General features: G+C 43.6%; 1 protein-coding gene, 1 long non-coding RNA gene and 1 pseudogene across 2 annotated transcripts; 2 read left to right on the forward strand and 1 right to left on the reverse strand.

The window, feature by feature from the left end:
* Positions 1-22,468: 22,468 nt before the first annotated feature.
* LOC147450554 (uncharacterized) lies at positions 22,469-116,786 on the forward strand. The gene is made up of 4 exons (XR_015189284.1): positions 22,469-22,592; positions 22,711-22,772; positions 23,778-23,884; positions 116,535-116,786. It is a non-coding gene; the product is annotated as an uncharacterized LOC147450554 (long non-coding RNA).
* On the reverse strand, positions 47,657-50,391 carry LOC147450555 (uncharacterized). The gene is made up of 2 exons (XM_086520480.1): positions 50,240-50,391; positions 47,657-47,906 (listed from the first exon to the last, which is right to left on the reverse strand). Exons 1-2 carry the CDS (start codon positions 50,389-50,391, stop codon positions 47,657-47,659), a joined length of 402 nt encoding a protein of 133 aa, XP_086376606.1.
* On the forward strand, positions 81,513-82,038 carry LOC147450556 (diacylglycerol O-acyltransferase 2D pseudogene; annotated as a pseudogene).
* Positions 116,787-144,179: the final 27,393 nt, after the last annotated feature.

Below are 144,179 nucleotides of genomic sequence, written 5' to 3' on the forward strand. Positions count from 1 at the left end.
TGGGATATTATGCAAGAATCTGTTGATGCTTTTATGGACCAAGCAGAATGCAGTTGTACCGTGTTCGAGGCCTCAATCAAGGTGTCTTTAATAGCTAGATATGGGCATGCTTATGTGAGAGTTGGGACCCTGTATGCAAGATTTATGTGCTTGGGTTTGTGGACTAGTAAAGTCAAAATTGTGGGTGTGTTGCAGTCTCTTGGAATGTGTTGATTGGCAGGACCTGCTCAAGGGGGCAAGGAAAATGGGCTTTCGAGGGTTATAAAATCTTTAAAATGAGGGTTTTTGTAATCCAAAGGGGACGGGAGCATGCTCATCACGACCCAACCATGCCCTATATAGGCCCTTGGCCTACTAAACATAGGAACCCCCTTGACTGCATGTCCTTCTTCGCCCTTGGCCCTACTTGGTCCTACACTTGGCATGACATTACTCCCCCCTTGGAGAACCGTTTTTGTTTCTGAAAACAAGAGTGGTGATACACTAATGTTTTCCACAGTCAAATCCGTCATGGATCTAGCTGTTTACTTGATCGGAACACGGTTTAGTAGGAGGTTCAATGAAACCAAGAGTAGAATCTTGATTTTCCACATTGTGGTCCATTTGCAATCGTCTTGTGTTACCAGTTTCTATCCAACATAGTGTGTATACTGCATTTAGAACACATATCAGCATGCCAAACGAGTTATCACAACAAAGATGTACCCAAAAGAGTACCTCTTTTCACCTTCTATGAAAGTAACTGGCTGACGTGTCAGAATACAAGTCCTTGACTTGTTCTCAATTTTCATCAGCAAACAGCCCCACCATAACTAGTTTTCAAGGTTGAGAACCTGCCTTAAACATGAAGGGACTAAACTAAGTGAAATCATGCTTTATCTTATTGTAAGAAAACTCCAACTAGAGTGATAAATGCTTTCTAATTGGATTTCTTGGTGCTAACGTACACACTTCACATACCCTTTAGCATCAGATTACACTTTGTAATTTGCCTATCCCCTTGGATACTGACAATATTGAGATGTGTTTCCCCACGGTTTACAGAAAAGCTTCCAAAATGATTGGTAAAGGGGGATCACAATGTCGTACTAAGGAAACAACAATGACATGCATAACCATCTTGGTTAACTTGAAAGATCCACAAGCACCTTCCAAACCAAGCCATGACCTCTATTGGTAAGTGGTAGATCCAAAGTAATCTCATAGAGATATTGTACATAGAGTGCAAAATGATTCATAAGCAACTAATATGATGAATATGCATGCCATTCCAAATCAGCCTTTAGTAAACACTAGGGCCCATAACACCTAGTGCATGCATTTAGCAAAAATAGATCCGAACCTGCATATCCATGCTCATACTTTCCAATAGTTATGGCGAATGTGATGCTCCTAGCATACATTAAAGAAGAGTGTAAATAGTTCTAAAAAGAAACTAAATACTTCTTGGTGAAATCATTTGCAAGCCTTGCTGGAAAGTTTGAACCATAATAGAAGGTGAAACATTAATCACTTCTAGGTACAAACAATGAAACATTTTTATTAACAACTCATAGCCTTGCTATATGCATAAATAACCATCCATTAGAGTTGTTGAACAACATATGTAGCTTTAACAAGTGGTTCAAAGTATCCGACAATTTTTGGCCACTAAAATTGTTCCTGATACATTGTGTTGAAAACGATTCTAAAAACGGATTCAACCAGCACCTAGGGACTTCCTCGCAACACATAATTGAAATAGCGGTTCCAGTGTCAGTCCAGAGACTCATATTCTCCACATGTGGAATATATCTTAGGTAAGGATGTTTGAAAAAAGAACATTCTTCAAGTACAAGATGTACTTGGGTGTGGAGGTAATTGTAAACATGCATGCGACTTGAGTGAGAGAAACGCTCATTATCCAAACTCCTTGAGTTCCTAGACCATGTTGTATCCCATGTGACAACATGTGCAAAATCAAATTGTACAAGTGGGTCCATAATTGCGTAATGCAAAAAAATTTATAATGCACACTACAACCCAAATTTCTTGGATCTTTTGTGACCTTGTCATCTTGCTGAAGAGAAAAAATGGATGTAAACATTGAAGTAGCCCAAATTTCCCGCTTACAAAGGCCTAAGAACACTAATTCAAAATCAGTGAAATTCAAGTAGTATGGCACATATAACCCTGGGTGTTGCCTTTGCAATCCAAACCCCTTGGTTAAAATGGACATTGTCAAACCCCTTGGTTAAACTTTGTATGGAAAATTGTTCAACTAACAACCAACCCTTGGCCTTGTCCGTGACCCCCTCGAGTTTTTCTTTATGACGTCGGAAGCTTAAAATTGTCCATTAACCCTTGGAAATTGGTGGACTTCTTTCCTTGAAAGCACAAGTTTGAAGGTTCGAAGAACTGACCATCAACACTAAATAAGTGATTTAGTAATCACGAGCTGGGTGTTACCCCAAAATTGCACTCTTATAAACACTTTTAGTGCTATAGATAAAATAGGAGATCCGCTCAAGTTGGAATCGTATTCATAATCGGATCTTCTCTAGACCCAAAACCCATAATCTTGGGTTTTTTGTAAACAGCCGTGCTGTTTGAAATTCTTGCTTCATCTATACATCTTGGTAGAGATAAGCCTTTACAAGTTTTAAGACTTTCAAAAACTCAGCGTGATCTTCACACTTAAAGTATGCAGTGCTAAAATAACATCCAAAAAAATCAGTAATGGCAAATCTCTTGCTTGTCCATTAAAATTGATAAGTATACAACTGGATAGAATTGTTCGATCTTGAACGCAATCAATGATAGATTAGAAACATATGGCTCTTAGCCATTCCAAAATAAGTGGCTCTTATCCCTTCAAAAATAGATGGCTCTTAGCCGTTCCTGTTATCATATTGACATAGAAAGATTTTAGTAAAATCATGCCTAAATTCAACTTTCTTGCAGAGAATTAGGAAGGAAAGAGAGTGAGACAAAGTGAATGGTGGTCTGAGGAAAATCCCTTATTCTATTGTATTGTATGCCCCCTGCATATGTGTCTATGCAGAAAATAGTTGTGTGGTAGCTTATCTTAAAAGCATAAAATAGTGTGCTTATACAACGGTCTTGTAGAGAGAGGTACCAGAAGTCATATCTTGACCCACCTACCTCGTCCTTGACAAAGTTTCTAGTGCTATAGTGGAAGCGTATACAATGATGGGGTGTCCTACATCCATCATACTAGTACGCCATGCATACATATCAAAAAATAGAATAATAAACCCTTGGATTCAATGACAGTTTCAATCATGTGAGCCCTTGGTATACGTGTCTTATATGATTACACTGGCATAGATACATCACAGTGCGTCATTGTATAAACTGTGAGCTTATATCCACATAGTACCAAAGATGCGTGCTATTATCGTTGATTTGAAGTCAATCGATAATACCTTGGCACATAAGCAAAGCCTTTCTTCACATGAAGTCTGGGAAAGCACTTTGCTTTGTACAATTGAAAAATATTTTTCAAAAAAAAGGTTAAATTACAGAAGAAACAAGTATAACTTGAAATTTACTAATCTTGGCATCCACTTGTGGTGAAGTTTCTTGTAAATCGCTCAAATTTGGCTCATAGCCATATGTTCATATACACCCTCGTGGGGATGTAAAACCTGCAAAACACTTCGCAAGTTTCCCCAAGTTCGTATGCTAATAGCATATTCAAAACTATGGAAATCGTGATACCAAGGGAAGCCTTGCTTCACATAAGTGCTCATGGAGTTTTGGTGCTCATAGCTAACAGATACTGGTTCCAATTTACAATGGCATAGCAAAAAAAAGTCAACCTTGTCGAGCATTCATAGATAATTGACCTTGTCGTATTGTACAATGTACTAAAAAATAGAAAAACACTTTCAAGAGATGTACCTTGTACCTGCTTGGCTTGATTAGTGTTATCTTGAAGATTTGTAGACAGAGCCTTACTCTCATGACATCTTAGAAAACTTGTCGGATCACTCTTACCGATAATGGGTGGAGCATGTCACTGTTTGATTTCATTAATGACAAACAACGTGCATAGGATCCATGCCCTAGCAAATTGAATCCTTGCTTCCCCCCTCGTCTTGAGAGTAGGAAGAGGATAAATCAAAGAGATATTTGTTAATCAAAATATATGACCAAGTAAGTGTATGGATCCTTGCTCCTCTTGGGAACGCTTAATGAGAGAGAAAAGATCCTTGATTCCCCCCTCCTCTTGATAGTAGGAAGAGGATAAATCAAAGAGATACTTGTTAATCAAAATCTATGACCAAGTAAGTGTCTGGAGTCTTGCTCCTTTTGGGAACGCTAAATTAGAGAGAAAGAATCCTTGCTTCTTGGGACAATCCACATGCCATGCATGACAAAAATCATGTCAATAATCAACAAAGAATCAACTTGGGGTGCATCGACATTCAGTGCGACCACTACCTTGCACAAGAACTTGCACAAATCTCTTGAAGAAACCCGCAGTGTAAAATTATCATAAAGCTAAAAAACTTGAAAGCATGAAATCTCGAACCTGTTGACCAGTTTCAATCATTGTGCTCTCGCTAAAACCTTGCTCTAGTCAAGCCATGAGTATATCCCTTGGATTAAAGCTCCCTTGGAGCATCTCGATAACATGCTATTGGTCATTTTTTCCTTGAAAACTTGTCTAGCACTTTGTGTTTCCAAGTCCATATGTGTTGCTAGGCCGGTTACGACTTTCAAAAATCACCCAAAACACGCGTTGATTCGCAGATCCTTGAGATGTTTGCAGATCCTCGTCTGAATTTTTTGCCCTTTGTCATTGCCTTACATGTAGGCCTTGCCTGTACTTGAGAAAAGCCAGGCATAGATTCCTAGGAGCCATGTCTTTTGTCGTACAAGCAACAAGATGACCTAGATCGTGCATTAGAATCCAGACGCAAGCCTTGCATGTATCTAGAATAAGTTAAAGAGCTATAATTGATCGTAAAGATAGTTGTGCTATCTTTCTTCGGATTATAGTACTCCACCAGAAAAAATTCTCGGTTTTTTGTGTGCAGATTTTTGTGCATATGCTTTTGTAAACAATCGCATGGCCACATGCTAACATTATTGCATTTATTAATGAAAAATCATGTTGCATGCAATCCCATATGAGGAGAATGCAATTTGCTGTGACAACTATGCGGCGATTCCAGTTCATGACCTTATGGACAAGCTGAGATGCGAGGATTGAGATGCCCTTGGCCTTCCCGGTTTAAGTGTCTCGCAGGATGGGGACGGACCCCTATGGTGGCCACATAGCCCACTTGGTCGCCCACGTGGAAACCCGTGGGGAGAAAAAAAAACAAAAGCATAGAGATCGTAGCTACCGATTCTGCGCGGAAAGAAATTTGCCAAGAGGTCACCATTGAGGGCAAAACAAGCATCGTCCATGTCACGTGAAGGGCTCCCCACAGTGCTCCGAACTCAACAAGGCCAAAGCCGCACAATTTGGTGTCGGTTGACGTCACTCCCCCTTCCCTTGCTTAGTGACCTTGCACACATAGTCGAGCTCTTCTCCCCAATGCAAAGCATGCAAAAGCCCCCCAATCTTGAGGACGACGCCCTCCATGACAAGAGAGAGAGAGAGAGAGAGAGAGAGAGAGAGAGAGAGAGAGAGAGAGAGAGAGAGATGCAACAAGCCATGCAAGGCCATCTTCCCCCTTCATCCATAGCTCTCCCCCTTCAGCTCTGATACCAATGTAAGATAGAGGGGACTGGAGCATGCTCATCACCACCCAGCCATGCCTTATGTAGTCCCTTGGCCTGCTAAACATAGGGACCCCCTTGACTGCATATTCATCTTGGCCCTTGACCCTCCCTGGTCCTACCCTAGGCATGACAGAGGGGTTGTTGAACCGCAATAAACTACTTTGAAGTGCTCTTGTGGAGATGTGTGCCAAGTGTTCTTGGATAATATGGTTGATGGTTGTGATGATGTAGTAGAGAGCCAACATGTGTCTCTTTTGTAGAGAGTGAAGATATTCATATCAAATGTTGATAGCAAGATGTTGGTGGACTTGAGGATGTTATCTATGCTTGTGAATATAGATTAGGTCATAATGGTGCTTAACCAATGAATTTGTAAAACAAGTTGATCCCAACCATACTGCACTCCAGGTTGTGATTGATGTCATGCTTAGCATTGCCTTTGTCAATATGTAAGCCGAATGTATGTGGCCACTTAAGGGCTACCCAAGGGCCACTTAGGTGACTGCCAAAATTCAATCAACTTAAAGGATTTTAATGTGACAAGAAGAGAGAAAAGGGGGAGATTAATGGCGCAGCAGCGAGCAAAGCACAGGGAGAAGAAGGTGAAGCTAACATTGAGTAGCAGAGGGCTTGGATGAGCTCACATTAGAGGAGAAAAGCGATTAGTAGGCTGGGACAATCCCATTTGTTTCTCCTTGTGGCCGATTTGGTGGTGCTCCACTCATCAATTTCCACATCATGCCTAGTCATATGCCACATGAGTCACGACGTCGTGTGACTGATGGGCAAGAGGCAAAAAAAGGGGGGGTCGGGAGCAGAATGAAGGGGGATCCTATGAAAGGAGAGGAGATGTGAAGGTTATGAAGGGGAGGATGAAGCTCAATGGCAATGAATCTCTCTCTCTCTCTCTCTCTCTCTCTCTCTCTCTCTCTCTCTCTCTCTCTCTCTCTCTCTCTCTCTCTCTCTCTCTCTCTCTCTCTCTCTCTCTCTCTCTCTCTCTCTCTCTCTCTGCCTCAGCAAAGGAGAGAATTCTCTTTCTCTCTCTCCACTTAGAAAAGCAAAGGGGGAAGATATTGACTAAGCTCAGCTACAATCTCTCTCTCTCTCTCTCTCTCTCTCTCTCTCTCTCTCTCTCTCTCTCTCTCTCTCTCTCTCTCCATTTCAGGGGAATCAAGCCATCGAGGAGGGCTTGAAAGAGGTTGCAATCTCTCTCTTGATTGACTTTAAGGAATCAAGTATTGTAGGCTCAGTCTTAAGCTCTTTTTCTCTCTCTTGCCTTTATATGAAGGAGCCATAACTCTCAATTTTGAATGGATTCTATTGCATTGATAGAGGTATCAAGGCAACGAAGGGATTGGAAGTGAAGCGGTGGTTGAGGGTGCATAGACTTTAAGCTAGGATTGTATGTTTAAATAAGTAAAAAGGATTGAAGAGCAATTGTAAAGGCAAAGGTGCAAAAAGGCTAAATATAATTGGGTTGATATCTATTGTTAATTTCCTAGGATTTGGGAATTGAAATCAAACTAAGGGATGTTATGTATTCAAAGGCTTTGGAAAAAAAAGGATTAGCTCGTCCAACAGATAAATGACTGCCATTGTTTGAAGTCAAATCCAAGTGCATGTAGATATGAGGGCTTGGACATGCCATGGGAAGAGTCCAAGATTTTGATTTGATTGGAAGCAAAGCAATGGTTCTAGATTGAGTGTCAATGCTGGAGCTAATGAGTTTACCTAGGGTTTTTGATCATCTGAGCAATTGTTAGAGATCGAGTCGATCATACCTTGTATAGTGTATTCCAGGTTTAATGGTATCATGCTTATTTTGGGTTCATGTTTGCATTTATCTAATTGTTTATTCTCCTAGTCTTTCTAGCATCTCGCACAGCCAGAGGCCCTGCGTGCTCACCTCGCGAACACTTATCCATCAACATCTTTGGTGAAACTGACGTGAAGCGATCAGGGTGACAGGTGCATATGGAGAATTCAAAGCAGATGATGAAGTTTATGGATACATTAAGTTATAAAGGCTTTGATGAAAATCTAGTAGCTTGAGATTTTTCAAAGATGCTCAAATTAGTCCAAGGCTGTTTGCTTGATTTGAAAACAATGAAGACAAATGAGCAGATTGATGATGCAATGGAGATGGCACTTGATTCCATATGTGAACAGTGTGGTGTTTTTCAAGGGCACGATTCAAAAAGTTCCTTGCATGCTATGAAGTAGAGATAAAGAGTCGAGGGGTTCCAAATTAAGGTCGAATGGTTGCAGTTTTTGATGAAGTTGTAGGTTTCGAGTTCAAAGATTAAGGTCAAGAGCTAGCCAAAACATACCCCACACAATGGGACTATTTTGCAGATGGTTTCATTCATGGAAGCTCAAGGATGATGGACTTGGGAATGAAGCAAATTATTGGGAAGAGCTAGATTACTTTCATTAAAGGTGATGAAGATCAACTACAAGTACTTAGTTATGATGAACTTATGGGAACAAATTTGTGCAAGAACAAAAGGTAAAGCAAATGCAACCTTGGAAGTAGTAGATTTAGTCGTGGAGGAACATGTTTTGGGAAATGTATTATAGGAGAATAATAAATTTGATGCTAAAACTGAAATTGGTGGAAATTGTTTAAAGATTGCTTGCATGGCAGTTACGTCCATTACTGACTCTAGTGAATATATAGATTGTGTTGGAACCATTTCACAAGGTAGTGACCTTGTATGGGTCATTTTCAAGGAGATCTAGACGCATCTTTACAGAGTATTAGTTGTTAGGACAAGGGCAAGGCCAAGGAGTCATGGACTGGGCCAGGGGCCAGACTAGGCCATGTGGACAAGGGAATCCGGCCAGGGCAAAAGGCTAGGATCATTGCCTATACAGTGGGAGGTTGGGAGGTGGATTCCAGGCTCTAGTCACCCCATGCATTACACTGGTATAAAGAGCAACGCCTATTCTAGGCAAGTGGGTTGGGTCATGGACCTCCACTTTTAGCATGCACATGCAAACCTAGAGGGGGAAGGAGATTGGAGGCGGGCATGGCTGCCTGCTAAGCAGCAAAAAAAATCAAACCAAAGCAGCGTATGCAGGCGGGCTTGTGTCGAGGAGGGAGCAAGCTCGACCTCAGCCATCTCTGGAGCGGTCAACCTCGACGGGTTCGCGCTGCCCCTGCGGCCAGTTCACACTTGCTTGCCCTAAGGTCCAAAAAATTAGACAAATTTTTCAGAATTAGGATGCATGCCCACCCAACATGCAGTCGACCTCACTTGAGAGTACAAGCAAACTCACATCTCGTTCAACAAGCTGCGACATTCATGGACAGGCAGTCCGTTTGTTGCAAATAGTCTTAAAGTGCAAAAAATTCCGATTGTCCCCTCAATGTCCAGAACCAATAGTTGCTTTGGAACCTTAAGCCGACTGCGACAAATCTACGCAGTACCCTTGAACGGGTGAATTCACCGGTTAATTAACACTTGGACTACCAACAAATTTACCGGTTGCTTAAAGCTTGGACAATTAACGTCATTAGTACAACTAATTACTTGGCGGTGCATCCTACGGCTATGGGATTCTTTTTCGACTCCAGGTATTTTTCTTTCTATTCCTTCCACTGCATGGAGTCACCATGGATTTAGATATCAATATGACTTTTGATTTTGAGCATCATACGCCTGATCTTGCCCATGATGGCTTGCGGCCGGATGCTCTCAAGGAGGGTGTCCACGACGCTACGGTAGGTGACGACGCTTATGAGTTGCTTGATATTCAAGAATTTTGTGCACTTCAGACACGCATATCTGTAATGGAAGGAAATTTTGCATCTTTAAATGAAAACACCACTAAATTATCTACGTTAGTGATACAATTTACACAGCTGTAGGCCAAGGGCCCTGTTAACACACACATGTGAGCACACTGCTACTTAGGGACAAGGCCCTTCTGATCATGGACAAGGTCCATCTCTAGATTCTTTGCACACTCTCACTGCAAGGGAGGTGGATGAGTTGTTGAAAAACACCAAACCGCCGACTTCTAAGGGGGAATACCAAGATCGCAATAAGGATGTAGTGAATATCTTTCTCAACAACAAGTGGGATGGAATTCACGCCTTACGGCGTACTCCGTACGTAGTCAGAGCACTGCAAACAAGTTTAACTCTAGAAGGCAAGGCCTACAAATGGTTGATGTCTCTCAAGGAGAAGAATTACATACTACAGAGTTGGGTTGCCTTTGAGGCTATGCTTCACAAAGAATTCTTGCCTACAAATGAGGTAGATCATAATTGGACAGCTTGGGACACGTGTTCCATGCGCCAACACCCATCTTTACTTGAATATATCTCTCACTATCGAGATGCTATCCTCAAGTTGGAAGAACTAGACACCTTTCAGCAAGTATGTGGGTTTATCCGCGGTCTGACGCCGGAGCTTAAGAAGCACGTCAAGACTCAGGACCCTAAAACACTTGAGGAGGCCATAGTGAAAGCACACATTCATGATGATCCAGATGAAAATAAATCACATATTAATCACGTGTCTGCTAATACACATGGTAATACAAGCACACAGGATGGACACAATAAAAGGATATTTATAGTATCCAATTCTGAAGTAGCTAAAAAACCCAAGGGGTCCGGTGGTCCTCTTTCTCCTGAGGACTTTGATAAGGCTAAAAAAGAGAATTTATGTTTGCAATGCTTGGGAAGCGGTCATCGCAAAAAGGATTGTCCCAAGGAGAAATTTGATACTCATGGCAGGGAAAAAGCAGTGCACACGGTGCAACTGCTGCCTCTTGAGTCTTCCTCACGATTCTCTACAGTGGAAGTAGCACACACCGAGGTGGTGCATGAATGCTGTCTCACCAGCTTCCATGTGGCAATAGACCTTCATACCACATGAGTTAGTATGTATGCACGGATCTCTGCAAGGGCACAAGCTATGTATCTTGGTAGATGACGGTGCTACTCACAATTTCATTAATTATGGATTGGTGAAGAAACTCAAATTGCCTCAAACTTCAAGTTCCCACCGCTTCAAGGTAGCAATGATGAATGGATATGATGTCAGAATATGGGGTACTAAAGTTCGAGCCGTACCGTTGGAAGTACAAGGCTGCTCCACATCCTTGGATTTTCAGGTTATGAACATGGAGAGGGCTGACGTGGTCCTTGGTAGGGAATGGTTGCATAGCCTAGGACCATCACTGAAGCGTAGCTATGAGCACAACAACTTGATGTTTGAATCCGATGGCGCACATGTGTTGTTGTTAGGAGAGAAGGATGTGCCTTCTTCAACACTGATATGTACAGCTGAGCTTATGCAGGTCGTTTCTAATAATGAAATAGATCAAGTTTTCTTGTGTTACTCATTGTCTCATTTTCTCTCTAACAATGAATCTGTTGAGCATTCCTCAACGCCGCATGCTTCTCTCTCATCTCTTCCACCAACGGCTACCTCTCAACAAGCAAACATTGCTAGTGATTTAAAAAATTTATTGAAGGAATTTCACAATGTTTTTCTTAATGGTTTTCCATCAGGATTACCGCCGACATGATCGGTGCAACATAGCATCGATGTGGTTGCAGGCAGTAAACCAATCAGTAAACCACCCTACTGCATGAATTACTCTGAAGCTGCTGAGGTGGAACGTCAGCTTGCTGACTATTTTAGCAAAGGGTTTATCCAACCCAGTTCTTCACCATGGGATTCTCCTATCCTATTAGTGAAGAAAAAAGACGGTAGTATGTGCATGTGCATAGACTACCGTGGCTTAAATGCGGTTAATGTTAAGAACAAGTACCCATTGCCACACGTGGATGAGTTGTTCGACAAGCTCACTCATGCTTGTATGTTTACAAAAATAGACTTGCGATTGGGTTATCACCAAGTACGTATTTGACTTGTTGATATACCCAAAACTACATTCCAAACATGGTTTGGACACTACGAGTTTTTGGTTATGCCTTTTGGGTTAACCAATGCGCCCGCGACATTCATGACACTTATGGATAGTTTCTTGAAGCCGTACTTGGGCAAATTTGTCATAGTTTTTCTCCATGAAATTCTAGTATACAGTGCTTTCTGAGGAAGAACACTTACAACATCTGAGGCAGGTGTTCGAATTGTTACGAACAAATCAATTATATGCCAAGGAATCTAAGTGTGGTTTTCTGAAGGAGGGAATTCACTATCTTGGGCATGTTATTTTGGCTACCAGGCTACACTTGGATCAATCCAAAGTGGATACCATTCGTCAGTGGCCTTCTCCTAAAAATCTAGAAGAGTTGCATATTTTTTTAGAATTTGCAGGTTTTTATCGAAGGTTCGTTAAAAACAATGCTAATATTGTTGTTCTAATGACAGACCAAATGAAAGGCAAAGGTAAAGCTTTTCAGTGGGAACCCGCGCAACAGCATAGTTTTGATACGTTCAAGGATGCATTAGCTACAGCTCCAATCCTAGCTATTGTAGATCCTTTGAAACCATCCATTTTAGAAACGGATGCCAGTGACCATGCTATTGGAGCAATCTTGCTACAAGAAGGGTGGCCAATTGCATTTGAAATCAAGAAGCTTGACTTAGCACAGTAGAATTACTTTGCTTATGAACATGAACTCTATGCAATAGTGTCTGCCTTGCAAACATGGAGACATTATTTGTATGGTGCTCAGATTGAGATCGTTTGACAATGAAAGCATTAAATGGTTTACACAACAAACAAATTTGAAGGGTCGAAAAGCCAGGTGGAGTGATATTCTTCAGGATGATACAATGTGGTGGTTGACGCTCTTAGTCATATGCCAGAGATCAATTCTCTCTTGTTCACGGAACTTCGTAAAGAACTTTTTTATTTTCTAAAGGTCAAATATGAGCAGGTGACGTATATTCCAAAATGTGGAGCCATGTACAAATGAGGAATCCTTCCCACTCCAATGATGGTAGTGTATCGTTAACCTCCACACACAGTTCTCCTCTGTCGAGTGATGAACTACAGCGATGGAAGAGTTTTACCATCGACAGTGGGTACCTACTCCATAAGAGGATTGTTTGTGTACCGAAAAGACACCGACATTCGGCCCTAAATTCTTTATGAATGTCATGACAGTCCAAGTGCAGTGCACCCGGGTATTAGAAAGACTTATGCTCTCATAAGATGACAATTTTATTGGTGAGGGTTACATGGCTTTGTTCAAGATTATGTCTTGCATTGCCAAAAATGTCAGGTTAGCAAAGCAAAGCGCCTAAAAGCAGGAGGACTCTTACATCCTTTGGATATTCCCAATGGTAAATGGGAAAGTATCTCTATGGATTTTATTGTGGGTTTACCAACCACTGTACGAGGTCATGACTCAGTATGGGTGGTCGTAGACCGGTTGACTAAACTATGTAAGTTTATTCCAACCAAATCAACAATTAGGACTGCAAAACTAGCCAAGTTATTTGTGGACAACCTATATAAGTTGTATGGCTTGCCAAGTAACATGTTAGTGATCGTGATCCCAAGTTTGATAGTCATTTTTGGAGGGATGTATTTAAATGATTGGGTACACAACCAAACCTCAGTACAATCGATCATCCAAAAACGGATGGTCAAACTGAACGAGTTAACCGAGTGCTAGAGGATATGCTACATGCATATGTTAGCAAGAAACAAACAGACTGGGAAGAATATCTACCTCTTCTTGAATTTGCTTACAACAGTGCTAACCATGTCACGATTGGAGTTAGTCCTTTCACGCTCATCTGCGGTTTTAAACCTAGGTCACCTGTTTACAGTGGGGTTGGCAACCGAAAAACTCCAACAGGTTAAGGATTTTCTCCAAGACCACATGAATATGCTGAAACTCGCTCGTCAGAACGTCCGACAAGCGCAGGATCGGTATAAGAAGTACGCTGATGAGAAACGTCGGCAAGTTACCTTTGAAGAAGGGGAGGAAGTATTTTTACGTGTGCCAGAGCATTCAGAAAGTCTAAAAACTGGGCCAACACCTAAATGATCTCCACGATATTGTGGGCCTTTCAAAATACTCAAGCGAGTGGGTGATCGTGGCTACAAACTATTGCTACCTACACATTCTCTCATTCATCCGGTGTTTCATGTAAGCCATTTATGTAAGCGGTTACATGGGGAAGACAATATCATCGGCCAATAGATTCTGGTCAATTTCATTGAACCTCCTACCTTACTGCATGAACCTAAAAAAATTCTTGACTATCATGATTTACGTACGCGTCATCATGAACGTCGATAAGCTTTAATCAAGTGGAAAGATCGACCTGAGGAAGGTGCCACTTGGGAAAACATTAGTGCTCTTAAGAAGAAGTTTCCCACTTTTGTTTCGGAGGACAAAAACTCTTCCTTAAGGGGGGACTAATTACAGGACAAGGGCAAGGCTAGGGAGTCATGGACTGGGCCAGGGGCCAGACTAGGCAGTGTGGACAAGGGAATCCGGCTAGGGCAAAAGGCTAGGAGCATTGCCTATATAGTAAGAGGCTAGGAGGTGGATTCCAGGATCTCGTCACCCCATGCATTACATAACTAGATATTTTGGCACCATGGAAGCATGTGAGACCAAACAAAACAATATGTTTGCTGAAGACAATCACATAGATAAAGTTGTGTATATGGTAATTGATGAAATACAAGAAATTGTAAAGATAATGCAGGATGTACATGAGAATACATATAATATTATGTTTATTATTGCAGTATGTTAACAGGTGTTAATACCACAAAGCAAGAAGAGGATCCATTATTGATGATTTCCTAGCGGGGCCTCATGGAGATGAGCTTAACAATATGGAAGGACTTTCTAATGTATGTACCTATTCATAAGGGGTGCAGGAAGAGCCTTTACAAAAATATAAAGAAGAAGATGACTAAGAAACATATGGGGGTTACCTAGAGGATGAAGTCTTTAATGTGTCTCAGATTTTGAAACGATGGAGGTGCGGTATATCCAAGGAGTTATTCCTTGTATGCCTTCTCATGCGTTATAGGATGAAGCAATTCCTAGCTCTTGAACAAATGATAAAGATTTTCAAGGCTCTACAAATAGTCTATTTGAGGGTTTTATGGATGAAGATTTACATCCTAAATCTGTTTTCCATAATGAAGTTGCAATCTCAAGTAAAAATGCCTGTGGGCACAAATTATTCAAAGGCTCATGACAGCTATGAAGTTCGAGGGGGTGATGATGCTAAATCACCATGGGTACTGCAAAAGGTGCACAATTTTTTTCATTTTTCTTGGATAATATACCAGAATGGTTAGGTTGATGATGTTCTAGATGCCAGTAAAAGGGATTCAATGCTCTTTAACGGTTGCTAGTAACGAACTAAAGTTCCCAATTTTTTATGGGATGTGGATGATTCATTATGCTTCATGTGAATCTCTAGTGTATTGTGGGGCTCACAAGTGCTATGTACTGTCAATGGTGTTTGATCTAGGAGATTCTAGGGATCTTAAAAAGCATGTACAATATGGATGTGGGTACTTTTGGGTACACATTGCGGTTTCTTGTTGTTGGATCCAGGAATAGCATACCTGCGCATGTTTGATGTTGATTGATATAGGCAATGTATTCTCACGTGAATATTATGCTACTCGAATGTTTGGGAAAATTCTTCTTATTCCGTTTGATCCAAGAGGGTATTGTGCTGACTCTAGCTTGGGGCATGGCATTTCTATGTGCCATGACACATGAAACTCATTGGGTTATGTTCTGCTGATTACATTTCCTTTTATCTTACATGGGCATGCTCTCATTAAGGCGTAATGAAGCCACATGTTGGAAGATTTTTCAAAGCATGCTTAAAGTGGGGCAATGATTGGGTGAAGTTATGTGTATGCTTGCAGTTTTGGATAACGGAGGATGTGTAGGTGCAAAGAGGGTGGATGTCGTGACGCTCCGCATTGACAAGGGTAAACTAGAAGAGTATACCACTTCCTAGTTGTTTGTTGTTGAATTAGCATGCCGGATAGAGTTGTGCTTGGACTACCATGGTTGATATGTATGTCATATGTTGAGATATGCAATGATTCTGTCAATATTTATGCCAAATACAGTGTCCTTTAGAGGGCTTGAGGAGCATCTTGCCTGGAATTTCATCTCTTGCCATGCATTGATAGCGAGGTATGCTATTAGAGTTGTGTTGGGCACTATTGTGGTTGATATGTAAGCCTAATGTGATGATCAACAATGCTTTGGCTCATATGTATGCCAAATGTTTTGTTTAGAAATGCTTTTTCCAATACTTACGCCAAAGGTAATGTACTTTAGAGAGAATAATAAGTGATTGAGTAGGTTGTCTCTTGAAGTGTATTGGTTGCAGGGAATGCCCAACATAACTGTGGCAAGGGAGATTTGGATTGTTTAACACGAGGTTTAACATTACTGCTAGGTAGATGCCATCAGAGATGGATGTTGTGCTTTGCAATGTTTTAATCGATTGTAGGCCAAGTGTTGCCCCTAGTATTGATTTGATTGATAAGAATGCCAAAATACGATGCACTTTGGGAAGCTCAAAGACTACTTGAGATGCTAGCTGCTCGAAGTAGTGCCTCTTGGAGTACATTGAGTGCGGGATGTGCTGTGCATGGCACTGGCAAGGGTGCTCAACATTGCCTTAGTTGATATTCATGCCAAATGCAATGCGTGGTGGTGACTGGATTGGTAGTGAAACTTTGAGCTACTTTTACTGGATGCAAAGGGAAGTCCTTTTCCAATGCATTCAATGGTGCTTGCACCTTAAAGGTTTCTTGCACGAAAGAGGAGGCCAACTATCCTTGTGTGCATGGATCTGCCCATGTGGATATTATGCAAGAATCTAATGATGCTTTTATGGACCAGGTAGAATGCAACTATACCGTGTTCGAGGCCTCAATCAAGGGTGTATTTAGTAGCAAGATATGGGAATTCTTATGTGAGTGTTGGGACCACCTCTGCAAGATTTATGCACTTGAGTTTGTGGACCAGTAAAGTCAAGATTGTGGGTGTGTTGCGGTCTCTTGGAATGTGTTGATTGGCAAGACATGCTTAAGGGGGAAATGCAAATGGGCTTTAGAGGGTTATGGAGTTTACAAAATAAGTCCATTTATCCAAAGGGGTTGTTGAACCGCAATAAACTGCTGTGAGGTGCTCTTGTGGAGATGTGTGCCAAGTGTTCTTGGATGATATGGTTGATGGTTATGATGATGTAGTAGAGAGCCAACGGGTGTCTCTTTTGTAGAGAGTGAAGATATTCATAGCAGATGCCCAAAGCAAGATGCTGGTGGACCTGAGGAGGTTATCTATGCTTGTGAAAAGAGATTAGGCCATGAAGGTGCTTATCCAGTATGTTGCCAATGCAATTCTAGAACATGTTGAGCTTGGCCGCACTGCATTCGAGGCAGTGATTGATGTTGTGGTTAGCATTGCCTTAGTCGATATGTAAGGAGGATGTATGCCAAATGAGGTGGCTGCCCAATGGTCGCCCAAGGGTCACTAAAATTAATGGTGCAACAGCTAGGAGAGCACATGGAGACGAAGGTGAAGCTCGTGTTGGGCAGTAGAGGGCTCGGATGAGCTCGCATCGGAAGGGGAAAAACAATCAGCAGGCTAGGGCGATCCCATTTGATTCTCCTTGCGGCCAATTCGATGATGCTTCAATCGTCGACTACCACGTCATCATGCTCGATCATATGCCACATCAATCAGGACGTTGTGATTGATGGCAAGAGGTAAAAAAGGGTATTGGGAGCATAAGGAAGGGGGATAGTGTATGAAAGGATAGGAGGTGTGAAGGTTACAAAGGGAAAGAGGGAGCTCGATGGCAAGGAATCTCTCTCTCTACGTCGCAAAGCATATGAGGAAAGAAGCAAGAAGGTTAAGGTGTCATCTCAAGAAGAAAAGCCACTTGAGGAGGATGCAAGTCCCCCCAACAAATAGGGACACATGATCTATGAGACCAACTCACGCTTGTGAATAAGCTTTTGGAATTGTAACGGGTATCCATGGAATGCGGGAATCGGCATTGATGAGCTTACCAATGACTCCGATGTGATACTTTTTGTCGAAACATGGGAGCATGATGCGCAATGAATTCTTGGATTTGACAAATACGATGTGCATTCTTTAATGTGGGCCTAAAATACAAAGCAACGAAGAGGCCATGGAGGCGTAGCATATATGAACAAAAAGGGTTTGAAAGATGTTTCCATTGTCAAAGAAGATAAGTATAAAGGCTACTTATTGCTGAAAATCATCCCACCAAATGGTCAAATCATGTTTGTGGCTGGTTGCTACATTCCTCACTATGACTCCAACTTTTATGCTCACTTGGATATGAATAGAGATCAGCCCTTTGTTGAAATAGAGGAAGACATTTCTTATTACAAGGATCAAGGTGAAGTCATTGTTTTTGGAGACATGAATGCTCGCACAAATATGTTACAACATGACACACAACAAGTCGACATGCCGCATGTCTCAAGAAGAATGGATAACTCATACATGTATAATCGAAGTTCTAATGATGAAAAGAACTGGATCACTATGGAAAGTCACTTCTACATATGTGCAATAGTACAAGAATGCTCATTGCAAATGGTGTATCTCTATGGCAAGGCACCAATGACTTTACATGTAGAAAGCACAATGGTGATAGCGTGATTGACTATATATTGTTCTTGGGGGCCACTCTAGAATGCATACAAAGCTTTACACTTGGTGAATGGAATCCGGAATCGGATCATAGGATGTTATGTATTGACCTCAAGTGTGGTAAATGGCCCGAGCACGTAGCCTCCAATCATGATGTGAATCATTTGTACCTACGTCTAGACTTCAAACGAGCACTTATATATGCTGATACAGTGGACCAAATGTTAAGCATGATAGAGCATCAAGAGAGCCCAAAATTAGAATGCAAGTGGAAAGTTTTCAAAGAAGTAATTTTTTCTTGTGCGAAGAAATGCTTTTCGGTGAAACAACATGACTTGCAAAAGGTCTAAGAAGGGTAGCACCAAGAAGAAATGGTTTGACATGGAATGTAGTCAAGCCCAAAAACACTTGCTAAGATTGGATGCAAGCAAAGACAAGGAAGTTTACTTGGAATGTTTACACACATATAAATCACTTGTTCAAAAGAAGAGGAGATTGTGGAAAGTCAAAAAACAACCTCTTTTAGCGCAAGAGAAAGCACATGCATGTGACAAGTTTTGGCAAAATCTAAAAGGCAAGCGCGTTGAGAGCTTTGGTGACTTGACTTTTGAGGATATGTATATGCATTGCAAGAACCTCTATGAGCAACCCAGTGTTGATAAGTGGAGTGTTGTAGCTCCCTTCCGTTTATGTCTCCCTTCTTTACCATTGAAGATGTATGCCGCGTGCTTGAGAAACTTGCTACTCGCAAGGCAAGGGGACCTTCAAGGTGTCAAGGATGAAATGATTAAATGGACAAGCAAGAAACCACGATATTGGATATGCGATATATTTAACCTTGCACTTCAACATGGTATGCTTCATGATTGGAGTGCAAATCAGATCAAACATTTGCACAAAGGAGGAGATGTAAACAATGTGAACAACTATCACACTATAATGGTTGGTTCTTTGATGACAAAGTTATTAGGATGTATCATGGAGATGCAGATAAGTGAATGGGCTGAAAAGAATGGCAAACGTGCGCTTGGCCAAGCAGGTTTTCGAAAGCATCATAGCACTATTGATCACCTTGTCACTCTTCGAGTTCTTATGGAAGTGTTTCAATTGAAAGGAAAAAAGTTGTATTGTTGCTTTGTGGATTTCAAGAAAGCTTTTGACATGGTACCGCGAGGAAATATTTGGAGACGTATGTAAAGCCTTCAAGTGCCGAGAGAATTTATGCATGCAGTCTTTCGTATCTACCAAAAAGTGATATGTCGATTACATATGGGAGATGGAATTTCAGAAATTTTTGCAAGCACCATTGGTGTCAAACAAGGATGCCCACTTTTACCAACCCTCTTTGGGCTACTCATTGATGAATTGGAATGCATGGTTCTTGATTTTATGCAACAAGAAGGCATACAAGAGGTTAAGATCATAAATGCGGTGATCATGCTTTTGCTTTATGACGATGATGTATTGCTCTTGGCACATACCTTAGAAGATGCACAAAAGCTTATGAGTGTCTTGGAACGATTTTGCCTACATAGCGGGTTGATCGTAAATGGATCCAAAACCAAGCTTATGCTTGTAAAGACCCTCAATGACAAAAATCCAAGCATTGTATACAACAATGACCAATTTGAAGTGGTAGATCACTTCAAGTACCTTGGCCATGAGGTTCCATCCAATCATAAATGGAAGGATTGTGCAATGCGTTGCTTGAAAGCTGGAAAGAGGGCTTAGTATGCATTTGAGAACATGTGCAATGCTGGAGAGATCAAGTGTTGGGATCTCAAAAAGTACCTGTTTGACACATTGGTGACACTGGTGCTTCTTTATGGAGTGGAGGTATGGGGTGGAAGCATCGGGAAATCTACTTGGAAAGAGTTTGAGAATTTCCAAAAGCATTTTCTCACCAACTTTCTCCAAGTCAAGACACAAATACCCTACATGCTCTTACTTCTTGAGTCTGGATCGCTTCCCATTGAGATCTTGGGCATGCAAAGGGTTGTGGAGTACATGCTTAAGACACGAAGTAGCCCTTTGCATCGACTTCCTAGAATCGCATATGAAGCAAGTCAAAAGGTCCAAAAGACATGCAAGAGAAAAATACTAAGTTCGGGGTGGATGCTTGACATCAAGAAATGGTTTGGAAGATGGGATGCATGTCACTTGGTCAAGGATGCGTCGATTGACTCCCAAGTTAATGAGGCCTTCTTACAACGCCAATGTATCACGGCTTGGGAAAAATCCGGAGGTTCTCGCTTTAGCCATTACACCACACACATTGCCCCAAACTATAAATCTCTCTTCTTCTCTGGACGAGGTAACCGAACCCATCCCTACCTCCTTGAGCCCATTTTGTTGAGTGCGATCCGCACCATTGCCTCCTTTCGTCTTAGCTCCCATGCTCTACGCTGCAAGACATGACGTTGGGGCACTGGCGAGGAGTCTCATCGACTTTACACCTTATGCCCTCGTCAAGTGCGAGAGAGTGACTACCACACACTACTTGAGTGCTCTGATTTTGACCACATTAGGTACTCTTTTTCTCATATATTTAGCCATGAGCTCTCCCTACATACCTTCCTCTCCCACAACCACGATGTGGACTCTCTATTGCGACGCTCATTTCAGCCAATTTTGAGCATCGAGAGTCACTTATGACCTCCACTCACACCACGTGACATGTTCATTTGGTTCCATAGGTCATATTTGACCTCCGAGGACGATAATAGAACTATCTCTCTCTCTCTCTCTCTCTCTCTCTCTCTCTCTCTCTCTCTCTAGCAAAGCGAAAGAGATCGACTAAGCTCACCTACATTTTCTCTCTCTTTCTCTCTCTCTCTCTCTCAATTTGGGGGAAGCAAGCCATCAAGGAGGGCATGTGGAAGGCCGCAGACTCTCTCTTGGTCGACTTAAGGAAGCAACCAAAGGAGGCTCGCATTCAATATCTCTCTCTCTCTCTCTCTCTCTCTCTCTCTCGCCTTCATATGCAGGAGTCGTAACTCTCAATTTTGACGGGATTCTATGGCATGGAAATAGAGGTACCACGACAATGAAGGGATTGGAAGCAAAGCAGTGGCTTAGGGTGCATAGAATTCAAGCCATGATTGTATGTTCAAAGAAGTAAAAAGGATTGAAGAGCAATATATATTCATGGCAAAGGTGCAAAAAGGCTAAATAATTGGGTTGATATGTTTTGTTAATTTCCTGGATTTGGGAATTGAAAGCAAACTAAGGGGTGCTATGTGTTCAAAGGCTTTGGGAAAAGAAGGCTCAGCTCGTGCAACATATAAATGACTTCCACTGTTTGAAGCCAAAGCCAATCTATGTTCATTGAGGAGCTCGAGTGCATGTGGCTATGAGAGCTTGGACATGCAACAGGAAGACTCCAAGATTATGATTTGATTGGAAGCGAAGGAATGGTTCTAGGTTGACTTTCAATGCTGGAGCTAATGAATTTACCTAGGTTTTTTAAGTGATTGTTAGTAGAGATCGAGTGACCATACCTTTTATAGTTTATGATTTTCGTTGTCATTTATCTAGCTGTTTGCGCTCTTCTTCTTTCTAGCACGACAACGTGGGCATGAAGTGGCGGTAACACGAATGTTTTGCAATTGCATATAGTTTTTTTTTTTGGGGGGGGGGCGGGGGGGTTGGGGTTTAAGGCCCTTGTTACACTGGGGCATCCGACCATCCCACCTTCAAAAGGGTGGCCAGCCAAGTGAAGGCAGACTAGATCATATTTAAAAATGTCCAACTCTACCAACAAATCTACTATAGCCAAGTGGTAAGGTGTCCATCATTCGCACTGCCTGACAAAGCTCACCTTCTTTTTTTCAAATGGCCGCAAGAAAAAAAACTTGAATGGCCTTGCTTGCCCGCCCCTTTGACAAATTCTTGAGGCCATGTTTCACTTTTTCCGTGGCGAATAAGCTCTTGCCAATCAGCGTGGGTGGCCATGCAATTCCAATGTGACACGTGCCTAAATATTTTCATTTCAAATTGCCATGCATGGGTAACGTTAATGGCCTGGTGTACGTAAAAACGTGACAGAATCATTTCTTCATAAGCCCCTGTAGGCTCTGCGTGCCCTAGCGTGCTCTCTCTCTTCGTCTTCTCTCTAGCACTCAAATGGAAGGCCTCTCTGCAGCTCGCTACGAGCTTCCTTTGAGCTTCTTTGTGCTCGTGCGCATGTACCGAATGAAGCAGCTTCGCCAAGGTATAAGTACCGCTCGCTCACACGTGAATGCATGCACAAACACTTGCATGGTTTCTTTCATAGCCTTGTAAAGCCTGTCATAATTTTTGCTAAACGTAAGTGTGGACGTACACAACAGGTTTTTGCATCTCCGAGAATTTATGGTCTTTTGGCCCAAGAATCGAATGCATTATGCAGCAGGTGAGGAACCTCTTTGTCTATTGTGCTAAATTTCCACTGTTTGTAAACAAAGTCTTTGTATGGACGCACGTGCATTTGCGGTACATGTACATTGTTTGTGTGTAAGAGAGTCAGTCACCTCTAAAAGAAAACTTGGAAGCCTGTCATCCACAAGACAATGTAACCATCAGCTCCATCATGTGTAACGTATTGCAAACCCAGAAGAAGAAATAACCCTCCATTTATGAGGATGGTGACAAAGGGATAACGTAGCGTTGGCGATGTCCCGACCTTGACCCCAAGGAAACTCGAACAAAAGCTTGATGTGACCCATAGGCCCCTTGGACTCAAACCCACAAAATCTTCTTTGAGGGTGGTCTCAGTGATGAGCTAACCATTTCACTTGTCCAACCATGTTGAAAGGCTACCTAGGGGTGTTGTTCAAACTAAATGAGGACAGGGTTTGTCGGGGTTTAGTTTTTGGATGGGCTTAACGCCTCATGATATAGTTCGAGGGCCCTTGTGAGTGGGCGCTTTAATTTGGTTGCACACACGTGGCGGTATTCTAGTGCATGCTCACAGGTAGTTTGTGGGTCGTTCGTTGAGAATTAATTGTCTAGACTCAAAAAGGCTGCATGCACGTAAATTTATTATTAAGTTTATAATGCAAAGGCTTGCCATACCGGGGCTCATACTTGCATTTAGTGTAATCCTAGTGCTTACCTACAAATTCTGATATTTACCTCTGCATTTTAAGCTTGAAGGCGAGAAAGGATCTAAATTTAGAAATACTTAGTATAAAAACCATCTATTGTAGTCTCTCTCTGGCAGTACTCAAAGTAGGTTTTTTTCTTAACTGTTGAAAAATTTATACAACGGAATCTTTAGAGAGAGAGAGAGAGAGAGAGAGAGAGAGAGAGAGAGAGAGAGAGAGAGAGCATACACAAATGGATGCATGAATTCTTCTTTAGGTCTAAACATAGATGTAAAGCCCTGCCATGATTTGTGTTGGAATGAACACAACAGGTTTTTGCATCTCTAAGAATTGAAGGTCTCTATATACCAAGATGCTGCTGTCAAATCCAATATTAGTATATTTCCCAATACTCAAATGCTGATATGCATATTAACAGGTGAGGACCTTTCCTCACTCAAGATTGGCTATTGTGACTAAATATTCAACTATTATGTAACCCAAAGTCTCATCATTGTAATAAGGGATCATTGAATAATTTGTGTGGGCATACATGCATGCGCGTTGCATGTGTATATTGTTTGTGTATGTGAGAGAAAGAATCGAACAGTCGGGGTTTAGTGTAATCCAAATGTTTATCTAATACATTTGAAATTAATTTCCTTTTTTAATTGAACGAGAGAAAACCTAGAAGTTTAGAGATTTAGTGTATATACCTTAAAATGCAGTTACTTAAAAACTAAAATCTTCCTCATATAGTTTTTTAAAGACTTTTGAAAAAAGTGTATCTTGAGCATTAACAACTGAATTGAAAGTAAAGACCATACTTAAAGCTAATTGATAAATTTGTGATTTTGGCGACCATGATGATGCATTGGATCTCTCTGGTCGTCGAATCTCTAGTATAAACCTCCCTAGCACGCATCGGTCTGATGAATGTATGAGATCGTTGAGGGAGTGATGCTCTCTAAATGGTAGGGTATCATACTAAAATCTAGCCCCTACCTTAGCCAATTGTCAAGAAGCCTCAAAAGCTCCATATGATGAGCGATCATGTGCCGGGGTATTTCTTTGAATCTCTCCAAAAGGCATATAGTCTGAAATAGAGCCTCCACCATCATGGGTGGTGCAACAACTTGGCTTGAACAATATCATGAGGTATTGAAGGTTTGTTGAATATCCTACATGTATGTCGTCATGAGTATCCATGGTCATTGTACCAATGTCCACGAATGTGCGGCCAAGCCTTGTGTCCATATGATGGCTCCGTCGCGTACATCAATACGAGTGACACGAGTGTCAAAAAGCCACCCCTTCGTTTTTTGGGCTCTTGGAAGTGTGCATGGTGCATCGTCTCTCTAACATAGACAATGCAACATAGCTTGGTCTCAAGCCATAGCAACTGATCCCATATTGAAACGTGCTGGTTGGAGAAAAAATATGGAGTGACCTCCTCTCCTTGACCGCCTACAACTTGCAAGAGTGAATGTAGCTTGACTCCATCCATATCTGGAGGTATGAAAGATCATGACCTTGGTCTTTCCAACGTTGAAATTAGATCTCTTTTGTGTACAAAATCTATCTGATGTATGTAGATGTTCTTGTAATCCATGTGTACAAAATCTATTTAATGTATGAGGTGTTCTTGTAATCCTTGTGGAGACTTACAAACCAATATAATATCATTAACATATAGCGTAATTTGGATTGGAGTACCTGCTAAGTTTACTCCGTTGCCGTCAAGTGTAATGAAGTCCGTTATCTCACTCTGTTGTCGTCAAGTGTAATGAAGTCCGTTATCTCATCTATGTGAGAGTGGGCATGTGTGCTTAACCACAATAGCTGCTTGCAATGATCAGTAACATACCTCCTCGGCATCAAACTCCTCCAAATACTTGCTCATAAATACCCCATGTCGTATTTTATGGTATATCAAGTGAGTGTAAACGTTGGAAAAGCTTGTCTCGTAATACTGTATTGAATGTGGAAATCCACAAAGTAGCAGGAGAGTTTTCTCCTCCTCACCTTCACCTTTCCTAAACCCAGCCACCTAATCCCAACTCCTCGCTTAGTGTTGGCGCCGGGAAGTGAGGGGGCTAAAAATCTCGTAATACTGACCCTTCGTTGCAACACTGATCCTTCTCTTTGTAACCCCGAGGGAAGCAAAATGACCACTTAAAAATGCTCTAAATCAAGAGGTGAGACTTTCACAATATTCAAGCAATTAGGAGGGATAACCAATTGTGGATGGGAAAGGAGAGGAAGCATGTTGGTGTTGAATGGTGGTTTTGTTGGAGTTCATGCATCTCTTTGGATTCGTCCAGTCGGTCCTAGTTTCTCCCAGGGACACGTGTTATGGAGTGAGGGATGTTTTGTGGCTGTGCTCGGCTAGTGAGGTTGTTTTCTCATGATTGGATGTGTTTAACTATGTTTAGTTTAGGGTTTTGGCTTAGTTCCATAGCCATTAGGCTCCTTTTGCCATAGGGTACTTTTTCCCCTTGGACTCCAGTTCCCTCCCAAGGCCCTAGTGTCCAGTAGCCTCCTTTTTGCTATTTATGGGATTTATGTTGGGTCGTGAGGGTTGGGCATGTGGGTCGGGGCAGCCTTTTATGACAGGTATATAGGTGAGTAGGGGCTGATCCCTTTAGGTATTGCATTCAACCCCCATGGGGGGGCGCCTTCTCTTGGGTGTCCCAAGGGTAGCGTTTGGAGACAAGTGACAAGCAGCCCTAGCGTTTTTCTCAGTAGGCAGCCCTAGCTTTCTCCCCAATAGTCAGTGTTTTTGCTTGGCAGCGCCCAACGTTTTTGGTAGGCAGCCATGCCCCTTCGGGCAGCCCATCCCATGGGCATTGCAATTAGAGACAAAGCACCATCATGTGCACTAGCCTAAGAGAGCAGAGATCCAGTTCTCTCTCTCTCTATCCACTTCTTCCTTGATGCTAGGAGGTGGATCAATGTTGGGGTTGTATCCCATGTTATGGCTATGTCAATGGTCTCATGTGCAGGAGTAGTTGGCAGTGTCAGCAGTTGCAGTTGTGTGTACCTCGGGTCTATCCATTGGGTATGTCAGACCTCCCTCGGTCACTTGTAGGAGCAGCTTGTTATCAGCATGACTTTTTCAAATCTCTCTCTCTCTCTCTCATTGTCAAGTGTCGTGTCTCTTTCTACCCCATTGATCTCTCCTCCATAGGTGCCTTGTTCATGTATATGGCGTTGCAAGTGTTCTAGATCGGAGTTGAAGTGTCCATCGGATCACGAGCCAGTTCTTGCCTTCATTGCATCTTTCGTTGCCACCTTTGACAGGTTTGTGGTTGGGTGGCAAGTTTGGTTGAATGGTGGGATGGTGTTGAATGGCGAGTTGTGGTTAGGTGGCTGGTTGGGCTGAGTAGTGGATTTGGGCTAAGGGATAGCAAGCGAAAATAATGGAGCGAGGCAATAGCTTGACGCCACGACAAGTGTTAAAATGGTCATCCAATCTCCTCTAATCTTATTGTAGGCTTAGTGAGAACCTCACATTAATTGTCAATACGAGGGACCTAGTTGACTTAACTAGAGCATGGAGGCACAAGGGGGTGTCAGGTCTTTGGAAAATAATGTTTATGCAAGCTACAATCGAATACGCCTCTCAAATAATCCAAAATCAGCAAAGGCTAGTCTATTTTGCCAGTCAATCTCAACCATTTCATCGACGAAACAAAACCCAAATGCAACCAAACTTGTAGGGATGATCAAGGAGACTAGGACGCCCAATCCTATATAGTCTTAGAACTTCCAAATATCATGCGGCTGCAAAAACATTATTGAACTAACCGGGGTTTTATCAAGTCAAAATTTGCCTTTAGGGTTCCCTATTCCTTCGGGATGATGAGAGCTATCTCATGCAACTGACAGTTCGTCAATCAGATACATAAATCTCAAGATACAACACAAAACAACTAGGAGGCACTTGTCAACAAACTTGAGAAATAGTACGAGAGACTTACATCAGCTTTAAGAGCCTTCACATGGCAATGTGCAACAATGATCAGAAATCGAAATGCGACAACGTATGCGGGAGATAAAGCTTGACTCAATGTCGTACGCTCGACAAAGTTATTCTTTTTAATGAACTTGTCAAAATACATTACAAAAAGTGACCTTTTTACTCTGGGTCAAAAATGCCTAAAGGTCTAGCAAAATAATTGACATCAAAAGTGACGAATACAATTTGAAAGATTGTAGACAATAACTCATAATTACATATGTAATAATTAATGTAATGTGCAGCGGAAGTGAATGATGGTGTATGGCTCAAGATGAGTGATCAATGGGTGCTCAAGGTTCCTTTTACTTAACGGAAGGGAGAGCCTTCCGTACCTTAATGAGAGAATGCACAATGATCAAAACAAAGAGAGTGGAAAACTGAGTGCAAAGTGCATGAGAGTGCTAGAGAGAGAGAGAAGAGACGACATCAAAGGGGTCCCAAACCCCCCTCCAAGGGCCCCCCTCTCTAGTAATAGAGAGGTATTTCCTTTAGATTGCACAAAGGTCTGGTACAATGCTTCTAGATGTTGTGGTACTTGACGACGACGGCGAAGACTGAGGGCTGAAAACGAAAAACGCTAGGGTTGAGGCTAGCTGAAAACTGAGCGCTGTCCTAGGGCTGAAATCTGCAACTATGCCGGCGATGACGAGGCTGAAATCTGAAAACGTTGACTGAAATTGAAGGCGTTAGTGAGATCCGACGAGGAATCTGTTACCGGGAAAGGGGCACAGTCTGCGAGGCTATGGCTGAGCTGTTGGTGCAAAAAGCCAAGGCTTAAAACGCTGATATGAGTGGCTGAAAACGCTGATGCTTGCGGCAAAACGCAAGCTTGTTGCTTGTTGGGCACTGTGCTCTCTTCTGGTCTTTTGCTTCTTCACATGATGCCTTGCCCTCCCTTTATAGGTGCTAACACCTGGGTCGAGCAGTGCACTCCCAACCCCCACGATTTAGTTATCAAAAAGACACTTGTAAACAAATGACCTTATAAGCGGTGGTTCACATGCAATGGCAAAACTGGGTTCATGTATTGGAACATGCTCATGTTGGGTATTGAATGAAACGCTAGTGATTATGGGTTGTGCAATCAGAGGGTATGCAGCTACTCTAAGTGCCTGGACATGCATGGCCTGCATACAGGCTCACAAGGTTGCTAGAACACCTCCTAGGCTACCTAAACTCTCGAAGTAGGAACAACTTTTCCACATGCACATAGGGTTAGATGTGTATGTGACAATTAAAATTTAGAAGTCGGGATGACAAACTAAAACTGATGATGTTATAAATTAATGGAAAAATCATACATTAATGGGAAAATTCAAAAAAGTCCCGGATGATCTTCTGTTTCTCAACATTTCTTAGCTTCGCAACTAACAATCCCTTTCTTCCTTGGCCGTGTCGTCTCGTGACATGATGATTGGGAAGCAAGCCAGTGGTTTGGATCTCAAGCTTTCTTTCTCCTTGTAGCGGTTTGAGAGCTTCTTTATATTTCATTGGTAGCTTCTTGTCCTTCTCTGACATGAACTTCATAGGTGATTGGGTTCTAGGGTTAAATGGTGAAAGATGACACAAATCTAGCATGAAAATTTTTTAAAATTGGTTTTAAAATCCTTTATCTTCAATGTAAAAATTCTTGCGTAAAAGGCTTCCTTAAAAGTTTGCATGAAGGAAGACGGTAGAAACATGATTTGGGTGTAGAATCTGTATAGGATTTGAGCTCATGGCTGTCTTGATAGATCATAGCAAAGACCTTTGCTTTCTTTTAAAAAAGAGATCCATGCTGCATTAGTTTGCTCTGTTCTGTGAAAAGTTTCCAAACAAGTAAATGGCATCTTGGGAATCTTTATTAGTGTCACAAACGGGAGCGCATAACAATATAAAATATACTCGAATAAATAGAGTTTAGCACTTAATACTGAAGCCAGAGGAAATAGATATATATATATATATATATATATATATATATATATAGAGAGAGAGAGAGAGAGAGAGAGAGAGAGAGAGAGAGAGAGAGAGAGAGAACTGGGGACCAGAAGATGGAGGGAGGCCTTCGTGTCCAGAAAAGCAGAGTTATTTTGCAGGAAGAGGACTTTGGGAACAAAGTCGAAAAAGAGTTATAGGGATGTCATGCCCTGAGTCTGAAAGGTGAGATCCAGAGGCGAGAACCTTGCTTCTCGAGGATTTGGAATAAGGAACGGAAGTTCCTTGGAATAGGGATTTGCCCTAGGAATAGGAAGCCAAGGCTTCCGGGAACCATCAAGTCTTATTCTCGAACGAACGTGGTAATACGTTCGGTTCAAGTGCCTTCCTCTGCTCCTACTCCTTCACTAAGAGGAAGTACACCTGCAAACAAAAACTTAGAGATCATAACATGAAAATCGTTACCTTCAAAGTCTTTACGCTCAAAACGCAACTCGGTTCTCGAAAAGTAATTCTCCGGAAGAGATCTCTATATAGAAAATCCTCTCTTCCAATCCTACACACAAAAGAGGTGTGTTCTCGGGTTTCTTCTCGTAAATCAGCCCCGTCTATGACGTTTATGGACTGAAAACAGAGGAAAACAACTTCTTGTCACGATGGAAACACGCTCCGTAGGCACTTCTTCGCGAGGGAACTCGTGCACTGGGTCTTGGCGACGTCTGGTACACTTGGAGCAGTAGTGGGCATCACCGGCAATGTCTTCTTTGCGGTTGAAATCTGCAGTAGCATCTCCTCCTTGGGAAAACTGGTCTTCCCTCTTGGAGAGGACGTGTGATGCTTTTATAGCTCCCTGGCCACGGCAAAGATAGCAGAACATTGGCTGCTCGCGTAGAGATCGTGGCCGTTTTTTTTTTTTTTCCACGTTATTCCGTTAGAAAAAAAAGAGAAAAAAACGCTGGTTGATCTGTTGTCTTATTTATCAGATGGTTGCCCACTTGTTAAGTGGGTGGCCGGCGTATTTTAAAAATAGTCTGAATCTGCCCGAAAACTCAATAAAACCTTATAAGTTTAAAACAATGCTTTCACAGCACTTTCGAGGCGTCCTTGGATGCAATCACATACACGCTTGCAACGAATCTGCTTTCCAGAAAAGCAATCCCGCTTTCTCAGAAAGCATCTGTTTTTCCTTAAAATTTCCTCTGAAACCATCTTCATTCAAGTGCTTGCTTTTCCTTGTGCACAATTTTAACACAGTTTGGAATTTCCTATCGACTATGGATATTCTCTTTTCGATGTACTCATCACCCACCTTGTGACGCATCAGGAATACCCATCACCTAGTCCTTTCCTACCGAACTTACGGTACAATCTCCTTCATGATGCTCTATGTCACCCATCCTATGACGCATCAGAGATGTCCGTTCCCGGATGGTCGGATACTTCTTCCCGATGCTCCTTGTTATCCATCCAATGTAACGAATCAAAAGTACTCGTTCTTGGTGGCCTTATAGATATTCCCTTTCACAGTCCTCCATTCATTACTCTGAATGACGCACTAGGAATACTCTGTACTCGGATGTCTCCAGTGAGAAAAACCCTCACTTAAAATTCCAATAATTCATTTAGAATTATCTTTCTTTGGTGTTCCAAGCGAGAAAATCCTCACTTAAAAATCCAATAATTCATTTAGAATTATTTTTATGTCAGGTAAAGCTAATTTAGCAATAATTAGCATAGCTGTCATGTGCACATGGCTCTGTGTGCCTTGGACACAACCAATTTTGCAGCACCCGCTCCTCAATGCAAGTGGGCTGATGCTGCTCAATGGCCCCCTGCAACTGCTTCCACGTCCGAAGCAAGCTTAACACAAACAGATCCTCCCACCTCTTGCTCAGGCCTACTCTGCGTAACTCTATAAAGATCCAGTGGATGGAAGGTCTCTACGGGCCGCCTGTCTGAGGGACTCGGGCCTGAATCCTATGAAGCAACAACTCCTTCCAGGGCTTTGTCTTTTTTAGAAGACCTTTGAACTCCAACTTCCCAAGGAGGGCTCTGCTCTGCCATGTTGGGTCTATGATCCCTAGCCCTCCCTGAGAGAGCAAGATAAAGTAACGACCTACCAAGAAACCTTGGCTCGAGTTGTCTGTGTGTCCTCTTGTCTACAAGAAGTTCCTGATTAGCCGCTCCAGTTGGTTGATGCAAGAACTTGAAAAGTTTCAACAAGACGTGATGTACTGTAACAAGCTTGGACACTCCAAGTCAAGATTTTACCGCGACACAGTGGAGATTCACTTCAAAAGAGTTCATAGTTCACAATTGATTCGACATGGCTCGACGGAGTTGTGCCTAGAGATATTGGCCCCAAAGATTGGCGTCCCTTTTAGTATTTCTTTTTGTATTAATCTGCAACTCAAAGTACAAGGAGTGGGAGGGGTCTCACTCTTACACTGTGTGTCCAGATGCTTTGAAGAGTGGGATCCCAACACACTTATTTATTCATTACAAGGGATGTCAAAAGCAAGAGTCCCAAAAGCTTCAAAATCAAAGGCTTTTTAAAAATCAACTTAAAAATAATGCAACTTTTTCCCAAAATCTTTTCTAAGCCATTGCGTAGGATTTCTTGCTTTTTTTCCCAACGCAAGCGGACTTCTGTACGCTCAATCATGTTAGCTTGAAATTCCGTCGCAAATCACGGAGGTTCGTACATTGTTGCCACGTCAGCATTGCATCGCGTTTTTCGAGACTGCTTGCCAAGAGAGTGTGTGTTTCTGCTGCCCAAATGGCCACGCCACGTCACCGGTTTGTGACATACTCCCCTCTTGAAGGCATTGTAATCGCCCTCGATTACGCCTGCAAAACAGACAGAAGCCGTAAACTGTCTTAGCAGACATTGATTGTTAGTATCGACGCATTAAGAACACATATCTAGCACATGTACCAATCGACAGTCACATCACATGACAAATCACATTTAAAAATTCATTCGGATCTCAGACCATGATTAATCGGCAACGTATGTAGCAATCGCATCTAGATCCACTCGGGACCTCATAGATGCCCGATTAACTAATCCTTATTGCAATCACGTCTATCAAGATCTTTCAGACCGAAATGCTGCAGTCATTTCGTCTATCAGTTCCTGCACGTAGACAAGTCAAGAACAAATTAGTATCATATTATCGGGAATTCCAATTAATATAGTCATATTGCAGAATATTGTCAGCTCACAGTATCCTTGAAACTCAAAAGAGACATCAATGACTTTAGTATTAAAAATCGAGGCAATTTGTTGACAAAGGAGTGGAGCGACTCCCCTCTTGTGCATACCCACTGCACCAAATTCCGCCCAGCTGAGTTCGGGGTTCAATTTGCAATAGACTATGCTTAACCAAATGCTTCAAGGTAAAGGTTCACAATCAGAGGAGTATCTGCCAGGTACTCCTGCTCCATCCACTTCGCATCCAATGTGGGATAGTTCTTGAATTTAACCAAGAACCGCCTTATCATTTTACCTTGTACCCTTCTATCTTTATGTGCCAAATTTTGTTCTGGAACGAGTATCTCCTTGTTTTCCTCCACTTCAGGTTGCTCATCAAGCTCCCCATCATCGGACACAACGCCTTTAAAAGGCTTCAGGAGACTCACATAAAAAGCATTGTGAATCCTCTAAGTATCGGGCAGCTTCAATTAAAAGGAGACATCATTTATCTTTTCAAAAATCTGGAAAGGTCCATAGTATCTCATGCTAAGCTTTGAAAAAAGCTACTCCTTTCACTTTTTCTTTCTCAAGCGTGTCTTCTCAAAATGTAAGAGCACCCAATTGTTCTTCTTTAATTTCAAATCGCGACGATGTCGATCTGTTGCCTATTTGTGTCTTTCTTGAGATTTTTGCAAAGCCTCTCGGACCTTGGCAAAAGCCGTGTCCAAGTCTCGTGTGTACTCGTCGGCTTCAAAAATCTTATCTTTCGTACTTAGGAAGGGTGGTACCTTCGTAGCACCTTCAATAATCTCAAATGGCGTCTTTCCCGTCGAAGAGTGTATCGTATTATTATAGGCAAATTCTACCAAGGGAAAATACTTTTCCCATTGAGTCTTTTGATCCGAGATGTAAGACTTCAATAAATCCAGTACGACTGAATTTGCAATTTTTGATTGCCCATCTGTCTGCGGGTGGAAAGATGACGAAAAATGCAACCGTGTGTCAATGTTCTCCCAAATAGCCTTCCAAAACAAACTCGTGAATGTTGGGTCTCTCGTCTCAGGCATGCCATGTAATCTGAAGATCTGGACAATGAACAGTCTCGCTAAGTGATCCAGATTGGCTGTCTTCTTCACTGGAATGAAATGAGCTTGCTTGCCAAATCTGTAACTAACAGTCCAGATACCATCGTGCCCACCCTGTGTTCTCGAGAGACAAAAATGAAATCTATCGCAATCCTTTTCCAGGGGCGAGTGGGTATGGGTAAAGGTTGTAACAATCCCTGTGCTTTATGCTTGTCAAACTTGACCTTTTGGCATACCAAGCAACTGCGTACAAAATCGTCCAGGTCCTTCTTGAGTCTCGGCCAAAAGAAGTATCTCTCCAAGGCAATGCCGCGGTGACCCGTAAATGGTGGACAGTGGCATTTGGTTAAAACCTTTTTCCTCAACAGCTGTTAAAGCGGTCCGGGACGGGCAACAAGAAGAGCAACCTTTAGGTACCCTTCAAGGCTCCCGTGCTGCTCAATGGGGCTGGGGCACAACACAACACAAACCAAAATAACAAACCCCCAGCCAAATCCCAACTACACAAGGGGCACCACCTAGTTTAAGAGCGAACTAAGACGCAAAAGAGGAGAATCGTTAGAGCAACCCACAAACAAGCAAGGAATTTACACTAACCCTAACACCAATGGAACACTCTCACACACTAAAACACGAGAGAGAGAGAGAGAGAGAGAGAGAGAGAGAGAGAGAGAGAGAGAGAGAGAGAGAGAGAGAGAGAGATGGTGCCCGGGCTGCTTTGAAGTGTATCGTTAATGATCAAGCAAACATAAATAGATATATGTAAGAAAGAGAGAGAAGGGGGAAGGGGGTGCTTGTTGCACTAATGCCTTCTTACAAATCTGTCATGACCAATCAAAGTGAGATTAGTATTTGTTCAACATAGCTTGAGTAAATTACACCACAACACATCACAAGAAAAAAAGCCACCCCAATCACTGTCTTAAGGCCAGGGGAGTCCTCTCCACCCTGTCGCCCTCTTACAGCATGTGGGATTTATGGCTAAATTGATAACAATACCCGGAGACAAGCTATTAAGAACTTAAATAAAACACCAAGACACTTACACATCATTATTGTCCATGACTTCACGTTGGAAGGGAGACAAGGTATCCGTGCTTAGTCCAAATTCACCCTCCTTGATTCAGCAAATGTTGGGCTTACACTAGTAGGAGAAATGATAGATTTCCCACTCGCAATTGAATGATCACTCTCTCTTACAATGGCATAGAGTTCCCTTGCTAATCACCCCTAATACAACAAATACATATGCCTAATGCCAATGAGATTCCACTCAAGAGCTCCTTCTCAAGAGGTTGAGCTTGGCTTCTCAAGCTATAGCATAGTGCTCTTTCTTCTCCCTCCTTTTTTGTGCTGGCTACACCCTCCTTTTATAGCAATTTTGAAGGCTAGGGTTACTCCTCTAACCATGGTTGGGTTAGATTTTTAGCAATTTATCTAATTTCTTTTGCTTAGAATTATCAAGAAGTTGGTGGGGAAAGAGAGAGGAGAGAAATGGAGGTGATAGGACTTTTCATAGTGGGTTAGTGTTAGTAGAGTTAGTATTAATTTACAAATGGAATTGGATATTTACAATGGGAGTATCCATGTAGGATACAAATAAGAAAGAAAAACTCTTAAGAGGTAAGAAAAGGTGGATTTCTTACAAGGTTGATGTTCCAAGTGTCTTGAGTAGGGCCAATTTTGACGCTTGTTGAGGGTCCACTAGCTTTGACGGTACATTTTTTCTCCACTCTTGACCTTCCTTGAGAGACAAGGTAATTGAAGCTGAGTAATCAACCACCATGATGCTCTCTTTTAAGAGAAGAGGCTGAATTTTGTGGTTTTTTTGATAGATATGGGTAATTTGGAGGAGGAAAAATGAGACTAGGTGGTCAATTTTGGAATGGAATTGTGTGTGGGAGGTATGAGTTCACCATGGTTTCTCTTATTCTTCAAGGTTGAGGAGAAGGTGAGTAGGGTGCAGAGAGGAGTGGTGAAAGAGGTGGGGACGATGAGTGGAGAAGTATGTGTGAAAGAGGAAAATGATAAAGTGGAAGAGAGAGTGTGGCTGTATAGCATGGGAAAACTGGGGTCCACTAATAAAATCATAGCTCACAGCTCGTAGCTCAAAAAAATATGGAAAAATTTGAGGCAAAAGTTCAGCCCACGAGGTACAACTTCTGTTTGTATCACCTTTTCAAATTCGGAGAGCAAGTGAACTTTAAAAATTTAGCAAAACCGATTGTTTTTTTGCACTGCACAAAGTCCTTGTGGGTCCTTCTTTGGATGATTCTTTTGAATACCTCGAAGAGTGAGCCCTCCATAGTGCATGTATGCATGCCACCTACCCTTGACCTTATTTGGTAGGTCTATAATTGAAGATATTGTTGAGATCATGATATAAGTGAATAGTACAACTAAGAAAATCAAATATTGAGGGGTCTAAGAAAATATGTACATGTCAAATATAAATAATATAAGTGGAAAAAATATAAAGGGGTCAAAAGAAATCTCTCTCATTATGAGGCTACCATAAAAAGATAAATATTTTTGGTGTTCTAATTTTTTAGAAAAAAAACAAAATAGATGTAGGAAGGAAAAAATCACAATAGTGAAAAAATATACACATAAATAAAACTAGTTTTTTTGGATTTTTGTTGGGGTGGAGTTACGCCAAATATAAGAGAAGCTTACATGAAAATATTTCTATATGGAATAAAGAGTATGGAAAATGGTAAGAAAAATTGTGGTAATGGTGAGGCAATGTACGGAGCATAAATAACACACACCTAGGTAGAAATATTAAAATAAATACCAAAATAATTATGAAAAAATCTTTTATTTAGGCCCTATATACAAAGAAATATTGACATACGCATGGGTCATAAGATACTTATATTTTTTATAATTTTTTTTTGGCTCAACTAGCCGAATGACTAGCTAATTGAGGGTTTTTTATTTCAGTAAGGAGATATGGGAACAGTCCCCTAACTCACGCACCTATATACAGTGAAAGGGTGAGGGTAACCACAGTGTTTGAGTGATTTGATAGGGTGAGATAACTCACTATGGCAATTATAGAGAGCTGAAAAACGACTATCATTAGCCCTCCCCCAGGATGATGGTATATTCATGTACCATCATAGAGCATCTTTTCCAAAGAGAGTGCTTCAGAGTCCTTGACGAGATCTTCATTGTTTGGCCTCGCAGAATTTTGGCTGGAGTTACACTCATGCTTCATGTAACAATACTTACATGAGATAGTTGCCTTTTGCTCTGGTAGATCCTTTGGTAGAAGGCGACTCAAGTAAGGCTTCAAGCGATAGCCGTTTACCTTCCTGGAGTGCTCTTTCCCATTCAAGTCCATAAGTTGATAGTAACTTGAATTGAAAGCCTTCTTGACTATGTATGGCCCTTGCCATCTTGTTTCAAATTTGGCATCAAAACGATTATCGAGTCGATTGTCATACCTTAGCACAAGATCTCTTTCATTGATGCTTTTGTCCTTCAGTTTCTTGCCAAGCTTCTCCTTTGTCTGTGTGGCTTTCCTCTTATAGCACTCGTATGCTGCTTCTCTTTTCCACTCGTATGTTGATCCATCCATGCTTCTTGATCGTCTTGTGCTGATTTGCCATGAAGTCGCATTGTTGGAATGTTTAGCTCAATTGGCTTTAAAGCCTCTTGACCATAGACCAAGTGAAATGGTGTGAACTCCGTGGCTTCCCTATATGTGGCTCGATACGCCCACAAGGCACCATCCAAGAAGTCATCCCACAACTTTGTCTTGTTTTTCACCATCTTTCTAATGATGCCTGCAATGACACCATTAGCTTTTTCTACCAAACCATTTGATTGGGGATAGTAGGGTGTACTGTGACGATGTAGAATGTGATGTTCTTCACAGACTTCTGTGAGCAATCCCTTTCTAAACCCTGGACCATTATCATAAACAATCTCCAAAGGTGTGCCAAATCTACAACAAATGTGAGTGTAGACGAATTTGCTCATTGTCCTCTCATTTACCTTTGCCACACTTTGTGCTTCCACCCACCTAGTCATATAGTCTACAGCCACTAGAATGTAGAGTTTACCATTTTTTGTCCTAGGCAAAGGTTCCATAGCATTAATGTCCCACTTTTCAAAGGGTCCATTTGCAAGCACAATTTGCCTTGGACCATAAATCAATCTTCTATTCCCATTTACCTGACAATTGTGACAACTTTTACACCAATGTTGGACATCCATATGCAGACTTGGCCAAACATACCACGCAAGCAAAATCTTCTTCACAGTTAATTCTTGGGAAAAATGACCACCACATGCCTCTTCATGCAAACCTTTTAGAATGGTTGGAATTTCCGCGATAGTTGGTACTCTTCTGCACACTTTATCCTTCCCTCTTTGATAGAGGGAGCTTTCTAGGAAGAGATACATGCTTGCCTTCTTCATGAGTCTCCTCTTCTGAGCTTTTGTGAAGTCTGGTGGAAACTCATCCTCCAAAATGTAGCCAATGATGGGAGCCAATGACTCCAATCCCTGGTACCTCGATTGCTTCACAGCAGCCGCCACCATGATGACCTGCACTTCTTTCTTTACACATGCAACGGCTTGTTGTGCAAGTAAATCGGCATCTTCATTTTGTTTCCTCGGAATATGATATAGTTGCACTTCTTCAAACTGATTAAAAATCCTACGAATGGCATGAACTTTTGTCCTTAAGCTTTCATTCTTGCATGCCCAAATGCCTAAAATCTGTTTAACAATGAGAAGTGCATCCCCTTTTACCATGAGACGTTGTATACCATGGCCAATGCATATTTTTAAACCATGAAGTAGTGTGTCATATTCTGCTTCATTGTTGCTAGCTGAACTTGGTAGATTGAACTTCTCTTTCATGACCACCTCTCCACTTGGGTTGAGCAACACTAGCCCTTCCCTTGCTTTTCCTGTGGCTCGACAAAAAGCTCCATCAAAGAACAAGGTAAAAGCATTAGGAATACTTTTTGGTGGTGGCAATGTAGGGTCTTTACTTCAGGCACCTTAATCTCCTTTTCATGCACTCTATAAGTGAGAATCCCTGCCAATTGTGCACGCACACTATCTTCTACCTTGAAAGAGTATTAAAACTCTTGCAATTCCATAATCCACTTTGAGATCCTAGTACTAAGATTCATTTGAGATGACACCCAAGGGAACAAATTTTCTGCAGTGAGAATTACAAAAGGTTTTGGTAGCAGGTAGGATCTAATCTTTCTCACCGCAAACATGAGAGAAAGCATCATGAGTTCTGCTTTTGTGTAGTCTCTCTCCAAAGCATTCATGACCCTACTAGCAAAGTAGATGGGTCGCATCCTTGTACTGTGGGGATCTTGTTGTAGCAACACAACACCAATTGTTTACCTTCCAACACTAGAGCTAACAAAGAATGTGTACTCCCAACAAGGAGGCATGAGTGTTGGTAGCTCTGACAAAATGACTTTAATGTTACAAAAATACTCTTCAAGCTCATCAGACCATGCAAATTCTACTTGTTGTGTCAACTTTTGCAAAGGATGAAGCAACTCGGAGGCTAAGTGAATGAAGCATGACATATACTTCACCTTCTGAATGAAAGAGATGACCTCCTTAAGACTCTTCGGTGATGGGAGCTCAATAAGAGCCTTTGCCTTTGAAGGATCCACCTCAATGCCTTTATAGGAAACCTTGTGACCGAGCAAGATCACTTCATCCTCACCTATGTGGCACTTGTCGGGGTTGAGTTGACCTCCCATGTCGTAGATCTTCTTTAAACCTTCTTCTACCCTTTGTAGATGCAATGATTTTGAGCTATAAATACAGAAATCATCAATGAACACCCTAATTGACTTTCCAAAGAATGCTTGAAACACCATATTCATGAAACGTTGGAATGTTGCAGGAGCATTTGTCAGACCAAATGGCATGACTCTAAAAGCATAACAAACCCAAGGAGTGATAAAGGTTGTTTTCAATTGATCCTCCAATGCAATCCCTATTTGAAAGTAACCCAAGTAACCATCGCACAGTGTACTTCTCATGACCAACTACCTCATTTAGTATTTCATCCTGAAATGGGAGGGAAAAGTGATCTCTTTTTGTTGCCTCATTGAGGGGACGGTAATCCACACACACCCTCCACTTGCCATTTTTCTTAGGAGTGACAACAACAGGAGAGACCCACTCTAAATTCTCCACTGGATAAATGAAACCTGTTGCTAGAAGCTTTCTTACCTCCTTGAGTAGAGCCTGCTCCTTTATAACTCCTAGCCTTCGTAGCTTCTGAGCTTTAGGTGTGGCCTCACGCTTTAACTCAATATTGTGTTGAACAACATCTATCCCACGCACGTCGGTGTAGTCTTTAGCAAAGAGCCTAGCAAACTTCCTTAGCACACATTTGAACTCCTCTCTTTCATCCTTTGTAAGTGTTGTTGATAGCATACCTTCCAACATCCCTTCATCTTGAACACCTTCGTTCTCTTGAGGACCTACCTCCTCCAAGCCTTGACAAGAGGTCTCTTGGTTGCTTGGCTTAAACCTTATCCCCATGACTTCGATGGAAGACTCCTCTTCAGTAATGCTGCCGTTACTTTCTTCTTCTGAAGTGCTATCGGTCCAACCTTCTTCCGTCTCACTTTGAGATGATTCTTCATGGAGCTCATCTTGGCGTTGCTCCTTCATGTCAAAGACAACCTTCTTATTATTGTCATTCCTACAAATTAATTTCCCACTCTTCCAATCCTGCAAAGCTCGCATTTTCATTAGCCATGGTCTTCCTAGGATAAATGGATGACCACTTCCCTTCGTCGACATAACATAAAAATCCACCGCTTTCTTAATGCCAAAGGTCTCTACAAAGACATTTTTACAAATGTCTACACATCTAGCCTTGCTATTGTTTGCCATCTTGACTTTGATTTCAGGTGTCTCATGGATGTGCATGCCTGGTCTTTGCATGAGTCCCTCTGTCATGATGCAAATTTGTGCACCCCCATCCACTAGACCTTTCCTAACCGATCTTCCTTTGATGTAACAGTCTAGCACCGGTGTAATGTCCTCATTCATTTCAGCTTGTGCAATTTTTACAACAGGCACACTCTCTTTTACCTTTCTCCTAATGCTAACTGCCCTTGTTAAATCTCTCCTAACTTGTGGACATAATGCAAGAAATTGAGGCCATGAAATATCAGGACCTTTATCTCTCATGTCTTCCAACAAGTTGTACGGAGCCATACCATGTCCAAGAGGGAAGTCTTGGAGGTTGATACGACGTCGAGTCCTCTTGGTTTCCTTGGTTTCCTTTGCCTTCTTGCCTTGTCCATGGTCACTCTGTGATGTGACTCCTTCTTTCTCTTTACCTTTTCCTCGGCCACGCTTAATGCCATTGGCTTCCATGTCAACCTCATTTGAATTTGTCACCTCTACCACATGCACATTTGGATCTGACAAAGGTGGAACTCCTTCTACCCCTTGTGGAGGTGGTCTTGGTCCATTTGGCTTTCGTAGAAGCCTTGGTTGTTGACCAGCTCCTTCTCCTGCATTCATCACTGGGTAATTCAAGTTAGGTCTCCCTGGCTCTCCACGGGGCCAAGGACAATTATACATCCCATGTCCAGACTCACCGCAATTCCAACATTGCAAGACTCTCCTAGTTCGTGGCTCTCTCTCTTCTGACTTCTTTGCTTGTCCCTTTGGACCTACAGCTTGTGCAAGGTGAATTGACAGGCTGCTTAAAGATTCATTTAACTTCTCAATCACTTCAGCCGTTACCTTAGGAAGCTCCCTAGATGTTGATGCTTGTGACTTACCTTTGGGTCTAAGACCTTCTATTGGAACCTCTCTCCTTAAGCACGTGAGTTTCCTATACTTCTCAGCAGCCCTAGTTTCCGCTGCATCAAAAGTAGCAGGTGCACCTGCCTCAACTTTTACCTTAAGGTCAGGAAAGAGTCCGGCTATGAACTTCTCCTTCTTTAAAAATTCTACACCATCACCAGGGTTAGCAACATTTCGTATCCATAGAGTCCAAAGACGTAGAAACTCTTGCTTGTACAAGTAGTAGTCATCTTAGTCTTTTGTCTTATGAGAAACAATGTCTTGCCATAGTTTTTGAGTGTTTTGGGGATCAAAGAAGTATCTCTTAAAACGATTCAAAACTTCTGTGTAATTCCCCTTAACTTCCTCAGGCAAAGAGTCAAACCAAGTACTAGCATCTTTCCTAAGGACCACCTCAAACATTTCTACACGTTCTTGATCGGTTACTATCCTCTTGATACGGCAAGACATCTTGAAATTTACTAAAAATAATTCTGCATCCTCTCCAGGCTCTCCAAAGAAAAGAGGATATCCAGACATTTGGCCTTGGCTCTCCATTATTATGAAAGATTACAACATGAGTTACAATAAGGGATACAATAGAGATTTAGAACCACTCGCCTGCAAATGAAGAAGTAAGAAAATACCACTCTAGGTTTTCTTCTTTAGCTATCCAAGCTTCAATGAGGTCTCGATTTGTTTGATCAAAACAAAAAGGTAGACTATTGATGAGCTCTAAGAAGGGTTGAAATTCTTCAAAGCTAAGGCGATAAAGAGAAATCTCTAGAACTTCATTTTCTGGATCCAAAAGAGCAACCACGTTCCAAGTGATAAATTGCACTTGCTCTACAATTCCCAACGCACAAGTGGTTTGTATAAAAACTAGATCTTCATGCTCGTCGAAGGCCATGAGAGAGTAGCAATTGACTAGGAGCTCCTTTCCTTCGAGTTCCACACAGTCGAAGTGAGGCAACCTTCTCACAATTTCATAAAGAACATCCTCATCAAGTCCAATCAAGTTTGCAAGATTTAAAGACTCTACTTGTGCTACAAAATTCCTGGACAAAAACTCCTTAGGATTATGGTTAAATCATTCAAAAGCATAAAGAGATTTACAATGTCTCTATGAACAAAGTGTCATAGAAAGTAGAGAAGGATGAGAATTTATACAAATTTGCAATCTTCTCTATGCTATCTTTATTAAGACAAGCTCTGAATAGCTCCCTATCTCCTTTGTTGAAAGCGAAAGCAAGACTATTAATAAGACGCAAATGAGGGAAAAATTCACCAAATGTGAGTCTATGAAGCATGAACTCTGGCCGCAAGTTCCCTGAAGAGTCTTCCTCAATGGTGAAATGCACTCGCCAAATGCCAAATTTCACTCTATTTACCAATCTTAGGGCACACACTAGTTGGATGAATGCGCGGTCTTCCTTAGTGCCCAACAACAAGAGGAAAATGGAATCCACGCGTAGGACCTTTCGTCTTAACTTCACCACCCTCTTGTTATGAGGGAGACGCCTTACTACTTGCTCCTGCAACTCAATTAGTAATAGAGCTAGATCTCTAAGGATTGAACTTTCACTGCACACACATTCCCTGTTAGAACAAATGATCTTTTTTTGTTTCTTGTAACAACTTGGACAAAGAAAAAACAAACATACACACTTTTGTCGGGTTGCACTTCATTTTAAAATAAAATGAACACATGTACATCAAAAGAAGTGTGGTAGTTGATGAGAGGTAGAATGCCAGGGTTTGGTGATGCAATAATTTCTCCTACTCTTTGGGCACCAAACATGAACACCATTCGTTGTTGAAAATGGATCTTTCTACTAATTGCAACGTTTATTCTAATGTGTGGAGAAAAATGAAAGGGAAAAACCTCTATTCTTGGGCCATTATCCATGGCCTATGCATGTCCTAATGCTTAAAATAACACAAAAATATAAACGTCCAAGCTAATATCGGACCTAATGAGAGGCAAAATAAAAGGATTTACCGAAGTGTTTATCTCGGCTAACCTAAGAGAACCTAAAATCCTACGAATTACCCGTTGAAATTGCAACTTAGTACTAACAATTATGTGTATCTTTTGCCTTGCAATGGGAATGAAAGGATCATACAAACTCTCGTGATTCATGCAAACTACTTGACTATGCTAAAAGTTGATCCTACAAAAAAACATACACGAGTTGTTTTCCTCCGTGGGGGCACCAATTTGAAACGGTCCGGGCGGGCAACAAGAAGAGCAACCTCTAGACACCCTTTAAGGCTCCCGTGCTGCTCAATGGGGCTGGGGCACAACACAACACAAACCAAAACAACAAACCCCCAGCCAATTCCCACCTACACAAGGGGCACAACCTAGTATAAGAGCGAACTAGGACGCAAAAGAGGAGAATCGTTAGAGCAACCCACAAACAAGCAAGGAATTTACACTAACCCTAACACCAATGGAACACTCTCACACACTAAAACACGAGAGAGAGAGAGAGAGAGAGAGAGAGAGAGAGAGAGAGAGAGAGAGAGAGAGAGAGAGAGAGATGGTGCCCGGGCTGCTTTGAAGTGTATCGTTAATGATCAAGCAAACATAAATATATATATGTAAGAAAGAGAGAGAAGGGGGAAGGGGGTGCTTGTTGCACTAATGCCTTCTTACAAATCTGTCATGACCAATCAAAGTGAGATTAGTATTTGTTCAACATAGCCTGAGTAAATTACACCACAACACATCACAAGAAAAAAAGCCACCCCAATCACTGTCTTAAGGCCAGGAGAGTCCTCTCCACCCTGTCGCCCTCTTACAGCATGTGGGATTTATGGCTAAATTGATAACAATACCCGGAGACAAGCTATTAAGAACTTAAATAAAACACCAAGACACTTACACATCATTATTGTCCATGACTTCACGTTGGAAGGGAGACAAGGTATCCGTGCTTAGTCCAAATTCACCCTCCTTGATTCAACAAATGTTGGGCTTACACTAGTAGGAGAAATGATAGATTTCCCACTCGCAATTGAATGATCACTCTCTCTTACAATGGCATAGAGTTCCCTTGCTAATCACCCGTAATACAACACATACATATGCCTAATGCCAATGAGATTCCACTCAAGAGCTCCTTCTCAAGAGGTTGAGCTTGGCTTCTCAAGCTATAGCATAGTGCTCTTTTTTCTCCCTCCTTTTTTGTGCTAGCTACACCCTCCTTTTATAGAAATTTTGAAGGCTAGGGTTACTCCTCTAACCATGGTTGGGTTAGATTTTTAGCAATTTATCTAATTTCTTTTGCTTAGAATTATCAAGAAGTTGGTGGGGAAAGAGAGAGGAGAGAAATGGAGGTGATAGGACTTTTCATAGTGGGTTAGTGTTAGTAGAGTTAGTATTAATTTACAAATGGAATTGGATATTTACAATGGGAGTATCCATGTAGGATACAAATAAGGAAGAAAAACTCTTAAGAGGTAAGAAAAGGTGGATTTCTTACAAGGTTGATGTTCCAAGTGTCTTGAGTAGGGCCAATTTTGACGCTTGTTGACGGTACATTTTTTCTCCACTCTTGACCTTCCTTGAGAGACAAGGTAATTGAAGCTGAGCAATCAACCACCATGATGCTCTCTTTTAAGAGAAGAGGCTGAATTTTGTGGTTTTTTTGATAGATATGGGTAATTTGGAGGAGGAAAAATGAGACTAGGTGGTCAATTTTGGAATGGAATTGTGTGTGGGAGGTATGAGTTCACCATGGTTTCTCTTATTCTTCAAGGTTGAGGAGAAGGTGAGTAGGGTGCAGAGAGGAGTGGTGAGAGAGGTGGGGATGATGAGTGGAGAAGTGTGTGTGAAAGAGGAAAATGATAAAGTGGAAGAGAGAGTGTGGCTGTATAGCATGGGAAAACTGGGGTCCACTAATAAAATCATAGCTCACAGCTCGTAGCTCAAAAAAATATGAAAAAATTTGAGGCAAAAGTTCAGCCCACGAGGTACAACTTCTGTTTGTATCACCTTTTCAAATTCGGAGAGCAAGTGAACTTTAAAAATTTAGCAAAAACGATTGTTTTTTTGCACTGCACAAAGTCCTTGTGGGTCCTTCTTTGGATGATTCTTTTGAATACCTCCAAGAGTGAGCCCTCCATAGTGCATGTATGCATGCCACCTACCCTTGACCTTATAATTGAAGATATTGTTGAGATCATGATATAAGTGAATAGTACAATTAAGAAAATCAAATATTGAGGGTTCTAAAAAAATATGTACATGTCAAATATAAATAATATAAGTGGAAAAAATATAAAGGGGTCAAAAGAAATCTCTCTCATTATGAGGCTACCATAAAAAGATAAATATTTTTGGTGTTCTAATTTTTTAGGAAAAAAACAAAATAGATGTAGGAAGGGAAAAATCACAATAGTGAAAAAATATACACATAAATAAAACTAGTTTTTTTGGATTTTTGTTGGGGTGGAGTTACGCCAAATATAAGAGAAGCTTACATGAAAATATTTCTATATGGAATAAAGAGTATGAAAAATGGTAAGAAAAATTGTGGTAATGGTAAGAAAAATAACACACACCTAGGTAGAAATATTAAAATAAATACCAAAATAATTATGAAAAAATCTTTTATTTAGGTCCTATATACAAAGAAATATTTACATACGCATGGGCTATAATATACTTATATTTTTTATATTTTTTTTTTGGCTCAACTAGCCCAATGACTAGCCAATTGAGGGTTTTTTATTTTAGTAAGGAGATATGGGAAAAGTCCCCTAGCTCACACGCACCTATATACAGTGAAAGGGTGAGGGTAACCACAGTGTTTGAGTGATTTGATAGGATGAGATAACTCACTATGGCAATTACAGAGAGCCGAAAAACGGCTATCACTTTGTAACGCACAACATCGTTTTTTTCATCAAGTAGTCATCTCGAATGGAATATCCCGCTACTACCTCCCCATTTCGTATCCGGGTGAAAATATGTGCAAAATCTGTATTTGTGGCATACAGATCAATCATATCCTCGAAGATCCTATGATGTATCGCAGAAATAGCGAGAACCAACGGCTTCCGGGACAAAGCATTTGCCACTAAATTCTCTTGTCCCTGCACATGGACAATCAGGAAGTGAAACTGTGACAAGATGTTTGCCCACCGCATCAGCTTTTTCGATAGCTGCTTGTGTGACAAGAAGTAGCGTAAACTCTGGTGATCTGTAAAGACCGTAAAGTCGGCTCCGAGTAGGTAATGGCGCCACTGAGTAAGAGCATGGATAACCGCCAATAGCTGTTTCTCATATATCTGTGCTGTCAATTCCGGCCTTGATAACAATCGGCTCTCGTAGGCAATGATATGGTCTTCTTGCATTAAGACCGCACCCAGACTACGACCACAAGCATCACAATATACTTCAAATGACTTTTGCAAATCCGGCAAAATCAAAATTGGTCCTGTAGTCAATTTCTCTTTCAATGTTTGAAAGGCATTCACCTTTGTGGGTCCCCACGAGAAAGGGAGTCCTTTCTGTGTTAAAATATGCAAAGGGGAAGCAACCTCTGTAAATTTTCTAATGAACCGTCGGTACCACGAACATCAGCCCAAGAAGCTTCTAACTTCATGGACATTCTTCAAATTGGGCTGGGCATCGATAGTCTCTATCTTGGCCGGGTCCATCTGCACTACGATGCATCCCAAAAAGTGTATCTCGGGTAGCAAAAATTCACTTTTCTTTGCATTAATCACCAAGTTGTGATCTCGTAATGCCTGGAAGACCTGTAGCAGATGTTCTCGATGTTCTGTCTCATCCGTGGAGAAGACAATAATGTCATTAAAGAAAGTGCCCACAAAAGATTTGTACTCTTTGAAAATCCTGTCCATCATTTAGTTAAAGGTCGCTGGAGCATTGTTAAGCCCAAAAGGCATCACCAAAAACTCGAATAAATTGAAGGTCGTCCGAAAAGCTGTCTTGTAGACATCTCTCGGCGCGATTCAGATCTGATGATATCCGCTCTTCAAATTGATCTTGCTTAAACAACAGGACCCCTATAGTCGGTGTAGAATATCATCAATCCTAGGAATCGGAAATCTGTTCTTGATGGTGATTTTGTTTAGAGCTCTATAGTCAATGCACATTCTCCAAGATACGTCTTTCTTCAAAACCAATAACAGCGGAGAGCATTAAGGTGAAGTACGCGGCTGGATAAGACCCTTTTCCAAGAGGTCTTTCACTTGGCTCATAATCTCTTGATTATGGGCTCGGCTTACATGGTAAGGTGGCCTGTTCGGTGGTGTGCTTCCAGGTATCAGATCAATGGTATGATCGTCAGGACGAGCTGGTGGAAACTCGCTTGGCAGACCCTCAGAAAAGCAATCGGCATGAGTGTGGAGAAAATCTTGGCGCTCTTTTTCTAGATCAGATATATTTTTCCTATGATCATCATTCAACTCTTTCAAAAAGATCGAGTAAACAAACAGACTGGATTTCATTAATTTTGAAACAGTCGAAGCCGATACAATAGGGACAGACTCGCCTTTAAGTTTCACATCAAGTACAATGGTTGAGCTCTTTTCTATAGTCAAAGTCGCTTTTCTCGCCCGATAGTCGACCATGGCGTTGTTTTCATGGTACCAGGGCATTATTTAGAAGTCCTCGTGCCCCAAATACCCGTAACAATGCAACCGAAGTTTGCCAATGACAGGTATAATGGCTACGTCCCTGTTGGGTGCCGCTAGAACTCCCTTTGCTTGTGGCCCCATTTGATCGGGTGTAATCTCGAGCCGCACCACCAATTCCGGTGAAATGAAGCTGGTCTTGGCTCCTCCATCAAAGAAAATCAAGGCTTTTTGATCTTTCACTTTGCCCCAAGCTCGGCAAAGTTCAATAGACGAGTGGACCACCATGTTCGAACATTTCCCTTGAAGTAAGAGGTAGCCCTCCGAATCTTGGAGTGCTCTGAGTAATGTCCTCCAGAGAAAGCTATATCAAACTGTTGTATGAAGGCTAAAGCCCTCAAAGCATCTCGAAATCCAGAAAAAGTGTCAAATTTAATTGATTTTCCACCTCCCATGTTCTTTAAATTCTCGAACTTTCTTGCTTTTATCCTCCAAAAAGTCATGTTGGTTGGCTTTATAAAAATTCTTCTTCTTTGCATAAAATCTGTGATCATCGGAGTCCGAACTATTTGAAGACGAGTCCTCTGTAGAACTGTCAAAAACCCGGCGAAACTTAGGCTTCTTTGCCTTTTTCTTGCGCTTTCCGAAGCTTTGCTTTTTGCTTCGCTTTTTCCCTTTCCTGTCTTCTTCGCTCGAGTCAAAAGAGCTAGAAGAAGAAGAAGAAGAACAATTGGATACTCCTTCAAATTTGACACGCTTCTTCTATTTTCTTTCTGAGTCAAAAGCAGATTGACGACCCAAATAACCTGGGAAGGCAGTTCCTTTCTTCTGCCTTTTGTTGTGCTTTTTTTGCTTTGTTGGTTGCGTCAAAAAGCTGGGTAATCCGTGTATCAACCACCTCTTCTAATTCTTGCTCTGTAAACATCCTCGAAGTAGGAGGTTTCTTGAGTGCCGAGTTGAGGGGTGGTTCTGTGGCCTTCCGCCACTGAGAGTGCACTTCGTCGAAGGATGTCTGCGTAATTTTTTTTGCAAATCTGGGATCCTTCGCAAGATTGATCATCGTCTTTGTCGCATCGTCAACCAATGGGCGACGTTCCATCTCTTCAATCTCCGTCTGAGTAGGCCGAGGCAGGCCATACTCCTCGTGAGAATCTTCTTCGTGATCTCTTCTCGCATCCCTAGATGCAAAGGAAGTCGACTAATCTCTTTTTGAATCCATAGGTGTCGCGAGAAAAGGATCGAAATTTCCGGTAGAAGAGAAATTGGCCGCGCTTTGATACCAATGTAACAAACTTGGACACTCCAAGTCAAGATTCTACTGCGACACAACAGAGATTCACTTCAAAACAGTTCACAGTTCACAATTGATTTGACATTGTCCGACGGAGTTCCGTGCCTAGAGATATTGGCCCCGAAGACTGGCGTCCCTTTCGGTATTTCGTTTTGTACTAATCCGCAACTCAGTACAACGAGTGGGAGGGGTCTCACTCTCAGACTGCGTCCAGATGCTTTGAAGAGTGGGTGCCCAACACACTTATTTATTCATTACAAGGGATGCCAAAAGCAAAGTCCCAAAAGCTTCAAAATCAAAATCTTTTTAAAAATCAACTTAAAAATAAAGTAACTTTTTTCCAAAAGCTTTTCTAAGCCATTGCGTAGGATTTCTTGCTTTTTTTCCTAGCGCAAGCGGACTTCGGTACGCTCAGTCAGGTCAGCTTGAAATTCCGTCCCAAATCACGGGTCCATACACTGCTGCCACATCAGCACTGTAGCGCGTTTTTCGGGCCTGCCTGCCAAAGAGAGAGTGTGTTTTTGTTGCCCAAATGGCCATGCCACATCACCGGTTTGTGACATGTACCACATAGTAGCCAACAACACCTGGTTGACCACTATAACCTTGCTTGCAAGAGAAAGCCGTGTTGAACTCCAATGAAGTAGCTTCCTCCTAATGGAGAGGAGAAGGGGGGATATTTGCTGCTTTGGTGAGAGATCCAAACCAACGTGGCAACCTAGGTATTGTATAGGAGTACCTGGAGGGATCCACCAAAAGCCCTTGCCAAGTGACCACTCAGGCACAGGAGCATTGCCAACCCAGAAAGCCACTGTCTTTCTCCAATTTATCAATGCTCTTGATACACAACAAAATACCTCAAGAGTCTGCTCACACTTGTGCAAGTTGGCCTGTTGGTCTCCAAAAACAAACCCGAGTCATCAGCAAACTCAACGCCAAAGAGCTCCTTGTCCCAAATAGGCAACTGCAAACCATGTAGACCAGCCTCGTGCGTCAGAAATCGGCTCATTGCCTTAGCATAGCAGAGAAATAGGAAGGGGGCAAGAGGGCAGCCTTGGCGAACCAAACATGTGAGCAAAAATTGCTCCCTTATTGCCCCTGCCAAGAGCACTTGATTGTGTTCCTGTCTTTAAAGAGCCGTCACTCCCTTGATCCATGCATCTGAGAACCCCATTCGCCGTGAAGTGCCCTAAAAAAAGTTCTAGTCGACTTTGTTGTACGCCTTATCAAAGTCGAGGAGTATCACAAGATCCTCTCCTCTGAGCCGAGCTAATGCTAACGCCTCCCAGAAGGTGAAGATGTTGTCAAGGATACTGCGCTTCCTGACAAAACCAGTCTGTGTCTCATGGATAAGGCTCTCCAGAAGCGGCTCCATTCTCAAACTCAAAGCCTTTGCTAGGATTTTGTAGGCTGAGTCGAGAATTGTGACGGGTTGCCTCTGTCGGATCTCATCCAAGGAGCCACCCTCCTTGGGGAGAAGATAGATCAATCTCTCACTCATGCTATCAGGCATCTCGCAATGTGCAAAATGTGTTGGTGAGCACTACAAAGATAAGAGCCAACCACATCCAAATACTCTGAAAAGAAACTAGGAGTCAAACCATCCTCTCCTAGGCAGTTGCCCCTGGGAAGTGTCTTGTGGGCCTCTTGCAGCTCCTCTGGCTATAATGGCCCCGCTCGAGCTGCTGACACATCTCCTTAGTGACTAAACAAGGCATCTGTGCCCGCACTTGCTCGCTGCATGCCTCTCGACGCTCTGATTGTGGCTCAATTGAAAGCAACCTGGTAAGAGTCATAGCAACGGCACACATATCCTTTGGTTCGATCGCAATGGACCCATCAAGCCTCCTCAGCTGCCTAACTCAAGTGTGTGCGTGGCGGGGACCCACTTTCAAAAAATTCTTAAGTGATTGTCCCCAACCTGTGTCCACTGGGATGCTTGTCGATGGAAGGCAAAATCATGACGTCGCTCCTCTATGGGGAGTAGCTTCTATTGAGCCCGTTGCAGTTGCCCCTCTATCCAAGGGCTATCCGAGTGACGCTCCTGCATGTGCTGTAAGGATGCAATGTATCGTCGAAGTCGCCTCTCCTATTCCCTGGTTGCAGCCAATCGGGTTGTAGACTCCTGAAGAAAGAAACGGCTAAGCTCCTCAAGGCGATCGGTCGCTCTAGTAGTAGGGGCCCCTTGCATGGCCAAGCTATTTGTCCTCAATGTTACAACCTGCTCTCTGAGATTTGTATTCAACAAAATCCTATCCGGGATGCGAAGCATGACATTGACACTCCTCTGTTTGTCTGTCTGTCTGCCACTGTGAGAATCATTGGTGCATGATTTGAAAAGGTGGTCCCTGCCAGTATGCCAAGTGAGCCACCCATGCCACAAATGTGGTCACTAGTATAGAAGCGATCTATGCTGGATAGATTCACGCCTCCCATCCTAGGATCTGACTGTGAGAAGGAGATGTTGTTTGAGGGCCGTGCAAAGCCTGCATGATGCCATACATTTGTAATCCTCAAAGTCATACATAGGCGCTCCCAAGCAACCAACTTTGTCCCATGAATAGTAGCATGTCTGCCTCCAATCTTGTCCAAGGGGTCCTCCAACATGTCGAAGTCCCCCCCAATGCACCACTTCTCAGCATGGGATAGAGCCTCCACAAGAAGCGACCACAACTCAGCCCATGCACTTTCCTGGTTGGGCGCATAGATGTTCAAGAAGCCTACCAGTATGTCTTGAACGTGCATGGTGACCCACTGGACCTTGCTTGGCATCACAATGTCTCTGCCCATAATAGCCTGCTGCCATGAATCCGCAATGGTCGTACATACTCCTTCCTGGATATCGCCAGGCCCAAAGGCGGATGAACAAAAGGTCTCATAGCGGCCATGCACAATCTATCCACAACGCCAAGTACAGCTGTCGCAAAGATGGTGCTCTTGTAGTATGAGAATATCAATGGGTAGCATCCAGACAGTCCTTGGTTGGAGAAGCAGCTACAGCAGGTTCACTAGGAGCTTGTTAGCACAGAGGAGCGGTGACATGAGTTTTCTTTCCATCGACAGGCATCTCAGTGGACATAGGTGGGCGGCAGAGTGACTAGTGCTTTCTTTGAGGCAATGGGACCTCGGCATTCGCATGCCAAGGTCAGTCAGTTGAGGAGGCCCGACTGGTCAGTTGCTTCTGAGCCCGAGGATATGCGTGCAGTTGCTACTGAATTTTATCGTGAGTTACTGTCTGCAGAGCGTCAGGATGCATGTAGGGAGCAGGTGTGGGCACAAATGAGGAGATGCGTCAGAGGCTTGAGCTGCCACTTCAGCTTGAGGAGCTGCACACGGCTCTTAGGGCCCTCCCTCGTGGTAGCTGTCAAGGTGAGGATGGGTTGACTCTCAGTATTTTCTTGGAGTACTGGGACCTGCTTGGCCCAGATCTCTGTAGTTCTTTTCAGTACATTTTGCACACACGAGTGATGCCTGAAAGCATGAGTGAGGGATTGATCTACCTCATTCCCAAGGAGGGTGGCTCCTTGGATGAGATTCGACAGTGGCGCCCCATCACCATCCTCAACTCAGCCTACAAAATTCTTGCCAAGACTCTGAGTTTGAGGATTCAACCACTTCTAGAGAGCCTTATACATGGGAGGTCATGGGACGTGACACTCAGATAGCCCGAGCCAAAGTGGCTTGGCAGGTCATCACTCTTCCTTGTTCACAGGGAGGGCTTGGGATCATTGACCCAGCATAGCAGAGAAGAGCCCTTGTTGGGAAGTTCATAGTCAGAGGACTCCTTCCAGGTGAGGAGCCCTGGAAGGAGTTCTTGCTACAACGGCTTCGTGCTAGGGTGCCTCGGGCTGGAGGCCCCTGGCGACCTTCGACCAGATGGATCTTCACAGAGATGCGCAGAGTTGGTTTGAGCAGGAGACTGGAGGACCGCTTCGCTGTGAGTTTGCTTCAATCTTGGGAGCTCTTGCGGCGAGGCTTGGAGCAGCGACAACCTACTTGCACGGAGGAGCGCCTATGGCAGCCCCTTGTTTGGAACCCTATGGGTAGCATTCAGAGAGGCCACTTGGTTGGTAGTTGGCCTCATGTTTCCTGGGGTCCCATGGCAGCGGGTCTAGCGCGCTCTTTAGGTGACTGGTTAGAATTTTCAGGCTTGTCAGAGGAGGTGCAGGGTTTCCAGCTACTCTTCAATTTTCTCATTAGGACCAAAGATATCCTCATTCTCCATAAGGCCAAGAAATCTTTGTTTCTCATCATGCTCTTCTTCAAGAAACAAGGAGGAAACATCTAGATCGCTATCGCTGCTATCTTCCACTTCACTGCCATCATCCCCATTGTCTTCTTCACTTGAGTACTCTTCTTCATCACTTTTCTCATCAAAATCAGTGTCCAAAGATTTTCTTGCTAGCCATGTCAAACCTCTTCTTATCACCCCTTCTATTGTAGAGAGTGATGGTACCATGTCTCCAATCCTGTACAGCTTTGGTTGCCTGTAACCATGGTCTTCCAAGGATGAGAGAGAAAGCACCAATACCCAAGGGTATAACATGGAAATTGACCAGCACTTTAACATCAAATACATCCACCTCCAAGTCCTTTACAACTCCCAAGCACCTTACCCTTGATTGGTTGGCAAGATTTATGCGAAAACCTGAATTATTCACCATGTTTGAGTCCCAACTTTGATACACAAGCTTGAGTAATAACACATACCTGTGCACCTCCATCAATATAAGCCTCTCCAATGCACTTCCTCTTATGCCATGCATCCATAGTAGGGCATTATAAGGTAGCTCATTCAAAGATAGGACTGTCACTGAGCCCCTTGCAGGCTCCTTCTTCATGGGGTTGACTACATGCTTCCATTGCCTCTTTAACTTAGGACACATCTCCATCAATTGCCCAAAGGTAACATTAGCCTTTCTACTCACCAAATCAGCCTGTAAACTATAATTTGGTTTCCCTTCTTCGAAAGGAAAGTCGGATGCATTGTAATGTTGCCTGGGTTTTCTCTTCTTCTCTTTACCTGTACCTGTTTCAACGCGTTTCTCTCTTTTATGGCTGGGACTTGTATCACTCATGTCATGATCTCTTGTAACTCTCTTACCTACAAGCATGACCATAGCTCCTAAATCATCTTCTTTCTTCTCCAAATGGATTATGCTTACCACTTTTGTTTTCCCCTTCTCTTCAGCTGTCAAACCGCTTGGCCCTGCTTCCCCTCGAATCTCAATACCATAATCTTGAGCTCAAGAAGGAATTTGTGGAGGAAGAGGAAACATGTCACCACCCATTCTCTTTGGCTTGTCACATTGAGGGCTTTTATGATCCTATTCACCACAATTGTAACATTGAAACATATCCCCTCTTCCAGCCATGCCTCTTCCTCTACCACCTGTAAAACTCTCATTGCTTCCATAACCACGTCCATATCCATAGCTTTGACCTCTTCCACCTCCCATCATATGCACACTAAGATTCTTCATAAGACCTACAACCTCTTGCATCTCCTTGTGAAAAGCATTTACACCATGAGAAGCTTGTTGATCATAACTTGGCTCCCTGATGAGGACCCTTGGTTGCTCTACCGTTTTCACTTCAACCTTTGGCTCGACATTGATTCCAAGTTGATGAAGACGCTCTGCTTTCCACTCTTTATTCTTTGCAATTTCGACTGCCTCTTCAAAGGTCCTTGGTTGCTTAAGCTCTACTTTCAAGCATAGGTTACTCCTCAAACTTGAAAGAAACCTATCCTTCTTCAACACTGCTGGAGTAATTTCAGCCCCTAAAGATGTACACCACTTTGTCCATAGCGCATTGAATGCCTTCACAAAGTCTTCTATGGTCTGGCCTTCACCTTGTACCAAGCCTTGAATAGACTGCCATACCTTTTGTGTGTCTTCCACCTGTTGAAAGTGTGTAAGAAAAGCATGCCTTACCATTTCATAAGTCATAACTTGAGGAGGTTGGGTTGATTATAGCTCCTTTTCGTAGCCTTCCAACCATTCCCTAGCATCTCCCTTCAAACAGAAGTAGAAGATTTGCACCACCAACGTTGGGTCTTACCTGTCAGCAAGAAGGCAATAAAACTCTAAATGAAACCTTTTGAACTTTCATTTGATTTCCCACTAAACTCCGGAAAATTAAACCTGTAAACGGAAGGTAACTTGAAGCGATCCCTCGGTGGCAGGCACCATGTTTTCCAAAACCTGTAAACTGAAGGTAACTTGAAGCGATCCCTCGGTGGCAGGCACCAAAACACTGTTGGGAAACAAGCAAACTGAAACACCTCTATAGCGGTGTCAACCAAGAGCGTTGAAAGAGAACCACAAGACACCAAAAGCTTTGCAAAATCCCTTTGAAACACCACAAGTTCAACAAGAGTAGTCCCCTTGGTAATTTACTGGTCGTCGCTCACCCAAGAGACTACGTCACATAGGAGCAAAACCCTATCAAAGCATGGATTTACAACACACGTCGACCAATGCATATGAAGACAAGGGCCTCCCCTTTCATAATTGAACATCACCAACCCACAACTTCAACATCAATTCCACAATTCATAGCTACATGCCCTCCCAATCTGTCTGAACACAATTTGTCACTAGGCTCCCATAGCCATAAGCCTGCAGAGAACTAGTCGTAACTTGAAGAGCACAACCCCAATTGGGGCACTTTAAATCTTGAGAGAAAGCTTAAAAAATGATTGGCGAGAAAGTTGAAGATGACCAAATTTGAATCTACACGTAGTTACATGCAAAATTGATGCGAACAGGGAGCTGTCCCGACACGACTACACGTAGAATAGGCAGGGCGGGGACAAAAACTGCAACAAAAACCATCAAGGACACACAACGAGCTCAAACCTGCAATTTTTTGGAGTTTGGCTGAACTTTTTTAAGTTTGTACATGAGTTTAAGTTATATACAAGTCTCACTTCAAAAAACTCTAGAGGGACACCTTGTGCTCACTTGGTGTTCACGTTGCTAGGGCTCTTGCCCTTGGACACTCGAGTGCATCCTCCTCCTGGGGTGGGTCACCCGAGGAGGAGGTTCCTAGCTGGTTGCTACGAGTTCTCTCCGTCGTTCCCAGCATGTGGTGCATCAATTAGGTGGCCATGGTGATGCCTACGCGTGACTCTTGCCCGATGGTACGCGGCCCTTGCCCGACCATGTAACATGGCTAATATTTGGAAGGGATAAGCACCTCCCCCTGTGGGCCCTCTGGTGTGTCGAAAAAAAAAAAAGTTATATACAAGTCTCACTTCAAAAAACTCATTCACAGCCACCCACAGCAGCCCGACAACTATCACTAGACAAGCGACTTGCAGTGCATGTACATGTGCTTGCTAAAGCAAGCTAAAAACACCACACACACTTTTGACATCGGACGTCATGTCCTTATGTACAAATTTACAAAAAAAGGGGTGTCAGAAATGCGCCCACCAGCCTGTGTAACTATTTATCTACCGCTCTTTATCTCCTACGCTCTCTCTACCTCTCTTACTTACTACTACTTATTGTACTATGATCTTGGGCGTCTTTTCCCAAGCAAACCCTTGCTACATACTTCCGTATATTGTTATTCTCTAAGTGCCATGGTGTCACACAACGCTTCTCCACACAAGAATGGCGTCGCTAGCGTGCATCAACTTATAAAGGAGACGTCTCTCTCTGCTCCCGATTCCACACATATGCACGGGCTTCATCTCGAAGGTTCTCTCCCGTCCTCCACCTCTGACACATCTTTCGTTGCTATACTGTAGCAGCAGCTAGTCGAGATGCAGAGGCAACTCTTGGAGCTGTGATCTACCCGTTTTCGCCCGTCATCATGGGTGCTTTGCCTCTTAGCTCTATCCCGATCCCTTCAAAGGGGAAATGGAAGAGTGTGAAGAGACCGCTATAGACTTGTGATTGGTGAATGGACCGCCTTCTTCAATATGCATCGTTTCACTCACGCCCAAGGTCTTGGGCAACTTCAGTTCATACTGAAGGGGAAGGTCTACTCTTGGTGGGTTGTGTTTTAGCCGCAACCCACAACTTGGGCATAGTGTCAATCGATCTTTCTTGCCCGCTATGTGTAGGTCGATAGAATCGAGTACTTAAAGAAACTTTTTTGGTGCGAAATGGGAAAGCAAACTTTGGACGCTTACTTATAGGTCTTCAAGGATCTTCTCCATAAAACGAAGGCTCTTGATGACCCTATGGTCATCATGGAGATGTTGTACCTTTTCAGATTGCCGCCCGCATATCAAAGTGAGGTACTATGCAAACCGATCACTTCTATTGAGGACATCTATAAATTTGCCAAGAATTATTATAATACCTTCGCGGCTTGTGGAAGTGGCCCGACGGATGGGGAGACTCCTTGCCGTGGTCCCTTCATGTCAAAATTGAAGCACGCGAATGCTTCGGCAGCCACAAGTGAGTAAATCAAAGGCAACTCGTATGTAGGATCAAAAGAAAAATTGATGTTTTGACAGCCACCAGATTGGCCACGTCCTCGGCGATAAGGCTTGTCTCAAGCAAAAGAAGAAGACATCTACCAACGCACCGGCAAATACTTTGGTAAATGCCATTGACAATTTAGGTGCTGTCTTCTTTTAATTCAAAGACGCACGTAGCAACTCCGTTTGTGTTAATAAATGTGTGTTTGGTCCGCATGATCTTCTCCATGTAAAAGGAGAGATCAATGGCTATGTTGTGATGGTCTTATTTGACAATGGCTCTACTCATAATTTCATTTTTGCTCGTGTGGTACAGAAACTTAAGCTCAACACGTCACCTGCAGACCACCGTATGTGGTCCATTATGTCGAATGTAGGAGCGATCAATGGAGTGAGTTTGTATTGTGACTCGATCTCCAAATCCAACGTTACCATGAAGTCTTGGGCTTTCGCATCATCGGCCTTGAACATGTAGATGTTATTCTAGGCATGCCATGGTTTTACAATAAGACAGCTTCTCTATCTATCGATTATGCATGGCATACAATTTCTTTTGCACTTGATGGTGTGTACCATGTGGTCGAGGGATCCCCTTCTTCCTTGATCGCCGATTATGATGTAAATCTGCTTTCAGCCAATAAGTTCAATGTGCTGTCTCATGGTCCGATGTACAACTTGTAGTTTGTTGGGTTAAAAATTTTGTATCAATTTTTCATCTCATTGTCTGTCTCTTGTTTCAAAAAGTGATATTATTGCATCTAAAACTTATGAATCCTTGTCTGATCATGATGTGACTCTGTGTTATTTGAATTCCATTTTGGTTGAATTTGCAGATGTCTTTCGGTCGGATTTACTAGATGGGGTTCCATTGTCTCGTGGGCCTGATCTTGATCATAAGATGGAGATTTTACCCGGTAGTCATCTCGTCTCTCGGCAACCTTATAGGTTCAACCTGAAAGAAGAAGACGAGATAGCTGGGCAGCTTTAAGTCTATCTTGCTAAAGGTTTTATTGGACTTAGTAAGTCTCTGTGGGACGCTCCGGTTCTTCTCGCCAAAAAGGACGATGGGATGCGCTTTTGGGTAGATTACAAAGGTCTCAATAAGGTCAACGTCAAGAATAAGTATCCATTGCCTCATGTGGACATTCTTATGGATCGACTCTCTGATGCTCGTTATTTCATCAAGAGCGATGTGTGTCTCAGGTACCATCAGATACGGATACATCCGCGTGATGTCCCAAAAACCGCGTCTCATACACGGTATTGACATTACTAGTTTTTGGTTTTACCCTTTGGGCTAACCAACGTTCATGCCACTTTCCAACAAAAGATGAATGATCTTGTTCTTCCCTATCTAGGAAAGTGGATTGTCATGCTCCTTGACGATACCTTGATTTATCGCAAGACACTCGAGGAGCACTTGAAACAACTTCGACTCGTCTTGCGTGCCATTCGGATTGACCGTGAGAAGATACGTGTTGTGTTGGATTGACCCATTCTTTGCACGATTAGGCAAGTGAAATTCTTTTTGGGTTTTACTAACTTCTTTCGAAAATTTATTAAGGACTACACTCGTATTGTTGAACCCTTTACTCGTTTGTCAAAGGGTATTCAAAGCAAAACGCGTAGCGTCAGTCCATGTATCGAATGGACGGACGAGCTCGATTAATGTTTCCAAACATTGAAGCAACTTGTTACTACGACGTTGATGTTGCAAATTGTGGATCCAAAGAAACTCTTTGTGATGGAAACGGATGCGAGTGATTATGCAATTGGCGCTGTCCTATACTAGGGTGGATGCCCTGTAGCATTTGAGAGTCGCAAGCTCACAGACGTACAAACATTCTCTTTCAAAGAAGAGAAGGAATTGTTGGCGGTCATTCATGCCTTAAAGCCTCATTACCTTTTTGGTGCCCACTTCGTGGTATGGACAAACCACCACTCTTTGAAATATCTCTATGATCAATCCGACCTCCATGGTTGAAAGCCAAGGTGGCCCGAACTCATGCAAGAGTTTGATTTTTGAGATACGCTACCGTAAGGGTGCTGCCAATATGGTAGCCGATGCCCTTAGTAGGATCATAGAGGTAAATACTCTTTAGTTTGCTGAAATTTCGATTGACTTCTATCATTCTCTCAAAGTAAGTTGCCAAAGCGATCATCACTTCGGTGCAATCTGGCACGAGTCCAAGAGAGAATACCCAACCCGAAAAGATATGGCAATCCGGACGTCCTTGGGTAGCGGACCATTCCTAATGGATTATTTTTCAAGAAAGATAAAATGTGTGTGCTTGTCGATGAGGATATCCGCAAGAAAATTTTGTTCGAGTGTCATGATGCACCAAGTGCAGGGCACCCTGGCATACACCGTACTTTGGCCTTGGTTGGGTGGTATTTCTATTGGCTACACATGAAAGCTTTTGTTGAAAAGTTTGTGCGAGAATGCGAGCAATGTCAGCTCAACAAAGTTGAACGTCAAAAATGTGCTGGGTTATTACATCCTTTACAAATTCCTAATAGATATCAACTCAGCAAAGCTGAACATAAAAAATGCGTTGGATTATTACATCCTTTATAAATTCTCGATAGCAAATGGACACGCATTTCTATGGATTTTATAGTTGGATTACCCCGAACCAACCATGGTTACGATGCCATTTGGGTCGTCGTCGATCGACACATGATATATCCCTACACATTCCACCGTAGAGAGCCACGAGCTAACTCAGCTTTTCGTGGAACATTTATACAAATTATATGGTTCGCTCGAGAAAATTGTTAGTGATCGTGATTCTAAATTCATAGGCAATTTTTGGCGAACGGCCTTCCAAAAATTGAAGACCCGATCAGATCATCCTAAAATTGATGGACAGGCTGAACACACAAATCAAACTATGGAGGACATGCTACGAGCATATGCCTCCACGTCAATGGAATTGGGAACGCTATCTCCCACACATCGAGTTTGATTATAACACTACAAAGAACTCGGCCAATGGCTATAGCCCGTTTATGCTTATGTACGGTTATGAACCGAAACCACCAATTGGCACCGAATTCAAGGGGATCACGATGCAATCGATAGCCGATTTCTTGCACGATATACAGGAAATGCTTCACATCACAAAAGAAAGTATAAAGACGGCACAAGATCGTGCCGCTTTTTACGCTAATCAACATTGATAACCCCGCGAACTCTAGGAGGGCATGTGGGTGTATCGTAGGGTACCAAAGGATTCCGAACCATTCCAAACTGGTCCATGTTTGAAGTTATCTTTTCGTTATTGCGGTGAGTTTTAGATCACAAGGAAGATAAGTAAGGTTTCTTACAAGTTGGACTTGCCTCAAGGCATTGTTGTGCATCCTCTGTTCTATGTAAGCTGTAGAAGAACGGTTGGGCAGGATGACCTAACAATCCTCTTGAACAAGCCCCAAACTTGGAAGACACCACATGTTATATTCCACTTGAACCCGAATCGATTCTCGATCAAAGGGTCTGCAAGTCTCGCAAGTCTTTGTACCCCGAATATTTGATCAAGTGGAAGCATCGTCTTGAATCACAAGCCACTTGGGAGTCGGTCAGATCGTTAAGGAATCATTTTGTCGGTTTTATAACTGAGGATATTGCTACGGACAACAGTGAAAGATAAGGCATCAAGATGGGCGCCTATAGTATGTTTGGTCAGTGTGATTCTGGCCCTTAGGTTATGAAGTCTTATAAATAGGACTTGAGTCTCATTTGTGAGACATCTTGTGTGATCACCACACTCGGACTCTAGGCCCTTGGTAGCTCTGTCCGTACACTCGTACTGGTGTGGGCTTGGTGGTATGGGACACTAGTCCTTGTGGCAGAGGCTAGCCTGCTTGGTTGCAGGCTCCCAGGCTCGGGGGTGGTCCCGTATTGGCTCTATGGCTGGGAGGTGAGCCTGATGTCCGCTCACTACGCTTCTAGTTGTGAGTTTGGCTTGTGTCATGTCATGTGTGTAGGATGGATCCGACAAGGGACTAATAGCTATACATGCTACCAAATCCTTGATAGTGTTTTGCAAAAGTGCTTTTGAAGCTTCCCATTAAAGCGACCATTGGATCCATTAGAGACATACTCTCTCCTCGCGGAGTTGCGTGATGGATTATGCTTGGAGGCTGAGAAAGAAACCCTTGTGAGCCAATTGGCTTTGCAATCCACGCAGTCCCATCTCCAGGAGTAAAAAGCTGTATGTGGTTATCCTCCTCACTAGCAATCGCATTGTCTAGATCACGCACACGAAATCAACAAGCGGAATAACATATTCTTCCAAAGTTGGAGCTCCCACAGCCAAGCCCTCTACTAATAGAGCCATTTATTTTGAAAGAGAAACGACGCTCAAAATGTTGATAATCATGGTCTTTAATTGAGGTTTTAAAAGAGCATTTAAGCTACATCATGCCCATGAGAAATTACCGCAAGCATCACCAATAAAGTGAGCAATAAGGTCTACCAGAGTCACTACTAATGCTTGCTACATGCTACCAATCCACTTTTCCTCCACAACACAATGTGCTTTTGATCATTCAAAACATTTGGATCTTCAAGGAGCATCCTATGTTGAATTTCTAACTTGAAAAAATGCATGGACAATGTGCAAGAAACAATGGCCACTAGTGAGAAGCTACATGCACAACACAAAGAAGAAATGCTCACCTTCTCATGTTTCACATAAGCGAACATTTACTAAGCTCATTACTATTTGGAACCTGTCACTCTCTCAAGCTTCAAAAGTACTAACATGTGCTGCTTATAGTCAATAACAAAATGAGATACCTTATAATATCCTCATCAAGTGGAATTTGAAATGGAGAACAACGGCTATGATGAAGCCGTTACCTGATGTATCCATGCAAAAAGAGCACCCAAGCAGTACACTATTGCAGAAATGCATATCATTGTGCGATGTCCAAGCCAATTTACTCTTGACCTTGCAAAGGTTCTACTTGAAGCAGCTCCCACAAGTGATGCAATTGCAACAAAACCTTCCAAAATTGGCTGTGTATCCAAGTCGAACTCTCGCTCAATATACGACAAAGGACTTGCACATGTAAAAATGGCGCATCTTCACTTTGGGCATCCATGTATTCAACTATGCGAATTATATGCAATGGGCCAATCATGACTCCCAAACTACAATCATAAGTTTTGATTGCAAGAAGGCAATTGCCAAATCTCAAAGCTTAAACCAAGAACCATAAGAACCAAAAGAAAATTGAGATATAGTGTTAAGCAAGTAATCCCAAAAGGCCCCTGGAGTGCTATTGAACAAATGAGTGCTATGAAGCAAATAAACAACACGATTCCTAGATGACTAAAGCAAGAGAATGCAAAAAACGCAAACTTTGGCAATGCCCGTGATGAATCTAGTATAGGGAACAACCCTATCACCAAGATATTTGTTATCCACATAGCTGCCAGGTAAATTCCTTTGCAACTCTTGTGGGGAATATCTCCACACAAAGCATGTTGGGAATGGGGCCAAACCTTTTAACAAACTAGAGCTTTTTACCTCTTGTATTACAATGATGATATCTTCAAATATTAGTGTGGCATAAGAAAAGTCTACATTAGATTGTACAATTCTTCAAGCACCAAACAATTAAATGTAACATGTATGCATGGCTTTGCTTGTGGAAATGTATGCTCATGCACATCTCTTATTAGCGTGAAATATAACTATAAAAAAAGCACCATTTCTAATAAGTTTTGATTGAACATCATATAAAAAAGAGGGGATATCAGTCAATTGAGGGTTTGAAGTCGGAAGGCAAGGGAGTCGAGAACGAAGAGGGAGGAAAGAGTTGGCACAGAGTGGAGGTATGAGGGCCAAGAGAGCAATGTGCAGAGAAGCCTTGACTCAGCCTTATTGTTGTGTGTATGGTCAAAGATCAATACTGAATTTTTTTGTGAACTACAAGGTGTAAAATGCGCATCAGATGTTGCAAAGGAATAGTATGAATGCATGGAAATGTTACAAGCAGAAGCTACTAGCTACGACATTTGGGAGTTTTGACACGAAGCATTTCTCTTGTTGTGGTTTATTGAAAGATGAATTTTATGAGCAAGGTGTTTTGGAGATGGCCATATGTTATGGCAAGGGGCCGTTACAAATGGAGGGGAAAAGGGTATGGTAGCTATAGTCTTATATGCTCTAGTAGTCAGGGGAGAGCAAAAGCAAAAACAATATTCAAATCTCTAGAAGCAGCATGTCCATAGTTGGTGTACAAATTAGGGAGGAGTCCGTGTGATGTAATGTTTTAATTTTATATTATTATATGTTATTTGCCATTAAAAAATCTTACACCAATCATGTTGAGGTGTCTCAGAGGCATAGGCAGCTATACGTAAGAGCTACTTGGAAGTGATGTAGTGTTGGGCACTTTTGTCTGTTGATATGTATGCCAATTGCCTTGCCCTTTGCGAAGCACCTAAATCTTTTGGTGACAAAATGTAATCTTTTGGAATGCACTTCTAGCAGGATGTGCCCAAAGTGGCCAAGATCAATGCTTTAATGTGTGTTTTGAATGGATGCAGAGAAAGGGCTTCTCCTTGAATAGGGTGACTTTTTCCAGCTAATTAAAAGCATGTGGCAATGTAAAAGACATCGACTTGGGGGAACAAGTTCATGAATAGATATCCAGACAAGGATTGCTAGGAAAAAAATTACTACACTCGGTAACATAATAGTTGATATGTATACGAGATGTGGTGCTCTAATAAAAGCTCAACAATTGTTCGAGGAGATACCAAATTGTGATGTGGTCCCTTGGATTGCATTGATTGAGGCTCCCCTTCCCTTTTTCTTTTCAGACTTTTTTCTCTACGAGTTCTCTTTGTTGTTCTCGTGCATCAATTAGGTGGCCATATTGGTGATGCCTACGCGGGGCTCTTTCCCATGGTATGCAGCCCATGTCCAACCATGTTTCATGGCTAATATTTGAAAGGGATAAGCACTTCCCCGTGTTGGCCCTCTCGTGCAAAGCTCACCCATCGTTTGTGTTAGCACTTTGGCGTGCGCGGATGATGGGTGAGCTTTGCACCCCATTTTTTTTTGGGTAAAAAATAGCTTTATGGATAGCTTCATACACATGGCGATCTCTGCGCGGATGATGGGAGCTTTGCACCCCTTTTTTTCCCCCCTAAAATAGCTTGATGGGGGGAGCAACAGATGGAGGCCTATTTTGGGAAGCATAGGGTGTAGCTGGCGAAGCTTGAGGTCGAGGAGTGGAAGGCCGATCCGCTCTAGGAATGGATGCAAAGGAAGGGAATCTCTCCAACGGAAATCAGCTATTCTTGCATCTTGAAGGCATGTGGGAGTTCATAAGATGCTGACTTCGGCAAAAGAATTGACGATGATATTGTTAGGTAGTTGCTCTTGACAAAAAACATCGTGCTTGGCAATGCCTTGATTGACATGTATGTTAAGTGTGTAGTTGTGAAAGCAGAACAGTGCTTGAGGAGCTTTTGATCTGGAACGCTGCAGGGTATACCCCAAAGGAGCAAGGCCAAGAAGCTCTAGGATATTTTGAGGGGATGACAAGCGAGGACGTCTCTCCAAATGCAATCACCTATGCTTTCATCTTGACAGAATGTGTCATTAGGCAAGATGTTGATATGGGAATAAGAACCCATGACGATATTGTTGGTTAGGGTTTGCTATAAAGAAACATAATTCTTGGAAATTCCTTGGTCGACTTGTATGCCAAATGTGGTGTAGTTTAGAAAGCACAAAAAATGCTTGCAGAGGATCCCCTCTGGGACATCATATCCTGACACATTTTTGTGAGGATATGGCCAGGATGCTATGGGGTGAAGCGAGGGTGTCTCTCTAGATGGAATCATCTATGCCTGGATCTTGAAGGATGTGGCACTACGCAAGATGATTTGTGCAAAAGAATTGAGGATGATATTGTTAGTCAAGATGTTGTTGAGAAAGAATGTCGTGCTTGGCAATGCCTTGATTGACATGTATATCAAGTGTAGTGAACTTTAGAAAGTACAATAAGTGCTTCAGGATCTTCTTATTTGGATTGTCATCTTTTGAAATGCACTGATTGGGCGATATGTCCTAAAGGGCTGAGGCCAGGAAGCTTTGGGAATTTTTGAGTGGATGACAAGAGAGGGCGTCTCTCAAAATGCAATCACCTATGCTTGCATCTTGACGGCATGTGGCAACTTAGTTTAAGGCGATGTGCTAGGTTGCTTCTATCGATGCTAGGTACAAGTCCTTCAACCGCACAAATGGATGATCTTTTCAATTCAAATTGAGTTGTGACTGTGCTGCTTCAAGTTTATGCGAAGATACAAAGTGATCTTTCTGGAGACTCTGTTTCTTCGAATGTCATGTCTCCAAACATAGTATAGGTTATATACACACCCCCCCCCCACCTGCTGACTTGCAGTGCCTATTTGTATTCAAAACACCATTAGCTATTTGGCCATGACATCATCATGATTCACCCACCTTGTCGGCATAAGCTAGTATTCTCGTTAACATTTGCTTGTATTTTTTGTAATAAACATCTTAAGTAGGGATGTTTTCAGCATAGCTTGTAATATCCACCCCGCATCTTCCTTCTTGAAGGCAACATTAAATGGTTGCCAAAACATCATTTTATTTTTTGCGAACATGGCTCTCCATCCACTATGTGTTCTCATCTTCCTTTGAGTGTCATCAACATTATGGACAATGATAGTCTTTTCAGAGATAAGCATGAATAGGTACATATGCAAGATTTTCATGCATATAGTCATAAGGTATAATCATATATGATATAAAATTGTTCCCAAAAAAAAGATCCTTCTATTAGTCAATAAAAATTGCCCAAAGGGCTACAAACCACTTCTACTAGAGAGGGCTACATCAAAAATCATGGGGAGACTCTCCTAGTGAGTAAACAAAATATGTACAATAAAGCTAAATCATGAAATGGGAGGAGGAAAGAGCCACACAGATGGCCGATAGTGCCATCTGGGCACTATCGGCCATCTGGGCACACCTTGGATCATGGAGAAGAAGGGCCTTGGGTACCAAAGTCGTAGAAAAGCCTCTCTATGCTCTTGCATGCGGTCAGAGCTGCCTTGGAGTCTCTTGATCTGACCCTTGAGAGTATGGATCAACTCCACCCAAAAGTCGCGAACAGTCTCCGCGAGTAGGACGTGGCAAGCCTCGAACATGTGGAAGCAACGGGCCCGCCAAATGAACCAGAGTTTCAGGCCACAGACGAGCTTCCAACACACCTCTTTCTCACTGTACCACTCCTGGGGGGTAAGCTCTGTAGCAGACTGAAGTGTAGGTCGACCCCCTTGGATCACTATCATCCTGTTGGTGGAAGATGGCTCAAGCTGTAGCGCCGGGCCCATGAGGGTGGACCAGATAGCATCACCCCAAGTGTATTGTCGCACTCTGGAAAGAGCTGGCATCAATCGAAGAACTCATAGCGAAACATGTTGTGCCATGGGGCAATCCCACAAACAGTGACGCTGAGTCCCCAAAGGATGGTCACAAGCTGCATAGGTTGCGGAAAGGCCACTATGTACTGACCAGCTCCTCACTACTGTAGTTGTGTGTGCAACTAGCCACTGGAACAAAGTGACTCGCCTCCACAACCTCTCCCAAAAGCCTGACAAGAACTTAGCTGAGACCCTCCTCGTGCGAGTGAAGTGTTGCAGTCGGACGAGCCTCTCTGTGTGTTACTAGTATGCGTCTCCCCAGTCGAACAATGTACTGAAAGAAAGGGATCCCAAGGTGGTTTGCTGAACGGAAGGTCCCATTGCACTCGTGCCAGAGGGAAGCTCTCCCAAGCCCAAAGCCTCGAGTGGCCTGTCTCAAGATCTGTTGGGTCAGGATATGGGACACAGGTCCTTCCACAAATATCGACTACTGAAAACATCACTCTACAACCTGTAGATCCTCTATTAAGACTGTGAGTCGACCCTCGCCTTGGATCTCAAAGAACATGGTGGGTACAGTGTAACAAACTTGGGCAGCCCAAGTCTAGATTCTGTGGCGACACACGAGAGATTCACTTAAAATACTTCACAACTTTGAGATCACAGTTCAATTTTGGTCGACACAGCCCGGTGTAGTTCCATGCTCAGAGAGATTGGCCCCAAAGACAGGCGCCCCTTTCGGTATTTCATTTATATTAATCTTTGAGCAAAGTACAACTCCGTAGGGTCCTCCGCTCTCAGACTTTGCGTCCAGATGCCTTGAGAAGTGAGGCCCTTGGGGCTCTTTTATTCTTACAAGGAATGCCAAAAACAGAACACCCCAAAAGCAGTCAAACTCCAAAAACAACTTGATCTCAAAAGCTTCAAACTTAAAAGCAAAAGTTCCAAAAGCAATTGGTTCCCAAAATTTGCCAAAAGCAGTCAGCACAAATCACGGAAATTTCGTACAATCGGTTAGTGCAAAAGCCGGGATTTTCGGTACAGTTTGCCACGTCAGCATGTCAGCACACAATTCGGAAATCCGTACTGTTGTCACGTCATTGCATCCGTATAGTTTTGGCGGGTCATCTTTCCCGCCTGGGTGGTCCGGCCACGTCATTAGTCCGGGTGGTTCTGCCATGTCATCAATTTGTGACATACGAACTCCAACAAGCACGAATTGCGATAAGGACCTCCAGTCGCGTGAAGGCCCCCATCCACTTGGGAGTTGTTGTCTCTATAGGGATGAGCCACTCAACTAGTAAAGCCTCTGTAATGTCCTGGCATATGCTCTGTACCCTCTCATGCCTCATAGCTGGATGCTTTGTACCTCCTTTGGCAAACCTGAGAACTGAAGCCAATCACTGAGAGTGCGTGCTAGGCTCTCTGCCTTGAGACCCTCTGCCTTGAGACCCCAAGAAACATGAGGCCTACTACCAACCAAGTGGCCTCTCTGAGTGCTAACCATGGGGTTCCAAACAAGGGGCTCTCTCGGGCGCTCCTCCGTGCAAGTGGGCTGGTGCTGCTCCAGGCCACTCCGTAGCTGCTCTCAAGAGCGAAGTAGGCTCGCAACAAATTAATCCTCCAGTCTCCTACTCAAACCAACTTTGCAGATCTCTTTGAAGATCCACTTGATGTAAGGGCTCCAAGGGCCTCCTGCATGAGAAACTCGAGCTCGAAGTCATTGAAGCAACAACTCCTAGGGCTCCTCTCCTAGAAGCAGTCCTCTGACAACAAACTTCCCAAGAAGGGCTCTGCTCTGCTATGCTGGGTCGATGATCCCCAGTCCCCTCCTAAGAACATGATAGGGTGATGACCTACCAGGCTACTTTGGCTCGGGCTAACTGGGTGTCGCGTCCTGACCAAAGAAAGTTCTTGATCAGCCTCTCTAGCTGGCTGATACAGGAGCTCGAGAAGATCCAACAAGACGTTGATGGAGCAAAAGATGTCGTGCGCACACTCACACACCCAGACCACTCAACACAAAACAAGGAATTTACTCGAATTCCTCACCTCACTCACTACCACTCAAAAGCTCCCTAAAAACTCTACCCACAAGCTCAATTCAAACTCCAAACGCCTTGACCTACAAGCCCTTGCCTGCCCGTAGACACTACAAGGTGAGTCGAGGTGATCAACACTTGAAATCACGCTTGATGGTGACCAAAATATACAAGAAAAACCATAAAAAACCCAAGAACTCCAGCCTCAAAAGGCCACTCTCAAACCATTGCAAAAGCTTCACCAAAATCCACTCTGTTGGACTCTTTGGAGTAGCGCCAACCCTAATGGCACCGATACAGGGTCACATAGTCTTGCAGAAAGCCGCACCTTCTTCCCTCAATTCCTTGCACACACATCCATGGAAACCTCAAAACTTCCATAGACTCTCCCAAGTGAAAAATTGAAGAGAGAGAGCTCTCATTCACTCCTCCCTACACTCGAAAACAGGACGGGAACGCAACGGGACTGCATTAGACCGCCTGTAGGAACCCTGCTTCCTCCCACACACAAAGGGGTGAAAGTGTTGATATTGCTCTTCAAAAGTCTTCCCTCAGCCTGGACCATCAAGGCATCGTGATGTGGCAATTTGAAGCCATTTCACACCTTTTTTGATCATTTTTTGACCTTTTTTGCCCAGTTTTGGCCTGTTTTGACCCCTGGCGGGCATTTTTCGCAGGAAAAACCCCAAACGGACTCCAAAATTCACCAAATTGCGCATGCTTGATCCTAGATACCCAAAGCACATTTCCACATCTCCACATTCTATTTTTGACCACTTCTAGGGCGATGCACGCATCACCGCAGATCAGGCGCCGCAAATAGACAGTTACCGCATGTGCGAAACTTCTCGAGCGGGATGAGAGTACCTACACTTGTCACTTGCATTATTTACATTCTAGAAAGATCAAACACATTATCTAGAGCCAAAATAAGCCACCTAGAACCATATCCAAGGCCCCGATACCCTATCCAGGCATGTACGTATGCTCGACTGCCGACACGCAAGCACGCATATTTACAATGTGCACACGTTGCACCTTTTTTCGAACTTGAAACCACTTTGCAAAGCTCCCAAATGCATGTATTTACATCTTTTTGTACATATGACCGTGCATATAAACGCTACTTTGTACACGCCAAAAGCGGTCTATCAACGTGAGCGGGATGGAAACACACACAACGCCTCTATAATGATCCGACACACTCTTGGGATGATACACATGCACACTATGGGGCACCACTCGGATTACACAAACCCACCTGGTTGAGACAGGGAACACACCGATGGAGTGAGAGGAGAGAGATTGCATTTTCCCACTCCACACAGAGAGACATACACACACACACACACACACCCAAAAAACTCAGCTCAAAAGAGGATAATTTTTTATGTTTAGATACAATTGAGCTTGGGCCAACACCAATAGGGCAAATAGCTCACACAAAATGGGTAAAATATGCCAGATACAATCACAAATTGGAGAGAGGCTTCGCTCATAGGAGAAACTTACACAGCCAAAAAAGCTGAAAAATAGTGAGGAATTTGGCAAAATGGACAGCGCCATCGCGTCCGGAACGGCCCAAAAGCCCAGTCTACAATGTCAAAGTGCTCAAATCCGACCTCGAATGAACAGTTTATGGCCAAAACAGGCTTTAGAAACAACAAAAACTCAGTTGCGGCTGTTCCTTCTCTTCTCTCCACGTTTTTATTGGTCTTCTCTCAGGTTTTTCAATTCCCACACTTAGCTTTATTACTTGGGCACCTTTGGCCTTTTAGTTGACCCTTTGGCATTCAGGGTGGGGTATGTATGACTATTGTGGACTCATTGCAGCAGGCCATTGTGGGTAGAGGGATTATTGTGCCAGGCAGGGCTCAGTGGATTACTATGCAGGTTCAGGGTGGCCTTGTGGGCTTCCTGAACATCTATGCGCCCAATGTGGCGAGTGCTCGTGCAGAGTTTTGGTCACAAATTGTTGAGTCTTTGCCACAGGTTGACCATTGGTGTGTAGGAGGGGACTTCAACATGTTGGAGGACCCTTCTGACAGGATCGGAGGCAGCCATGCTACTGTGAATGGAGTCGAGTTAGCAGCTTGGGAGAGGTTGTGTATGACTTTGTGTATGACATGGCAGCATTCTGGCTTTGTGAGGCCTCCAGAGAGTCTTGCCTTCTCTAGGTCGGACTGCAGAGTGGGAGGAGGGAATCTATCGCGGATAGATCGCTTCTACACTAGTGACCACTTCAGTGACTTGGGGGGATCAGTGGGCATCCTGGCAGGGACATCCTTCTCGGACCATGCACCAGTGATCCTCACAGTGGCAGATAGGCAGAGGAGTGGGAGCATGATGCTTCGCATCCCAGAGCGGGTCTTGTTGGACTCATCACTCAGAGAGAGGGTAGAGGCTCTCTGGACAGAGGGCATGGACAACCAGGCTCTACCTGCAGATAGAGTGGCCTTAGGCCTAGCTCAGCTTAGCCACTTTTTCCTCCAAGAGTCTCTGGCTCGACGGGCTGCAGCGAAAGAGGAGGAGCAGCGTCTCGGACGAGGCATTGCTTCACTACAGAGGATGCAAGAGCAGCATCCAGACAGTCCATGGTTGGAGGAGCAGTTACAGCAGGCTCGACAGGAGCTTTCTTGCACAGAGGAGAGGCGTCTTGAGTTTTCCTTTCACCGACAGGCATCTCAGTGGACTCAGGTGGGTGACAGAGTGACAGGTGCTTTTTTTGAGACAGGGGACCTCGACACTCACATGCAAAGGTCAATCAGTTGAGGAGTCCCGATGGGTCAGTTGTTTGTGAGCCCGAGGATATGCGTGCAGTTGCTACTGACTTTTATCGTGAGTTACTGTCGGCTGAGCCCCAGTCAGAGCGACAGGATGCATGCACGGAGCAGGTTTGGGCTCAGATGCCTTGTCTTGTGACTGAGGAGATGCGCCAGAGGCTAGAGATGCCTCTTCAGCTTGAGGAGCTGCACACGGCTCTTAGGGCCCTCCCTCGTGGTAGCTGTCCAGGTGAGGATGGACTGACTCCCAGCTTCTTGTTGGAGTACTGGGACCTTCTTGGCCCAGATCTTTGTAGTGCCTTTCAGTACATTCTGCACATAGGAGTGATGCCGGATAGCATGAGTGAGGGCCTGATTTACCTCATTCCAAAGGAAGGTGGCTCCTTAGATGAGATTCGACAGTGGCGTCCCATCACCATCCTCAACTCAGTCTACAAAATTCTTGCCAAGGCTCTGAGTTTGAGGATTCAGCCACTTTTGGAGAGCCTTATACATGGGACTCAGATAGGTTTTGTCAAGGAACGTAGTATCCTTGACAACATCTTCACTTTCTGGGAGGCTTCTCCCCTGGCACGGCTCCGTGGGGAGGACCTTGTGATTCTTCTTCTCGATTTTGAGAAGGCATACGACAGAGTTGACTAGGACTTTCTAGAGGGCACTCTACGCAGGATGGGCTTCTCAGATGCTTGGATCAGAGGGGTGTCAGCTTTGTACAGACAGGCTCACAGTCAGGTGCTTTTGGCAGGAGGTAGAGGTGAGCGCTTCATGCTCACCCGATCGGTTAGACAGGGTTGTCCTCTTGCCCCCTTTCTCTTTCTATTCTATGCGGAGGCGATGAGCAGATTTTTGGTGTCACAGCAGGTTGGTCTGAGGGGCCTAGCACTCCCTATACGGGGAGATGAGCTTCTGGACGCTGAGTTTGCCGACGACTCAGCCTTGTACTTAGAGGGCCAGGAGGCCAATCTACACATATGTGAGCAGGCTTTGGAGACCTTCTGCTGTGCATTGGGCGCACTGATCAACTGGAGAAAGACAGTGGATTTCTCGGTTGGCAGTTCTCCTGTGCCAGATTGGATGCCTGGAGAGGGTTTCAGGTGGATTCCTCCCGGGACTGCAGTTCGGTACTTGGGATGTCAGGTTGGTTTGGACTTGTCCCCCGAGCAGCAGATTGCTCCTCTTCTCCTGTCCATCAGGAGAAAGCTGTTACATTGGAGCTCAGCACGACTTTCGCTGGTTGGTAGAGTAGTAGTTGCCAACCAGGTGTTGTTGGCGACTATGTGATACATCACTTCTTGCTGGATCTTCTTGAGTTCTTGTATCAGCCAGGTAGAGAGGCTGATCAGGAACTTCCTTTGGTCAAGTCGTGACACTCAGATTGCCCGAGCCAAGGTGGCTTGGTCGGTCATCACACTTCCTTGTTCTCAGGGAGGGCTTGGGATCATTGATCCAGCACAGCAGAGCAGAGCCCTTCTTGGGAAGTTCGTCGTCAGAGGACTTCTTCCAGGCGAGGAGCCCTGGAAGGAGTTCCTACTGCAGAGGCTTCGTGCCAAGGTGCCTTAGTCAGGAGGCCCTTGGCAACCTTCGACCAGATGGATCTTTACAGAGTTGCGCCGAGTTGGTTTGAGCAGGAGATTGGAGGACCGATTCGCTGTGAGTTTGCTTCGATCTTGGGAGCTCTTGCGGTGTGGCCTAGAGCAGAGACAGCCGACGTGTACGGAGGAGCGCCTACGGCAGCCCCTCGTCTGGAACCCCATGGTTAGCACTCAGAGAGGCCACTTGGTTGGGAGTCGGTCTCATGTTTCTTGGGGTCCCATGGCAGCAGGTCCAGCGCGCTCTCTAGGTGACTGGCTAGAGTTCACAGGTTTGTCAGAGGAGGTACAGGCTGTCCAGCTTACAGGGCATGAGAGGGGTGTGGAGCATGTGTCAGGACATCTCAGAGTCAGTTCCAGCTGAGTGGCTCACGCCTCTCGAGCTAGTAGCATCCCGATGGATGGGAGCCTTCACACTACTGGAGGTTCTCATTTCAGTCAGGGCCTTCTCAGAGATTGTCCTTGCCCTGTTCTTCGAGCTTCAGGGTGGGGGATGATTACAGCGAGTTGCAGTAGAGGCCCCGCACGTAGCAGTGTGTTGTTTCCAGAGGATCTGAGCTGTGGGCATCTGTGGGAGGACTTGCGTCATAGACCCTGACCCACCAGCAGCTCTTGAGACTGGACAGTGGAGGCTATAGGCTTAGGAGTGTTGTCCACTGGCACGAGTACAGTGGGATCCTGGTGAGTGGTTATGGAGGGACCCCTTCTCGTCTGTAGACCGCCCAGGAGTCCCCTTTTTTCAGTACATTGTTCGGCTTGGACGTCATATACTTGCAGCACAGAGAGAGGCCCGCCCCGCTGCAGCACGTCATTGGCAGGAGAAGGGCCTCACAGTTGAGTTCTTGGCAGCCTTTTGGCAGAGGCTGTGGGATTCCAGACAGCCGAGGCGCGTCACTATGTTCCAGTGGCTGGTTGCACACAGAGCCATAGCAGTAGGGAGCTGGCTTGTGCATAGTGGTCTCTCGGCCGCATGTGCAGCCTGTGACCAGTTGGTGGAGAGTCAGCGTCATTGTCTTTGGGACTGTCCCTCGGCCCAGCAGGTGTGGCTACGAGTTCTTCGGCTGATGCCTACCCTCTCCACGGCTCGACAGTACACTTGGGGGGCAGCAGCTTGGTCCACCCTCACGGGCCCGGCACTTTAGTTTGAGCTATCTTCCACCAGCAGAATGATAGTGATGCAGGGGGGGCGACCTACACTCCAGCCTCCTACAGAGCTTACTCCACAGGAGTGGTGCACTCAGAGAGAGGAGTGTTGGGAGCTCATCAGCGGCCTAGCTCTCTGGTTCATCTGCCGGGCCCGCTGTTTCCGCATCTTTGAGGCTTGCCCTGTGCCACCAGCAGAGACTGTTCATGACTTTTGGCTAGAGCTGATCCATACTCTCAGAGGACAGCTTGAGGCAACTTCGACCGAATGCGGGAGCGTCGCGAGGCTTTCCTTCGACTCTGGTGCCCTGGGCCTTTCTACACCATAGTCTAGGGGGTGTTCAGATGGCACTACTGTCCACCTGTGTGGCTCTTCCCTCCTCCCATCTCTTGATTTAGCTCATTGTATATATGCTGTTTTTTCATTGGGAGAGTCTCCCCATCATGCTTGCTGTAGCCCTCTCTTGCAGAGGTGGATGTAGCCCTATGGGCAGTTTTCATTAACTAATAGAAGGATCTTTTTCTCGGAAAAAAAAAAACACCCACGTTGTGTTCGTACTTATCCACGTGCAAATATTGACCCCATTCGACCTCTGACGCCACTAGATGCCATTCGACGCACCTGCTTACCTCATGGCGTCGGCCCGCCCATAGCTTCCTCGAGAAGTTTTACGCGCTACCACTCATTATTATAGAAAAAACACACTAGTACTGGTGATAGTGAAAATCGATGCACTATGTACATGCTGTCCTACCTGTACACATGTGGGCCCCACGTAACCACTTGGCTCTAGAAAATTTATGCACCATGCATGTGTATGTACATATGCGCAATCCCTTGCTCCTAAAAACTCCTAACAACATGATGTGCCACATAGTAGCTAACAACACGTGGTTGGCCACTATAACTCTGCATGCCAAAGAGAGCCGTACCAAACTCCAGTGAAGCTACTTCCTCCGAAGGGACAGGAGGAGGGGTATTGAACGCATTACGCCTTGTGCTTGGGCTAAAGGCAAGTGTCTTGAGGACTTTAGGACGGTGTGGCAACTCATCCTCTTGAAGTTGGCGAATAGCCTTGTAGGGGAGGGTTTTGGACATCTTGGGACCACCATAAGGGGTGTTTGGGAGAGGGGTGTAAAGACTTCTCTCCCCCCCAGACTTGGGTCAAAGGCGCTCCCCCTTAGGGCCACGATGGGGGGAGAAAGGAGTGGCAACTCTCCCTCAAGTTGTGAAGGGACGATTCTCGAGTAGTACCACCCAATCGAGCGCGAGAAGGAGGTATGTTGTGACCAAAAAAAGTAGGATCCACTCTATGGTGAGATCCTAGCTTCACTCTCCGAAGTGTGGAAGTGGGGTATGTTGTGTAAACCTCCCTCTTGCAGGCCATCGAGGGGGATGAAGGGAAATAATGCTCTCCCTTGTACCGCCAAAGGATGAGAAGCGAGAGGTCTCTCTCCTAGGCCCCCGAGGGGGAGAGTATAAATGGGGACCCTTACGAAAAGTACAACTATAGTAAAAACGCTCTTGCTTTCTAGCGCCCTCTCTTTCCTTGGTATACTCTCAAAAGCTCTATGTTTTCTCAAAGCTCTCAATATTGTCAAAGGCTATATATATTCTCAAAGCTTTCTTGGAGGACTTGTGCTTATTGAACGACATGAGCACAATCTTGAATGGGAGGAACGAATCCCAGGGGGAATCAGGTAACTCGGCAGATATCTTGTGAAGCACCTCGAGTAGAGGGATTGGACCCTCTGCGCTTGAGGTGGATAGAACACTTCGCGGAATGTTGGCCTCTTAGACTCCCAGGACATGTGGTCTTTAATTCCCTAGGCACCGCAAAACCAGGAGAACGTGGAATGGTGTCTTTGGTCGCGAATGAGCTCAGACCCTTTGAGCTCAATTTCTCTTCCTCGAATCAAATTTCCATACAATTTTCTCCAAAGGTTCAGGGGCTTGGATACATGGAAATGTATACATTCCATAACGCCAATTGGGCGAAGCCAGAAGAGTTGCTTTGAATACCCTCGCCCAAACGTTGGGGATCATCTCGAACAAAAACCTACCGGTGATTGTTGTGACTTCAGCATAAAGACGGGGGCATTGAAGAAGTGGCTACTGAGGAGAGGGAGAGGATTCGAGAGCCTAAAGGTTCGAGGCTCGAACCTCACATATCATTCCAGATGGGGGAAGGGAAAGTCGGACATCGATCACTTTATTGTGAATGAGTCCCTCGCGAGACGACTTCTCAACAATTCAGTACAAAGGGGGATAGACTTGTCAGATCATTGGCCACTAGCGTGCAGCATACACTGTGTGGACTCGTGAAGAGTAGGAGCCACAACTTCTCAACAATTGGGTACAGAGGGGGATAGACTTGTTAGATCATTGGCCACTAGTGTGCAGCATACACTGTGTGGACTCGGGAGTAGGAGCCACAACTACTATGTCACCCGTACCCAAGTTGGATGCATGTAAAATGGAAGTGAAGTGTAGGTTGTTCCTCGACGACAATCGATGGAACACCCTGCTTCACCTCAAGAATGAGGACGGGCGTGCGACCCAACAGTGCTATGAAAAGTTTATTTCCTTTGCTACTTCCATAGCCAAAGAGGTTGGAGCTCTTGCTACGAAGTCCCCGCCGAGGCCAAGGTCAGGCTGTCGACTAGAACCTCGGGCTTGGAGACTCATTAATGCTTGTCGGAAAGCCTAGAATAAGGTGAGGAACAAACCTGCGAACACTAGGGTTGGCCAGCAAGCAGTTAAAGAGTACAAAGCAATAGCACTTCGTGCGAAGGCCGCTGTCAGAGACAGTAATAAAAGATCCTTAGAGCGCTTTGTGGGAAAGGGGAATGAGCTCCTGAGGGAGAGACAAAAGGAGAAGATCTTCACCCACCTCAAGAAAATAGTTGGGAAGGTGCAAGGACTATTGCCAATCAACCTTTGTACGCAAATGAGGAGCTAGTGATGAAGCCAGAGAGGCAATTACAAGTATGGGAGGGTCACTACTCGAAGGTTTTTGCGGATACGGACGGCACCAGCAAGGATTCGCTTGCATGGTATGACAAACACGTGCGTATCTGGCTTGGTATGTGAAATGAACGTAGGAGTGGATCTCTCGGCTACACGGACCGCCTACAGACACGTGTCGGACGAATCACACGACCATAGCCACCATCCGGCAGCTCCTCCGTGCTGGGGCCAGAGTCCAAGGACATAGGCGTGCACCTGTAAGACGAGCGTCCCATACCACCCGGCCTCACCTCCTCGAGGTGACCTCGCGTACTTCTAGCTTCGCGAGCTAACCACTGGCACTCTGCCAATGGGGGTCGATTACTGCAAACGAGGCCTTGGCCTCCCTTTTATAATAATGGCCGGCCACACTGGCCGTGTTCACACTACGTCCGCCTAGACACTGGACGCCCATCCCGACGGCGTTTGGGTTGGATCCCCTCTCCCATGAGTGGGACATAACATACCTCCCCCCTTAAGAACCATTGATGTCCTCATCAATGAGTGGGGATACTGAGCTTTCAAAGCTCTAACTGGTTCCCAAGTAGCAAACCTTTTAGATTGACCCTTCCATTTAATTAAGTACTCCTCATAAGCCTTTATGCGCGAATGACGGGTACAATGATCTAAAACTGCCTTTGGTTCTCGAGAAATATACTCGGTCTGCATATCTTGCCATACATTTTCCTTGATAGGCAGAGCAACGTCGGCTTTGCCTAATTTTACTTTAAGGCGGCTGACATGAAACACCGGATGTACACTAACATCCGAAGGAAGAGCCAGTTTATAGGAAACTTGGCCAATGTTCTTTGCGATCAAGAACGGACCACAATATCTAGCTGAAAGCTTAGAATGCTTTCCTGTTTGCATAGTCTTGGAATCCTTGGTATCTTCAGATAGACCCATTGTCACACATCTAGAGTCCTTGGAGACCTCTTTTGATTAGCATAAGTAGTGACTCGATCACAAGCTGTTCTTATACTATCCTTAGCCAATTTGAGCATTTCTTGCATGTCATACAGGAAATCACGAGCTTGGCGTTCCTTGACTTTCTCTAAGCCAATAGCAATCGGGGAATTAGGTTCGAATCCATACATCCGCATGAATGGGCTAAAGTCAGTAGCAGAATGCTTGCTACTATTATAGGAAAACCCTAACTGTGGAAGATAGCTTTCCCAATCAGACTGCCAGGGAGAGACGTAGGCTCTTAACATATCCTCTAATGTTTGATTCATCCTCTTAGTTTGTTCGGACTCAGGATGGTCAGAAGACAACATACTCAACTTCGTCTGAAGATGAGCAAACACATCTTGCCAAAATCGGTCAGTGAACATAGTATCTCGATCACTGACAATATCCTCTGGTAGACCATACAACTTATAAAGCGGATCGACAAATAAAACCGCCAACTCATGGCTTTTTACTGTCAACTTTGTTGGTATAGGCTTCGCCATTTTTGTGAGTCTATCTACCACAACCCAAATGGCGTCATTGCCTCGACTAGTATTTGGCAAACCAACGATAGGTATGCAAAGTACTTTTCCGTCTCAGAGCTTTTATCATACCCATGCTCCCTCATCACCTCAAAGCTTCTATGCCTCCACCTCCAACTCCATGCACGAGGAGCAAGGACCACCTCGCCCTTCGACTCGTCCATTGAATCGGCCCACTTTGTGCTATAGATGCGGGGAATATGTTCATTACCAAAGCAAATGCCCTCTGTCCGAAGGGACCCCTCGCTGTCGTCATTGCCCTGAAAAGAAGGATCACTACAATAAGGACCCTAAACTTCGTGCATCCACGGCTTCGAACCCAAGTCAAAGCCAGAATGAGTTTACCTTTCCCAAGCTCAATTTGATAGCAGTTAGCACCGTTCCTCAACCGCCCCCTTCTACCCACGTGGCTACCCCTCAAAATAAGCTGCAGTTGGTAGAGGAGCCATCGGGTGTCGTCACTCGGGCCCAGAGAGCCGCTCTCGGTCTTAGCATTCCAGCAATTTCAACTCCCCCACACATTCTCACAACAGTGGATACCTTGTCTTCAGCTGTTGACAAGCCATCCCCCAGTGCCAAGAAAGAATCCAAATCTTTGCTCTCCGATATTGATGAATCTTTCTTGGAAGCAGTTTTCGATCTACAGAAGATCAAGGTACCAGAGAAACCATTGGTAGAAAAAGAAAAAGTTACAGTAGAGACAATCTTGAAGAACACCTTCCAACAAGTGTCCCTCTATGACATGCTGCGGCTAGATGCAAGTTTCAGAAGTGACACCCTTGCAGTTATTCAATCCCTTTACCTTGGAGTAGGTCCTAGTGGTAGGCACCTCCTAGTGCGACCATCAGAGTCCTATATGATATTCAATCCCGTTGCTCCCCTCATTGATTATAGAAGCCCTCGCCCGACAGTGTTCGTCTTGGGTTGGCAATTCTCAGGAGTGATAGTGGATGGTGGATTTGGCATCAACCTGATTCCCGAGTTCTCTATGTTAGCTCTAGGTCTACAGCCTACTTGCCCTGCTCCCTTCACAGTTACATTGGCCGACCAGCGGCCAGTCTACCCACTGGGCATAGTTGACAATGTGCCTATGCAGGTACAAGACTTTACTTTTAACTTGAATTTTGTTGTGGTTCGTCTTCCCCAGGTTGAAGGCGAATTTCCCTTGCTCATTGGTAGACCATGGCTGCGACACACTAAAGCACTTCATGTGGATACATACTCCTGGCTCTCCGATGCAACCCATTCTCTTAGAAGGAGGTATGGATCCCATGGTGCAACAAGTTTCTTTGTCAATGGAAACCAACTCTGAACAAGAACAACCTACTACAATTGAAGGGTCAGATGAAGATCTGCTAGAGTGGTTGGAAGCTACCAAGTCTACGCTTTGTTATGGACTATCTATTCAACGTTTTCCTGAGGTCACACCCTTTTGTTGTCTTCCTACCGTAGCTGAGCCCAATGAGCCACTTAAGCCAACAACTAGCGTAGAAGTCAAAGAAGTTGATTGCTCAGTTGACCCTTTACTAAAAGCATGCACACTGGGTAAGCTCGCAAAAGAGCACAGTAGGAGGACCGTTGCCAATATAACTCAGGTGGTATGTGCTATGTTAGCATTGTATCTATATCTGCTTTTGATCTGTTGTTTCCTACCCATCCCTTATCCACGTCCCCAAACCCCCACCCTATACACTTCTCTCTTGCCCACCATTTTTCCCTCTCTCCCCCGCCCCCCTGCCCACACACCCTCGCTCCCTTACTCACCCCCTCGTCCCCTTACCCACTCACCCTCCCCCCCACCCACACCTTGCCATTACCTACCCACCCCTCGTTCCTACCGACCCACCCCTCGGGCCTCGCCCCCTCCCCCCCTACCCACACCTCGCCCCCTCCCCCCCCTACCCACACCTCGCTCTTACCTACCCACCCCTCGCCCCCTCCCCCCACTACCCACACCTCGCCTCTACCAAGCCTAGCTCTTGCCCCCCCCCCCCCCCCCCCCGTCGAGCTCTCACCCCCCCTGCCCAGCTCTCGCCCCCTTCCCCTACCCACCCCTTGCCCTTGCCCATACAGGACCCGAAAACTCCCTTTGCGGCTTCTCCTCACCCTCTCCCCGGGTACTATCACAATGTTGAGGCTCTGGTCTTCAGTTTTGCGTTCAATCTTCTCATCAGCTTTTATTCAAAGGATTGCGGCGGCTATGGAGATGGCCAGTGACACAAAGGGGGAGAGCAAATTGTTTTTTGTAATCCGATCACAGCAGACGAGCAAGCTTAAGAGCACTTTTGACTGTTTCCTTGTGGCTTTCAAGCATTCACCTGGTTGCCATCCCGTTGCTGTTAATGCTTTTTGTTTTGCTGTTAGGATGGAGCTTAACCTTAATTGCGGTGTTACTCGAGCTTATGGTCATCCGTCTTTTCCAGAAGAGTGCTGTTGCAGAAAGTGTTGCAAGCTTGATCTCCAAGCATGGACCAGGTCATTTTCCTCTCACTATGGTTATGGAGGATAAAGATGCGTTGGATCCAAACCGAGCATATTTCTTTGCTGTGGAGCCGCATTCTGTTTTGCCAATTGGGATTCTTGGACTATGAAATCATACTGGGTTCTTGCCTATTCAAAGGCTTAAGGCGTTTGCAAGCAGTGCAGTGTTTTTAACTCCACTTTTGAGGCATGTAAGGTCATGGTTGGGCCTAGCACCTGCTTCACAAAAGATGTATGGATGCGGTACCTAGTGGTTTTGTTTCACAGTTTTTCAATATTCCTCTCACCCAGACGATGAGCGGTTTTGTGGCAGGCAACCTGTAACAGGCTACAGTGTCACTTTCACAGGACACATAGTAAGTACAATTGTTCTGGTCTGGTTCACACTGGACGGATTCTTTGGGCTAGGCAGTGACACGTGGCAGGGATACAGACGGTGATCTAGTGGACATCGTGGCCATGTCACCACCACCATTCATTTTGGAGATAGACTTAGATGGCTGACATTTATGAGCTGTGGTGGCTCTTTATGGTGGCACATATGAGTAGTAGCTGTTGGGTCATCATGATCTTCTTCTTCATATAAGGTCCATCGTCGTCCTCTAGTGGAGAGGGTCTATACACACAGCACGTCTGCACCATCCATGCACATCTGAGCCTCGACACCCCCATTGTACCCGTGAGTTCTGGGCTAGAGTTGAGTGTGCTGCCACGCCAGAGTCTGTGTCGGTTCCTTTGAGATAGTCCAGTCTGGTCTGTTGTTGTGTCTGTGTGTTGATTTGTTGTTATCTATTGTTCCATGTGTTTCCATTCTGTTTTGAGTGAGATGTCACGCACATTGCACTGAGGAGCACCCATTGTAGAGAGCACCACACACTATCCGCGCTACATTGAGAAGCGCTCATAACAATTTGGCAAGACTCATATCTCTTAATCTTGTCAAGTTATCATGGAGTTGACGATGGAAGGTGTCATCAACACATTGCAAAGCATCTGAGCTCTGTTACAAGAACTTTGCGAGAGTAACGCTGAACTTCAAGCAGGGCAACCCCTAATCTTGGGACCGGTGTTGCAAGATCTTCAATGTCAAATTCAAGAGCTTCAAGAGACAAGCACACGTCAAGCACTAGCTACAAGATCCAACGATTCTCAACGACATAAGAAGGAGCCGAAGGTCAGCTTGCTGATGGGACTAAAGCAAAGTTTAGAGGTTTTCTCCACCAAGTGCGACTCTTCATTCGAATGCAACGAGAGCGTTATCCAGATGATGCCTCTCAAGTAGGCCTTATTGGGACTCTCCTCTTAGGTACGGATCTCTCTTGGTTTGCTCCCTTGGAAAAGAATCTGCTCTCCTCCACGACTTTGAAGCTTTTGTGCGGGAGTTCTCAGCAACCTTTGGGGATATTGATAGAGGAAGGGTTGTTGAAACCAAACTTAGAAATCTCCGCCAAGGGTCATGACCTGCATCCATCTATGCATCTGAATTTGGACAACTCACTTGTGATTTAACTTGGCATGAAGAATATTACATTAGCCAATTTTAGTGGGGATTAAAGGATGTCGTAAAAGGTCTTCGACTATGCCAAAAGTTCACACACTAAGCGAGTTCATCTCTCAAGCAATAGAATGTGATAACCGACTATTTGAGAGATGACATGAGAGGCGTCTTGGGGCACCATTGCGATCTGAAACAAAAGTGACACATGAAGGCTACACACTTGAAGAGGGCCATGAATCAAGCATTGAGCCATGCAAATTGAGGCCATTGGTTCTCTCAGGTCAAGAGGAGGAAGCTTAAAGGACAAACGAGTGCAAAAAAGCGAAACCTGTACTCGCAGAAAGAGCTGGACAGAATTCTTGAAAATAACAACCAGAGGACCATCGGAAGACGAGCTAGGGCATTCTAGAGCGACTGAAGAGCACGGAAGAAAAGGAAAGACAAAAGCAAGAGTGGTACCAGACTTTGTTAGGACCGACCCTAATCAGATGGATAAAAGTACCGAACTTTGCAAAGCATGGGATAAAGTGCCAGACCAAGAAGCCCTTATTTTTCTTTGATGGAGGAGCCAAGGCCAACTTTATTTCAACCTAATTGGTGGCTATGTTGCTATTACACGTGTCATTGGCAAACTACGTCTGCATTGTCAGGGGTATTTAGGGTACAAGGACTTTTACATCATACCTTTGGAAGGGTGTGATGTCCTTTGAGGAATTTCTTGGTTCCCCAAGAACAAAACCGTGGTCGATTATAGGGCAAGGAAAGACATCTTGAAGAATGAGAAGGGCAAAGAGATTGTACTGAAGGGCTTATCTGTCCCACTCGTATGAGCTTCAACCGTTTCCAAATTAGTAAAATCCAATTCTTTTGTATGCTTGATTTTCTTAAAAGAGCTAGATGATGATCAAAGGTCAATCTGACCTCAAAAAGGAACGACAAGAACTTCTGCAAGCACAGGGTGATTGTTTTCCTTGAAGGTCTACGAGGAGAGTTACCTCTTGCTCGTTCTAAAGATCATAGGATTGATTTTGATTTCTAATAGTTCACAACCAAATCCGCCATCTTACAAACCTAGCTGAGCCCAAAAGGAAGAACGCAGATTCCCTAGTCTCCACCAAGAGGATTGATGATATACTCGACAAACTTCAGGGTTACACTTGCCGAATTGATTTGAAGAGTGGTTATCATTAGATCTGACTTGCTCATGGGGACGTCTACAAGACAGCTTCCAAGACGGATTTTGGTTTGTTTGGAGATGCCATTTGACCTTACGAGTGCTCCGGCTACATTGAACCGCATGATGGATAGGATTTTTAGAGAGTACCAATCATTTGTGGACACTTTCTTTGATGACATCATTATCTTCTCCAAGAGTGAGGCAGAGCACAGACATTGTGGCAACTTAAACTGATTGTAAATGCGGGAAAAAAGGTGAGCTTTTCTCGCGAGAGATACACTTTTTGGAAGGTGTAAAGATAGATTTGGCCAAAGTTGAGACCTTTTGTCATTGGCCTGATTAGAAGAATGTTCATGAAGTTAGAAGCCTTGTGGGTTTTTTGCTTCGATTATCGGTGGTTCATTTGAAAATTTGCAGATATAGCTTCTCTTGCATGTGTTGACCTAGAAAGGGGTTCCTTTTATTTGGGGACCGTCATAGATTGTAGCCTTTCAAACGGTCAAGGAAAAGTCGACAATCGGACGAGTAATGGCTTTACCAGACTTGCAAAAGGCCTTTGATGTTCACTGTGATGCATGTAGTCGTAGTTTGGGAGCAGTCTTGATGCAAGAAGGCCATGTCATAGCTTACGAGAGGAGGATGTTTTCATGTCCTGAACGGGTTGCACAGATCTATGAGAAAGAACTTTTGGCAGTTATCCATGCTCTTACTCAGTGGTGACATTTTTTACTCGGAGCTGACTTTACCGTCTTCACAAACCATCAAAGTTTATGCTACTTCTTTTCACAAAAGCAGCTCTTAGAAAAGCAGATGAGGTGGGCTAACATTCTGTCACAGTTTCATTTCCAGATAGTCCATGTTCAAAGACACAAGAATTTAGTGGCAAATGCGTTGTCTAGGAAGTCCTTGGTTCTGGCTATTTTTGTGATACATCATTGGAGCTTCGAGGATATGGTAGATCAGTACGTCAGAGATCTTTAACCGGTTGCATAGTGGGGAGACAGTTGTAGGCTATCCTATACGGGACGGCTATTTGATGCGGAAAACGATGTTGTGTGCCTCACAGCCTTTGAGGGAAAAGGTTTTGACAAAGTGTCATTGTCCACTTTTTTCTTCCGGCCATTGCAGCATAGATACCACCTTGAAGGGTCTTGTTACTTTTACTGGCCGAGGTTGAAAACGGATGTGAAGGAGTTTGTTCCAGTAGCTGAGTATGCCAAAAGGTCAAGTTTGACAGACATAAGGCACGAGAATTTCTACAGACTTTACCCATACCCTCCCGTCCTTGGGAAAGCAATGCCATGGATTTTACTTTTGATCTTCCCAAGACTCAGAGTGGGCACGATGGCATTTGAACAATCATCGACAGATTCAGTAAATAGCCCTATTCTTTTCGGTAAAGAAGACAGTTAAGTCCGATTATTTCGCGAAATTGTTTGTTTCACAGTTTTTATGACTACATGGCATGCTTGAGTCCATTGTTTGGGACAGACCCCCGGTTTACTAGTTTGTTTTGGAGTGAAATCTGGGAGAACATTGGCACAGAGTTGCAGTTCTCGTCCTCATTCGACCCGCAGACAGATGGGCAATTTGATATAGCCAATTCAATGGTTTTGGATTTGTTGAAGTCTTATTTTGGATCAAAAGACTCAATGGAAAAAGGATTTGCCCTTGGTGGAGGTTGCTTAAAACAACACAGTTTATTCTTTGACGAGGAAGATGCCATTTGAGGTAATTGAGAATAACTAAGAAAGATACATTGAATGACTACTGCCAGCGGTTTTCGGATGCTTATTTACCAAAGAGACCAGATTGAGCAGTTTTGATATGGTTTTCCAACACAGATTCAAGACAGTTGTCTGAACCAGATTTCCGACTCCATTCAGAGACTAATGGGACATGCTAAGCAACGATTTGGAATGCATGCCAACCCACTGACTTATCTTACGGACAGGATAGTATCCACCTCAACAAGGCAAGAGTTTGCAAGATTGAAGAGAATGAATCAGGGGTACCGGATGATAGCTCATCACAGGATTCTGGAAAAATCAGATGGTAGCACAGCCGAAGGTTGCGACGAACTAAGGGAACCGGATGCAAGTTCATTATAGGATTCCGGAGAAAGGGGATCCGATGATAGTGCCTCTGAAGGTTCCGATGATTGAGAATGATGCCCAATGGACCATAGTGACATACAAACGTGTTTTGGCCCTGTAAAACCTTGAAACGGCGAAACGTTTCGATGAAACGGGCGAAACTAGTTGATTTTTTTTTGGGCCCCTTTTGACCTGTTGACCTCAAAACCACTTGTTTGGGGATTTTTTAAGCCATGTACAAGGACCGTCTCAAAAAATCGATATATTAAATAATCTCTCTCTCTCTCTCTCTCTCTCTCTCTCTCTCTCTCTCTCTCTCTCTCTCTCTCCATGACACTTCAGAGGAGATGCTTAGAGAGCTGGATGTAGGAGATTTGGGGCTTGATAGACATTCGCAAGATAGAGAGCAAACAGAGTATGGGAGACATTTCATGGAGATGGAGACTACACATGGTCTGGCAATACTTAATGGCCTACGACATATTCTGGGAGCGGCCGGTTTCACATGCTTTCCACATAGGCATGGGGTCAACACAGTGGACTATGTCATGGCACATCCGAGCTTCATCCCCTGCATTCATGATCTCATAGTAGGACCAAGACCAACGGGTGTAGTAGTGGATCATGCTCTCTTGACACTTTCCGTCTCCTTTCAGTACAATATAGTCAAGGTGTTAGGAGGGAGAACACATACACGCTATACATTATTAACAGAGATTGACTGTGTTTATATAGAGGAGATCTATAGTCGTCTGTGTACAGTATCTAGTCTCCGACTCTCAATGGAGGAGATGACCACTTTACTAACTGAGACATTGCATGATATCGCAATAGAGGCTTACCCACACACTTAGCCTAATCAGAGACCCTGTTCTGGGACCATGTCTCAGAACAGTTGGTATGACGAGGAGTGTAGAGAGACGAGAGCACAGCTTCAGAGGGATCTTCTCCTAGGGGTCAGCAATCATAGACAGTCTCTAATAGCCTTCAGGCGCCTTGTGTGACTGAAGAAGCGAGCATTCTTAGCTTGAATGGAACGAGATTTATACCAGTTGTTCTTGAGTAGAGACGCAAGAGAGGCATGGCGTTTCTTTCATGAGAATTCCCCTCCCCTAGTGATTACTTCTCCTGATGTGTGGGGTCAGTATGCAACATCATGGAATCAAAGCAAGACATACTTCCTTCCAAATCCGCAGTAAGTAGCGCATAAAGAACTTTGCTCGCTGTTGCTCACGTCTCCCCTACGGACGCACCTGCAACCCCCTCCCCCCTCCCCCCTCCCCTCTCGCCATCGGTCACACCTCCCACCTCCTCCCTCGCGCTACCCTGCTCAGTGCCTACTCTGTTCGTTGCCTGCTCTGCGCGCAGTTGCTCCAACGCCCATCCTGCCCGCCTCAACACCGCCCCAGCCTCGTTCCCGCGTGCCTTAGCCCCCCCCCCCCCCCCCCCCCCCCCCCCCCCCCCCCCCCCCCTTTTTCCCTTTCCAGCCTTATCCGCCTTCGCATCACTTTCTCAGCTCGCAAGCAGACGATATTACAGCCTATTGTGAGTATCTCGTCACCATCGCCCTTCTCGATTCAGCAACAGACACAGAATGGCGGCTTCTGCTCCACCTCAGAAGGACTCTACAGAAGCCCCCTTGCCCGACATCGTAGGGCCGATCCTTGGACTTACTCTCTCGCGAAAAGAGCAAGCGAGCTTGATGGCCGAAGTGAAACGCTTGTAAGCCACTTCGGTTATGTGCAAGATCATTGGCACTCGGCCGAGTCGGGGTGAGATTCGGGACCTACTTCAGGCCCGCCTTCTCTCCGATGTGGGCAAGATCATTGATGTCCAGATCCTCTGGAGAGGGTACTACCAGATAGAGTTCGAGTCTCCAGAGACGACAGCCAAGGTGTTTTTGATCAATCCACTCGGCATCCGAGCAGCTCGAGCTTACTTAAGACGATGGCATCATGGTTTTGACCTTACTACAGATGTGCTTGAGGAGGAGGCCGACTTGCCGATTTGGATTTGCTTCCCAGGCTTGAGGCCAGAGTACCTCCCTCTTCTCCCGAGGATTGGTTCCATCTTTGGGACAGTTTTCGAGTCTCCGCGCACTGTACCTTCACTTGTGGCCAGCCGTAGGTTTACATACTGTGTGGGTTCTGGTTTGAGACACACAGTCCCTCCCAAAGGTGGTACTTTTGCCTTGGGTGAGTGGGGGTTGGACCAACCAAAGTGTGGAGTATTCAGGTCTTCCAAATCAGTCTTTCATTTGAAGACAGATGGGCCATTTAGCAAAGGCCGCTCCTCGTAGGAGATCTCGACCCATAGCGCATGCGCAGCCTTCCAAAGCTGAGCATGCCCAACAGCTAGATACATGGGACGCACAGGCTAGTATCTCGACAAAGACCAACGATCAGACAACTGATGGTTGGCTGCAGGTGCTTGCCCGCCGCCGATGGGGGCAGGCTCATCCCATTGCTCCCCCCGGTGGTCGACTTCATGCAGCTCAACAGCAGTGGGTTTCGATAAGAAATCGCTTTGGCCCCCTTCAACAGGACCCGCTATCGATATATAGAAGTGATTGCATTCACTCTTGGCCGTTTAGAGAGTGCATCTGCAACCCTTACTCCCAACAGTATGAAGGATCTGGAAGTGAAACATGGATGGCCCATCGCATTCGCTTTCCAAATAACTTTCGTTGTGTGAGAAAATACGGCAGGCTCTGATGAACGGTCTTGATAAAAAAATCCGTTCCTAAAAAGATAATGCTTCCAGATAGACAAGGTGCGAATTACAATCCTAAGTTCCTTCTCGTAGATCGAGGCGTGCAATTTTACATCCTTGAGCCGTCTACTTTCATAAGCCACTGCATGGGCTTCTTGGTTAATCACTGCACCAATGCCTTCACACGAAGGATCGCAGTGAGCCTCGACTGGTTTGCTTAAGTCTGACACTATCAAAATAAGACCATGGCTTAATAATACTGTAGCCTGTCAAAGGCACCTTGTTGTCTTGATCCCCACCTAAAGGGAATCTTCTTCCTTGCTAGGTCGTGTTGTCCTACTACATGAGCAAGGCCTTCGATAAACCCCAACATTGGGAACACAATCCCAAAAAGCTATGTTCATCATGGACCGTAGTCGGAGTTGGCAAGTCTTGTCCCACTTGGATCTTTGGCGCATCCATACTCACCTGGCCGTGAGAGACTATATGGCCGAGATAATGTATCTTCGTGAGAAAGAACGCTTTTCTCTTTGCATTAGCATGCAACTCATGCTTTCGTGGTTCCTAAAACACTACATCCAAGTGCTTTCGATGCTCCTTTCCTGTATTCGAAAAGACGAGTATGTCATCAAAGAATACTCCTAAAAACGCTCTGTTTGGGTTGAAAATCCCATCCATCATTTGATTGAATGTGGCAAGAGCATTGGTGAAGCCGAAAGGCATTATTACCAAAAATTCATAGAGTCCAAAGCTTGTGCGAAAAGGAGTCTTATGGACATCCTCAAGGCAGTTCGTATTTGATGATACCCGCTCTTTAAGTCTATCTTGCACCTTGCAAGTTGGCAAGAATATCATCAATTTGAGGAATCGGAAAGCGATTCTTGATGGTGATCTTGTTTAGTCAATGGTCTATGCACATTCGAAACGTGCCATCTTTCTTCTGCACCAGTAGAACTTGGGAGCAGTAGGGAAAATTACTTGGTTGTACTAGACCTTTATCCAGAAGCTTGTTGACTTGCTTCAAAATTTCCACTTGCTGAGCAAGGCTTATCTTGTAAGGGGGTTGGTTAGGAGGAGAGCTACTCTGTATGAGATCGATGGGATGATCTCTCGGAGGTTCCGGAGGTAGCCTATCCCGAAGAGTTTCGATGAAATAGTTCTTGTATCTTTCAATAAATTGAAAACATTTCATTTGAGATCGAACCGTCCTTAGTTTTACTCTTTGCACTGCGAAAATTAAGCAAGCAGAAACATACTTCCTTATTTCCTTTTTATTGGAGATGTGGCATACAATACGGAACAAGCAATCCTCGACATCAGCAAACATTTTAATGTTCATGCCCTCATGCTCAATAGTGAGGGTCTTTTCCACAGTGTGGGACTGGCTGCATGTGGAAGTGCCATGGCATACCCAAGATGATATCACACCTCTCGATGGGTGTTTCCTTTTTATTGGAGATGTGGCATACAATACGGAACAACCAATCCTCGATATCAGCAAACATTTTAATGTTCATGCCCTCATGCTCAATAGTGAGGGTCTTTTCCACAGTGTGGGACTGGCTGCATGTGGGAGTGCCATGGCATACCCAAGATGATATCACACCTCTCGATGGGTGTCATCAAGGATGTTTTACGATCCTTGTAACTCGCCAATACGAAAGATTGAGCTGTCCTTGCGCGGGAATTGCATTGGTGGTGAACCTCTCAAATGCTGATAAGGATGTGACCCGAGTTTTTAGCTGAGCGGGTGTGAGGCCCAAGCATTTGGCAGTATCGAGTGAGATAAAGTTGTCCATTGACCTTGGATAGTAAAGGGTCAATACCTGCTGGTTATTCAGAGGTCCCCAACCTTTTAGAAGTTGACACTTCCCAATTCTGTATTCCCTTGAACATTAGGAATAGAATTCGAGCTCAGCGAAGCGGGTTCCTTCGTCGCGTGTTCTTTCTCTAAAGCTTCTCATTCCTGACACTTTTTGCCTTCATTGTCACCATGGACATCGTAGACCACTCTTTATCTTGCACGGTAAGTGCTATGTTCCATCCTTTTGGGGTATTAGTGGAATATATGTAGATCGTCGGCAATGATCGCCGACTCCATCTTTTGCTGAAGGGTATCATGGGTATACACCTTCATACTTTTTCGAAGCCGTGGTTAAAGACGTGCTTGGACTTTCAGCACCATTTCCTCGTCGGAAATCTTCCTGAAAGGAGTAACTTATAGAAGAACCTACCAATACTTCTCGACCTAAGCTGTGACTTTCTCATGCTCTCTCTAGGCGAGCCAGTCCCATTCCATCCCGATGTCCTTCTCAAAGTCGAAAGGGAGGAATTGTTCATAAAATTTAGCTTTCAATTGAGTCCACGTTTTGGCTGGAGTACCTTCCAGAATCTTGGCCAACCACGAGTTGCTTGCCATCTCCTTGAGATACATCCCAACATGATGCAACTCGGATTTTCCAATGAAGTCTCCGTTGGCAAAAGAAACTTCAAATTGTCTGATAAAAGACAGTGCCTTGGAGATATCTCTCCGTCTTGTGTGACTGTCAAACTTGACTTCCTTGTCACCAGATTTGAAAACCCGCATCTTGTGGTTATGCTTGCGGTTATCCTTCTTGAATTTGGGCTTCTCCTTAGTATTATGTAGGGAAGTAGTAGCCTGTAGGTCTTCTTTTCTTAGAAGAAGGCTGAGATATTGTATGAGAATTGGAGGTAGTATAATCAAGACAGTGTGATGGGGAAGAGATAGAGACATCTTTGCTTTCATTCAGTAGAGAGAATTCATTTTCTTCGCCCTTGCTCTTCGTAGGCTGTTTGTTTCAATCCGAAGATCCCTTGTGCACTCTGGAACCTCTTATTTTCCTTCTGCGGGTTGTTACCACTGGCAGGGTTTTCTTGACGCCCATTAGCATATGTTCCTTGCGGTCTCTTCGTTCCGTGAATTGGGCTCATACTTGCTGAAGTTCGTTTGTAATTCTTTGAGTTGAACTCGTGCTTGTTGAAGTTCGTCTTCAACGGTTCTCCCTTGACTCGTCATGATTCTTTCCGTTCCTTCCCGAAATCATTCTCCTTTGCAGAAAAAGACAGGCGATCGAGCTCATACCATTGTAACAAACGGGAGCGAGCACAAATAATCAATAAGCTCAAAGTAAATATAGTATTGATCAATAGAGATGAGGGGGAAGATCAACACAATATTGGGGACCAGAAGATGGGTTGCCCCCCCCTCCCGCCCCTTAAAGAGCATGTTGATTCAAGGAGAATCTATTTACAAGCACAAGAACCGGAGCCCTATTAGACGGCCGGCTTTGAACAAACACGTGGATACCTGTTGCACGTTAATAGGAGCACTGTCGTAGGAAGGAAGAAAGAGTGCTGGCTCTCGCGAGAGTAGGTGGACTCCAATTGGCGGATAGTTGGAGGCACAGACACAGTATTTGTTCGCTGTGCTCCGAGTTAGAGGGCCGTTCGCTTTCCCATTTGCTGGTGTCTTGCTTGGCGATTGATGATTCTAGGTGGCGCTGATTCTAGGTGGCACTAGATAAACCATGTCTCAGAACAATTGGTATGACGAGGAGTGTAGAGAGACGAGCGCAGAGCTTCAGAGGGATCTTCTCCTAGGGGTCAGCAATCATAGACAGTCTCTTATAGCCTTCAAGCGCCTTGTGTGACTGAAGAAGCGAGCATTCTTAGCTTGAATGGAACGAGATTTATTCCAGTTGTTCTTGAGTAGAGACTCAAGAGAGGCATGGCGTTTCTTTCATGAGCATTCCCCTCCCGTAGTGATTACTTCTCCTGATGTGTGGGGTCAATATGCAACATCATGGAATCAAAGCAAGACATACTTCCTTCCAAATCCGCAGTAAGTAGCGTATAAAGAACTTTGCTCGCTGTTGCTCACGTCTCCCCTACGGACGCACCTGCAACCCCCCCCCCCCCCGTCGCCATCGCTCACACCTCCGCCCTCCTCCCTCGCGCTACCTTGCTCACTGCCTACTCTGTCCGCTGCCTGCTCTGCGCGCAGTTGCTCCAACGCCCATCCTGCCCGCCTCAGCCCCGCGCCCCCAAGCCTCAACCCCGCCTCAGCCTCGTGCCCGCGTACCTTAGCCTCGCGCTCCCTTTTTCACCCGCGTTCCCCCCCCCCCCCCCCCCTTTTCGCTTTTCAGCCTTATCCGCCTTCGCGTCACTTTCTCAGCTCGCAAGCAGACGATATTACAGCCTATTGTGAGTATCTCGTCACCATCGCCCTTCTCGATTCAGCAACAGACACAGATTGGCGGCTTCTGCTCCACCTCAGAAGGACTCTACAGAAGCCCCCTTGCCCGACATCGTAGGGCCGATCCTTGGACTTACTCTCTCGCCAAAAGAGCAAGCGAGCTTGATGGCCGAAGTGAAACGCTTGTAAGCCAGTTCGGTTATGTGCAAGATCATTGGCACTCGGCCCAGTCGGGGTGAGATTCGGGATCTACTTCAGGCCCGCCTTCTTTCCGATTTGGGCAAGATCACTGATGTCCAGATCCTTTGGAGAGGGTACTACCAGATAGAGTTCGAGTCTCCAGAGACGACAGCCAAGGTGTTTTTGATCAATCCACTCGACATCCGAGCAGCTTGAGCTTACTTAAGACGATGGCATCATGGTTTTGACCTTACTACAGATGTGCTTGAGGAGGACGCAGACTTGCCGATTTGGATTTGCTTCCCAGGCTTGAGGCCAGAGTACCTCCCTCTTCTCCCGAGGATTGGTTTCATCTTCGGGACAGTTTCGGAGTCTCCGCGCACTGTATCTTCACTTGTGGCCAGCCGTAGGTTTACATACTGAGTGGGTTCTGGTTCGAGACACACAGTCCCTCCCAAAGGTGGTACTGTTGCCTCGGGTGAGTGGGGGTTGGACCAACCAAAGTGTGGAGTATTCGGGTCTCCCAAATCAGTCTTTCATTTGCAGACAGATGGGCCATTTAGCAAAGGCCGCTCCTCGTAGGAGATCTCGACCCATAGCGCATGCGCAGCCTTCCAAAGCTGAGCATGCCCAACAGCTAGATACATGGGACGCACAGGCTAGTATCTCGACAAAGACCAATGATCAAACAACTGATGGTTGGCTGCAGGTGCCTGCCCGCCGTCGATAGGGGCCGGCTCATCCCATTGCTCCCCCCGGTGGTCGACCTCATGCAGCTCAACAACACTGAGTTTCGACAAGAAATCGCTTTGGCCCCCTTCAGCAGGACCCGCTGTCGATATATAGAAGTGATTGCATTCACCCTTGGCCGTTTAGAGAGTGCATCTGCAGCCCTTACTCCCAATAGTATGAAGGATCCGGAAGTGAAACATGGATGGCCCATCGCATTTGCTTTTGAGATAACTTTCGTTGTGTGAGAAAATACGGCAGACTCTGATGAACGGTCTTGATAGAAAAATCCGCTCCTAAAAAGATAATGCTTCCAGATAGACAAGGTGTGAATTACAATCCTAAGTTCCTTCTCGTAGATCGAGGCGTGCAGTGAGCCTCGACTGGTTTGCTTAAGTCTGACACTATCAAAATAAGACCATGGCTTAATAATAGTGTAGCCTGTCAAAGGCACCTTGTTGTCTTGATCCCCACCTAAAGGGAATCTTCTTCCTTGCTAGGTCCTGTTGTCCTACTACATGAACAAGGCCTTCTATAAACCCCGACATTGGGAACACAATCCCAAAAAGCTATGTTCATCATGGACCGTAGTCGGAGTTGGCAAGTCTTGTCCCACTTGGATCTTTGGCGCATCCATACTCACCTGGCCGTGAGAGACTATATGGCCGAGATAGTGTATCTTCATGAGAAAGAACGCATTTCTCTTTGCATTAGCATGCAACTCATGCTTTCGTAGTTCCTAAAACACTACATCCAAGTGCTTTCGATGCTCCTTTCCTGTATTCGAAAAGACGAGTATGTCATCAAAGAATACTCCTAAAAACGCTCTATGTGGGTTGAAAATCCCATCCATCATTTGATTGAATGTGGCAAGAGCATTGGTGAAGCCGAAAGGCATTATTACCACAAATTCATAGAGTCCAAAGCTAGTGCGAAAAGGAGTCTTATGGACATCCTCAGGGCAATTCGTATGTGATCATACCCGCTGTTTAAGTCTATCTTGCACCCTGCAAGTTGTCAAGAATATCATCAATTTGAGGAATCAGAAAGAGATTCTTTATGGTGATCTTGTTTAGTCAATGGTCTATGCACATTCGAAACGTGCCATCTTGTTCATTGCCCTAAGAGTGTAGATAATTTTGGCCTCCTAAGAGTCCAAAGGAAACCAGTGACAAAAGCGCTTGCCGTGGGTGCATAGTCTTGGTCTTTCTTCTTGTGCACTTTTTGGTGTATGAGAAGGTCTCTTTGTGTTAGCAATGGCAGAACTGGGTAGAGAGAGGGCGCTACTGTTGCTTTTATAGGTTCTAGAGGGCGGTAGGAATAGTTGGTGAAGCTTGTGTAGTAATAGCAGATGCGTTAGCGTTGGAATTTTTTTTGGGGGGGGGGGAAGAAAATAGGTGGCGGCAACTTTTTAGAGAGAAGAGAGAGATCACAGCTGTCGGCCTAATAGGGGAGCGCCTCCTTTATTTTTATTAAGTGGTTGCCCACTTATTAAATGGCCAGCTGGTCACTCAATAAAAGAAATGTGAACCTAAAACTCGAACAGAAACTTTGTGAGGTGAAAACTAATGCTACACTACACTCCCTAGGCGTCCCTAGATGCAACCTCATGCACAAATGTAATGCAGACACATTTCCTCGCAGGAAAGTACGTGCTTTCCCGGAAAGTGCTTAAAAAATATCTTGCTTTTTACACAAGCTTCTCACAACCCATCTTCATTCTTGTGCTTGCGTCTTTACGTGTAATCCTTTACCCAGTTCGGATTTGCTCCCAGACCAATGGAATATTACCTGTCTGGTTCTCTCGTCACCCATCCTGCGACACATCGGGAATATCCATTCTTCGGTGTCTCCCATCGAAGTTATGGTGAACAACTTCTTCACGATGCTTAATGTCACCCATCATAGACATATCAAAGTTGTTCGTTCCTTATGGCTTTTATTAGTTCTCGTAGATCTATAGGTCCTAATTTTAACAATTCAAGTGTACACATTTAAATCTCCTAATTTCATTAAATAAAAATCACTGAAAAAGTAAGAAAATAGTCCATTTAGCAACAACATGTGCTTTGCTAAAGCAAGCTAAAAATTCCACACCCTTTTGACACGCACCGTCATGTCCGTATATACAAAGAGCCTTTACAAAGAGCCTCTGGTCCCCGAGACCACCGGGAACCATGGTCCATTAGTCAAGTGATTGTCTAAGTATGAATCCAAGACCAACCGCATTTGCATGTGCAATGCATGTGCCACTATAGCCTAGCTACATCGTGATGCTTTGAAAAAGTGTTGGCATTATTTGTATGGATCTACCTTTGTTGCATAGATTGATCATCACTCTTTTCGCTATGTATGTGGTGATCAGGGTTATCTCAGAGGTCGGAAGGCTAGATGGGTTGAACTTATATCAGAGCTTGAGATTTGTTACAAGAAAGGATCCAACAGAGTTGGTGATCACTCAGTCGGAATTCTCAAGTTAATGCCTTATCCATGTTTGAAATCTCTCTCTCTCTCTCTCTCTCTCTCTCTCTCTCTCTCTCTCTCTCTCTCTCTCTCTCTCTAGCAGGCTGTTGATGCCCTTGCTCTTTGCGCGTGAGAAGGAGATCATGGCGGGGTGCTGATGCCGCCCTGAGGCTCGCGCTGCACGTCTGTCCCGCGCAGTCCTTCGTGTAGCATGTCAAGCTGTTCTATGCGTAGCAAGGCCAAGAGTCGCCCCAACTGTTCTATGCGTAGGAAGTCAAGAGCCCTTACGTTTAAGTTTATTTCAATTTTAAGCCCTAAGGTAAATTTTAAGTCTAAAAGAGATTTTAAGTCTTCTCTTTGCGCCCAATTTAAAGCGATTTAAGGCCTTAAGGTAAACTGGTTAAGTTTGCCATACTCTCAATCCCCCACCCTAGTACCCTATCCCAGATTTGGGGCTCGGGTTCGATGGACCCGTCTACCGAAGGGGAAGGGCTGGGTGTAGATAGCTACACCACCCCAAAAAAAACAACGGCTACTTTCAAACGGAGAAACAAAGATACTGTACTATCACCAGGATCCTTACGTGTTGGGAAAACCTCCAGGATACATGATGAGCTATTGATGGAGAAGGTTCAGGTGATGCTCAAATCAAAGCTAAACTATATGAGGGATGACATCGGGAAGGAAATGCACGCGAGCGCCGAGAGCTACAAGAACTCCATGTATGGAGACATGATGAGAGAACTAAGGAGAGAGATCCAGGGGATACGGAATGAGGAAATTCAGATCGTGAAAACGGAATTACGAAACCTAATCAAGGCCGAAGTAAATGTAACAGAATGCGTTATGCAAAAGAAACTCGATGAGGCAGTAGCAAGTTTTGAAGCATGGAGAACAAATATGGAAAAGCACATGGAGGAAAAAGATGCAATAATCGAGGAGCTAAAAGGAGAACTTGCGGCTTGCAAATCTGCAACTAAGGAGAAGGGAGACGACCAACCTTCGATGTTGAAGGAGCTCGAGGACATGAAGGATCAGATGAAAGCTCTATGGGAAGGAGATGAACAGAAATCGAAAACGGCATCTTCATGGGCGGAACGTCTTGTTAAGACACAAGAAAAGGTTGATGAAGCAGAGAAATGGATTGAGGATGCGAAGAAAGGGAAGGCCAAGATGCCTGAGACCACACCTACTTCCACCATTATTAATATGACCATTGAGGAAGAGCAGAAAAGGAAGACTCGGGCTCTGCATGTGCGGGTCACAGGAGTCCAGGACAAAGAGAATGTAGATGAAGAGGTGAGGGAACTGCTACAACGCATGGGCATCACAGAGCCTACTCACACAAGTGCATGGAGAGTGGGCAAGAAAGGAGTCGATGAGAAGGGAAACCCCAAGGATAGGGCACTTATTCTCCGCTTCCCGAATATAGAAATAAGGAAAGAATTTCTAAAGAGGAGGCCAACTCTTAAGAAAACCGGTATTTTCCTGGGAGATGACCGTACATTGGCACAAGTAGCACACATGCATGAGTTGATGCCAGAGATCAGGGCAGCAAGAGAAAAGGGGAAAATCGCCTTTTATAGAGGAGGGAAAGTAGTGGTTCTGGAAAAGCACTCATCATGACGGTGCGAGACCTATGGGGCGATGCTCCACATAGCGGCGTGGAATTGTAATGGATCATATAGGCTAGATGTAGGTGCCTTTGAAGACAGCTTTAGGGACAGAGACATAGTTTTCTATTCAGAGACACACCAGATACCACGACAGCTTATGCCACATGTGAAGGGGTATTTATGGGAAACAGCTGGTCGACCAGACAAGAGATCTCTACGAGGTAGCCCGGGTTCAGGAGGAGTAGCAGTCTTATTTAAAGAGGAGCTGAAACCACTACTACAGATTATGAGGAAAGATGAACAAGCAAGGTATATGTGGGTGAGAATGAGAGCCGAGACAGGTAGATTTCTATATATCGCTATATGCTACTTCCCTCCAAGTACATCAGTCTACTCCTCACCTAAAGGACAGTCCCCTTTCTCCATATTGAATAATGACATATGGGAGTTCTCTAGAGATGGAGACATTGTTCTCTTAGGAGACTTTAATGCCAGAACGGCCAACTCTCAAGCAGTATTCTATGATACTTCTGAGGAAATGCTCAGAGAAGTGGATTTATCACAGGAGGGGCCTAGAAACTCACATGATAAAGAACACACTGAATATGGGAGACATCTCATGGAGATGGCAACTACACATGGTTTGGCCATACTTAATGGTCTAGAGAATTTCCCTTTATCTGGGGGATTCACATGCTTCCCGCACAGGCATGGGGCTAGCACAATGGATTATGTCATGACTTCACCAAGCTTTATTTCTAGTATCGAGGACTTTAAGGTGGGACCCAGACCGGTTGGGATTGTAGTGGATCATGCTCTCTTGACCTTATCAATCTCCTTCCAATACAATGCCTCTCAAGTACAAAGGAAGAAGACGCACACAAGATATACTTTCACACCAGAGACTAATTCAGTCTATGTGGAACAGATCTATAGTAGGATGTGGGCAGCCGAGCCAGTATATACTGTAGAGGAGATTACTTCTCAACTAACAGAGATACTACATGGAGCAGCACAAGAGGCATACCCACATACTCAGCCTGATCAGAAAAGAGGATCTGGGAACATGCCTCAAAACAGTTGGTACGACGAGGAATGCAAAGAGACGAGAACCCAGGTCCAAAAAGAGCTTACACTTGGGACCATCACACATAAGCAGTCTCGGATTGCTCTTCGGCGTATAGTACGTCGCAAGAAAAGGGTATTTTTAGCCAAACTGGAGAAGGATTTATATCAGCTCTTCTTGAGTCAGGACTCACATGAGGCCTGGCGTTTATTTCACGAGCACTCATCGCCTTCGACAATTACTTCTCCTGAGATTTGGGGTCAATATGTAACATCATTATATATGGTATCTGGACAGCCTCCATTACCAGATCCGCTAGAGCCATGCCCTGCTACTAGTACTTTCATTACTACGTAAATGGTGGAAAAAGACATTGATAAGATGAAGACAAGAAGAGCATATGATCATGAGGGTCTAGTAGGAGAACATTTGATCCATGCAAGGGATCTACTTTCAGAAGTCCTTGCTCGTCTGTTTAATCGTGTCATGTGTGAAGGATTACCTGAATCTTGGAAATTATCCGTCAGGATTTTATACAGTTGGATACTAAGAGGACATGGGTAGACCCTACACAAGAATTGGGCACGAAGATGGCCGACTACAAGGAAAACTTTCTACAGCTATCTGAACATGGATTTGTGATTCGCCCGAGCTACATGGATACCCACCTATCTCATGGTTTGAGATGTGCTATTGGTCAGATTCGTACATCCTCACACCAACTGGAAATTGAATTTGGCAGATTTAGGGGAATCCCACCTGAGAGCAGAATTTGCAAGTTATGCGGAATGGAGCTAGAGACAGAATTACACTACATATGCCATTGCACCGTATACTATGAGATACGTGGGCGTTTCCATTGCCTATTTAAAGAAGGCTTTGGACCTCTAGATAGAGTCATGCAATACCAAGATCAAAGATGCTTAGGCTTGTACCTACTGGAAATACATCGGCACAGGGATAACCTAATGAGAAGACAAAGAGCACTACAGCCTCAGAGGCAGATCACAGATTTCTTCGGATCGAGGGAAACAGGAGTGGAAGGAGAAGCAAGAGACTAGCAACCAGCACAAAGGAGTACCCTCATCCATACCAAAGGCACCTTCATTGACAGGGCGATTGAGCTTAGGAAATCGAGATGACCACGACCGAGATGCAGAAGCACACTTCACCGGAGGAGACTACAACAAAGGATTAGAAGCATTCTAGCCAGACACTCAGAATGCTCCTAAGAAGTTTATTTAATACGTTGTATTTAGTTTTTCACATTTATTTTCACACTTGCACACTTTTGACACCTTAGTACTTTAGTGCTAAGGTACCCAGACTTTGTAACAGATTCACCACTTTTGTATTAGTTTGGTCTCATAGGTCATTTTGGTATTTTTGAAGACGTTTATATAACATTTCATTTCATTTCATTTCTCTCTCTCTCTCTCTCTCTCTCTCTCTCTCTCTCTCTCTGTGTGTGTGTGTGCGCGATGCCATTATGATTGCTATTTTGAAAAGAGCTTGAAATAGGATGTGACTCACATGTAGGCTTGGTGATCTAGAGGCCCAATTGAGTCATGTTGCACAGATGAGACAGAGACAATATTCCATTAAAGTGGACTATTGTTTACAAATGGAAAAGTCTGACTGCAAGAAATTGGTGAGATTCGATAAAGGATTTTGTTCGAATGCCATGACATTTCTAGCCTTGGATGCCCAAGCATGCAAGGAACTTTGGTCAAACGATATTTGTATCGGACAAGGATGCACTCTTACATAGAGAGCTATGTGAAGAAGTTCACTTATTGTCAAGTGAAAAAGGCAGAGCACCTTATGAAAACTAGCCTACTACATCCATTAGGAATCCATGATGCCAAGTAACAGAGTATTTCTTAAGTTGGTTTGCCAAATACTAGTCATGGAAATTATACCATTTGGGTCGTGCTTGACATGAATAACAAAAACGGCAAAGCTTATACCAATGAAAGGGATAGTGCAAAGCCATGTGCTGGGTGGGTTTAGTTGTTGATCAACCTTTGCCAAAGGATATTTTTAGTGATTAAGACATAAAACTCATGGGATGAACTGTGAGATGTGTTTTCTTAGAGTATGTCAACCTCTACTCTCCTGCATCTGATGGCAAATAGAAAGGATGAATCAATTACTAGAGTATTTGTTTCTCATTGACAATCTGACCTGGAATGTTACCTACCTTAATTAGTTGTTATAATAGTAGCAAGCATTTTGATACTGCATTTAGCCCATTCATGTTGGTGTATGGATTTGAGCGTATATTCCCTATAGCTATTGGGTTACAAAGTTTGCCAAGCTCGTGATTCCTTGTGTGATATGCATTAAATTCTTGAATTGGCTACGGATAGTGTAAGAACAACTCATGACCCAGTTACTACTTTTGCTAATCAAAAGAGGTCTCCATGGACTCTAGATGTGGGACAATGGGTCTATATGAAGATACCTAGAGATTCCAAGACTATCGGAACTCAAATCTTATAAGCTTTGAGCTAGATTGTGGTCAATTCTTGATCACAAAGAAAATACAAAGGTTGTTTTACCTTCTCCTTAAGGTTGGTGGGCGATTCCCGACTATAACTCTAGAGACCTGATTGTTGTGTAGTAGTGGACCTTGGTGTTTGCCATCGCACAGATTGGCCACCATGGCTCTTGCATCAGATTGGTTTGTCAAGGTGAGGTACCTCTTGATCAGTGGTTAAGATGCTCATTGGCAGCCTGTTCTAGTGCTCTTTTTGCTTACACAAGCAAGCACAAACCTTGCTTACAAGCAGGGCCCTTGCTTGTAGGGGTAAGCAAGCAGGCCCTTTGCTGTAATTAAAATCCTGTACGGCTGAAAAATGGCGATCAAATGTGTTTGCCTAAATTTCGAGCAGTAAGAACTTTATTCGAGTACTAATATAAGCAAGAAAGTGAAGAGAAAATGGGCAGAGAAGAGCAGCACGAGAGAACAAGTGATGGGCAGAAAGCAAGAAGCGCGCTCTTTCTCTTGCACACGCTCTCACACCCTTTTTTTGTGGGTAAAACTGATTTGTCATTAATTAGAGAAATCTATGATATATACACCCTCCCACAAAGTTCTTTTTCTCGAATTTCGTGGTTGATGAACATCCTGTGAGCATTAGAGCTCGCTGCAATCCTCCAACACATACAAGAGAGAAGCAAAGCATAGATAGGAAGAGCATGATGAGGATTCAAAAGCAATGATTTTTCTTCTCTCAACGGACTAAAAGCCATCCTTAATAGAAGGATTCGTACCAAATCAATGACTTACGCAATGCGCTTCGCAAAAGTGGGTTACCTTCAAGGATGCAGATTTAGGGAGTACATTGGTGAGTGTAAATGCCAAATGTGGTACCCTCACGAAAGCACGAGAACTTCTTGATGGGCTTCTTGTCCGGAATGTTATCACTTGGAACACGGAGATTGCACGATATTCCCCAACATTGATTGCACGATATTTCCCAACATGACGAAGCTTTGTTTCCACCGAATGCAAAGGAAAGACCTCTCTCTACATGTAATCACTTATGCTTGCACCTTGAAAGCACGTGGCCTTATGCAAGATGTTACAAGGGTGAGAGAATTCATGGTTAGATTGCTAATCATGGGTTGTCCGAGAAAGATGCTTTGGTGAATATGTACACCAATTGTGGTGCCCTTACAAGAGCACAGAAAGTTCTCAATGAGCTTTTTGTCCAAATGTCGTCTCTTGGAGCGCATTGATTGTTGGACATGCTCGACATGGCTGTAGCAAGGAAAGCCTTGGGCTATTGTAATGAGATGCAAAGGGAAGGCATTTGTCTAAATGCAAACACATATGCTCGAGCCTATAAGGCTTGTGGCCTTACACAAGACCTTCACATGGGAGAATTCACGATGAGATTTCTATTCGGGGGCTGTTGGAGAAACGTGTTGTGCTTGGCAATGCTTTGGTTGATATATAAGCGAAATCTGGTGCCCTCGCCAAAGCATGAAAAGTTCTTGATGCGCCTTCTCTCTAGAATGTCATCTCTTGGAGCACGTTGATTGGAGCATATGCCCAACATGGTTGTGGAAAGGAAGCTTTGTGACGTTTACACCTAGGATGGTTTCTTTCCATATGCAATGACCATGGTGTTAAGGGATCAAGGGTGGGCGTCGAAGCCGTAGATTTGGCGCTCCAAATTTTCGAATTTACTAAATTTCATAAATTTACAGTGGTCTATATTTATAACATGAAGACAATTTTAGTACAACTCAAAATGGGCGCATAGAAGTGGTTAGGGCGTTTAAATCGTAATTGTGAGGACTTGTGTTCAAGTCTCGGAGGGGTGCATGCTGCCCTAATTTCTTTTTCGCTCGAATTTAGATCTACCCCGAATTTATGCATGTGCATTGGATGGTCCTCCGGGTGACTTAGAGAGGAGGTTGGACAACCGCAAGACTTGTTCTTGAAATTACAAGCTAAAAACGTCAGGGAGTTGTTAACATTAATCTTGTATATAGCCACAAAAGTGGCTCATGCTTGAGTTAGTGAATGTATCATAACTTTTTTTTTTTCGAGAAAAAGATTCTTCTATTAGTTAATGAAACTGCGGGCTACAACCTCCTCTTCAAGAGAGGGCTACAACAACCATGATGGGGAGACTCTCCCAATGAAAAAACAGCATATGTACAATGAGGCTAAATCAATAAATGGGAGGAGGCAAGAGCCACACAGGTGGACGGTAGTGCCATCTGAGTACACCATGGACCATGGTGAAAAAAGGCCCAGCACACCAGAGTAAAAGGTTGGAGTTGCCTTGGAGTCTCTCGAGCTGTCCTCTGAGTGTGTGGATCAACTGTAGCCAAAGATCGCGAACAGTCTCTGCTGGTGGTATAGGGAGAGCCTCAAAGATGCGGAAGCAGCGGGCCCGCCAGATGAACCAGAGTGTCAGGCCACTGATGATCTCCCAACACTCCTATCTCTCTCTGCACCACTCTTGTGGACTAAGCTGTGTGGCAGACTGGAGTGTAGCTCGCCCCCCTGCATCACTATCATCCTACTGGTGGAAGATAGCTCAAACTGAAGTGCCGGGCCCGTGAGAGTGGACGAAGCAGCTGTCCCCCAAGTGTACTGCGAGCTGTGCAAAGAGCATGCATCAACCGAACAACACAAAGCCACACCTGCTGTGCCAAAGGATATTCTCAAACACGGTGACGCTGACTCTCCACAACATAGTCACAAGCTGCAAATGCGATCGAAAACCACTATGTACAAGCCAACTCCCAATTGTTGTAGCTCTGTGTGCGACCAGCCATTGAAACAAAGTGACCCGCCTCCGCTGTCTCGAGTCCCATAACCTCTCCCAAAAAGTTGCCAAGAACTCAGTTGTGAGACTCTCCTCCTGCCAATGAGGTGTTGCAGCACGGCGAGCCTCTCTCTGTGCTGCACGTATGTGACGTCCAAGTCGAACAGTGTACTGAAAGAAAGGGACACTTGGGTGGTATGCAGAAGAGAAAGGGTCCCTCCAAAGCCCTTCTCCAGGATCCCACTGTACTCGTGCCAGTGGACAACTCTCCCAGGCCCACAGTCTCCAGTGTCCAGTCTCAAGAGCTGCTGGGTCAGGATCGATGACACAAGTCCTCCCACAGATGCTCACCACCCGGATCCTCTGAAAACAACACTTTGCCACTTGCGGGGCCTCTACTGCAACTCGCTGTAAGCGTCCCTCACCCTGTAACTCAGAAAATAGGGAGGGTATAGTCTCTGAACAAGCCCGAAGTGAGCTGAGAACCTTCAGTCGCGTGAAGGATCCCATCCATCTGGGCGCTGCTGGCTCGAGAGGTGTGAGCCACTCAATTGGTACTCCCTCTTAGATGTCCTAGCACATGCTTGCACCCCTCTCATGCCTTGTAGAGCTGAAAGCCCTGCAGCTCCTCTGACAAGCTTGAAAACTGTAACCAGTCACCTAAAGAGTGTGTTGGACCCGTTGCCATGGGACCCCAGGAAACATGACGCCGACTACCAACCAAGTGGCCTCTGTGAGTGCTAACTATGGGGTTCCAAACAAGGGGTTATCTCAGGCGCCCCTCTGTGCAAGTAGGCTGACGTTGCTCCAGGCCTCATCGCAGGTGCTTGCAAGATCGAAGCAAACTCACAGCGAAGCAGTCCTCTAGTCTCCTGCTCAAGCCAACTCTGCGCATCTCTGTGAAAATCCATCTAGTCGAAGGTCGCCAGGGGCCTCCAGCTTGAGGCACCCTAGCACGAAGCCGCTGTAGCAAGAACTCCTTCTAGGGCTCCTCACCTGGAAGAAGTCCTCTGACGATGAACATCCCAAGAAGGGCTCTACTCTGCTGTTTTGGGTCTATGATCCCAAACCCTCCTTGAGAACAAGGAAGAGTGATGACCTGCCAAGCCACTTTGGCCCAGGGTATCTGAGTGTCACGCCCTGACCAAAGGAGGTTCCTGATTAGCCTCTCTACGTGGCTGATACAAGAACTCGAGAAGATCCAGCAAGAAGTGATACGACACGTGGTTGGCCACTACAACTCTGTCTGCCTGAGAGAGTCGTGCTGAGCTCCAATGTAACAACTTCCTCCTGATAAACAGGAGGAGGGGAGCAATCTGCTGCTCGGGAGACAAGTCAAAACCAACCTGACAGCCCAAGTACCAAACTGCAGTCCTTGGGGGAATCCACCTGAAACCCTCACTTGGCATCCAATCGGACATAGGAGCACTACCAACCGAGAAAGCCACTGTCTTTCTTCAGTTGATCAGTGCGCCAGATGCACAACTGAAGGTCTCTAGAGCCTGCTCACACTTGTGAAGGTTGGCCTCCTGGCCATCCAAGTACAAGGCTGAGTGGTCTTCAAACTCTGTGTCCAGTAGCTCATCTCCCCGAATAGGAAGTGCTAAGCCCTGCCAACCAACCTGTTGTGACACCAAAAACATGCTCATCGCCTCAGCATACAACAGAAAGAGGAAGGGGGCAAGAGGGCAGCCTTGTGACCGAACGTGTGAGCATGAAACGATCACCTCTACCTCCTGACAAAAGTACGTAACTGTGTGCCCGTCTGTACAAAGCTGACACCCCTCTGATCCAAGCATCTGAGAAGCCCATCCTACATAGAGTGCCCTCCAGAAAATCCCTGTCAACTCTATAGTAGGCCTTGTCAAAATTGAGAAGAAGAATCACTAGATCCTCACCACGGAGCCGCGCTAGGACAGAAGCCTCCCAAAAAGTAAAGATGTTCTCAAGGATACTACGCTCCTTGACAAAACCTGTCCGAGTCCCATGTATAAGTCTCTCTAGAAGTGGCTGAATCCTCAAACTCAGAGCCTTGAAAATAATTTTGTAGATTGTGTTGAGGATGGTGATGTTGCGCCACTGTCGAATCTCATCCAAGGAGCCACCCTCCTTGGGAATGAGGTAGATCAGGCCCTCGCTCATGCTGTAAGGCATCTCTCCTGTGTGCAAGATGTACTGAAAAGCACTACAGAGATCTCGGCCAAGCAAGTCTCAGTGCTCTAAGAAAAAACTGGGAGTCAAGCCATCCTCACTTGGACAGCTACCATGGGGGAGTGCACTAAGAGCCGTGTGCAACTCCTCAAGCTGAAGTGGCAGCTCAAACCTCTGGCGCATCTCCTTAGTCACAAGACAAGGCATCTGCGTCCACACCTGCTCTTTGCATGCATCCTGACGCTCTGACTGAGGCTCTGCTGACAGTAAGTCGTGGTAAAAGTCAGTAGCAATTGCACGCATGTCCTCTGGCTCAGAAGCAACTGACCCGTCGGGCCTCCTCAACTTACTAACCTTGGCATGCGTATGCCGAGGTCCCATTCCTCAAAGAAAGCACCAGTCACTCTGTCACCCACTGACGTCCACTGAGATGCCTGTCTATGCAAAGCAAACTCATGGCACTGCTCCTCTGTGCTAACAAGCTCCTGGCGAGCCTGCTGTAATTGCTCCTCCAACCAAGGACTGTCTGGATGCTGCTCCTGCATCCTTTGCAAGGAAGCAATGCCCTGTCGGAGACATTGCTGCTCCTCTCTTGCTGCAGCCAGGAGAGCCAAAGACTCCTGAAGAAAGAATCAATTAAGCTGAGCTAGTCCTGAGGCCACTATGTCAGCAGAAGAATCCTGCATGTCTAAGCTCTCTATCTAAAGATCCTCCACTCGTTCTCTGAGTGTAGAGTCCAGAAAGACCCTCTTAGGGATGCGAAGCATCGTGCTTCCCCTCCTCTGCCTATCTGCCATTGTGAGGATCACTGGTGCATGGTCCGAGAAGAAAGTCCCTGCCAAAATGCCAACTGTCCCACCCGAGTCATAGAAGCGGTCACTAGTGTAGAAGCGATCTATCTGTGATAGATTTACTCCTCTACTCTGTGGTCCGACGAGAGAAGGCCAGGGTGTCTGGGGGCCTCACAAAGCTAGAATGCTGCCACACATCCGAAACCCTCAGGGTCATACAAAACCTCTCCCAAGCTGTCAGCTCAACTCCATGCACAGTAGCATGGCTACCACCAATCCTGTCAGAGAGGTCCTCAAACATGTGGAAGTCACTTCCTATGCACCACTGCTCTGCCTGCGGCAGAGACCAACAATCTGTGACCGATCCTGTCAGAGGGGTCCTCCAACATGTTGAAGTCACTCCCTATGCACCACTGCTCTTCCTGTGGCAGAGACCAACAATCTGTGACCAAAACTCTGCTCGTGGTGCACTCACTACATTGGGCGCATAGATGTTCAGGAAGCCCACAAGGCAACACTGAACGTGCATAGTGATCCACTGAGCCCTGCCTGGCACAATAATCTCTCTGCCCACAATGGCCTGCTGCAAAGAATCCGCAATAGTCATACATACCCCACCATGGATGCCTCCAGGTCCAAAAGCAGTTGACCAAAAAGTATCATATCGTCCACGCAAAAGCTGACCACAACGTCCAATGTGGCTCTCACACAGATGATGCTCCTGTAGCATAAGGAGGTCAATCTCTCCTCCCACAAGGCATCGCTGAAGCTCCTGACGCAGTCGGCCCCTCTGATGTTGAAACTGGGGGCCACCTAATCCCTGCACGTTCCATGAGACGATCCTCATGGGGAGTGAGAGAGAACAGATACTGCCGCAGCAGCTAAACGTGCTATCTTCGAGGTTGGCTTGGATGGGGAGTAATCCGCATCCGAGCGTCCTCTAGATAGGCGTGACTGCAAAGTGTGCTTGGCCCAAGCCCAAGTAGACCGAGCCGTGCGTAAAGCAACCTCCTCTGTCCAGAAGTCCTCTTGAATGTGTACATGGCGGGCACTGCGTATCAACAAAGAAGTGAACCACAATGTGTCTACATCCTGCTGCATCTGGAGGGGTCACAGCAAACTTGGCCAATGGCCAAAGAGTCTGAAGCATGTCTGTAACTCCTAGGTCTCCCATGTGGTGAGAGAACTCTATGGCTTGTGTCTGTAGCCACTCCAACACTGAGTCGAAAGTCCACTCAGTCTGGTCTCTACCGCAAAGGGGAAAAGAGAAGCCAACTGCTGAGTGCAAGGCCTCTATCCCCCTAGCTGCAAGGAACAAAACATGAACCCTGAAGCAGGCTGCCTCAAGGTCTGATGAGGAGTCGCTGAGAAAGCGTGTAAAGTCGTAGGCAAAGAAGTCCCATCGACGCCGACTGTCGAAGCTCGTCAGACCACAAGGGACTGCTGCAAAGGGAGACGTCTGCTCCAGAAGAGGGGGTCGCAAGAAAGGCTGTCCATCTCTCGCCAAGCGACTCGTGTCAAAGGCGCTGCCAAAGATCTCCTAGCAACCGAGGATGGCCCTACCCCTTGGGTCGACTGTGGTGTAGGAGCAGGGGGAGGGGGGGAGAAGAGGGGCGAGGAGGATCAACAAAGGTAGAGGGGCGAGGAGGAGAGGCGGGGGGAGAAGGAGGTCGGGGGGCTGAGGAGGAGGGGTGGAACTCGGGGGAGGGGGGGTTGTTGAGGGTGAAACTGAGGTGGAGAAATGAAATGTTATATTAACATCTTCAAAGGGCCAGAATGACCTATGAGAAAACTAATACAAAAGTGGTGAATCTGCTACAATGTCTGGGTACCTTAGTACGAAAGTACCAAGTGTGAAAGTAAATGTGAAAAAACTAAAGACAAAGTGGTGAATCTGCTACAATGTCTGGCTAGAATGCTTCTAATCCTTTGTTGTAGTCTCCTCCGGTGAAGTGTGCTTCTGCATCTTGGTCGTGGTCGTCTCGATTTCCTAAGCTCAATCGCTCTGTCAATTAGAGTGCCTTTGGTATGAATGTGGGTACTCCTTTGTGTTGGTTGCTGGCGTCTTGCTTCCCCTTCCACTCCTGCTTCTCTCGATCCGAAGAAATCTGTGATCTGCCTCTCAGGCTGTAGTGCTCTTTGTCTTCTCATTAGATTATCCCTGTGCCGATGTAGTTCCAGTAGGTACAAGCCTAAGCATCTTTGATCTTGGTATTGCATGATTCTATCTAGAGGTCCAATGCCTTCTCTAAAGAGGCAATGAAAACGCCCACGTATCTCATAGTATATTGTGCAGTGGTATATATAGTGTAATTTTGTCTCCGGCTCCATTCCGCATAACTTGCAAATTCTGCTCTCAGGTGGGATTCCCCTAAATCTGCCAAATTCAATTTCCAATTGGTGTGAGGATGTACGAATCTGACCAATAGCACATCTCAAACCATGAGATAGGTGGGTATCCATGTAACTCGGGCGAATCACAAATCCATCTTCAGATAGTTGTAGGAAGTTTTCTTTGTAGTCGGCCATCCTCATGCCCAATTCTTGTGTAGGGTCTACCCATGTCCTCTTAGTATCCAGCTGTATAAGATCTTGTCAGATGATTTTATTAATCTCCGTTTGTGTAATTGCCAGTGATGGAGCCTCAAGAGGGTATTGGAAGGGGGGGTAATCTTTCCATATTGAACCCGTGTCTCTGAAACCACGAAGACAGTTGCGCATACCAGCATGATGTATCCCCTTTCATTGCTAACTGTCAAGAGGATTCGAGGACCAATCTAGTATATCGGCAATTATTTGTATCCCACAAACCATGTATAAAAAACACTGATATGGTAAGAGCTTCAATTTCTATCGGAGGGGCAGCTAGTTCCGCTCGGATAATCGCGTGTGGTACGGAGGCCTTGGCTCTAATCATTCGGGAAATCATAGATACCAAAGGTCTCTCCATTGGCCAAAGTTTTGTTTGTGGTTCTTGAAACTGCACTCGTGAACACATCCTCTCCAACCCTCCTAGGGCCGCAGAGGCTCTGGATAATCTAGCATCCGTTGCTTTCTTAAGAGTAAACTTCTGTCTTGCAAATACCACACCAAGGTATGTGTATGCATCTGTGTACTCTACTATATCCTGGCCATATGAAAATGTAGGTGCCAATCTCCTAACCCACTGCGGTGTGGTGCTAAACACCATAACTTTGGTTTTACCCAAGTTTACCGAGAGTCCACTGTCCTCGCGAATTTATGTAATGCATCTAGTTGCCTTTGCATTCCATCTGGTGATTCTGCTATCAATACAATATCATCTGCATACAACAACAAAGGGATCCATGACCCTGCAAGTTGAGCACCTATGTCACCTTCTCTATCAATGTAATCTGATACCTCATCTATGTACATACCAAATAAAGTAGGGGATAGTGGGCATCCTTGCTTTACTCCAACGGTGGAATGAACAATGTTGGAATCCCCTTTTGGAGTACGTACATAACCAGTTACTGACGCGTATAAGTCCATGATCCCCCAAATAATCTCTTTGGGGACCCCTAACTCTTGCATCCTGCGCATCAATCTGGCCCTTGGTACTGTATCAAAAGCTTTCCGAAAATCCACAAAGCAACAATACATCCTTCTCCCGTTTGCTGTTCCTTCCTCAATAATGGATTTGAGCGTAATAATATGATCTAAAGTGGAATAACCCCTTCTGAATCCAGCTTGTCCTCTTGCCCTTATGCCCTCATTCTCTGCCCATCTACTCAATTTTTGTTCAAGAATGGATGCGTACAGTCAGGTCAAAGTGTGACCTACCATAATGGTACAGTAGTTCTCGGGTATGATAGGATCCCCTGACTTGAAAATAGGTACGATAGTAGATAATTTCCAAGGTTCAGGTAATCCTTCACACATGACCCGATTAAACAGACGAGCAAGGACTTCTGAAAGTAGATCCCTGGCATGGATCAGATGGTCTGCTACTAAACCATCATGATCCTATTCTCTTCTTGTCTTCATCTTATCAATGGCTTTTTCCACCATTTCCGTAGTAAAGAAAGTACTAGTAGCAGGGCATGGGTCTAGCGGATCTGGTAATGGAGGCTGTCCAGATACCATATATAATGATGTTACATATTGAGCCCAGATTTCAGGAGAAGTAATCGTCAGAGGCGGTGAGTGCTCGTGAAATAAGCGCCAGGCCTCATGTGAGTCTTGACTCAAGAAGAGCTGATATAAATCCTTCTCCAGTTTGGCTAAAAATACCCTTTTCTTGCGACGTACTATACGCCGAAGAGCAATCCGAGACTGCTTATATGTGATGATCCCAAGTGTAAGCTCTTTCTGGACCTGGGTTCTCGTCTCTCTGCATTCCTCGTCATACCAACTGTTTTGAGGCATGTTCCCAGATCCTCTCTTCTGATCAGGTTGAGTATGTGGGTATGCCTCTTGTGCTACTCCATGTAGTATCTCTGTTAATTGAGAAGTAATCTCCTCTACAGTATATACTAGCTCGGCTGTCCACATCCTATTATAGATCTTTTCCACATAGACTGAATCAGTTTCTGGCGTGAAAGTATATCTTGTGTGTGTCTTCTTCCTTTGTACTTGAGAGGCATTGTATTGGAAGGAGATTTATAAGGTCAATAGAGCATGATCCACTGCAATCCCAATTAGAGAGAGAGAGAGAGAGAGAGAGAGAGAGAGAGAGAGAGAGAGAGAGAGAGAGAGAGAGAGAGAGAGAGAGAGAGAGAGAGAGTGGCCGAGTTTCAATCCTAGATGACATTGGGTCGAAACCTTGGCATCCCTATTGGTATTTCTTTATATTGCCATAACAAGGTACAACTTTGTGGCTCTGCTGTGCTCTCCACGCGGTAGAATGTCAAAGAGAGCCCACAAGGGTTATTTTAAGATCCAAGGCCCATCCAAAAGCAATTGCATGAAAAGCAAAGTTTTAAAATTATGTGGTCCAAAATGTGGTGCCGCAAAAGTTGTCAGTCCGAAACCGTGGAATTCGGTACAACCTGCCAGCACAAAATCCGGGATGTCTGTACAGCATACCATGTGAACATATTTTATGCATAATTGGCTTGTGGAAGTTTTTTTAGGGGTTTAGGCCGCTTTGCCACTGATCTACAAGTTGTTAGGGGTATGATTTTTCATCCGAACCCCTAAGTCTTCAATTAGAGGTTTTAGGCCGCTTGGCCGACTCAGTAACTTTGAAAGTCTTCCTCTTCTTCTTCTTCTTCTTTTGCTAGGGTTTAGGCCCCTCGCCCGGGATGTGTAGGTTGGCTAGGGTTAGGATGAGGGAGTTGTAACCTCCTACGTCTTTAGTGGTTGACACATTAGCAATTTGTGAAATATCCCCCTCTTGAAAGGAGTGTAATTGTCCGTGATTATATCTTCAAAAAAACTCAAGTTTGATAAAATATCTGACCATGCTGATCTCTAAAGGGGTGTCTTGATGGACTAAAGCGACATACCTATGCAATCTCACCCAATCAGGAATATATTCAGTGACACGTCACAATGCCACATAGATGCTTACATATGGATGTTATAGGACATAAAGACATACAGCCATTGAGGAACAATTTCGTCGCAAATAACCTAAAAAGGTACAGGCCATGAGATATAGAGGCATGCTATTGCCAAACGCTCCCCAGAACGTGTCCTACTGCGCTTGGAGGTTCAAAGATTACAACTAAACGGATAGCAATTAATCTTCCTCCTCAGCCCTTTCAAATTTATCTGTTGGGTAAATGGCCTGACATACTCTAGGAGGTATCTACACTTTGCTCCATTGATGGTGGAAGCCAATCCCTTGGTGCGAGAGGTAAGGTGAGCTATTCCATGGACAAATCATCCATAAGTCGGTTAGTGCCCATGAGCTTCCCATTTTGTTTTCTCGGAACATGTCAAGAGGCTAGATGAGCCCGTCTTGTCCTCTCTAGCTTCCACCATATTAATATTTTCCATGGTGCATCGATCTCCTTCCAAACGCTTATTTCTCATATCCACCCAAATTTTGGCTGTTCCCTTGGCATCACAAGGGATGTATCTGTTAATAATGGTGAGATATTGCTCCGCCCACTTAATCCTCATGCCCAAGACTCCTCCTAAGGAATGATTCAACACCACTTGCAGTTCAAGATCGCTATTTATTATAGTTCGCTCCCCATTAATACCGAGTGGTCTCTCCTCGTAGAATGGGAGCTTTTTCGCTGCTGCTTGTTTTCTACAACTGGTGACATCCAAGTGATATTCTTGGATCACCCGGCAGTTTGTAATTGACTTTCTTATCTCGTCCTAAAACAGAGCACTCATTTTTACCGATTTGATTCCCTTCACATTTCCAAGATTGAATATGTAGTCCCTCAATCATTGAAACAGCTGGACAACTCAACTTGAAGAGAAACTTCCTCCATATTCTTCCTCTTGTTTTCTTCTGCCGTTTTGCTCAGATGAGAGCCTTCATCCTCTTTGCTGCCATTCATAGCCCTCGCCTGGTACCTCTAAGTTTGTGTGTTTTAATTGGATTAGCCCTTAGATGGTTATGGAAAGAAAACTTTAGTACTTCATTTATTTTGTTAATTTGGGCAAAAGAATTTTATGTTTAGATCTCTTGAGAGTCCTTAAATTTTTCTTTTGGTACGTAAGCTTGGGGGTCCACTAGGTAATCATGTGATTATACGACATGAATTCAACAGGAGGGGTTTTTTATTTTTCAAAATTTAAGCATTTAACGGAGGTACGTTAGTTAACGAGGTTTTTTTTTAATAAGAAATAGTGCTAATTCATCAAAGAAGAGGGGTCAATCAATTCTTGTCAACATTTTAACATAGAGGTTTTAAAAGATCCTTGCGAACACATAGAGTACTTCAGTATCTTTAAAGCTACAAAAAGTGGCTTTCTTTTTACAGAACTTGTTAAGTGCTACTCCCAATAATGCTTAACAGAATCATCTTCCAATTAATTAAATCGCTCCCGATTTTTGTGTCAAATGTCAGTGTTTTCCAGTTGTAATGCTGTAATGTGTAAAATTTCCGTCGATTTTTTGGCAAGACACTTAGAATCTAGTGTATATTTGAGATTTCAGCTGATTAAAATTGCATTAAAGGTTGTATATTGTAACCGCTACTCCCAACGAATTCAGAACACTGTAACGTCCCACACTATCTTACACTGGCATTTCAAATGGGATCTACGGTTGGGAGCATGTAAGGCATGCGATGCGGTGTGGTAAAGTTGGAAAACTTTGTAACTTTGGGCCTAAAAGTAAATTTGATGCACCACACCATCTTGAACCCATGACTTCCCATATCAAGCCCACTACACCCGCATGCAATTTGAAATGTAGATCAAGTCATAATGTAAGTGTAGGCAGATTGGTAACATTGGGGCAATTTTGTGATTTTGGCTCCACCCTTGATCCCCTATGAACATGCCCCTGGTGTATTAGAAGCTATGTTATGGCAGGTTTGTTTGAGTGGCTGTGATATATCAAGGCCTAGTTTCTATTCCATCGTAAATTATATGCCTTACAAATTAAGAGGCAGCAGATCAAAGCTTACTTGGATTGTTTCTGCAAGCTATTAAATAATTGAACTTGTTCCGTTCGAAACTAAAAAAGGAGACTAAATTTGGCATTTGAAAACAGTTTGTAGGGAAAGTTTGCGTAAGCCAAATTTGTATTCTACCAAAACAATGCTTTAAATGTTGAGATTCATGTACCAGAAGAACAAAGTAGTGATTAAGGGGTGGGGAAAGGTCATTCAGTGACCTTTCCCAGTAAAAACTGCGACCCCATGGCAACCGACGGGGAGCTGGGAGACATGGCGGCAGTGTTCGGGAAAACTGTGTCTCAGCTTAATATCGTGCCGTTTTGAATTTCAAAAATGTCGGTTGAAGGCAAGGGGAAAAGGAGAAATTCCGCTTGAAAATAGAGAAAATTAGTGTAAAAACCCAAAACATTAACCTACTTTTCTAAATTTCCTCTTGTAAAATTGAAGAAAGGGAATTTTGTATGTTTGGAGAAATGATTTTTCCCGAACAGTGCATGGCGGGTTTGTGGAAAGGGGACCTTTCCTGACCGACAAGGTGCAGGGGAGTTGGGCCAAGCATTGGTCTTTGACCACGATGCAGTGCAGTCTCGCAGCGCATGTACAGGCAGCAGAAATAGGCATAATATTCTGCTTGCTGAAGTGTCGTATGATGATTGGCAATCATTGCCATGCACATTATGGGTGTTGTATTGTCAAACATCGAACGGGCCTGGGCAGAAATTACGGTCAGGGCTAGAAAAATACATTTTTCCTAAGCGAAGAAAATAAGGGCAAACTTGGTTTTTAGGTCAAAATTTGAAGCTTTTGCCGGTAATTACACTAAAACTCTCGAAAATTTCTCGGTTTTCTTCAAGGCAAGCTCAAAATCTAACCGGGATTTTAGGATTTCAGCCGGTTAAAATACACTGGACCCCCGTTTTTTTCTAACACTGATTACGGTTAATAATGCCTAGTAAATGAACGGCACAGATCCCTTACCCCACGACCCTAGAGACTTCAAATCATTCTAAATTCCTCATTGAATGCTCATTAACTTATGGACGAGAGATTTTTTTATATCACTGATTATGGGTCAAATTATCGGATGTCAAACTTTGGAACGTGCAATGAAATTTGCAAAAAGATCAATTCTTTTTTTGATGCGCAAGCTGGTGTTGAAGTGATGCATAGCCAATCTTGACAAGGTTCTTCTTGCTCTGTGACAGCATGGGCAGTGGTAGCATGTGACAAGATGTTTGATGCTGGCTTTCTTGTGTTACCGTCTTGCCAAGGTGCTCGTTGCAAAGACCTATTAGTTATTGCAATTTTAACAAGTTAAATTTATATGGTTTTGTTTTAAACCGTGCTCATGTTATGATGATGAAAACGAATATGTTTTGCCAATTAGAAAGGCTATTCAACAGACTATATGGGTATATTTTTTGATCATTTAACAGACATGTTGATCGAACACTCGTGAAAATTTAGTATGAGTTACGACCAACTGATATTGTGCTAATTCTTTTTCTCTTCTGTGGTGTGTATACTTAATCAACTACCTTATTTTGTGTGACAGGATTCATCCCTAGAGTTATGACAGAAACTCAGTACAATCCTTGTATTGATGTGTGCTTTTGTGTTTTGACTGTGTGTGGTGTGGCTGTGTAGAACCATGTATTAGCTGACACCCACTATTGGGCACTAACATTGTTCGTGGGGATACCGTAGTATTTAGTTGATAGGCATGATGGGAATGCTGGTTATATAGTCTTGTAGATGACAACCACGAGTCTATACCTTGCACTCTAGTTTAAAGATAAATTTAGGCTTATCTTGATGTATGAAACCATCACGTTGGCATCTAAAAACACAGATTTGATTTGAATCAGTCTTTGATGTACTACCTGGAAGCAAGTTAAAAAAATTGAATTGTTCAAAGATTTTGTGGCATCTTGCCCTCCCCCCGTCCTCTTGCTGCAACCTCCCCTCCCTCACTCGTTGCGCTCACTTTACACCCTATCCTGTTGCGCGAACCTTCTCTTTCTCCCTCTTACACCAGTGCTGCCCTTGGTTGGTTGTTATAGCGCCCTCTTACACCAGCGCTACCCCTGCAGGAAGCGGCTTGCTTGGTTGCTCTAGTGCTCTGTGAGACTAGCTCCTCATGTTTGCAAGCACCACCTTGTTCTTCGAGAAGCAAGTCCGTTAGCTTGCATTCACCCACATGCACTTTTGCCTGCAGACAACGGGCTATTGTTCGAGAAAGCCTTTTTCTTGTTGCGCTCACAACTTGTGCAGAATCATCCTCCAGTTCACTTACTTCTACGAATAAGGCCATGAATGCAACTTTCTATAACTTGCTTTGAGCATTTGGTATTTGCATTTGGTATGTGTTGTGAGCATTTGCTTGCAAAGTATAGCCTTTCAAGCTACAAAAGAGGCATAAAGAATTTTCTTTTATTGTCAGACATGGTTCCTTCGAACATTGTTGGATTATGAAAATAACTAAATTGCACTCATGTCTTCTAGAGGGAGTGGTGAGTTGGTGGTTTTTCTTCAAAAGTGGCATATTGAAGGTTACATTCGTTGAGGCCACACCTTCCTGACCCTATATGTTTATAATATTTTTTCTAGGGCTTAGCTTTACGGCTCTCAAAAACTAGATCCCCAAGGGGGATGATATATGCAACAAAAAGACTATTGAGTATGCCATGAAGGGTTTTGAGGTTGGTGTGTGTGTTTGTGTGTGAGAGAGAGAGGCCCTTCACCACCCACAATATGTTGGAATTAGGGTTGTAGAGAAACACACAGCTTGGAGAAGACGAAGGAAGCTCAAGGCGCACAATAGAGTGTATACTTGGTGTGCAATGGAAAGATAGATAGCCCTAGAGTGATGGGCGTATATACAATGCACGGGGAAAAAAACTCCTAAAGAGGGAAAAAATGCCCCGACGGTCCTAGTGTGTTCACACACATCACTACCACATGTATATGGTAAAAAATTCCCCCTGAGTGATGCGGTGAACGAGAACTGGCACATGAGTAAAGGGAAGTGCCATGCCCTGAGGACAAGATCAGTCCACAAAGGGGAGTAAGCCCAAAGCTTTGCGGAAAGATTCAAGCTTCTCACGAGACAATGCCTTTGTGAAAAGATCTGCAAGGTGGTCCTGTGTTGGCACATAAGCCAAGCTGATCTCTCCTGCTGAGAGCCTCTCCTTGACATAGTGGTAATGCACCTCAATGTTCTTTGTGCGAGCATGAAAAACTGGGTTCCTCGCAACTGCCAATGCGCTCTGATTGTCAGTGTAGATAGTGTTGGCAGTGTCCTGTCCAACACCCAAATCAGCCATAAGGCGTCTGAGCCATACACACTCAACCGTAGTTGTGAAGATTGCCCTGTACTCAGCCTCACAACTCGAAGTGGGCATAGTAGGTTGCTTCTTGCTAACCATGATATACATGAACTCGAAGTGGGCATAGTAGGTTGCTTCTTGCTCAACCATGATATACATGAACTGCGAAGCATGAAACAAAAACCACTTGTGGACACTCGCGTGTCAAAACAACCAGCCCAATCTGAGTCCGAAAAAGCATGTAAGTCTGGCGGCAATGATCCCCCCTTGGGATAACACAAGCCAAGATGTAAAGTGCCACTAAGGTAGCGGAAAATCCTCTTGACATCCTGCCAATGCTTAGACCCTGGGCTATGCATAAATCTGTTGGTCTGTGAGTGCAAACTGAATATCTAGCCTCGTATTGCATACATAAATGAGGCATCAAACAGCAGTTTGGTAAAGAGTGACATCAGCAGGATCGCCAGCATCATGTAGACTCAATTTCAAATCTGTTTCCATGGGAGTGGCAATAGGTTTGCAATCCTCAAGTCCAAACTTACATAGCAATGTCTCTATGTAACTTTTCTGACACAAGGCAATACCACCATCACAATGCTTAAACTGTATACCCAAGTAATGATGCAACAATCCCAAATCTTTCATCTTGAAAGTAGCATTTAAATCATCCTTAAATTCAGCAATATGTCTCTCATTTGGTCCAGTGGTCAGCAAATCATCGACATAAAGAACCACAATGAGAAGCACATCATCCTCACGCTTTACATAGAATGTGCTTTCTGTTGGGCTATTACGAAAGCCTCGATTGACCAAATGAGTGTCAGCTTTCTCATACCAAGCACGAGGAGATTGCTTCAACCCATACAAAGCCTTCTTACATCTGCACACTTTGTCCTCTTGTCCTTTTATGACAAAACCGCGAGGCTGCGTTACATAAACTTCCTCAAATATGTCACCATTCAAGAAAGCAATAACAATGTCTGATTGATGTACATCCCAACCAAAATGAATTGCCAATGCACATAGAAAACGCACAGTGGTCATACGACAAGTGGGAGCAAAAGTCTCTTCATAATCTATGCCTTTTTGCTGTGCATAACCCTTTGCAACAAGTCGAGCCTTATGGCGATCGATCTCACCGTCCGGCTTGCAATTCAACTTGTAAACCCACTTCGTACCAATTGCCTTTTTTCCAGGAGGCAAATCACATAAAGTCCATGTGTCATTTTCTATAAGTGCATCATATTCTGACTGCATGGCAGCCATCCAATTTTCTGAATTCTGTGCTTCATCAAAAGATAGTGGCTCCTCAACATCATGTAAGCTAGACACAGCCAAAGCATAACAATCTGATGCATAAGATGCATGGCGAGAGCCTGAACGAGTACGAATAGACAAAGGTTTATCCAATTTACTGTCACGCAAAGTGTGCACCAACCATTTTGGCATACCTCTAGCCTGCTCATTTTCAGCCCTTTCCTCATCAAGTACATCATGTAGATCTGCATCTATTAAGAGGATGTCATCAAAGTATCTGAACGAAGTTCAAAATTTGAATGGAAGCTAGGGTGGTAACAAAAAAGTTGAATTGCAAAGAGTGGAGGCAAAGGCTATACCAAAATGGTGAGCAACCTAGTCCCATTGGATCCCATGTTTTTGTTGAAATACCTATTCACGGTATTGCATGAACACATTTTTAATTAGCCAGGCATCAAGATTAATGACCTCATGCTTGGCGAAGGATACTCCAGATTTGCAAGGGTGAGAGGACCATGTTCTTTTAGAGCAATGGTTAGGGAGTTTTTTGAGAGGGATGAAATCTCCAATAGCAGTTGCAAAAGGATACTTACTTAGTGATGAAATGTGCTAGATAAGTCCAGGCTCCCCTTGGTGTGGAATGTTCTTATAACATCTTTTTATGTCTCCTGAGTAGAGGGAGGAGGCTTATTTTGTAAGTTGAGAATACATTTATAGATCGAGTCAACCTCCCACCGAGAATGCATGTGTAAGTCGTGGCATAATAGAGCTTTTTGGTTGGGCTGCCATTCTCTTTTTTTTTTAGTTGTGGGAGACACATTTTAAGAATGCATGCATGACAAAAGAGATTTCACAATAACAATATGAAGCTCCACACGTGATTGACCTAAAGGTGGACTTATGAAGTTTGTACATGGACGTTAAGTATGCTAATCGTGATGCATAGGAGAGACAATAGCTAATCTTCATGGTAGGCTTGGAGTATGTTGGAGGGTTTGGATGGGATATGTCCAGGCCACTTTTACAAAGAAGCGCAAGAGTTGGGCTTATACATCCATCCAAGTGGGTAGTGAGGATGTGCCCAATCTCTTCATGAAATCAGTTGATCATTCGGGAGCATGAACAAGTGTATTCTTCACAAGATGTGAACACATCTTTAGAATTACACGTCGTCATCTTGAGAGGTGGGTCAAGGGCCCAACTGAACATATACTCATCCCAACTAGAGATGGTTATAATACAAACCCCATAGAAGAAAAGACCAAAAAAGTTCTTATTGTTTGGTAGATCAAGGAGGGGGTTTTCAAATTTAATAGGGAAAAATGACCCTTTGTTTGATTCTTTTTGCATGAAGTGCGAGTCACTTGGATCAATCATATAGAAGGGATTTAGCATGTTCCATACATTGGAGATTAAACAAAAGGCGAGACCTAGAAGGTGGAGCAGAAGAGTGAGTTACGTTGCGAGGCAACATAGTACATTGGGGTATGTATTGGTCAACCTCCGTTTTGAGACTAATATATACAAGGCTCTCTTGGGTGTGTAGTTTGGGCAAAAAGCATTATTTCTACCTCTAGTCGGGATCCTAACTATACTACTCAGATATGGAACATACACAGACCCTTTCTAAAGTGTGGATGTGAACGAGTGGGTATGGTGATTCAATGTAAAGATGACAATGTTTTGTGGTTTGACCACACGTTATGGATGAGGTAAGAAGAGCAGCAATTCAGGAATTCTCTATAATGTTAGAAGAATTAGAGTCCAGAATCTGCATCAAGCCTACTTTCATGGCATTCTTGTCCATCTTCTTAAGGAGAGAAGAAATCTTCTATAAAAGGGGCTAAGGGTGGAGTTACCCAACAGCCATGGATTGTGTTGAGCATTCTCGAGGAAGACCTCAAGTAACCTCCACAGTATGAACGGAACCGTGTAGGTTTTGAATGGTGTTTTGGAGAAATTCTATAAGGGTCTGTTGAGGGTCAACTTGTACCTTGTGAAGCTTGAAGTCTTTGTGCTTTTTATGCTCCGCGATTTGCGTTGCATGCGAACCTCGCCTTGCGAAAATTGTAACGCTTCACGTTCGTTCGTCGTAAGAACATCTTTGTTGATTCTTCACAAAAACTCGTTGTTTTTGTGAAGGCTTTTGTTCACTTTGAAGTTACCTCCTTGAGGATTTTTTTTTTTTTGGACGAAAACTTGCCTTCTTCCAAGAAGTGAAAAGGAAAGGTGAAACTACTTCCTTGAAGCTTGAAGCTTTCCCTTTCCTTTTAGCTTTCTTTTCAACACAAGTATGCTAACTTTCCTTGTTAAAACTCAATAGCTTGATGGTAAAGTATTGGCGTCTTACCTTCCTACATGCGCAGCCAACGGTGCCAACGGAAGCCTTCGAAGCCTCAGTGTCGTCGAGTTGCCGGTTGAGTTTGCCTTGGTCGCCCGCAGATAGGACTGCAGATGGGGCTGTCGCTGTCCTCTTCGCCCGTTGCTCACAGAAAACTTTTGTTCTTTTTGCTGCACAGCGGAGACGTCGCTGTCTGCAGATCGTGGGAGAGAGGCAGCACGTTGCATGCAAATGCAACCCGCTTTTTTCCTTCCCCGAAAATAGCTCTAATACCTGTCGCTATTGTCTTCGCGCGCTACGCACAGAAAATTGTCCTTTTTGCTGCACAACGGAGATAGCTTTGATACCTGTCGCATCATGCATTGTAGATGGGGCGGTCGCTGTCATCTTTGCGCATTGCTCACAGAAAACTGTCCTTCTTTTTGCTGCACAACGGAGACGTCGCTTTTTGCAGATCGTTGGAGAGAGGCAGTGCGTCGCATGCACATGCAACCCGCTTTTTCTCTTCCCCGAATATAGCTCTAATACCTCTCACTGTCGTCTTCGCGCGCTGTGCATAGAAAACCGTTCTTTTTGCTGCACAATTGAGATAACTCTCATACCTCACTGTCGTCTTCGCGCACTCCGCACAGAAAACTGTCCTTTTTGCTACACAACGGAGACGTCGCTGTCTGTAGATCGTGGGAGAGAGGCAGTTTGTCGCATGTACATGCAACCCGCTTTTCCCCTTTCCCGAAAATAGCTTTGATACCAGTGAAAGGGCGGTGGCAAATGTTGTACTTCCAATGGGCCTTCCCTTTAATGTTGTCAATGCCCTTTATTGTTACCAACAATTGCAACTAGAAGATAAAGGAAAGAGTAGCAAAAATAAGCAGCAACGAGCGATGTTTGCAGAGAAAAGAATGTAGTCAAGAAGCAATGAGTAGTTTGGAGGGGTAAGTGCGAGGAGAGTTTAGAGGTTGAACAAAACTAAGTAAAGGTGAAGCAAAGGTGAAGCTTAAGCTTGTGCTCATGAAAGTGGTCAAGAAGAGCCAAAGGGAAGGGAACTGAAGCTGTAAAGCTTTGGCATTCGTGGTTTCACTCACTATTTCAGTGGATTTAAGAGCACATGGTGCCTTTTGTATTTAAATTTTCAATTTGTTAAGTTGTAAGAGTTTTAGGTTTCAAAGTGTCTTTTGCACCATATTCTTGTCTATTGTGCATCTATCTCTCATTGTCCCCCATAGCGAGTAGCCCGGTGCTGACCTGGCTCACCTCGCGAGTACAAAATACCTTACCACCATTCTCAATCTCGAAAAGAACTCAAAAATGCTCATTTTACAGCAACTCCATCTGCATGTGTGGTCCCTCCTTTATTCCCTTATTAGGGAGAACCCACAAATGGCCATTAATCAGTTGAAAGAGCCCTCTTCTAAACTGAAAACAATATACAACATAGACATTCATGAGCACAAGGAATAGCTTTAACAATCCGCCAACATCATTCATCGTTTCATGGATTCTCATGGGAAGCTATTGCAAAATGATCCGATGCTCATGCAATACATTAGTGTGTATTTACCATGGCTAGTGAGAATATCTCACCTACACACGCTTTTGATTTTGAGCACATAGATCAAAATCAGAACACCACAGGTGCTGCTGACACTAATATGCATGACAATGATGATCTAGGAGATCATGGATGCTTTCAAGGCTTTGAAAATCTCCAAAGCATACTTGAACGCAATCTCTCTACACTCAATGTAAATGTTACAAATCTTACGGAGCTACTTGTGAAATGTATGAATTCACAGGCGGCTCAAGGAGCCATAATTGACATAGTTCAAGGAAACGAAGCTCACACGACTCAAGGAGTTGAAGAGACAAGTGCTTCAGAAGATGCAGAAGGTAGCAATGCATTACTTAAGAATATCACCATTCCTGAGTTTCATGGGGAAGAGCGTGATCGCAACAAGGATGTAGTCAATACGTTCTTACACAAATGGAGTGATATTCATAGATTGATACACACTCCGGATATAAATACGGTTGTGGAAACAAGTCTATCTCTTAAATGAAAGGCCTATAAGTGGTGTATGACATTTCCAATAGATGCTCGTCCTTCGTCTTGGGTTGCGTTTCAAGCTTCTTTCTCTAAAGAGTTTTTGGACTCCAATGAAGAAGATAAGAATTGGTCCTTTATGGATAAGGTAAACATGTGCTATGGCTTGGTGAGAAAAATCTACCATTTGCACCTCTTATATGTATAGCCGAGCTTTCTATTTTTTGCAGAAAGAAGATTTAGTAGATGAAGTCTTTTTGTGTTACTGCTTGTCTCCAAGTCTTGTGAATTCTCAAGAGCAAAGTGCTGTGAATACTAGTAACGGTATGCAAAGTGCAATGAATTCTAATAATAGGCAAAGTGCTAACAAATCTAACGTGTAAAGTGCTCTCAAATTTAATTCTATAGACCAATGTGCAACTGTTGTAAAACAAACATTACAAGAATTACAATATTCTCCATCCTCGCATAACTCTAGTTTACTTTCTCCTTTTGCATGGAAAAAGCTGACTCACTTACTCATGGAGTAGTGGTGTATTCTCAAGTGATTTATCGCCGGGTTCACACCTTACACGTGATATGCAGTATGGCATAGATATCTTGCTAGGCACGAAACCGGTGAGTAAACTACCTTATCGTATGAGTGCTAAAGAAGCTAAGGAGGTTGAGAGTCAGTTGACTGACTACCTCGCCCGTGGTTTCATTAGACCTAACACTTCGCCTTGGGCATCACCAATTCTATTGTAAAAAAGAAAGATGGTACTATGCGCATGTGCGTAGATTATCGCGGATTAAATGCAATAACCATCAGGAACAATTATCCTCTGCCTCAAGTGGATGAGTTGTTTGATCAACTCCATGCGGCAAGATACTATACAAAGATAGACCTTCATTCTGGATACCGTCAGGTGCATATCCTTTTTTGCAAGATATCTCCGAAACTGCTTTTAGAACACGGTTCGAACATTGTGAATTTTTGGTTATGACTTTTGGTCTAACCAATGCTCTAGCTACATTTATAACACTCATGGATAGTGTCTTACGTCCCTATCTTGGAAAACTTGTTGTGGTTTTCCTTGATGACATTCTCATTTATAGTAAGACTGAAGATGAGCACATAGAACATTTACGATTAGTGTTCAAACGGCTACGAGCTCATGTGATTTATGCTAAGCAAAGCAAGTGCGATTTCTTTAAAACAGAGATACATTACCTCGGTCATGTGATCTCTTATTCTTGCATCAAAATGGATGTTGACAAGGTCGTTGCCATGCTTCAATGGCCACATCCCAACACGGTTAAGGAGCTTTAAATATTTTTAGGCATGGTTGGATTTTATTGAAAGTATATCCGTGATTATGCCAAAATCATTGTTCCTATGACGAATCAACTTAAAGAAAAAGGTAAGATCTTTTCTTGAGAAGAAGCTGAAAAACGTAGTTTTGAACAGCTCAAGGTAGCTATAGCCACTTCTCCCATCCTAGCAAGCGTTGACACACTTAAGCCGTTTGTGGTAGAGACTGATGCTAGTGATAAAGCAATTGGTGCAGTACTTCTCCAGGAGGGAAGACCTATAGCCTTTAAAAGAAAAAAATTAGATAGAGATCAACAGAATTATTCTTCTATGAAAGAGAGCTCTATGCCATAATTCACGCTCTATGAAAGTGGCGACTATTTATATGGTGTCGAGTTTGAAGTAGTTTTTGACCATGAGAGTATCAAATGGTTTACTACTCAAACGGACTTGAATGGTCCTAAAGCTACATGTGCAAAAATCCTTCAAGATTATGATTGTAAGCTATGATATCGCAAGGGGCGATATAATGTAGTAGCGAATGCACTAAGTCAGATGCCTTAGATTAATTCACTTGCTTTCACGGAAATAGAGAGTGGATTGTTGGAGTCATTACATGGAAAGTGTGCCCAAGATCAATCATATGCTAAAGTGTGGAGTGCAGTTTTAAAAAGGGATCCCTCACACTCACATGTCTCTGTACAACCAGATCAACATGTCTTTGCACGCGCAGATAAAAACTCCAAGACACAGAGCTCCACCTCTGTTACCATATACATGTGGTAGTGATGTGTGTGAACACATTAGGACCGCTTGGGTATTATTTCCCTCTTTAGGAAGTTTTTTGTCCCCGAGCATTGTATATACGCCCATCACTCTAGGGCTATATATCTTTCCATTGCACACTAAGTAACACACTCTCTATTGTGAGCCTTGAGCTTCCTTCGTCTTCTCCAAGTTGTGTGCGTTTCTCTGCAACCCTAATTCCAACAATTTGTATCATAGCAGGTTACGTCCTCCCGGGCTTAGTCGCCCGTTGCTCCAGCACACGTGTGCTCACTTTCTTTGATTACAGTGAAATTTGGCGAGCGTTCGCAGGTCAACATATAATTCGGCTCATATCGGCCTCCGTTTCCACTATAGGTAGGTCTACTCAGGCAATTTCATCATTTTTTGCAAAATTTCTGTCAGTGTCGATTTTTCATAATAGGTGCCTACAGTCTTCTATGGTTTGTGCTATATAGCACGTGTTGTTCCTGCTCCATCTCTCCTATTTTTGGGTAGTTTTCACATCAGGTGCAACATTTACCATCGTTGACAACAATACAGATGTCTTCAAGATGTTTGCTGCTGAGGACAGGTTGGATGGGGATAATTACCCTATGTGGGCTTATATGATGCAACACATTCTTGTGTCAAAGGGCGTCTGGAATATTGTGCAGGGCATTGATGTACATCCTGGTTCTAAGGATGTAGGCAATGTTGAGGATGTTGCAGGTCTTGTTGCAAGGACTCCTGCTATTAGAGTTGTTTTGCCTACAACAGAACAAGCTCGTTGGGATATAAAGGATGTGCAGGCTCATGCATTGATTGCGTTGTCTGTGAAGCGCACCATTGTTCCTCACATCCGTTCAACAAAATCTGCAAAGCAGGCTTGGGATATTTTGGGTGGTCTTTATGCAAGTTGCAATGAGACTAAAATTGCTTTGTTGCGTAAAGAGTTGGAGTCAAAGATTATGCATGAGGAAGATAATATGGACACCTTTCTTGCTAGTGTCAAGGATATCAATGAGCAACTTATTTCTGCTGGTGAAGTCATTTTAGACAGTTCCCTTGTGCACACTGTCCTTGATGCCTTACCAGACTTTTGCTAGTTCTTGGAGACTTATGAACCAAGGAAATCCTGAAGTTGTCAGGTTTGATGCATTATGCACATTGCTATTGCAAGAGTCACTTTTTGAAAAGAATAGGACTAGGCAGCGTGTAATTGAACAAGCTTTTATTTCTTCTCAGAGAAAGGGTGGTAACAGCAACACAACCACTTCTTATGGTTCTGTTGCAGGTGGAAAAAATTCTGCTCCTAATGCTTTTGTTGGCAGCAATTCGTCTGGAAATTCTGGTGATAAGGGCAAAAAGAAAATGCATTGCCATTATTGTAAACCTAATGATCACTTGATCAAGTCGTGTCCTAAGTTGAAGGACAAAGAGACTAAGAAGAAAGAGGGTAGTTCCACTATAAATGCATCCATTGTTGAGTCTTCTGTGAAAGGAGGCTGTGTTGCTGATGTTGATGTAGAATGGGTTGTTAGCGCAGAGTGCACGTAATTACAATCCTACTATCCTTGATGCATGCTTGTCACTTGTTGCAGATTCACATGTGTGGTATTTCAAGAGTGGTGCTACAAAGCACATTACCTCACACCGTGAATTGTTCACCTCTCTCGAGTCTGTCCCTCATGGGAATTCAGTCCCTTGTGCCAACAATGCCTCTTATCCGGTTTAGGGAGTTGGAAAGATTGTGCTTACTACTGCAACTTCCAGTTCCTTCACACTTGTTGATGCACTTTATGTACCTGGGATCAAGAAGAATCTCTTGTTCGTATCAGGAGTTGCTAGACTTGGACTTGTAGTAAAATTTGTGGATGACAGATGTACAGTTCACGATCTCAGTTTTGGTGATGAAATTGTTGCATCTGGCCTTTTGTGCCGTGGGCTGTATAAGCTGACTTTGTATAACAAGTGTAGACAAAATTTTTCAAATGCTATTGTAGATTCAAGGGCTATTTCAGATGCAAAACTTTGGCATGCACGTTTCTGTCATCTGAATTTTGTGAGTTTTTTGCGTTTGCATAAATCTGATATGGTTGCTTCTTTGCCGCCTCTTGAAGCACCTGTGAAACATGTTTGTGAAGGCTATATTTTGGGTAAGATGCATCGCTCTAAGTTTGCAAAGGATGGTTCAGTTCGTGCCACATGCAAGTTGCAGCTTGTGCATAGTGATGTTTGTGGGCCCATGCAAACTCCGTTCTTGGGCAATTACCTTTACTTCGTGACTTTCATTGATGATTACTCCAGGCATGCATGGGTATTTCCGCTCAAAGCGAAGTCCAAAGTTTTTATGTGCTTCAAACAATTTCCGCCTTTGGCTGAAAATGTCTCGAAATGTACTATGGGCACCCTCCGTTCCAATTGAGAGGGGGAGTATATGTCTTCGTTCCAATCGAGGGGGGGAGTATATGTCTCATGAATTCAATGTATTCCTGGCTAGTCGTGGGATAAAACACCAATGTACAGTGCCTTATATACCTCAGAAAGTGGTGTTGCTGAGAGGAAAAATAGGTCACTTACGGAAATGGCACGATGTATGATCAAAAGTCAAGCTTTGTCGCGTACTTTTTGTCTTGAGTCCATCATGTGTTCCACTTATGTACTAAACAGGTGTCCTAGGAAAGCTTTGCAGTCTATTACTCCATATGAAGCATCGCATGATAGAAAGCCTTCTATTGAGCACATGCGTGTTTTTGGCTATTTGTCATATGCTTTGGTGCCACAAACACATCGAAGAAAATTGGATGATAAGGCTGTCAAATGTATCTTTGTTGGTTATAGTGCTCAAAGAAAACGTTACAGGGTTTATCATGCACAAACAAAAAGTACTATGGTTTCACGGGATGTAGTGTTTGTGGAAGATTCTGTTCAGCCCTTGCTGTCATGTAGTAGAGACAGTAATGTAAGCTCACAGAACATTTATGACACTTTGTTGCCTCTTTTGAGTGGTGGAAATACGAATGTAAGTTCCAATGAGGAAAATGTACGGCCTATGGGGGTTTCTGAAATTGTTACAGATGAGCCTATTACTGATGCAGATGTACATGGTGTACTTGATGAGGAAAGGGTTGAAAATGAGCAAGCTAGAGGTATTCCAAAATGGCTGGTGCACACTTTGCGTGACAATACATTGGATGCACCTTTGTTTAGTCGTACTCATTCAGGCTCTCGCCATGCATCTTATACATCAGATTATTATGCTTTGGTTGTGTCTAGCTTACATGATGTTGAGGAGCCTCTATCTTTTGATGAAGCACATAATTCAGAAAATTGAATGGTTGCCATGCAATTAGAATATGATGCATTTATAGAAAATGACACATGGAATTTATGTGATTTTCCTCCTGGAAAAAAGGCCATTGGTACAAAGTGGGTTTACAAGTTGAATTGCAAGCCGGATGGTGAGATCGATCGCCATAAGGCTCGAATTGTTGCAAAGGGTTATGCAGAGCAAAAAGGCATAGATTATGAAGAGAATTTTTCTCCCACTTGTCATATGACTACTGTGCGTCTTCGATGTGCATTGGCAGCTCATTTTGGTGGGGATGTACATCAATCAGACATTGTTACTGCTTTCTTGAATGGTGAAATATTTGAGGAAGTTTATGTAACGCAGCCTCGCGGTTTTGTCATAAAAAGACAAGAGGACAAAGTGTGCAGATGTAAGAAGGCTTTGTATGGGTTGAAGCAATCTCCTCGTGCTTGGTATGAGAAAGCTGACACTCATTTGGTCAATCGAGGCTTTCGTAATAGCCCAACAGAAAGCACATTCTATGTAAAGCGTGAGGATGATGTGCTTCTCATTGTGGTTCTTTATGTCGATGATTTGCTGACCACTGGACCAAATGAGAGACATATTGCTGAATTTAAGGATGATTTGAATGCTACTTTCAAGATGAAAGATTTGGGGTTGTTGCATCATTACTTGGGTATACAGTTTAAGCATTGTGATGGTGGTATTGCCTTGTGTCAGAAAAGTTATATAGAGACATTGCTATGTAAGTTTGGACTTGAAGATTGTAAACCTATTTCTACTCCCATTGAAATAGGTTTGAAGTTGATTCTACATGATGCTGGTGATCTTGCTGATGTCACTCTGTACCAAACTGTTGTTGGCTGCCTCATTTATGTATGCAACATGAGGCCGGATATTCAATTTGCAGTCTCACATGTCAGCAAATCTATGCATAGCCCAGGGTCTAAGAATTGGCAGGATGTCAAGAGGATTTTCCGCTACCTTAGTTGCACTTTACATCTTGGCTTGTTTTATCCCAAGGGGGTATCATTACCTCTAGACTTACATGCTTTTTCGGACTCAGATTGGGCTGGTTGTTTTGACACGCAAGTGTCCACAAGTGGTTTATGTTTCATGTTTGGGTGTTCATGTATATCATGGTTGAGCAAGAAGTAACCTACTGTGGCCACTACGAGTTGTGAGGCTGAGTACAGGGCAGTCTTCACAGCTATGGTTGAGTGTGTATGGCTCGGATGCCTTATGGCTGATTTGGGTGTTGGACAGGACACTTCCAACATTATCTACACTCATAGTTAGAGAGCAATTGCAGTTGCAAGGAACCCAATTTTTCATGCTTGCACATAGCACATTGAGGTGCATTACCACTATTACAGGGAGAGGCTCTCAACAGGAGAGATCAGCTTGGCTTATGTGCCAACACCGGACTACCTTGCAGATCTTTTCACAAAGGCATTGTCTCGTGAGAAGCTTGAAGCTTTACGCAAAGCTTTGGGCTTACCCCCCTTTGTGGACTGATCATGTCCTCAAGGCATGGCACTTCCCTTTACTCATGTGCTAGCTCTCGTTCACCGCATCACTCCACGGGGGATTTATTACCATATACATGTGGTAGTGATGTGTGTCAACACACTAGGATCGTCGGGGAATTTTTTCCCTCTTTAGGATGTTTTTTTTCTCGAAGAATTGTATATACGCCCATCACTCTGGGGCTATCTATATTTCCATTTCACACTAAGTAACACATTGTCTGTTGTGTGCCTTGAGCTTCCTTCGTCTTCTCCAAGCTGTGTGCGTTTCTCTGCAACCCTAATTCCAACAACCGCTACTCAGGAAGAGCTTAAGCGATGGAAGAATTTTTCCATTGATTATGGCTACTTACTCCACAAGGGTAGAGTATGTGTGCCAAAGGACTCAGATACTAGGCACCAAATCTTATTTGAGTGTCACGATAGTCCAAGGGCTGGTTATCAAGGTATTTGTAAGACGTATGCCTTAGTCCGACGGTAATTTTACTGGCCGGGCTTACATCATGATGTTCTAGAGTACGTACTAAACTGCCAACAATGCCAAGTTAATAAGGTAGGGCGCCTGAAGGTAGGTGTCCTTTTACATCCTTTAGAGATTCCACAAGGTAAGTGGGAGAGTATCTCTATGGAATTTGTAGTAGAACTACCTACTACCAATCGTGGCCATTATGTCATATGGGTAATTATAAACCGTCTCACAAAGATGGGTCGCTTCATTCCCACTAAGATTACGGTTAAGACATCGAAATTAGCACGGCTATTTGTAGAGCATATATATAGATTCTACGGGTTTCCAGCTAGTATCATTAGTGACAGAGATCGAAATTAAAGTTTGATAATTACTTTTGGAGATTTGTGTTTCAAAAGTTGGAAACTTAACTTAATCTAAGTACGACTGATCATCCAAAAATAGATGGTCAAACCGAAAGAGTTAATCAAGTGCTAGAGGATATGCTACGAGCATACGTTAGCAAGAAGCAAACCAATTCGGAAGACTACTTACCTACTGATAGCCGTTTTTTGGCTTTCCATAATTGCCATAGTAACCTACCTCACCCTATCAAATCACTCAAACATTTTGGTTATTCCTACCATTTCACTATACATAGGCGTGTATGAGTTAGGGGACTTTCTCCCTATTTTCTTAAAAAACCCTCAATTAGCTAGTCACTGGGCTTGTTGAGCCAAAAAATTAAATAAAATAAATAAAATAAAATATATTATGGTCCATTTGTGTGTAAATATTTCATTGTATATAGGGCCTAAATAAAAAGATTTTTCATAATTATTTTGGTATTTATTTAAATATTTGTACCTATGGTGTGTTATTTATGCTATGTACATTGACTCACCATTAACATATTTTTTCTTACCATTTTGCATACTCTTTATTCCATATAAAAATAATTTGATGCAAGCTTCTCTTATTTTTTGTGTAACTCCATCCCAACAAAAATCCAAAAAAACTAGTTTTATTTATGTGTATATTTTTTCACTATTGTGATTTTTTTTTCCTACATCTATTCTCTTTTACTCTCATAAATTAGAACACAAAAAATATTCATCTTTTTACGGTAGACTTATAATGGGAGAGATTTATTTTGACCCCTTTATATTTTTTCCACCTATATTATTTATATTTGATATGTACTTATTTTTTTAGACCCCTAAATATTTGATTTTCTTAGTTGTACTATTCACTTATATCATGATCTCAATAATATCTTCAATTATAGACCTACCAAATAAGGTCAAGGGTATGTACCATGCATGCATGCACCATGGGGAGCTCACTCTTGGAGGTATTCAAAAGAATCATTCAAAGAACGACCTCACAAGGACCTTGTGCAGTGGAAAAAACAGTCGGTTTTGCTGAATTTTTAAAGATAAATGCTCTCCGAATTTGGAAAGGTGATACAAACAAAAGATCTAGCTCGTGATCTGAACTTTCACCTGAATGTTTTTCATATTTTTTTGAGCTACGAGTTGTGATCCATGATTTTATTGGTGGACCCCAGTTTGCCCATGCTATGCAGCCACACTCCCTCTTCCACTTTATCATTTTTCTCTTTCACACACACTCCTCTCTCTCCTTTCCACTCCCAAACCTGCAACTCCCATGTCCTAATTCACCCTCTTCACCATTGCGACATCTCTCACACCTCCATAGCCTTCATCCTCCATTTCTACACTATGTGTCCCCCTTTCTCTCTACATATATGTGCATATAGACATTCTCTCTTCAGTTTTGTAAAGAACTTCAAAAAATCAGCAAAAAATCCAAGGATAACCTTTGCAAATAAAGTCTTTTATCATGAATTTTCCAAGGTTTGAAGATAACATAGCTTCATCGACACGCGCTACTTCGCCATGCTGACCGCTTCTTCTACCGGTGCTGTAAGAGGTGAATATAAACTTCTCCAAGCTGCAACCTTGCTTTACAAGCTTATCCCTTCTCTAACTTTTCTCATCATATATCTCACCATTTGGTGAATGATTTTGTAAATATTTTGTAATAATAATTACTAACTACTAACCACTAACCTTAATGTAAAATGCACCCTCTACTAGAGTAGGTACTCCCAAATTATTCACTCAATACCTATCTCTTTTCATCCTCAATAATTCTCTTCCCTTGAGCCCACATCCATGTGAATCAAAGGACAAGAGAAACCCACCCTCATTTAAAAAATTAAAATATGCACAATCTTTTATTTCTTCAAATAAACTTGATTAAGCCCAATCTTAAACGGGGCTTCTAAAACCTATAAATAGAGCCCTTCTCTCCCTTGTAAATCATCACATGATCACACTACACCACACCATTCTCAACACATAACACACCACTCTTCAAGCCTAGTTGTGTAGAGTGTGCATCGTGAGTGCTCTATTCCATCATTACACATAGGTGCATGGAGAAGCTTGAAGTTAGTTATGTCATCTAGAGGAGTGGAGTGTATGTCATACTCTTCACCACGCTTGTAGCCTATTCTTGTGCATAAATAAGATTTATAGTTTTGGGTGCAATTGTATGCTGCAACTACGACTCTTCTCTCCAAATTGAGTCGATAAGTTGGCTCATCAGGTGGTTGAAGGTATATTGTCCTTGAAGTTTGTTGTGTCATTTCATGCTTGGTGGTTTGAGGGCTTGTTGAATTGTTTGCCTAAAATGTGAATTGTAAGAGGGTGCTCGGTGAGAGTGCTCCTGTGATCCTAAGACAATTTGTGTATTGGCAACAAGGTCAAGTTTTGTGTTGTCTCTCTATTTTTCATCAAGCTTTGTGTGTATCTAGTCTTTAAGGCTAAGACTGGGTTGCTCAAGTTGATTTGTGCTCTTTATCTCTCTTTGGCGTGGTCAATGTTTGTGTTTGGTGTGTGTGGTTATCTTGCATTCCCCTCTCTTTGTACGTTTAAGTACAAGGAGATATCACGTGCGTCCTAGTTCGCATCTACAACTAGGTGGTGTCCCTTTTCATGTTTGGTTTCTGGCTGTGTGTTGTTGTTGTCTCTGATTGTGCTTGTCCCAGCCCCAATTGAGCAGCACGGGAGCTTCGAAGGGTGTTTAGAGGCCGCTCTTCTTGTTGTCCACCCAGGATCGCCTCAAATTGGTGCCCCCCACGGAGGAATGACTTTGTGCTTATTGTTGTTGTATTGCATGCATGCTTGAATTTTAGCTTAATCAAGTAGATTATATGAATCATGAAAATTTGTATGATCGAGTTGAATTTCAAGGCAACAAAAATTGATTTAGAATATGGTTTGGATTAGAATAACATAAGAAAGGAAAAAACATATTCACATAAGAATCTAGAATACATGTTGAAAGACCTTTCAAAACTTTGTGTAGTTAGTTGATGTCATGAGAGAAAATGATTGTTTGGAACTAATCTTTGTGTGGTTCTAGCATTGAGAGACTATGACACGCTATACCTTTGATGATATCCCAATCTTCTTCGGAAATCTAAAAAAAGATGTTGATGATTTCCTCGCTGATTTTAGAATGGTTTGTCGTATCCTTGGTAAAAGGGATGACATTGAAAAAGGGGATTTTCTATTGCTATGCCTTAGAGGCAACGCTGAGCAATGGTTTTGGAGTATGTCTTTTGAGATTGAAGATGGGTATACCCAAATTTCCAAAGCTTTGAAGACCAGATTCTCTTAGAGTGTGTGATCAAGATTGGAGTAGTTGCTGTGAAGTAAAGAGATGTTAAGGGATGCACTTCAAAGTAAAGCAACACTTTCATGAAAGACTTAACAGGTGTTTTATTTCCAAATTGTTATTTCAAATCGTTAACATTTTTTTCATTTTAATGCATGTAACTTAGTGAAGAATTAATAAGGGTCATGCATAGTTTTATTAAACTGGTTAGATTAGTAATCTATATGGTTTTATTAGCAGTCTTTATCTAGAATCATTAATCAATAATTTTGAGCGAACTGGTCAGTGTGGATGACAGGGAGTAGTAAAGGTTATTAATTAATATAGTCATACCTTTAATGGTAAAAACAAATGTTTCAAGTGTTGTAGATCTCTGTGGTTAGGAGAGACCTTTAAACTCTAGATTATGGTTGGTGTGCTTAATATTACACTTGTGATGAGCATTGGGAGGGAAACTTATATGTTATATTTTGTGTACCCATCGTCGTGTAAGCTTGGTATGTGGGTGGCCAACTAAGTTTTATACAGGTTGGTAAGTGAATGTGAAAGGATATTCCTGCTAAGAATGAATGCATGAAAAATTAAAAATCAATAAACAATGGGAATTAAAAATGAAAAAAAAGGGGAATGAAAATTCAGGCTATGACTTCCACATAGTTGTCATATCTATATACTCTCTATAATATAGGGGTTAACAGGCTTTACCTCTGTAGAGCTCTGTCAACATGGAAGTGAGTTGTTCTTGTTATTAATGGTGATAAATTATTGTCTAGATTATGATAGTTTGTAGTTATTTTACTAATTAATCTCTTTTATTATTTACTTCTTAGTTGCCTATTGGGGGGGTTAGGGCTTTTCATTGGTAAATCTTTATAAAAGTTTCTAGTGTGAGTATATAGACTCAGTAGTGCTACTTGGCTTATTCTACTATGTTTACTGCTTACTAATTTATCACTGACTATGTTATTACTTGACTAAAATGTTAAAAAAGTATGATGTTGTAATGTGTTAAGTGAAAATAGACATACTACAGTTAGGTTGTGCTCACAAGGGCGGACGCAGTTAAGGAGGGGAGCCAATTATTTTTCAAAGTGTAGCTATAAAGCTGGGAGTTGCAGTAGTTTAAAGAAGTTCTTTATGGTATGGAACATATTTTCTTGTTCGTCGAGGACGACTTTAAGTTTCAGTAGGGGAGGAATGTGGACCCCAAGATATTTTCATATTTTGTACCAAACTTGGGTTAATTTGGGAACTTGCATGGGCATGTTAGGAGCATTTGCATAAAAATCATTGCATATTGATGCCTGTCTAGCATGATTTAATGTTTGTCTCAGATGACTGATTCAATAGGATTTGAAGTAGTTGTCCCTGTTATTTTCATTAAAATTATAATGCTCGTCAATTTTTTCAAGGAAACTTTATGTTGGCCGTTCTCTGTCGAGCTCGAGAGAGACGTAAATTTTCATACCATAGGAGTCTTGCAGTTCAAAAGTAGTCAATCAAGGCTCGTCAAACAATTGGATTTTAGGTCAAGACTTGATAGTTTAGTAGGGCTTTTACACTAAAAACTAGTAAAATTTTACTGGTTTTCTTCAACGAAAATTCATAAATCGGTTTGATTTTGCAATTTTGGCGAGTTAAAGTACACTAATGAAAAGCTTTTTTTGAAAACCTTGGCTGAAATAGGTCATTGAAGCCACTTAGGTAAAAGAAAAATCTTCTTTCAATGGCTGATAGCAGATAAGAGATTAGTGAGAATAGGAAAGAGTGCCTTTACAAAGTTCGAAAGTAAAGAGAGAGAGAGTTCGCGACGATCGATAGCAAGAGGGAAATCAATTGAGAGAGAGGTTTTGAGCTTAAGATTTATCTGTTAGAATTTTTGAGGTCTTGTAGGATTGTTTTGACGACATCAAAATCTCTATTTGAAGGGGATGGGGCGAGAAGAAGGTCTTAAAAGCCTTTCATTAAAAAGAAAGAAGGATGTTTTTGTTAAATAATACAAGAAAATTATATTTTGCTGCCAAGATCTGGAGGGCTGCCAGGAGGGGGTTGTCAGAGGAAACCGCGAGTGAGGGAAAGTAAGAGTTAGGGAGAGAGCTGCTGGGGTTGGCTCTGTGTAGTGTGCGTCCTCCCATGAGGAGGATGGCGCTGCTCTGTGTGTAGACGTAGAGAGAGAGAGAGAGAGAGAGAGAGAGAGAGAGAGAGAGAGAGAGAGAGAGAGAATTCACTACCTATAGCACAATTGAGAAGCCGCCAGGACGGATGGTAGTGATCAGGGAAATGAGAGAGAGAGAGAGAGAGAGAGAGAGAGAGAGAGAGAGAGAGAGAGAATTCACTACCTATAGCACAATTGAGAAGCCGCCAAGACGGATGGTAGTGATTAGGGAAATGAGAGAGAGAGAGAGAGAGAGAGAGAGAGAGAGAGAGAGAGAGAGAGAGAGAGAATTGATGGCATGCTATCGTGGTGTTTTGTCGTAGTGTGTATGAGAATTATTTAGAGAGAGAGGGCGTTGTCAGTTTTGGAGTGTGGCGCCACAAAGAGAGAGAAGGGAGTCTGTAGCACAAGAAGGTAGAGAGAGAGTCAGTGAGAAAGAGAGAAAAAACGCCAGATTGGCTGAGTGAGTCTGTAGCGCAAGAAGGTAGAGAGAGAGGGAGTTTGTAGCGCCATTTAAGAGCCGGCCTTATAAAGAGTAGGTGAGAGAGAGAGGAAAAACGCTAGAGAGTGTGTGTAGGGGTCTGCAGTGCAAGAAAGTAGAGAGAGAGGGCAATTCCATTTCCTGTGTGTTAGTGTGTATTAGTATGTGAGCTAGCAGAAAGAGAAATAGAATATCGAAGGCAGACATTCATGGGTGACGGAATATACTGTTGGAGTTGAATCTTTGATTGAGGACTACAATGAGGACTATGGAAATTGATGAAGATTTTAAAGCAATTGTCATCAGTGAAAATTATTTCAAAGTTAAAAGAATAACTTCAAGAAATTCTATTCTCTTTACACACATTTTAAAATTGAAAACATCATTTTACTGCATCAGTTAAAAGTATTTAAAAACCTAAAATTAAGCTATTTATGTATTAGCTTGATAACTGGAACATAAAGTTAATCATTTGAAGTTTATTTGAACTTACAAATTATTTGAAAATGGAATGTTTTGCTTAATTTTGAATATTCAGTAATCATTTGGGGAAAAGAAAGAAATTGGAAGATGGAACACTTTATAGTTTGAAAGTTTTAATGGAAATTTAGTAGCTTGATTGATCAGATTGGTGTCTTGAGTACAAAGTGATTATATATGTTAGTGCTTTGGAATTTGTGTGTTAAAAGCTGGAAATTTGGTCACAAAATTGTTATTATCTTATCATTGGTGTGTTTGGAACTGTGTGATAGTCAATTTGCTATATATAAGGAAAAAATTACTGAAAGTTATAACTGAAAGATATCTTGGTGTAATAAATTTTGTGTGAGAGTATGTTAATTAGCAAGATTGAGATTATTTTAAATCATAATAAAAAACACTTTGGGACACGTATAAAGTGCAACTAGTAACTTTGTGAGTGTTGGACTATAAGACTAGGAGGGCAAGCATTTTTGGACTACAAAAATTGAGCAAGATAAGTAAGTTACGAGCGTTATTTTATAAATCTATTAAAATAGGCTTGGGAGAAGGAAGTAACTAGCATATCAGAGATTTTTTAGGCTGGTTAAGGGGGCCGTTGGATTAATTGAACGTAGTTAGAAAGCCTTGGAAGGCAACGTTCAACATTTCTCATGAACCCGACACAAAAGAGCTAAGGTTGGAGCATCGATGACTACAAAAGGAGAAGATGTTTTGGATTAGATTGAATCAATTATGACATATGGGGTGCACAATGATTCAATATCCAAAGGGGAGATTATGCATATGTTCCAATAGGTTTTGAGTTGTATGCATGAGCAGGTAGCAAGACTCAAAGAGGAGCAGATTGAGGAAGCAACGAAGATAGCTATGCAGCTTGTGTATAATAGAAGAATTTGACGAATCTGACATTGTGGGTTATCTCCACATTCATGTTCAAGAGATGGAATTACTACAATTTCCAAGCATCGTAGGATTGAATCATTCAAAAAACTAGTGATACCTAAAATCAACAATCGCATTCAAAAGATTCACACAAAACATGGACAAAGCTAGGATTATTTTCAAGCAATTATCAAACATGAGCATTCGAATCACATTTTGGACTGAGATCACAAGCTGCAATCACATGATTTTAGAAGCTATTTCAATGCCTTGGAGAAGTTTTATGCTACCATACCCTATGATGGAGTCTATGAGAGCTGATTACAAAAAGTGTGAAAGTAAAACTAGAGCATACAAATCATGAGCATATTTTTGCAACAATTGACACTAAAATAGATGAGTGTCATAAAGGTAAGGTCATACCTAATGTTGTATATGTAGACCCATGTGAAGTGTATACAGTTAAAGACAAACAAGACACATATGACTACAAGGATGGGAAAGTTTTCAAGGATGTTTGAAAGCATGTGTGGGACGTATGTCTAACCTACCATCCTATCTTATTGCAATATTAGCGAGAACCACGATTAAATTGTCAATCCATGGGACAAAGTTGCCTCGACTATTGCATAGAGGCTACAAGAGGTTGTCAATCTCTCGAAAAACAACTAACAACTCGCATCTAACTCAAGCTACACTCAAGTGAATAAAATCACCAAAAGCCAATCGCTCATTGAAAAACAATTCACATCCGTTACAGCATCAAATGATATCCAAACGTAACGAAACTTTTAGAAAAAGTTTATAAGATCTAAACACACATGCGTAGAGCCTCAAACCCCACTTTAAGTCAAGTGCATGCTCACATTGGGGAGCTTATGTCTCCTAATATCTCGTAGAAAAAACTTACCGAGTAGTGAATATTCATGTACTCCCACAAGTACGTGGTACCGAAGTCAAGACAAGGCTATGGTAGGTTAGAAGCCGTGGAGACACCCTCATTGTAGAGTGGAGAATGACCAGCTCCAGACCATTGGGCGTTGCTTTCTTTCAAGCGCAAGGTGCTGCAAGATTTTCAAGGGTCCCTAAAGTTTGGTAAGGCAACCAGATCGATGGGTCTCAGTTGGCATTGTCCCATCCATTTGTTCGTGCATGCATTCCGCTCTCTGTCGATTGTGGAAACACCGACAATGTTTGTTTGCAAAGAAATTGACGTAGATGCAATGGACACCATTCTAGGTGTCAATTGGGGCTATGTTGACGGTTTGCATGATGGTGACCGTTACAAGTGCAATGTGTCCCCCACACAGCTTTGATTTCGATATTTGAAGGCAAGGTGCACCTTGTATGCACGGTTTAGCTACAAAAGGTAGATGCACAAACATGGCAAATGGATACCCTTGCAGTTGATGGCCAAAGAGGTTCAATCCTTTGAAATTCGTGTTCGCATGTCCTATAATGAGGTGGAGGTGGTTGCAGTGAACCCGCATTGGACTCTTGTCAATCTTCGGGAACATTTTGTCATAATGGGATTCGAAGATGTCGGCAATGCAAGTCTCAAACTAGAACAACGTAAGGTCTGCTTTGTGTTTGATTAGCTACCTTTTCTTAATTTTTTTGGGTATTTGTATCTTCATTGCCCATTTTTTGGTTGTGTAGATTGGAAAGCGGATGGAGGACACAGACGAAGATTGGGGTATAGACGAAGTCATCTTGTCTAAGTGAATTGTCTTGTAACTTTACTCTTTTATATATTAGATATTCTATTAAAGATTTTGAAAAATTTTAGGGTGTTGTACTTGAGTTTTAAGGTGTTGTGTAATTTTATTTTTAAAATGCATATTTTTTATTTTTTTCTAGATGGAATATGTCTATAAAAGGGGGACCACCTCCTCATTTTACCATTTTCATCCCAGCATTGCAGAGAGACCTAGCATACCCAGTTATGCAAAGAGAAAGCATGGCTGCAACTAGTCCTTTAGCTGTATTCCTTAGTGAGGCTGGGTATGCAAATCGCCCTGAGCTTCACACATTTTTCAGAACCCAACCCGTTTTGGAAACCACCTTGACCCTCCAATCTCAATCTCTTGAGCACATCACTTTATACATTTCCACGTGCATGGGGAGATTCATTGTTGAGTTACCTAACCGGAAAGGGAAATGGGTCCCTGAGGGCATTCTGCACCACATCTACAAAGGGGACACGCCATTTTATCAGCGGCTTGCACGCTTTGCCACCATAGCACAACCCTTCGGCGGACAATATGTGCAGCTTGAAGATGATGATGTGCGAGCAATGCGTAAGGGGAAGATCAAAAACACATTTTTCTTTGTCCATGCCATAATGATATTCCTCATTCACGAGTGCCCAGCACGCCCTGACGTAGTGCTAGCACACTTGCAGATCGGCGGGGTCCTAGCGGATGTGAAGGACCCCAACCCCGCGCCCATTGATACATCCGCAGAGGAGAGGACGCTTGCCTTGACCTACCCTGTAGGGATTCAAGGACTCTTGGAGGCCTCTCCATCTGTCGGTTCAGTCCTGAGGGCCGCCAGAAGGAACCAGCACTCGGGATGCCATCCCTGAGGTAGAGATTACCTGTTTCTCCTCCATTGTGGTGTGTGGGGAGGAGTTTGTGTTTTTGCATGATCTGGAGAAATCCTTTGAGCTTCGCATGGATGAGTGTTTCGCCATCCTCAATGCCCATGGCAAGTTTGAGGTTAATACCACCACCTCCCATGACGATGATCTCCTAATTCCCATGGGGAATACTGTGGCGGACAAAGTGGCGATCGCACAAGCCGAGGTGGCAGCGGCCGAGTAGGCCAACGTCTCTGAGGAGGGGTTTGTGGCCGTGCAAGCCATGTGTTTGGCTAAACGCACAAGAGTGGATTCACCATCACCTGCTACCACACCTGTTTTGCTTGATCCAAAGGAAAGGTCAAGTGTGGATTTTTACTTGCACCTGGATGCTGATGAGGAGGATCGTAGAAAAGAGGTATAGATGCTCACTTAAATTTGATTGCTACAACTGATTTTGTTAATGTTATAACTAATTTTTTGTTATATTTCTCACAAATCCTATGTTTTGTAGGCTATTTTGGAGGTCTGGGCGCAACGGTCAGGGGGGAGGAGGACGCCGTTCGGACCTCAAGAGGCACTTGCTCACTACCTTGCCGTTTGTGCATGCCGACTACTCCCCCAATGGACGCTAAAACATTATTGCCCTCCGTTCACTCTCCAAGGCATTGTGCTTAACAACCCTTGCCCAATCGGCCAACCTTGTATTGCTTGTAAAGAAAGATTTTGCAATATGCACTTTCAGCATCAACTTTTGTGGGCGCCTCATCACCTATGTCGTCATGAACCAAGCTGTAGGGGTTAATGAAACCCAAGAAATTACAACCACTTTGCTTAACAAGGAGCCACCCCGAAAGGCCAAGCACCAAAAAATTGTAAGTTGAAAGATCCTAAAGCAAAAGCCGGATATCATGTAAAGCGTTTATTTCCTTAATGAATCTACTTTTTGGTGTTCATGACTCTCTCTTACTTGCAAGCTTTTGAATTTTCTATATGTTTGGCTTCCAATGTGTTTATGAGAAGCACCCGTGCTTAGTGAATCATGCAGTTTTTTATGCATGCTGGGTTGGAAAGCATGTTGGCCAGTCAACTTGCATTAAATCATGGGGAAAGTTATTGGTGTGCCTACTAAAGGGCTTGGGAGGCCCCAAAATGGGCTGCCGCAACGGCGCGCATTTGGGTGTTCCATGAACATATAGAAGGGGCAAATGCGCACCCTTGTGGCAGCCCATTTTGGAGCATCTCAAGTCCTTATAAAGGCTTATCACTACCCATATAAATTATAGTTGCAAAACCAAAACACAAGAGACAACCATGCTTCAAAAAATCTATGCTACATTGACTTATTGGGGCATGCACTTCCTGATGCATCTAGGCTATGTGAAGCATTGAAGAAAGGAAAATATCGTGAATGCATGGTAAAAGTTTTTGGAAAGCCTTGGAAAGGGCTTGGAATACCCTAAGAATGGTTGCCACAAGGGCGTGCATTTGGTCCATTCATCTGCCTTTTGGAAGCACCAAATGCGCACCCTTGTGGAAGCCATTTTGGGGGCATTCCAAGCCCTTTCCAAGGCTTTCCAGAAACTTTTACTATGCATTCAAGATATTTGGGTTGCATCAGTTGCTTCACATAGCTTGGATGTATCAAAAACTACATGCTTGACTTAGCCAAGGTGCTTAACGTAGGCAAGTTTTCCCAATGCCAACCTTTAAGCTACATACATACAAAAGAAGGTAGACAAAACATGGACCACTGCTACATCGCATGGTACACAATTAAAGCAATACAATGCACAAAGAGTGGAGTTACAATCAAAAGACGCTTATATTCAAATTCTTCCCAATCTTGGAAGTTCTGTAAATACAAAAATTAAAGGTTTGATGACTAATTACAAGCTATTGGTCATGGCGCAAACGGCAAGCAAGATGCATATCCTTGGGCATAATCATTACACACTTTTCATGGATGGCACATAGGTTCGCATCCTTGAATATTCTAGTTAGGTATTGCTCTGCTGCCTCTTGGATTGCCTCTATGGCCATGGCGCCCATCCAAAACTCAGTGTTGTACATTTGCAAAACCTCCCTGCAAAGCCTTGCAAAAGGGTCCCTCTGAATCAAGAGCTCGGTGCTCTGCTCATAGTGGCGAATCTCCGCAAAAGCACAACTGCTCTTTTGCACCTTCTGAGGTCGACGGGGAGGTGCATTTGTTACACGAGTTGGGGCATCTTGCT

Source organism: Adiantum capillus-veneris, chromosome 9 (genome assembly GCF_014529385.1).
Source record: "Adiantum capillus-veneris isolate H3 chromosome 9, ASM1452938v2, whole genome shotgun sequence".
Lineage (NCBI taxonomy): Eukaryota > Viridiplantae > Streptophyta > Polypodiopsida > Polypodiales > Pteridaceae > Adiantum > Adiantum capillus-veneris.

What these genes read in the sequence shown, in the direction of transcription:
- LOC147450555 (XM_086520480.1), bottom strand. Translation starts at nt 50,391, where the DNA reads ATGAGCCGATTTCTGACGCACGAGGCTGGTCTACATGGTTTGCAGTTG. An exon ending in AGTGTGAGCAGACTCTTGAG is followed by an intron (nt 47,907 to 50,239) that starts GTATTTTGTTGT and finishes TGATGATCATAG; the next exon opens with GAAAAATATATCTGATCTAG.